This window comes from Hydractinia symbiolongicarpus, chromosome 13 (genome assembly GCF_029227915.1).
Source record: "Hydractinia symbiolongicarpus strain clone_291-10 chromosome 13, HSymV2.1, whole genome shotgun sequence".
In the NCBI taxonomy this organism is placed as follows: Eukaryota; Metazoa; Cnidaria; class Hydrozoa; order Anthoathecata; family Hydractiniidae; genus Hydractinia; species Hydractinia symbiolongicarpus.
Genome location: NC_079887.1, coordinates 24,162,983 through 24,267,772, shown reverse-complemented (window position 1 = coordinate 24,267,772; position 104,790 = coordinate 24,162,983). Strand labels below are relative to the sequence as shown.

Sequence of the window (104,790 nt, the reverse complement as noted above, 5' to 3'; positions counted from 1 at the left end):
ATAGTCATATTTTTAAACTTTATGTAAACGTTAAAAGGTATAATATAAAAAATAGTCAGGCGACTTTGCATGTGAAGCTAGGCGGTTATTTAAACCTGCGTTTCGGCTGCTGTGCATATTTATAAGGGGTTGTCATGGTAAATGCAGAAGGAGACCATGAAATTAACGAGTCATTAAATTAACGTGGTTTTTCAAAATTCGCGTTAATTTAAAGACTGTAAATTTCGTGACTCGTTAATTAAAATACTGTTAATTTGGTGACTTTAAAAACCTAAAAAACAATTTTTTTACAAATTTACTACTATTTCCTCCTTATATATATATATATATATATAGATATATAGGTGTGACGACCACGCCGTTTTTAGATTTTAGGAATATATGCTCGTGTAAACATCTTTTTGTGAGTTTTCTTTGTGAGTTTAGAAGATACAACACTTTCCAAACAACAAAAACATTTATTTCGATTTCCAAACCACCTTGTAATAGAAGAGACCGCTTCACCACCGTGGATTCGACTGTTTGCTGCAATTTTTATTTTATATATCAAATTCGCGTTAATTAAATACATTTTTGAAAAGAATCTTTCTCAACCGCGTTAATTAAATGCGATTTTTAAAATAATTTTATTAATCCGCGTTAATTTCTTGACTCACTATTTCACGGAATAAGGTAAAAAGCAAAAAAAGTAAAAAGAAAGAACAACAAAACCGATGACCACAAAATAACAACTATTTAGGACCAAAAAATGTAAAGGTATTATTATCCAACATTTGGAATGAAAAGATCAAGAAACTCTTCTTTGACTTCTTTGTACTTTGAAGCCACACCCTCAGCCTAGGCTTTGGAAAAATATTGAATATTTCACAAAATGCATAAAATCTGTGTTTTATACGTTTGCAAATTAATGCCACAGAGTCGGGAGAAAAATACGTTTTACGGGGCTAAATTTTGGGGAATTGTAATTTTTTTATTTCTGCAACAACGTTGACAACTTTACCTACTCCGCTATAATTTTTTATCTTCTCAAGCAAAACCCAACGAAACAAAAAAAAAAAACCTTTTAAATTTGATTGCCTATCTGGTAATTGTTATTTTGTTTTTATAATATTTTCAGTTCCTGCCACAAGAAATTTAATATCATTTCAACTTTTATTGTTTGGATCTTGATCAACCAATCAGATTTCATGAATAACAATTGTCCGTTCCGCTCCGTTTCACTTTCACTTGAAAATTTATGTTCATTTCATAGCTACACACATTTCCCGACTTTTTTTTGCACGTTTATTTACGTTGAAGTTATTCGTGTTATAATGCTATCGTTTCCGAGAGCAGGTCAACATTTTGAACATTAATGCTATTTGTGACGCACTCGCGAAAGGATGTTACAAGTCTAGATAACAAAATTATTTATTATTGTCTCCGTTTTTATGGCTTTTTTCTTGCGACACGATAAAAAATTCAAGGTGTAACAGAAAGAGTAGAATTTAGAATAATAAGAATTTCTAAGCAGAAACTTTTAGCCTTTGTTTTTAGGACTTTAAAATCAAAATTGAGCGAATTCCTAAAATTTTAAACCTTATAAAAATTGTTTTATTTGTGGTTAATATATGACTTTTCCCGCTTTGCTATCCAGCCCTGCTCCGCGTGCCTCAAAGATTCGATGTTTTACATATCAATCCTTCTAAATCGCCACGTTTGCCAAAAGGATAACTATGGATAAACGGTAATTTGAAACTAGTTATTTTTTAGAGCAATTTTCTGCTATAGCATTTATCGCGTATGCGCGGTTTCTTTTACACAAATAATAACATTTTATCACATTTTTTGAACCGCGAAAAGAAGAGCACAAAACATCGTGAAGCGATTTGAACCAAATGAAAGTCTAATTAATTAATAGGAATCATTTCCGTCTCTCGAAAATTCTATTCTGAATCAATTAAATTGACCTTTAATAATCTTTTCTATTTGTTTCAACTATTATTTTTGTTTATTAACTTTTTCACGCATGTTAAGTCCCTGTGTACAATAACCTTCCTGACCCTCAAAATCTTGCTTTTAACTCAACCTTTTTTAATAAAATAAACTTAAAACTTTTTGAACTAGCTAGCTAGTGATATCGTTCAAAAATTTACATAGAAACATTCAAGTTTATTGCACAGTCTAAGTAGTAACATGGCATTTTTTAAGAAATACAACTCCTCGTGTTGTCTCTGTTCCCTCGTCAAAACAAACTTTCGATTTACTGATATTTAATATATTTTACAGACAGTAGCTTATTTTACCGCCAAAAAAAATTAATTTTTTTTTCTTTTTTTAGAGTCTGACGTCTATGTGGTTTTAAAGTGTTTATAATTTGTTGCACCTTGACCTTTAGAGTGGTCCGTTTATTACACGCTAATCTTCGAAAATTGCGGTATTAAACTTCTTAAATTGTTTCATAGGCCTTTTAAAATTGATCTACAAACTAGCATGGGTTGTTTTTACATTTAATGGGTACTGACGTTGAGGTTGGGTCACTTAGAATCATACTTTAGAGATTTGAGAAAGTTCCAAAAATTAATTTGAAGGAGTTTTTTTTAAATGTTTCTATAGTATACGACAAATTTCAAAATTTTAATTTTTACTGGTTAAAAATTTATACATGGATGGAAAGCTCTTAACAAAAACGCTTTGGAAATCGAAAATATAAAACGTTAGAGGTTTAAGATGAAACTAAAATTTGAAAGAATTAACATATAACAATATACAAATATTTCAAAAATAAATTACACTTTCAATGTACAAATTTAAAATTTGAACTCAGAGATGAACTATACAATAACCAAAAAATAATACATCAATTTGTGAGTTGTTTTTCCCCCTTTTTAGATAGGCGAAACTTAGACAATCTTTAAAATGGTAAACTCTAACTCCAATGACATTTCGAGAAATTTTTCTTAATTTTCTACAATAATATTTAGATTACACCAGGACAAAAAGGTTTTTACAGAGTTTTAGCCACCCGACTTGAGGAAAACTAAAATTTACGTTTTTCTAAAGGTTCAGGAAACACTATCCGTAAAGTCTGAAAAATGATTCAAACATCCCATTTTGCATCATTCTACTCAACGCAGTTACTTTCCGGATCAGGAAAGGAAATTTTACAGGAAATTTTTTATTTTTTGTGAAAATAGCAACATTTTCCAGAACGGTGATCACCATGAACAATACATGGGCAAACTTCGAAACTCCATGAAATCGTTAATTAACATGATTTACTATCTTCAAAATTTCATTTATAAAGCTTTTAGAAAAATATCTCTCAGCTTACAACCAAAACAGCGAAGCAAGTCGCACAGGAACTTGTATCTGGACTAAAATTAGATCCTAACCGCATAAGCCTATCCTATAATAAAAGTTTTGTTAAAACAACAAATTTTTGACATTCATCACATGTTGGTAGAAATCGATGCATTCGCGTTTTCAGATCGTTTGATTTCATTTGTTATTTGCGTCAAATCTTGTATAAATGTTTGAATCTAAACGTGAATATAAAAAATATTGGTATAGATAAGAAAACAAAGCAACTTTACGAATTATAAAATGCTGAAAATAAAACCCTAAAAGCAGTATTTCGTATCAGGGTGTCTAAAAATATATTTTTTTTAAAAAAAATTATGCAACTTGATAACGTACCAGAATATGGACCACGGGGGCAAGCAAACAGACAGACTGAAAATTATCAAATTTCATTCCGCTATTTGTAAAAAGGAACGAAAGCTTGTTAAAAGTTATAAATCAAGAACAATCCCAGAACAAGCATCAAATAGATTTGGAACAAATCAAGTCAGAATCGTTGGCCTCCCCGCGCATTGTTGCCTAGGGTTTAGTGGCCAAAAAACTCTAACTAGAAACAATATCAAACGCATAAAATATTACCAATATCCTTTTGCATCACTGGTCACACTTACCTTATTTAACTGTTCAGATGTACTTTCGACTGGAGTGCTCTGTTTTACATGTTTGTTGACTAGCATAAATAAATTGTGGGTGGCCCTACAAACAAAATGTTTACAAAAGTAATATTCGGCCAAAAAAAAGTAGTTAAAAAAATTCAATCTTGGTGCATTCAATTTTAATTATTTGCTAATAATTTATGTCATGGAAATTTTATTAAAACTAGTCAATCAAAATATCAACTTAAAGTAAATACGCCTTAAAAGATGTAAGATGTAAGCATGGAATGGACGGAACAGATTTTTTGAAAATAATACACAAGACGTGTTTGAAGCGCGCAAGGTTGATCGGATTTTTCTTCAGTGCTTTAAGCAAGATAACTGAAAAATTTATAGTTATTAAAAAGTTGGTTTCGCTTATTTTAAAGTTCTTGTGGTTCTGAGAAACGCCTGAAAATTTATGGTTTCAACCCCAGCGCAAAAATTTCATTTTTGGATCTTTTTTAAAGGTACTCCTCCATCGTTAGGGCGTTGCTAATGCCATTAAAATTTACTAAATAGTAAAATGCCCCAATACCTTTAAAATTAATTATTTTGACTGAAACTACTTTCAATTTCGTTTTTGTTGATACATTCAGGCTTAAAAACAATAAAATTTTTTTTGATTTTTGAAAAATTTAGGGTGTTTTTCCCTTTAAGGTAAACGGTGACGCCGATTACAACCAGCTTAATTGGTTATGCAGCTTCTTTTTAAGGTCAAATTTGTATATTTGCCTTTATGTTAACTTGAATTGATTTGGCAAAAACAACAAACACTATTGCATATTTTTTTTTCAGACGAAACGAGGCACAAAAACTAACAACAACAACAATGGGTATTGCAAAGTAGACTTACATCTTGATTCTTCCAAGTAGCAATGTTTTCTTGGCTGCTGTGTTTTGAATGTGTGTCCAAGTTGATTCCCTGCCAAAAAAGAAAGCATTTTATATTGGTCTAAAAAAAATCAAATAAAAGAGAAATTTCAGCCGCTAAGTGTAAGCAACGATGTGATTTCAATTATTATTAATTATTTATACATTGTTAACCAACGTCGGGTACACTATCATTCACTTATTTTACAAACCGTGAAAGATGCCTTCGTTTTAATGTCACAAACCTTGTTTTCATTTGAATAAACAAAATAAGAGAGAAAATATGAACAACAGTAATCGCAAAATTAATATCTCACCATTTATGAGCTCTACTCTGTGTTTTCTCTAGTGACGTTTGCAGTTGTGCCAACTGAAAAAATGAAGATTGTTTAGATCAAGGAGAGCAGGGTGTGTTTACCTGTTGAGCAATGCGAGTTGGAAAAGAAGTACGAGCGAGTTCTTCTCCCTTACATTTAATTGAAACTGCTGGTGACACCACCAATTATCACAACTTTGATGTTGTTGTTATAAATTACTACTTTAGGTTTAATCAACATCAAGCTCTTACGTGTCGGTTGTGTTTGGTCTGGTTTGAAGTTAGGTATAACACACCTTAACAAGTATATAATTAGGGATCTGTTTATAAACAGATGGACTAAAAACCTTGACAGCACGCAGTTTCGATCCCAATTTTAAAGCTTAGTGTCTAGCTGAGCAAAACTTTTATACCATTTTAAGGCTTAAAAAAGAAATTGAAACATCCCAGCATTGCATTTAAAATTCGTGGTTAAGTAAAAGTTCTCCAGTTTTTTTCAGAAATAAGAAGTACAAGAGGTTATTTTTAGTTCAACACAGCAAAGCACATTAAAGAAATGCAATCCCACCTGGTTGTTGCAATTCAGAACCTCGTTGTTTTTCTCCTAAAGTAAACAAAAACAAATAAAAAACAAATTGCGATGAAGATGTTCCGGTTGATTCTCACAAAACTCCTTACTTCTATAAATCGATTTAATTTTGCTCGTTCTTGCTCGATGGCATCCTGATTTCGATTTTCATTAGCTAGCAAGTCCTAAAAATGTTTAAATTTGATGATGTTATACTACTCAAAATGTGACAGGTGGTTAAAACAGCAGATTTGTTACGACAAGATACAAGGTAATTATTTCTATAACTATAATATAGGTGTCAAATTTTATTTAAATAGTTTTAAGGCAAAACAAAACCCACTTAACCCTTCGAAGTATTCTAAAAATCAGTACAATGAAGGAAATATTCATTCTATTTTAAAATCACGTTTGTTGAAACACTCCAACTTTAAGTTCAAAATATATTTGTTTTTGTCAAACAAAGGGGTGAAGGAACAAGATCAATTTTATCACATATATAAATCAAAGATCATATAACAGCCCCAGTTATTCCAAAAATCTCCGGAACAAAATCAATTTTATCATATATACAAATCAACAAAGCATATATGAACTCTAGGATTTCCAAAAATCTCAGGAACAAAATATTCAATGACAACCTCAATTTATCAGGGATCATATGCACACATAAAATGAGATGAAAAGCAAAACTTTAAAATTTCATCTAAAATGTCAACCTGTTTTTATACTTTCATAATGATAAAGTACTATTAAATTCATTGTTCTAGTATATGGTTAAAGTTTAGGCCTTAAGTACATAGAAACAGACCCAATAATGATCAACTTACATTGTGCGTGGCAATTAGTGTATCATAACGAGCTGTCACCTCGCGGATTTCATGAAACTAAAACAATAAGGAAACACCATAGAGGAGATGCAATTCGTCATAAAATTTTGTAAACTAAAACATGTTAATGTTTTTTTGAACGAAAACAAATTAAATAAAATGATGACTTACGTCTTCAGCAAGTTCTAAAACTTTATCAAGATATTTATGAAATTTTGAGTATTTTTCCAATTTGCTCTGCATTTTGTTTTTCTTCTCAGTCAATGTATGAATTTCTTCGCGCAACCTCAAAATAGCAAAGGATAATAATCAGATGTAATCAAATTATTGTATAATCCAACAGATGAGATAAGTATATTAACACGTTTCTCCGCATATTTTTTGTTGTTTCAGGAAATCACTTAATAGAAACTTCAATAGCTGAAAGAAAATGAATACACTTATAAACAAAACCTTTCTATTTTCCTCTTTGGTTTGTGCAAATAAACCAAACACTTGAAACTGAAAACTTAAAACCGTGTGATGATTATATAAAAATAACGAAAACTTGCAGCAGGGAAAAGTTATTGGATTTATTGTTTGTAATACAAACTGCAAAATTACTAGCCCCATCCCTCAATTAATACTTTTATTTATAGTATGCAGAATTGAAAGAACAGTCTCATGTTTCTTTTTCCCTGCTTTTCATGTTGCACTCCATGCTACATCGTGCTTTGAACAAAAAAATACTTTTCTGATGAACCAAATCATGGCAGAGATAAGTAAAACAAGAGCTACCATTTAAACTTTAATCTCCCAGTGTGTACTAGACAAATGCATACACAACATGAAAAATAAACACAATAATTTTTATCACATGTAAATTACAAAAAAAGTAATCTATCATTTCAAATCTATCTTGCAGGGATAACTGAAGTAAAGAAATGTAGTATGCATAGGAGAGTGTGATTCGGAATATTTGATGTGGTGGTGTATAAGCATGCTAACATCTGGATCTGTCAGACGTTCTGTTAAGACAGCTGGTTTTTAATAATGAAGACATTGTTTTGCTCAGTGCATTGCAGGTAAGTCTTACAACTTTTTTTCTCCACTCCAGAAATTTAATGTTTAAAATTTGAATGATTAAGTGCGTAAATATAGCTAAAAGTTTGATGAAAGTAAAAAAGATTTTTCGTTGTCATCATTTGTTTTTCGAAGCTATTTATTTGAAAGGGCACACACAACGTGGGCCATAATGGCCAAACCTTCAAAATTATGTTAAATCTCTGGAATAAACAAACAATTAAAAAAAGTACTTTTTTATCTCATTATCTTTGCCATGTTTCGCATCCCTTTCATCTGCAGCCTTCCTTAATGCACGTGCACGCTTGCAATCATTTTCCTAAATATCAAAAAACAAAAAAAATATGTTACTGTTTCTAGCAAGATAATTTAGTGCAAAAGTTCAGCAGTTAGCCCACAATGGTCAATGTGATAGTGACAATGTTGAAAGTACTTGGACTACTTTGAAGAATTGTCTTCTAGAAGCTTCTGATGATACCTGTGGGTGGACGAAAGGACCAGCTAGACATATACAGACGTGGTGGTGGAATAAGGAGGTTGACCAGTGTATAAAGGAAAAGAGGAAACTTTGGAAAGAGTGGAAGTCAGGTGGTAGTAAAAATATTTACTTAGAAGCTAAGCATCGTGCTCGTACAGCAGTGTATAAGGCAAAATCAGAAGCAGAGAGAAACAGATTTTCAGATGTGTTAAGAAGGGAAGACCAGAGCAATGAGGTATTCAAGATAGCAAAGCAAATGAAGAAAACCTCATTGTTGCAAATCCAGATGTTGTAGGTGAGAAGTGTATACGTAATGATGAAGGTGTTTTGGCTAGCACAGAGGAGTAGAAAAGGGTAGCTTGGAAGAATCGTTATCAGAGGTTGCTTAACACTGAGTTTGATTGGGACGAGGATAATTTGTCTGATGATGATGTTGTAGAAGTGCCAGCTATGCAGATCAAGACAGAATGGGTAGTGGAGGCTATTAGGAAATTGAAGATTGGCAAGGCTGCAGGAGTATCAGGTATTGTTGCAGAGATGGTAAAAGCATCTGGATATATTGGAGTTGAGCTTATTACAAGTCTTGCTAACCAGATTATAAAGGATGGTGCTATTCCGAGTGAGCGGCAGTCGAGTGTGTAATAGTGAATAGTTTCAAGGGCAAGGGTGATGCATTAGAAAGGGGTAACAATAGAGGTTTGAATTTGGTTGATCAAGTAATGAAAGTTATTGAAAAAGTGATTGATAAGTTACTTAGAGAAAGAATTTATATAGATAAGATGCAATTTGGTTTTGTTCCAGGGCGTGGCACTACAGATGCAATATTTTTACTCAGACAGCTTCAGGAAAAGTATTTAGGAAAGAGAAAGAATCTCTATTTTGCCTTTGTAGATTTAGAGAAAGCTTTTGATAGAGTGCCACGTAAAGTTATTTGGTGGGCTATGAGAAAATTAGGTGTGGATGAGTGGCTAGTTACGATGGTACAGGCTATGTACAGCAATGATAGAATGTCGAGTCAGGATTAACGATTCACTTAGTGATGAATTTAGTGTAAATGTTGGTGTACATCAGGGTTCTGTACTTAGTCCTTTGTTGTTTGTTCTAGTCTTAGAAGCGCTGTCGATGGAGTTCAGAACAGGTTGTCCATGGGAGTTATTGTATGCAGATGATTTGGTTCTCATAGCAGAGTCGATGGAAGAATTAGTTGAAAAGTTTGAGAAGTGGAAGAAAGGACTAGAAGAGAAAGGGCTAAAGGTAAACACAGCAAAGTCTAAAGTCATGATTAGTAGCATTGCAGCGAAGTGTGACCTTGTAGTTGGAAAGTGGCCTTGTGGAGTTTGCAGGAAAAGGGTTGGTAGTAACTCAATTTTTTGTCAGACTTGCAAGCATTGGGTACATAAGAAGTGCAGTAGTATTAGTGGAAGGTTAAGAGCTGACATTCAGTTTGTATGCAAGCGCTGCAAAGGTGAGATTATAGAGAATGAAGTATTTCCAGCTTTAATGATGTACAACAGTGGCTCGTTAGAGATAGTTGAGAACTTCTGTTACTTAGGTGATATGTTGGGCAGTGAAGGGGGTGTTGGAAGAAGTGTTACTTGCAGAATAGGTTCTGCTTGGAAAAAGTTCAGAGAGTTACTTCCTTTGTTGACTAGCAGAGTCCTGTCAATTGAGGTAAAAGGTAGGTTGTATGAGTCCTGTGTAAGAAGTGTTATGTTGTACGGTAGTGAGACATGGGCAGTGAAGCAGGAAGATCTTGACCGTTTAGAAAGGAATGATATGAGAATGGTTAGGTGGATGTGTAACGCCAGTCTGAGAGACAGAAAGAGTTCAGATGAGCTAAGAAGCAGGCTAAGTCTCCGTAGAATTAAAGATGTTATACAGATAAGAAAATTGAATTGGCGGGGGCATTTGGAAAGAATGGAGGAGGGTAATTGGGTAAGAAAGTGTAGAGACTTGATAGTTCCTGGGGCAAAGCCCAGAGGCAGACCGAGAAAGACTTGGCAGGAGGTTATAAAGACAGACTTGATACAGAGGAAGTTGAGTTTAGATCTAACACAGTCTAGATCAGATTGGAAGAGGGTCATTAATATACCCAGTCCAACCCATGCTAGCATGGAAAACGGACGTTAAGCCGAGAATGATGAATGATGATGATTGATTCTCACATGTTTATTTTAGATTTTAAAAAAATTAAACAGATCTATAGCATTAATTGCATTGGAATTTCACTAATTGAAAGAATAAAATAGCATGAAGTGTTTAATCAATCCTTGCATTTTATATTTTTCTTCATTATTAAACAAATAAGCATTCTAAAACGTAGGATCCTCTAAGATTGTCAATTGTTTACACTTTTTCCATAAGTACCAAACTATTGTACTTGGTTTTTACACGTGATAAGAGGTAATTTATGACAAGTTTACTGAAATTATGACATCATATCAATATTTAAGTACACATTTTAACTGTATGCTTAAAGCCAAACAAACAATATTTATTTGAAGGAAAGTGCAAAAAGGATTATTTTTCAATTAAAAGCTGTAAAGCAGATTTAGAAAGAACCGGAGAGATATATTGTTCCTTCAGAGGAGTGGGTTCAAGTATACTAGTTTAAACAACTCCAGGAGAAAATCTTTACCATAAAAATAAAGTCACACCATAGAACAACGCGTCTAAACATTTTTCACATTCATGTATTCTAAATATTACAAGATTTATTCATCTTTCCAAAACATACATCGACATGTGTTATATGTGAGGAGGGGAGTAAAGGCATTCTAAAGTGAATTCTGTGCACTATTTTAAGTCTCATTAATGACCTTTGTTAACCTAAGTATTTAATGAAAATATGGTCAAACAGCAATTTACAGGGAATAAAATGAAGTCAATGCAAAAGGAATATATCAAAATGTCATCAAAATGTTGATTATATGGAACTTTTTAAGCACACACTAATTTATCCCATTTTATAACTTTGTTAAATTGAAAAGCATATAATTTTTTACCTTTAAAAATTTGTCAAATTTCAAAAGAGACTCTTTAAGTTGGTACTCTTTTCGATCAAGTTCTTCTCTGCGCTGTTGCAAGCTTTCCATTTTCATTTGGAACTCCTGCAATAAAGATGTAATAATTATAACTTTAATATTGTCTATAAAAGCATGTCTTTGTTGTGTAAAACTGAATTAATCTAAAAATTAGGCAATTGAACTTAAAATAAAACTATTATAACTTAAGTTGGGGTTTGAATGGTGACATTCAATGTCAATGTCAACATCATGTCAATGTCAATGTCTTCTCATAAAATATATACATTCTTTAATATTTGATTTTTTTAAATAATTATATGAATCCACCTGTATCCTCAAAAACCACACATGTGACAGTTTTCTTCCCCAAAATCAAGAGATCTACCTTTATTAAGTTCTTTCCCAGGTTCATGTTGTTATATACACATAATCAATAGATAGACAAGGTTTTAATTCTGTGCATCAATTTCAAACAACCTCTCACTTTAAATGTGTCCCCCCAAAACACAAAATAAAAGTCCATAACTTTCTTGAGCTTGATAGCAGAAACTGGATATTGCAAATGCTGTACTTTTGGTATATCTGGTAGTTTACTAACTTAAACCTTATGCAAAATATCTAATGTACCCTCCGAAAACCACATTGTATTTTTTTATTTTTAAAAAAAAAATTAATAAAGATTTTTCGGGTAATAATTTTTATTTTCTTGATCAAAATTACTATTTGATGTGCGTAAAAGATATAATATATAGCGGTGTCAGTTTAACATACAATAGTACAATTTTGTCATTTTTTAGAAAAAAAAATAGTATGTACCTTACACTGACAAGACTGTTCCACTGCATAAAAAAATTACACAAATTTGCATTGAGATTAAAAAATTACTAAGATCATAGGTTTACTTGCCTCCTTTTGTGCAGCCAATGCTTGCTCTACTTCAGTCATTTCTCGTCTTTTCTCAAGCAGTCTTGTGGCTGGTGTAAGATGATCATCTTCTCTTTCAGGCATGTTTCTAAAAAGAGTATGTCTAATGTCTACAAAAACTGTGGATTAAACATAGATAGGCCACCATATATTTTACGGTGCTACAATTACAAATTAGTGCAAAACCTTTTAAAATAGGTAAAAAAATACTTACATGAGAAGTTTATCTTCAAATTTTGTACGAAAGTATTCTTCTAAGTTGACTGCCATATTTACAGCATGTATATACCTCTAAAATATGTTTGAGAAAGTATAAAACTGTGCCATTGCAGTAACAACATATAAAAGGTCATCAAATTCTTTTTTTCATGAAATTTTTAAAACTTAATCGTTCCTGCAAAAATTGAATTTTATTTTCAAATTTCTTGCAAAATATTCTCAAATATATATTAATTCTCTTTAGGCAGACGTCACAAACATTTTGGTGTTAGAGTCACCAGACTGACCCCATTTTCAAATCACAATTTTTGACATTCAAAGTCGGAAAAACTTGAGTGACTTTGCTCGTTGTCTACCCACAATCAGTATCACCATTATTATTGGGCTTCACTTTAAGCCGTAAGCGTCCAGGGTCCTCACAATTAGTTTATAATGGCATGCTGTAGCTCTGCATGTAGCTCGGCATGAAAGGTCATATTAAATATTGGTGTAATGGCAGGTATTTATGGCTGGTTATGAACAACATTTGCTTCAAATTTTTAAATATTTATTCACTGACTGACCTTATTTTTAGGACTCAAAATTGGGCTAATTCCCTAAACCTGAGCCAAACTATCTCTTTCAAGCCAGACATAATGACGTTTTTAATAAGTAGAAATGCTACACCAGCAGAAGGACTGTGTAAGTAAGATAAGAAAAGACTGGGGGGGGGGGTGATTTCTCTTGACCAGCAATATTGTATATGGGTGAGTGAATGTTACCATAGCCCTGGGTTACCCCACCCATGTTAGGGAAATAGGGGAGATGGCACGCTATGTGGGCCATTGGATATTGCAGGGAGTTGTCTGGCCAAGCAAAGGTCAAGAATTTCTTGATGGGTCCGGCCACAGGCTCATCGTATCAAAATGAGCATTAAATATTCCAGCCCCCTATCTAAAGCTATGCTTTCTCCTGAAAATAATAGACATGGTAGTATATTCCTTAAATTTGTGAGGCTATCTATGCAAAATATGCACGTATGTCTATTCCTAATTTAGCTAGCTAAAGCTGAGTTGATTTATGAGCAAGCGAAAGCGAATCAGCTTTTGTCGTTCTTTCGGTGCCATTTTTTTTCTAAGAAATTGTCATAGAAACCTTCTAAAATTAAAATGTTCTTGAAACTAAAAGATGTAATTTTTAGTTTTCTTAATATATAAAATCATACATTAAAGGTTTTAAGACGTTTTTTGAACTTTCGTTACGTTTTTAGCACATTTTTTTCTTTTTTAAGCTACAACGCTCTTCTTCTTTGTTCTGCTGTTCCATTCCGCTTTTTTGCAAAAAATTAAATGTTTGTTGCATGTGGGTAAGATGGGGGATAAGCTACCTACTTTATCTTTTTTTTTGTTTTGTTTTGATATTTTAAATGCTTCAGAGTATCAGAACGATTTCATATGTTAGCATATTTTAAAGGGAAGTTAGATAAAATTTCCTCAGGATACTGATCTTCACTAACCAGCAGATTTGGTAATAAAGAAGACACTCACTACTCCCAGCAGAGAGCTATTATAGATGACTTGCTATAGCTAGCTATTCTTGATAATTTTTTGTTATTATTTTTTCGGCAGGCCAAATAAAGCAATTCAATTGGCTAATAATTTTTTCAGAAGATCTGGTTGGTTAAAACCCTATTTGGCTACCAAAAAAAAGTGTAAACAAAGCTTATAGCAAGTCATCTATATAGATGACTTGCTATAAGCTTTAGGTAGATGGACTGTAATGTACTGTACACTACACATTTACTTTTCCCTTATCTATTTTAGTGGGAGTGATTGCAGGCCTGGGTTTGTTCTGGATACTGTGTCTTACCTGATCAGGGTCTTACCTGATCAAGTAAGAGGCAGCATCCAGGGGGGGACAAACCTACCATTCCGCGCTTAGCTCTCATTGAGGACGGAGGTATCTAAAATGACGGAGGTATCTAAAAGTCGAAGAAAGAAGACTAAAATTGAAGAGCTCTTGCTTTGACAGCTAAGTCCTTTTGAGTTATTATATATTGTACTGTCTTCTTGACTTCATTTATATTATTTTATTAGCTAGTTATTATTTATTAGTAAATTATTGTTTTTTGTTAATAAATTGTTTTTATCCCAGTCAGTTTTTATCCATCCATCATCAAATATGGTAGCTTTGCTGTGTTGTGTGTTCCTACTGCAACTGCTTTGTAAAAGGTGATCAGATTTTTTATTAGCAGAATTTTCAGGTATTCTCAAATCTTCCTTGTGAATCCACTCATTTTTTTTTATAGTATTGTGTTAATTATGTTATATCAAGTATATATATATACCTACAGTACTGCCTGAATGCAGGCCTCGTCAGGAATGCTGTGCGATCGCAAGCGCACACGCCCACACACGCCCACGCCCACACACTGCATGTTTAAATGTTCCTGTGCGATCTTCGAACGCCAAAAAAGACACTAAATACCTCAATTGTGCGCTAATCGCACACCAAAATAAATAATATTCTGTTCAATGAAGGCGTAGGGAAATAATATACAGTGCCGATTGAGGGTAAAGGAACGCATCTTTGAGAGTATGGGTACTAATAATTATGATTAAAATAATTCAGAGTGAGAGTACAATGCGAGTGCAAGTAAAATAAATAAGAGTAATCTTTTTAATAACGCGAGTAGGGAATTTTTTATAAAAAAAACAGTTTAATCTTTAATAATATATTTTTTTTGAAAAATCTAAAATTAATTGCTTTGGGTTCCAGAATAATAACACAAATCGATAGAAACAATGTATTTCTGTTGGAATGAGTAGATACAACACATTCAGTATGCGTAGACTATTTATGAAATTTTTGGGGAATGGGTAGGAATGAAGGTGCCTCCTTCGTGCTCCGTCATATGCACAAATATATAATGCATAACCTGAGCGTCAGGTTATGCGTTATAGGCGTTTTCATGCCCTGAGCGTCAGGTGCATGAGACAGATGAGATGCACTGAGCGTCAGATGCATCGACATGTCCTGAGCTTCAGGCACATGCTAATTATGGTGTTCTCTTCCATACCCTGAGCGTCAGGTTTATGAGAGATGCCCTGAGCGTCAGGGGCTTCATCATGCCCTGAGCGTCAGGCGCATGTTTCTTATTCACATAATGACTACACTAGAGATGCCCTGAGCGTCAGGTGCATTGACATGTCCTGAGCGTCAGGTACATGCTAATTACTGGTGTTTTTATTCATACCCTGAGCGTCAGGTGTATGAGAGATGCCCTGAGCGTCAGGGACTTCATCACGCCCTGAGCGTCAGGCGCATGTTTCTTATTCACATGATGACTACACTAGAGATGCCCTGAGCGTCAGGTGCATCGACATGTCCTGAGCGTCAGGCACATGCTAATTACTGGTGTTTTTATTCATACCCTGAGTGTCAGGTGTATGAGAGATGCCCTGAGCGTCAGGGGCTTCATCATGCCCTGAGCGTCAGGCGCATGTTTCTTATTCACATGATGACTACACTAGAGATGCCCTGAGCGTCAGGCGCATCGACATGTCCTGAGCGTCAGGCACATGCTAATTTCTTGTGTTCTTATTCTACAATGACTTTTATCAACACATTACTTGCCTAAACGGCTGACGAAGGAGGCCCAACACACCCACCAATTAAATTAGAGGCTCCCTACAGACTTGTTGTTTCTACCTCTGGACTAAAACCCTGACATAACATGAGCCAAAAGAAATGTCAGGGAAACCTTGAGGCAGAAGCAATTTGTCTGGTTATGTTGTGCTGCGTGCTCACATAACAGTTGTGATGTGGTTGTCTTTAGTTGCATTGGAGAGGTTTTTGATATTTCCATTTCGACTCGAGTCCATTGCACCACGATGATTGAATTGGTATCTCATCCACCATTAGTAGGCGTGTTGATGACATAAAATAAAAAAAAAAACAAATAGGTGAAAAAAATCAATCTATAAAAGGGTGGGAGGGTGGGAACTGTAAGCTGTAAGGTACATCTGAAGAACTTGTGCAGTGTGGGATGTTGGGTTCTTATATGCAACCATTAATAATCAAGACCTGGGTAGGGTCCAGTTCCTTTACAGGCAAGTGAGACTAATAACCCTGGCAATCTTTAAGATTAGGTCTATAGGTAGAAACCACCCCCACTGTGTCAGGCTCTACATAACATGTTTAATGACTAAGGTAAACCTAATGTATATTAACCACAATACTAAAGAACTGTAATTCTGTCACCACAATTAACATGAGCAAAACTTGCAGTTTAGCTCCATTTAATTGCTTTGGGTTCCAGAATAATAACACAAATCGATAGAAACAATGTATTTCTGTTGGAATGAGTAGATACAACACATTCAGTATGCGTAGACTATTTATGAAATTTTTGGGGAATGGGTAGGAATGAAGGTGCCTCCTTCGTGCTCCGTCATATGCACAAATATATAATGCATAACCTGAGCGTCAGGTTATGCGTTAGGCGTTTTCATGCCCTGAGCGTCAGGTGCATGAGACAGATGAGATGCACTGAGCGTCAGATGCATCGACATGTCCTGAGCGTCAGGCACATGCTAATTATGGTGTTCTCTTCCATACCCTGAGCGTCAGGTGTATGAGAGATGCCCTGAGCGTCAGGGGCTTCATCATGCCCTGAGCGTCAGGCGCATGTTTCTTATTCACATAATGACTACACTAGAGATGCCCTGAGCGTCAGGTGCATCGACATGTCCTGAGCGTCAGGTACATGCTAATTACTGGTGTTTTTATTCATACCCTGAGCGTCAGGTGTATGAGAGATGCCCTGAGCGTCAGGGACTTCATCATGCCCTGAGCGTCAGGCGCATGTTTGTTATTCACATGATGACTACACTAGAGATGCCCTGAGCGTCAGGTGCATCGACATGTCCTGAGCGTCAGGCACATGCTAATTACTGGTGTTTTTATTCATACCCTGAGCGTCAGGTGTATGAGAGATGCCCTGAGCGTCAGGGGCTTCATCATGCCCTGAGCGTCAGGCGCATGTTTCTTATTCACATGATGACTACACTAGAGATGCCCTGAGCGTCAGGCGCATCGACATGTCCTGAGCGTCAGGCACATGCTAATTTCTTGTGTTCTTATTCTACAATGACTTTTATCAACACATTACTTGCCTAAACGGCTGACGAAGGAGGCCCAACACACCCAAATTCCCCCATATTGTAAAAAGGAACAATAAGAAGAAACACACTATTGCATAATTCTCCAACATGACGAGATGCAATGTAATAACACAATAATAAATTCACATATGTAATTGACTGACACTGCCACACTTTATTGCACCAACACTCACAGCTGATATTACACAATGCAGTCATAAAAAAAATTAATTTTGAATAAAGAAACTGTTAACGTTAAATAATATTAAGACAATTTAAATATGTCAACAAATTACACTGAACACACTAAAGAAGCCTTACATTCCATAGCCTAGTGATCTTATTAATCATTGGCAATATTATTACACCAGTTTTGTAAAACATTGTAATTAAGTGAATATATCTGCGATAACAGTCACATCCTGGTTAACCAGATCTTACAGACTCCAAATGAAATTTTTTAACTTGATATGAATGTTAAGAATGTTATTGTCCTATGAACTAAAATCATGTGGTGATAAGTGTGTGAGAGGATTCCATTTGTGTTTGGTAGGAGAGATGTACTTGAAAATGGCTGAAAATGTCACTGATACTAAGTAATGCAACATAGTTTTATCATAGTTAGGAAATTGACTATCCCTCTAAAACAACAAAATCTCAGATAGATGAGCTGGAGTAATTGGTAGGCAAAGTACATGTATGTTACGCAAGCCTCCTGCTAAGCAGTCGGTTGAGCCTGGAGTTTAAAATTTCAAAAACTAGTTTGTGATAAATAGATAACACAATAATAACTGGTTTCTCATTCATACCCTGAGCGTCAGGTGTATGAGAGATGCCCTGATCTTCAGATGCTTCATCATGCCCTGAGTGTCAGGCACATGTTTCTTATTCACATGATAACTGCACTAGAGATGCCCTGAGCGTCAGGTGCATCAACATGTTCTGAGCGTCAGGTACATGCTAATTACTGGTGTTCTTATTCTACTTTATGAGAAACTCTTTTTATTCTGTCCACCCTTTTGTCTGTTATATGAAAATAAGTTTCTTAATGTTAAAGATTATCTCATCCTGCTCAAATTTTTAAAGGTTTCTTAAAATTTTTGACTTTCCATGCCTAAGGTTTCTTATAGACTGGTTTCTTATAAAAAAAAACGTGTAAAATGCATAGTTTATTCATGTTTGGTATTGTGTTATAACCATAATAACGCTCTCATATTGGACTCCAGCAAGACAAACTCTCATGGTTTTTATTTGACCATTGACACAAAGGAGGTACTCAAAGATTTTAAACCTAATTCCTGAAGTGGAAATAAAGGTGTTGACAATCGACAGCAGAACCCTTTGTATGCACGAAAACCAATACTTTCATAAAATTGTTTGTAAATTTAGCTTCTGTTAATCCTTGTACTTATATACACTACAAGCTTTATGTAAATATTTCGACTGAAGATGACATAAGAGTAGCTCAGAACATGTATATGAATTAAAAAAAAAATGTGAGATTTTATTAAATTAGTAGTTATTATTTTTATAATGCAATAAACGTCACAGTCAAAGCACAAGAGTGACCTAATCTAACAATTTTTGTAACAGCAAAGGTGGAATGCCAACATGATAAAATGTTTAATATACATTTCCTTTTCTTTTAAAGAACCCTCTTGTCACTATGGGTGTTCCCAAATAGAATTATGTAAATGGAAAGCCTAACCATTTTTATACCTTCACTTACTTTGCATCTAGAATCGTTTTTAACAATTTATTTCCTGATTTCCAAACACTCAGTGATCTAATTTATATGATTGTAACAAAATTGTGTGATGCTTGCAAAACAGAATTTGTATTTATTATAAAGTCATAGCAAAAGCATGATAAAGTTAATATGCATTTCCTTAATTTTGAAGAAGAATTACAAGGAAAGCCTGTCGTTTTATACCACCAATCGCTCAGCATCTAGGGATCAGCCAATAAGGTTATAATTGTTCTAAATTGACAAAAAGTCATGTACCTAGGCACAAGAGTAGCCAATCCGACACAAAATTGCGTTCAACGTCGATGTTTGTTAATGTTACCCTAATAAGTGTTTAGATGAAATCATCTTGGGAGCTAAACATCTCTGATATTTTTTTTATTTTTTTTTGGCAGATACTCCGATTGATATTATAAGCTATTTAGTTAAAAGGATTGTTTGCTTGAAGTTTTATTTTTGTGAGAATTGTCTCTTTTGTGTTCCTTAACAGGCCCGGCTAAATTAAATTATTAAATTCTTCAGTGTTAAAGGAAGCCGGCCATGGTTGAGGCCCCCTAGATTGGCTAAAACATAGTTCAAATTCTGAAATATTGCGCTTGAAAGCCTTCACCAATGCAGGATTATATATAGAAACGCCATATTGTATGTAAGATATATTTTCAAAATAAGCAATATTAACATGGAAGCAAAAAAAAGATAATGCCAGTCCTTTGTAAATTTTCCAAATACTCGCTTCCAGTTGTTGTGTGATTGAACAAATGAGTTGGCAATTTTGATCAGGTCTAGTTTATCATTCCTATCTTTTTGGAAATGGAGAATCGAGACAGAGTTGAAACGAGCTGGAAGTATTGTTAATCTCATACAGAGCATATATATATTAATCAATTAATGATTAGAACACATGATCTCCTTATAAAAAACATCACTTTTTGACAATTCAGCCTGGTAATGTTTCTTACATGTTTCCCAAGTATCTTTATAAATTTTTATATAAGCAATTGAAATGCTAAAATGGGGCTTACAGAGGCTTATGAAAAACATGATCAGGCCCAAAATAGTCTAATTGTGTTCAGCACCATTAATTACAATTTAAATCTTTAAGACATACTGGTTAATGCAGATATAAAAAATAAAGAAAAACTGCTAACGAAACAAAACATAAAAAGAATGTTTTCTTCGGCTTCGCATAACGCTTATATATGCTTAAAATGACTAAATTTAAGCCTAGGGATGCTTATAAATGTCATGCTCATAAAATAAACATGTATAAGAATTGGAGCTTCGCATATAGAAAAATTTTTATTTGCATTACCACCTGGTAAAGGAATTCATAATAAAACAGCTATGTGTAGTCGTTCTGACACTGTTGTTCTAGGAATTTCGAACAGGTTTTAGGATGTTAACAACGGTATGTAAACAGGGAAGCTAGGCAACTTAAAGGAGGGAATGTATATATGTGTGTGAATCTAGAAATAAAGATAGATAGATGGGAATGTATATATGTGTGTATATATAGGGAATGTATATATGTGTGTGAATCTAGAAATAAAGCAAAATGAGCCACAACAACAGATAGGTTTTCCTGTTAAGTAAGGATCTGTTAGATAATCCTACCTACCACGACTCACAATGTTGGCCTTTGTAGCCCCTAACTACTATTACTTAGTATTAACAAATGTAAAAGGATGATGAATTAAAACCACAGGGTTCAAATTGAACTTGCATAAAATCCATAATGGCTACTAGAAGTGCATAACTAATTGGATAACTAAGCTTTCTATTCCATAATACCTTCTCTGCTAACCAGATTTCTCAGAAAGAAGTGTGCTATTAACCCTATGCTGGGGCCCACAGTTGCAAGAGACATGCCCTTTGCCTTCTATAGTTTAAAAGTGACATTGCCTTAACTCTCTTAACATTAATAGATAGTAAATAATATGAAAAGAACTGACCTGGCTACATGCAATGTCTCTTCTGATGAAATATCCAAAGCTTTTTATCTAATGCCTCCTTGTGCAATATAATCCAGTATATACATAGAAGGATAATGGCTAGATAGATAGATTTGGCTTCCCAAAACTGTAAGCTGTAAGGTACATCTGAAGAACTTGTGCAGTGTGGGATGTTGTGTTCTTATATGCAACCATTAATAATCAAGACCTGGGTAGGGTCCAGTTCCTTTACAGGCAAGTGAGACTAATAACCCTGGCAATCTTTAAGATTAGGTCTATAGGTAGAAACCACCCCCACTGTGTCAGGCTCTACATAACATGTTTAATGACTAAGGTAAACCTAATGTATATTAACCACAATACTAAAGAACTGTAATTCTGTCACCACAATTAACATGAGCAAAACTTGCAGTTTAGCTCCATATAAAAAAATATTTACATCCAAAAAAATGTTTACAAAAAAGTTATTAACTTTTAGTTTTGTGACTGTAACATGCATGTTTTATATTTTTTCTTCGTTCTGTTGCTACGTCGTATAATCTTTTTTAAAAAAATAATGAATAATGAAAAAATATCGCACATTTTAGTTTCGTCGCAACAAATTTCCTGCTTTTCAAAACCTGGCAAAATTAGTGTTGCTGTATGCGAGTTCTATGATTACTCGAGAGAAAAAACGGAACAAAAATGACCACACGCCATCACACGCCATTGAAAATTATGCCATGCAAACATTGCACGCCTCAAAATGATTGAAGAGGTTCATAACATGCGAAACTCGCACGCCAGCATTTTTCTTCCTGACAAGGCCTGCGAATGTAACTTTACATGTACGCGATAGTTATCACCTTCGCATGAGCTTTTAGTAGTGCCAGAACTTTCGTTGTTGTTGTTAACCTATTGTTAAATACACGAGTTATTTTTGCATGTTTAAAACAATAGAGCTCATGTCTTGTTCGCGAAATTTCATTAGTGTGTCCCATTGTTGTATTTAATTGCTATAGTCGTCAAGAGATCAACGACAGAAAATAAAATAAAAAAAGATTTATTTATCTATTGTTTTTACCCAAGAACAGCCATGTTAAACCATTCGTTTATAAATGTTATGTTTATCTGATGCGCGTGCAATTTTATTTTATTTTCACACAAAGCTAAATGTTTTATTTCGCACATAAAATGTACATAACTCTTAAAAAATTGCGCAAAGAATTTTCTTATAAAAATTAGCGTTTCGACTAAAATTTCAATTGGCCTCCCGGAACGAAATGGAAACAAATAAAATTAGAACAATTTTTTAATGTCCAGATGCTCAACCTAAGAACGAAAAGAGGCAATAGAAATGCTTTTTTAGATAGTGTTTTAAAAATTTAAATAACCAAGAACGGAGATAGAAAACCTTTGTTAGATCGCATTTTAAAAATTTAAGAATGAACAACGGAAATAGAAATGCTTTTTTAGAACGCATCACAAAAACAAACTGTTCTCACAATTAGTGTTTAGATCTATCAAGGACATCAAATGTTAGATTTTTTCTTTTTTCGGTACTGAAATATAATTTGTTTTCGAAATCTTATTGTGAAGGGAAAAGTCCTGAACATAGGTTTTTTTGTTTGCGTTGTAAAAGGTTGCTTTTTACAAGAAGAAATTTTAAAAGTTTTGAATGTGCTTCGATAATAAAGAAGTATTGATAAAAGTTTTAAAAAGTAGCAGCACTAGTTTTTTTTAAATATTAAGACCATTGGATTTGTTGTTTTTTAAAAGAGATTGTGTTTTTTTAAAATCGTGTTGCCTTAATTAGTTTTGTTGTTATAAAAAATAAAAATTCATTGGCCTTTGCGTTTAATTTTTTCTCGGGCAGAGTAAAATGTTTTTTACATATTGTTTCTTGATACTCTTGACTTTATAACACAGAAAAATAATTACGGATTTTCAATGAATTTAAATTTGACTAAAAGAAACTAGTATTTTCAACCACATGCACAAAAATTGAGGCAAGTGAGTCCAAACAGTGTTCCGAAAAAAAACAAGTAGCAATGCGCAAGAGATAAAAAACAGGTATCCAGAATGTTTTCAAAATAAAAAACCCAAACAGCTTTAAAACATTTAAACAATAACATGCATGTTACATGTGACAACAAAAAGATTCATCAAATGTTATTGTTATGACTCACACACTACAATAACAATAGAAAGCAATTAAGTTTGTGTGTAAACAAAAGATATGTGAAGGTTCTTTATGTAGACATGAGATCGTTACACAAGGTCGTAAAACTCGCGTACATGTTACATTCAGGCGGTACTGTATTTATGTATGAGTTTGGGTAAGTTTCATGAAACATATTTGATTTAATTTTAATTTTGATTTATAACATCGTGAGGAAATGGGCTTGCCTCAGATCCTTCAACTATAACTTTGGAAGAGCACATAATTGTAGAAGGATCTCCCTATGACTTAAAAATAATTTTACTCAAGTAGGAAACCCCACATTTAATATAAGTTGATTTTTGTGTTCGTTGGCTTTATCAAAACTTAAGCCAAGCAGGCACAAGTATTTCTATTTTTTAATCCTTTTGTCAGGGGACATCTGCCTCATCTCAGGTCCTGTTAGGTTACCCTGTTCTTCATGCTTAAAACCTGTGGCAAAAACACACAAAGCACTTTCATGTGACGAGTGTCGTTTATGGGCTCAAATGTGAGCGTATTTCTGTAAAAAAATATCAACAATTTATGAAGACTCCTGAAGATAAACTGTTTTTTGTATGCAATCCCTGTCTTGCTCGTAGTTTGCCCTTTGCTAATGAGGAGTCATTTGGTAATGAAATTCCGGACAACATGGATATTACTATTAATGAAAACTTTAATTTTAAGGCAATCAGAAATGGGAAGGGCTTAAAAATGATCTGTCATTTAAACTAATGTTAAACTTCTGCTACATCAAACAAAAATTGATGTATTCTCCATCTGTGAAACCAAAATTGATTATACCATCACTGACAATGACGTTAAAATTGATGGCTATGTTTGATATAGGAATGAATAGACAAGATGGGGGTGTTTTGATTTTTGTTAATGAAAACATGATAGCCACCTTTTGAAACACCTATACTTCAAAAATTTTGAATCACCATGGGTGAAAGTGTGCCTGAAAAAAACTAAACCTATTTATATACCCTTGTGGGGGTTTACAATGTTTTAATAAGCTCCCAAAAGAAAAAGAAGTTTTATTTTTGGACATTTTAACTGTAACATGCTTTCAAAATATGCTCTATCCTCCAAAATAAAGGAATTAAGCTCCACTCTAAAACTGGTTTCATGGATTTAGGCATCAGTGATTATGCCAAAATTTGAACCTAAAACTATCAAGGTTCGTAGCTACAAGAACTTCAGTGAAGAGGCTTTTATGAAGGACCTCAGGAACTGGTCATATTTTAATAATTTTGATGACCTTGATGAAGCATGTGATAAACTGAATAAAAATGTTAAAACCGTGGCTGATGAACATACCCCTTTCAAAACACAGATTTTCTGGCCTTTTACGAAGATGTGTGTACTTAGAAAAAAATGTTGTTAAAACTATTGTATTTATGTCTGTATCTTCGTTCCACATTGAAAGAGTGACAGGCTATTCTTATATGCTCTCTCTTTATGAAAAAATGAATTTATAGATAATAATTTTACATATTGAAAAAGAATATCAGAATGGTAAAGAGTTATCAGAAAAAGTTAAGAGACACCCTTGTTGACTGCACTAAATCTAAAAGATGCAAGCAAGTGGAGAGTCTGTTCCAGCTCTTGCTGTTTAAGTCTGAAACTGATGAAGTTAATAAACAATGGTTTGATCTCACTGATGGAGCAGAAAAACCAAAGATGCTGATCAGTGAAATGAGATGTTCTATGGTGAAGAACTTTTTGTCTGCAGTGTACTTCTTCTTGGATGAAAAAACCAAGGTAAAAATCCATTGAGACCTACCTGAAAATAGTATTAATAACCTGGTGAATTTGGTTTAGGATAAGATTCTGAAATTATATAGCAAAAATGTTTTTTTTAACAAAAGAACATAGTCCGTTCTTTATAAAATTGGATTGATTTGAGAACACAATACAGCTTTGTTTAGGTTACGTATGATATTAATTTCGAGGGTTATAGAACAGAAAATGCCAAAATTGAACAAAATTAAACTTTGTTATTATTAAGCTTTAAATATAAAGATGCAGGATGATAACACAATTAATATAAACAAAGTTTGCATAAAAAACAGACTTTGGCTGAAAATATAAATTTGAGGTGCAAGTCTGAGGAAGGGGCCCTAACATTTCATGATGATGTAGGTGACTTCAAACTGTGTCTATCCATTTCCGAAATGGTTGGATTGGGCCAGCATTGGGAATGTGATCCAATTTTGGTCTGAAATGGTCCCTAGTAACTCATTTGAAGGTTGATGTCAGTTATTTTCACCCATTTCCAAATATTTGGCCTTAAATTTGCAGGTACAATACAATAGCTTCACTAAATTAATTTAAACCTTTCGTGACAGTCTAGTGTACCAATGTTGATGACATAACATCAAAATAAGTAATTTATCCTTAAGATGCATATTTTACGTGATTTTAGGGAATGAAATTCATATCCAAATTTTACCTCACAGTCACATAGTGCATTATTAAAGTTATTGATTGCAATTTTAATTTTAGAGCTCAAAACTGAAGCAACATGATTTGATAAATTTCCTCTTGACTTGCAAAGTAACGACTTTTATAACAACGCTCTTAGAGGGTAATGATAACCTGAAAGCACTACAGGAAAACAACTTAAATTCTTCCGTTACGTACATGACTCTGGTGCTAATAAAAAGAATATTGGAACATACAGGTCACAAACAAACAAGCCATAGTAACCAACTCTTGAATGGAAATGTTGTGGAGATGTTGTTGGATATATTGAACAGTAGTGAAAAAAACTTGTGTATGGTGGCTGCAGTTGATATCTTATGCTGTTTTTCTTTGCAGCACAGAGAAGCCTGTGAACGGATTTCAAAGAGCAATGGGCTTGTTACATTGTCTCAGTTTATAAAGAAAGATGATGCTCAAAAAATGCTACTTTCTTCTGGAATTGAAAAAGATTTTTTTTGCTTTGATGATCACATGTTTGCATATAATTTTTACCATATTGAATGCTGTGTGAATTTTGAGGAAAAGGAATGGAAGGTACCTGAGACAATCAATAGAGAATCGGGTGTACTGTTGCTACAAATTGGATTTGAACTAAAGAAAGCATCAATGAAAATCCTAATGCAGGTATACCATTAGCAGTGTTTCGTTCCATTATTAAATGTTTTGCTGTTTCATCAGTGAATTTAATATGATTTTTTGATGGGTCTTTTGACCATATGGAATAATGTGCACAAGATTCGAATTTTAAATATGCAGTTTGAAATTTACAAACCAGCCCTTAAAATTCACGTTTAGCTTTGTTGAATAATTTAGGAGATTAATTGAAGGTACACAGGTATGGTTGATGTTTTTCGTGTGTTTAGGAATAAATTGAATCTTAAAAAGTTTGAGAGGTTTAATCTGCAAGGTTGAGTCTTTTTTTTAATTGCATAACCTGTTGTTGATAAACAAATGCTGTTAAGATTTATATTTTGTCTAAGGTTGGACCATAAATCGTGATGCTCTTGCTTTTTTTTAGATTGCTGATTTAAACAACAGATTTCGATTACTTCTGTATAACCAGGAACGATGCATGAAGGTATGTTATATTAGATTCAAATTAAAGTTTTAAACAAGTCTAAATTATTAACTGGTTAATGGTTGATGTGATACGAAACCTAATGAAGCACTTGTGATTGTTGTATATATTGTCGTATATATTGCCTTAAATTGTGATAGAAAATTACCTTAAGGGAATAAATTTTGTGGATAAAAATTTTGTCGTTGGCTAAGACAGATTCTTTTGTAGAATTTAATTTATTTTCATTTAATTTCATAGATGTAAAATTTGTTCTATTTTTGTGTTATTTTAATTTGGCAACATTTTTAGTGTTTGGAGTGAATTTGTTTGGCCGTAAACTAATTTTAAAAAATCACAACCTTTTCAAAGTTTAAATTACTTTCTCTAGAAATTTACATTTTTGTCTAATGAGTAAGTCATGATGAAATAAAGCAATTAATTAAGTCTTGCTTTGAGGGTCTGACATTAGTGGTAATTTTAGGAATATTGTCAGATGAAATATTCAACTACCTTTTTTAGTAATGGATGCGCAATTTTGTTCCATGGATTATAACCATTATGTACAACACCAGCAACATTTATTATAGGCATTATTGTTTCTGTGAGACATCTTCGAATTTGACCAACGTTTGTTAGCAATTAGTGTGTTTTGTTCCATTATTAAATGTTTTGCTGTTTGATCAGTGCATTTAATATGATTTTTTGATGGGTCGTTTGACTAATGGAATAATGTGCACAAGATTCAAATTTTTAATATGCAGTTAGAAATTTACAAACCAGCCCTTAAAATTTACGTCTCCACTTAACCAGTGTCAATGCAAATCTGGACGTGTTAACAAAGCAGGTATGCAAGGTATGAAAATAACAATCACATTGGAAATTTTTTGTGCATGGAAACAAACTTGAATTAGTATTGCTTCTTAGAACACTTATGCTGGCGACACAATGTAGACAAAGTGAACGAGCAAGCATTTATGTTTAAATCCATGAATAGACTTTGGAAACAGTTTTACAATTCATTAATCTGAATATACACGTTTTTTGTTTAATAAAACCTGTTTGAAAATATTTTTATCAAAAATCTCTAAATTTATTTGACTACTCGTGGTAGCAATTTTTTGCAGGGAATTAATTTTGCAGGTCCAATTAGAATAACATTTCACGGGAATTTAATTTTCATGGGTGATTAATTGCATCTTTCACAGGCATTTATCCTTGCGTGTGCGAATGTTACCTAATACTTCTAAAAGTGAAACATACAACTACACTTTCAACTGTTATGGTTTTGGCAACAGCATTCAATCTTTTGTCCGTTAGGAAATGAAATTGTGGTTTTATTCAATGTTGATTAGAAATTTAACAAATTATTGATTTTTTTAAAGAATGATATCTTAAAGAATATTTTGTGATGACTTAATTTTCCCAAATATGACCAAAATCTTGATGCAAGCATGTAGGTTTCGATAATTTTTTTAAGAATAGCATTTTTTTTTTAAGTGTCAAAAACTCTCTTGTTGTTGCTCTTTTTTGTCTGTTAAAATGTATTGCCATTAAATGGAACTGTAATTTTTTTTGATTAGCCAATATTAAGTTGGTTGAGTAATCCAGCGTGCCATCCATCCACACATATCATGTTCCAGTTTTCATCACATATCATCTCCAACTTGTTGCTTAGTGAGGAGATCGCCATAAAACTCATCAACAATAATAACCTGATCAATACGTTGGATGTGGGATGTGAGTACTTCACTAAAGTTTGTCAGAAAAAAAAATTAAGAGAAGAAAAGGCTGACAAAAATTTGGAATATGTTGAGTTTGTTCCACCTTGTTTTTTGCTATTTCAAAACGTTTCAAAAATTAAAAAGCAGGGTTCAAGTTTTTGTAGGGGACAATTCGAAAATTTTGAATCTAAATAACCATTTTTTAAAAGCAATTTAAATTTGCAAATACCACTCTTTCAATTTTATTTATTTGCTTTATCCGATCTAACACTATGTCAGTCGCTCCATTTCGAACACTGACAAGAAGAATTGTTGCCATCCTATTAACACCCGTTTTCTGTGCTAGCATGAGTTATACAGGTTACATATGGCTGCCTCGCAATCTGATATGATCTAGTGTGAGATGTGGTTAAATGTTTTTGTCCAAATGTTCTCTAGTCACTCCAAGTCATGTCAAAGTCTACTTTATATTTTTTTACATTCACCATATACAATGTGTTTTTGTTTTTACATTTTTAGTGTATTCTGCTGGCTGGCACATTTCTCGTCAATTTCAAATGCTTGTACATGGTATTGCAAAACAGGGTGGTACAGTTCGAGAGAAATTGGCTGAAAACAAGGTATCTACCAACTACGGTATTTTGTACTCTTTTTTTGGATCTCATCGATATTGATTGATTTCTGAAATTCATAGCTCTGTTAATTAATACCATCAAACAGACATTTTCAACTTAAATTTCGATTTTAGCACCACTTATGCACACCTAATGAACTTGTTTAATCAAAAAAAAAAAAATAATGAAAATATGATCGAAATGCAAAAATTTAATAAATATCAGTAACTTAATGCTTGTAATCTAACATCCTGTCAGTGCGCTTGATCAACCTTCTGTAAGAATGAAGTCCTTTAAAAAAAATTTAAAACAAACCTGTAAAAAAAAAGTCAATCTACTTTTGTGATGCACTGCATGTAAAACTTTCCACATGCATTAAACTTATACCTATAATTATTTTTCTATATTTGTCCATATTTTTCGTTTTTAGGGTATTTTTGAAGCCTTGGTGTGTCAAATGTATTCAATAGACGAAGACGTAGGTTTTCTTCCATGTTTTTTTGTTTTTGGTTTTTAACCATGGCATAAGATATGCTGCGTACAGCAACCATTTGTGCACAGTTGATTCAATATGAAAACAATTATATATTTATTAGTTCGGCTCAACACTGCTTTTTTGAATAAACGCCCATCCTTTTTCTTGTCAATCTATCACAAATGAGATGTTCAATTGGATATTTTATATACCTCCAGGAAAGAAATTTTGCTATACTTTAGATTTGTGAATAGAAGAAAGTGCAAGTTAAATTTCACAAATTAAAAAAAAAATAAATATTTTCAGACTTTTACTTTTACACAGATCGGCGTTGAAAGTGGAAGCGTAAATTTTCGATTGCTGAACAGTGAATATTACTGCTGTGTTTATTGAAATAGTTAGATTTAGCTTCAAACAACACCCTCTTTAAGTACGAGTATGGATTAGTTTTAAGAAAAACAAAATAGTGAACAAAGATGGCGGTGAAGATATTAACATTAAAATTAGCTACATAATGTTTTTTTAAAACAACGCAGCATCTTTTAGCGACTGTTTAACAAAACCCTTACTCAAATTCATTACTAAGACATGTTTTCTTTCTAAAAATTGCAATAGAAACGTAATGCTTTAAATAATTATATAGGTTCTCTTGTTTATTTTTTACTTGTTAGTGTGATCGGGTGGTGAACATATTTTAAGGCGGGTTTACACAGTGGCAAATTAGCTGCAAAGTATCTTGATTTCCACGAGAGGCGAATTTGAAAAATTGAATAAAAGCTTTAAATATTTTCCAGATAAATATTTTTCACAACGTATGCTTTATGTATAAAATTCTAACATGTTTCAAGTAAGAGAAATTAAATATTCCACCAGGTCATCTGGTCAGTACTATCCACCATACAGAAAAACTAAGGCCAGTCAGTTTTCAACTTCATATCGTGGTCCATATAAAATTGATAGATTTGTACTTGACAATGAGCGATCCTTTAAATGTTTTCAAAACAAAGTAAAAACATTTATATTACACAGATTGAACAATGAAGTCTTATACTTTTAGATCTTTATTTATCTTTTGCCGGCATTTGTTATTTAGCATTTTTTACGTAGGTTATTTTAATTCTTTTTTTCATGCATATTTTTATACATAAGCGTCTTTATAGCAAGAGCATGATATGATATTTCAACAGGTTATCAATGATAAGACTAGTTATTTGTCTTCTGTGAGTTTCCTGGTTTACAAAGGTGTTTAGTTAGATAGCATTATTACACATTTTTAATCTTGTAACAATTAAATTTATTGAATTTAGTACTGTACTAACACTTTACTATTGTATATACCTTTGTTTACGAAAAATATCGTTCTATCTATAGGCGAACTGCGCGCATAGATAAAGTATTTTTATTATTGTGAGTTTGTTATAGCTGCAACGTCATCTTGCGATCAAATGCATTTTTAAGGGGGATTTTCACGAAGCGAATTGTGAATGGCGTATTCGGAGGCGAATTAGCTGCAAAATATCTTTTTGATTTCCACAAGAATAGGTAGAATTTATAATGTTGAATGTAAAAACTCTTGAGTTTAAAAAACTCAACAGTTATTTTAAATTCTTTTCGGTAATGAGAGTAGAAAAACTAACAAGTGTTGCTGATCGGGTGATTTTTTTTCGTTTACAACAAAAAAATTTCGCCGCTAAAAAGTAGAAACTTTTTCTACTTTTTGGCAAAAAATTTTTTTAAAATATCCCAAGTTCACGTCGGCAAGATTTTTTTTTAAATGACCTCGGTATTCGCTGTGTGAATTAGAAGGACTGCTTGTGCAATTGATTTACTAATTCTAAAATTTTGAATACTGAATTACAAACAGAAACAGAAAATAAAATTACTGCACTATTGTATATAAATCTACAGTATATAACTCGACTTTCCACAGGGCCAAAAAATCGATCAAGTTATAGAGTTCGTAGAAAATTAGCGAAATTTTTTCCTTCTTGATCTTATCCAGTTAGGATCTATGTACTCAATATTTTAGTTATGGATTGATGGTTGAGAGGGGCAGGAATCTTGTAAATATAGTCATGTTTTCTTTGTTAAAGTTTGTTTTTTAAAGTTAAAATCTCTTCGTCTACGTAATAATTTATTTCTCATCAAGTTAACTTAATTAAATCTGACGTAAATTAGACGTTTTTTCTGTAATGCGACGTTCTTTTAAGTTCTCACGACTTTTGATAAGTTTAACACCATTTACAAATGATGCAGTGTTGGAAATGAAGAGAGGAAATGCTTCAAGATAAAAAAAATATTCAATTTATGGATGTTTAGGAATAATGAAGGTTTAAATCTACAAAAGGTACTCGTCAATAATCATCGAAAGCTGACATTTGTCCAAAGTACCTCAGTCTGCTCAAAATTAATTTACTTTAGTTCTAGAGCGAAATTCCGTTTGTAGGTTCTTATAGTCAGATAAAAGTTCTTTAATATATTTCCGTTTTCACATGATTCGCATGAAAAAATGCCAAAATCCGATTTTTCGATTTTTGGGTAAAAACCGAGAAAACCAGGAAATCGGATTTATAATTCCTCTTCTTAAGTTGCGTTGTAAGTTTCAAGTTCTATGATAACTCTTTGGCATGAAGGATCTTAATAGGTAAATATATAAAGATTCAGTAAGTGTCTTAACCATGTAGCATAAGAAAAAAGAAGCGGGGCGGAATCCCCCGGGCCAAATGGGTTAAGAGTCTCGTCATGGCAAACGCAAGAAAAACAGAAATCTAGATTGACATTTTCACATTTCAAGATGGTAACTGTTTATATATACAATCTGAAACTGGGTAGTAAATTTTGTCGTTCATATGTGATGTCTCGTAACTTATTAATTCATCGAACTTTTCAGTGTCTTACGTAAACTTCAATAGAACTTTGCAGTGTCTTGCAAAGACTTTAATAGAACTTTGCAATGTCTTGCACACCAAAATAAAATAACGTCTTTTGCATGCAATCGCTTTTGACTATTCAAGTTCATTCTTTCTTTCTAATGCTTTATTATTAAGTTCAGTAAAAAGTTTGATAAATACTCGATATTTCCCATTCAGCACACAGATATTTCTCCTTTTGCCATGCGCACATTATTGTTTATTGATTTGTCAAAGGTTTTGTCGTGCACAAATGCCAACGACCAAGTGTAATGTCCTATGCACAAGAAAAAAACGAATTTTGAAAGTCTTGGCAGTCCTTTCACAACATTTTTGAACAATTTTTTTTCTTATAATCCAACTGAACAATTTACATTTTTTTATTTTAGGCTAGGTATTACTAATAATATATTCGACACCAATTTAAACTTTTCTGGCAATTGTAGGGTGTTAGCAACTTGGGCACTATTTGAAAAGTCGTGTTGCTTATAAAAACTACTCATGTATTCACTTACACCAGTATATACTTTAGTAATGCTACTCAGTTGTAACTGAATAGTGGATGTGCATGTTGATGTGCGGGTAGATAGTAGATGTACTGGTAGATAGTAGGTGTGCAGGTAGATGCGCATGTTGATGTGCAGGTAGATAGATGTGCTGGTAGATAGTAGATGTGCTGGTAGATAGTAGATGTGCAGGTAGATAGTAGATGTGCAGGTAGATGGTAGATGTGCTGGTAGATAGTAGATGTGCAGGTAGATGGTAGATGTGCTGGTAGATAGTAGATGTGCTGGTAGATAGTAGATGCGCTGGTAGATAGTAGATGTGCTGGTAGATAATAGATGTGCAGGTAGATGTGCAGGTACATGGTAGATGTGCAGGTATTAGTCTTTGAAAGTTCTTCTCGAAGTCATGATGGCATGACCGACCCAAACTTGGTTAAAAATCTAACAAAATTACAGTCATAAACAAAAAGATGATATTTATGAGATCAAGGGTTTTCAAAACTTATAGGAGAGGGGAATTTTTTTAAAAACAGGCTTGTCACAAAAAGGAATTTATCTCTAGTTATCTAATCAAAATAACTATCGTTTACAAGCTTGAATTATATTTTACTGTGTATTGAAACGGAACTAACCTACAAACAAATGGATCCTGTCAAAGAATAATTAATTGTCCAGTCGAAGCAGTCGGTTGAGTAAATGCTATCCGTTGTTAGCTTCTTTTTTGTCTGTGTTTACAAAAGTAAAGGTGCAACGTATGAAACACTCCTGCAATGTATATAAAAGAGTGCAGGGTATCTTGTTTACATTAATCAATAAGTGGAATTCTTGGTAGCTCATGAGATGAGAAATGCACATTCGTGATAGGTTGGTGTTCTTATTTTACATATGGAAAAGTTTCATTACAGCTCCTGGCGGGCTATATGACGGCTTTGTTGAAGCAGTAATTATCACACATAGCTTTATTCATTACGACTTCACTAAAAGATAAACAGAGTTTAAACTTATCGTCCAGCAAATTTGTTCTTTAAAGTCTTACTATTTGTTTTATAAGGGAGTTGATCGTATGCCTTTTTGTAGCTTAGCTGTGACTTTAGGCTAGTACGCACTAGGTGCAATATTCCGTGCCAATCAGAATAATAAACACTGATTGGCTATAAATCAATTAGAATGCTCTATTATAATATTTTGACGTAGGAAATATTACGCCTAGTGGAGATGGTGTCTTAATACAAAAACTGGTCCCGTGTTTATGTGAGGGTTGCCACGACTCCTCAAAACTCCTCAATCCCCTTAATTCTTCTCAGTTTTTAACAATCTGCTCAAATCTCCTCTAAAAGGGAATTTTTTAAACATAATGTTACAATAAAGCTTTTTTCACCACTTAAAAGCATAAGACTTTAGTTTTTAAAAATGCTATCATTTTTGATCAGATCCGAGTGAAAACTTTGATTGCGAAGGTAATCTCCAATAAAATTGTTGCAAAAGGGAAACGCGCTATTGTAGACGTGAAAACTCTATACAAAAGAAAAGAATAATGATGTTTTCCGTAAGAGAAAATTAGAACTAGGGTGAGGGATGGGGAGAGGAAAGGCTTTGTGCTCGGTCTGGAATTTTATAGATGAGAGCGTTTTTATAGATGTAGATGTCTACTCTGACGTTGTAGCGTTGACGTGTACGGTTCATAGCTGAAAGGAGATCATATAGAGTCCATAACTTTTAGCATCCAATTAGTGCACCATTTAGTGTTTTATTTGCTGAGTAACCTGTGACTTGTTTTGGTGATCCATTTAACTATCAATATCTTGCCGACCATTAAGGACGTGAAAATTTTTGTTTTGAATATAGATTTACCTTTTTTCCTTTCTACTTCTTTTGATAATGTAAGAGGGGTATAATGACGATATTTTGGACGTTAATAACGTGTTCGTTTGACGTGAAGTCGTTCTTTTTACAGAACGGAGACGCCACGTCAAACAAAGGTACGTTAATATTGAACATATTTTTTTGTTGTTTTTTTTTGTGATTTTTTTGCATTGCTGACGTTGTTTCTGTTTCTGAGTAAAAATGTCCGATATTTTATAGGTGGTAAATCTGGTATCAAGTAACAACTAAAAATCTGTTGTTGGGATAATGTTACCAGACACGCTAGGAGACAATGAAATGTAAACATTGTCGAGTATCTGACGAGATGTTTCCTTATTTTATGTACGTTTAACACAGACGCATTAAAAGACATTTAATTGACATTTAATGATTTCGTGATTTTTTTTGTCTACTGACTCTGCGCGCTCGTGAAATCGCGTTATCAACTCCGTTTTAAGCTTGTTTTGTATTCAAAGGAATTGGCCTTAGGAAGGCTGGAAAGAGACAGTGAATGTTGATTTAAGTTGTTGTATATACGTAGACAAGTATAAGGAATTATTTCCAAAAAAAGAAATGTTTTTTTGTCGCCGTTACATATGTACACACTTAGAAATTTATGCAGTTTTATTTTTTGAATCGGTACTGCCTTAGTGGTAGCTAAGCTTTTGAGTGATTAGAAATTTTGGCGTCGTGTGAAAGTCGTTTACGACTTGACGAATGGATTCGGACTAAAATGGCGTTTCATTTCTGCGAACGTTCAATTGTTCATTTGTAAACACTAAAGTTCTTACATAGACTTGCCGTTTTGTTGTTTTTATATACCAAAGCGTGACAGAATAGAGTTTAGTTGTTGAACAGACTGAAACTACGCAGTACGATTATTAAAAGTTACATTGCAAATGAGACGGATGCAATCTATTTGGTATTTGCTGAGTTGTTTTATTGTTATATTTTTGTGTGTTTGATGGAAAAAGGATCTCATTGTGTTTAGTCAACAAAAAAATAAAAGGTTTTGGTGAACTAGAATTTATGAATGAATTGTTTCGTCAAGATTGTCGTTACTTGTTTAACAGACCTGCAGCGTTGGGTCGTCGTGTATATTGGTTTTCATGATTTTGCATTTTACAATTTTCTATGCAATGGCTTTCAACTTATTTATATTTTTATACCAGGTGCAGCCAGCCCTCATTGCTCTGGTAGCGGAACTTGCTCAGGGCCGAAAGACAGCTACTGAATTACACAAGGCTGGGTGCACACCACAACTGTTAATTGACACAGGACATTTTTACGGCGTAAGGAGAATTATGTTTTATATTGAGTCGTTTTTTCGTATTTAGTTCATTTGAATTTGTTTTTGTGTTTCGGCGATTTTTATACATTATTTTTATTCACTATTATTTTTAATTTGTATGTTTATTATTTGTTATTTTTTTATATCGTTTTTTTTTAATTCTTTTAGTTTTTTGCTGTGTTTTTATTTATCTTTATTTTCTTATATTTTGGGTAACAGTTTTCAATTTTTAATATTTTTCAATTTTTGATTTTTTTTGTTTTCGCTATATTACTGTTTTTATTTTAGTTTATTTTATGTTTTTTTGTCTTAAAAATTGTTGTTTTATTCTTTTTCTTTTTCTTTTTTTGTTGTTATTGTTTGTTATTTTGTTATTTTGTTGTTTTTGTTGTTGTTTTTTGTTCTTTGCTTTTTTTATTTTGTTATTGTTGTTGTTTTTTATTGTTGTTGATGTTTTTTCGTTTTTGTTTATTTTTTTATTTTTTGTTTTATTTTGTTATTGTTGTTGTTGCTTTTTTGTTTGTTTATTTTTTGTTTTGTTATTGTTATTGTTTTTGATTCTTTATTGTTGTTGCTGTTTTCTTGTTTTGTTTTTGTTTATTTTTATTTTGATATTGTTTATTTTTATTATTTTTATTGTTTGTTATTGTTGTTGATGTTGTTCCTTATTGTTATTGCTGTTTTTTTGTTTTTGTGTTTGTTTTTGTTTATTTTTATTTTGTTTATTTTTATTTTTATTGTTTGTTATTGTTGTTGATGTTGTTTTTGTTTATTGTTTATTGCTGTTTTTTTATTTATTTATTTATTTTTGTCATTGTTAGAGTTTAATTATTTTATTGTTTTGATCGTTTAATTAATTTATTGTTTTTATTGTTTCTGCGCTATTGTTATTGATGTTGTTCCAGTTTTGTATCGTTTTTATCTTCCTTATTCGTCTCTTTTAGCATTCGTATAGAAGACAAATCGAGCGTGCTCGTTGTGGTTTTGTGAAGCATGTAAAGTTGGTAGCTACTTTTTTGATTTGCTGGATATAATGTTCAGTTTTATAAAGCGTTTATTGAATTTTTGTAGAAGTTGGCGCAAAGAGGAACGGTTAATTAGAAGCGAGCGCAATGAAGATAGCTTAACCATTCGTCATCAAGTTGAGAATTTAAAAAATAATGGTAACGATGAATTTAAAAAGCAAAAGTATGAGCGCGCTGTCGAGTTCTATACACAGGCGTTAAAGATTTGCCCTGTTCGTATTAAATGTCCTGATGGGGAGAATTGTCCGTCTTGGGATCCGAGAATGGGTGTCGGCAATGACGTTCACCATTGGTAGGTTATACGTGTTTGCTTTTTTTTTTAACTTTTTGGTGTACCTACTTTGTTCTAAACGCTAGCATTTAGAAGACCTTTTTCTTTATATTTTTTTCGTATGAGTTTAAATTCTTTGCATGTTTTTATTTTACCCACAGGTGGGTTCTTCCAGCTACCCTATTTGCAAACAGAGCTCAGTGTCATCTTCAAATGGGAAAATGGCAGGAGTGTATCCGTGATAGCACTAGATCCATTTGTTCCTGTTGGATACGTAAGTCAATCAACACCCATAGATCAAAGTTAGATTTACCATTCCCTCATGTTGTCGAGTACCGACGGAAGGTACTTGCATTTCGCCATGTTGGTTTCTGTGTTGGGTTTTAGTTTACATTTAGTTTGATTCGTTTAGCCTGTGACGAGGGTGGACCCACCCGAAGTAGTATCTTCTTAAAGGCTGTCTACAGGAGAGCGCGTGCTTGGTATGAGATGGAAGACTACTTAAAAGCGCTCAATGACATATCGTGCTGTCATGAGTTGGAACCAAATGATCAAATGTTTACTGATATGTATAAGGAGGTAATAGCGTTCCCGTACACTCGCCCAGAACACCCTTTAGAAATTGCTAGCCGTATTTGTGTTTTAGTGTTTTTAATTTTGTTATCCAGGTTTTTGTTTGTTGTTTCTTGCTGTTGTTGTTGTTGTTGTTTCTTGCTGTTGTTGTTGTTTTTTGTTGTTGTTGTTGTTGTTGTTGTTGTGTTTTGTTGTTTCCCCATTGTTGCTTTTGCTGTTTTCGTTGTTTTTGTTGTTGTTGTTTTTGCTGTTGAAATTACGTGTTTTTGGCAGGGGATGAAAGGACCTTGGAATTTTTTACCTTAAGTAAATAAAGCAGTTGCTGATGACAATGTCAGGTAATGTAATAAAAAGAAATCAGCGTCTCTGTATTCATTAGTCACCTGATTAATTGGTTTGAGTTTTTCTATTTATTTTTGTTTTTAAGTGTTTACTATTAGATGGGATTGTTTTTCATTGAGTCCCTAAATATTGCATGTGAAATATCTTTCATGTTGTATTTAGAATGTGTGTCATTATTAAATGTTAATGCTAGAGAAAATAAACATGTTGATTGTTGAGACGGTGAATCGGCAGACAGTGAATAAATGTCGACTGTGCTATTGAGTACTCACAAAATGTGACAAGAACATAGTCAATTTTGTTGCCAACATTGTAATAGACAAATTACTGCCTTTCGCCTGTCAAATACAAGGTGGCGCCCTGGTCTTTAAGTAAATGGAAATTTCAATGTAGCGATATCTCCAGTTACAGAAACTCATTGTTTTTGTCTTTGAGAAAATGTCTGCCGTGAAGAAATTAAGGAAATGCAGGAAGAATGTGGACCTGCCAAAAAAAAGTGTGACGGAATTCATAAATATTGCCTTGTCAGCTGTTCTAAGAGGTTAGATGAAATGTAAAGATGCGAACTTAAATTTAATTTTTCTGTGGTTTTTAAAAACTAGCGATAAAATCTCTAATAATTCCATTCCTTATTTTTTTACAAGAAAGAGAAATGTGAAAAATAAAATGAAAAAAAATAAAACAAAGAATAAAAAGTAAAAACAAAAAATAAAAAAGTAAAACAAAAAAATGAAACAAGATAATAAAAAAGTAACAAAAAAATGAAAAAAGCAAAATAAAAAGTAACTCGATTTTTCTCATACGTGATAAAATTTGGTAAAAAAATGCCGATGAGAAATGTAGAATCGAGTCTGTTCACTCGATACAACTAACCGCAGTTAGGAAAAGTTCATGAGCAACATGAACAGAGCAAACTAACATCGAGAAGATAAGGGTGGACGTAAAAAATATACTATTTCGTTTTCATAACTTAAAGGATTTTAGTAATTTTGAAAATTATGTATTCCACTGAATACGTCAATTGTTAGTATTGCGGGACTTGATTTTTCGTTCGGAAAAAAGCTTATTGAGAAACTATATATTTTCGAAAGAATTTTTTCTTGATAGCTTTTTTTCCGTATTGGGTTTTGATTTTTTAAATGATGGCTATATTGAGAGTATTTCCTAATCTTACAAAAAGAACTTGTCATTTCATGGTGAAACATTTTATTTTTTAAAAAAATGCGGATCTAAAAAAATAAAGGTGGGAATATTTAAGCAGTGTTTTATTTTCTAGCGCGTACCTCTCTTTTTGTATATTTTAGTCTTGCAGTCAAAATACTTTATTGGGATCTAAGCGTGATAATAAAATAGCGGATATCTTTTTTTTCTTTCTGGTTTTGTATTTTCAACGTTTTATTTTTCGCGAATATCAGCACAAACAAAATAGAATATAGCTGTATCAAATTTTTTAGCGTGGATAGGCGTAAAAAATAATTTATGCAAAGGTTTTATTTTCGTGTTTGGGGCAAAAAAAAGCATTTTTCACAGGATTTTTTGCGGATTTTCAGAAATAAAGCGAACATTCTACTCTGCCATTAATGTGTGTATTTATTTTTGTTAATATCGGAGGAACTAGTCACCCAGAACAATTTTTATCAATATGTTCGTGACATATCGCGAAAAATTGCAATATCGTGACTAAACGAAAATAAACAAACAAATAAAAAAAAAAGAAAGGGAATCCAAATATTTCGCGGGTGGGAAAAAATGTCATGCTCGCTGCGCTAGTTGTGGAGTTAAGGTTAATATGTCAAGGCCTTTCAATGACCAATATGGATGTGTTAGAGTTTTTTTTTACTGCAGTTTTTTTTTTGTACATTGGTGAAATATTTCTTTAGGGAAAAGTTTTACACCTCATGTTAAATCTAGATGGGAAGAAATTTTCGCGGACTTAATGTCGTGTCGATGCTGCATGTGCACAGTTGTTTGCTCAATATTTTAATCCAAACTTGTTAATGTGTTGTTAGCGATCGTGATCCCACTCTACTATTCATCAATCAGCTGACAAATAAAATTAAACAAGTTGTCTCCATATTCCAGATTCTGTTTCCAATAAAATGAAAGTTTGTTTGTCTGGTAAATAAGCATCTGCCCTTACTGCTTAAGTATACCAATGGAAGATATTTTTAACTCTAAAAAATATTAAGTCAGAATGACTTGAATCTTAGATATCTGATTAGTTTTTTCAAAACCTTTCTTATTTGAAGCTATTTTCAATTCACCGATTGAGTTTTTGTGACATAAAATTTAACTACATATATCTTTATTATTTACTTAATAAGTTGGTCAGCATAATTTAGTTTGTTGCAGTTGAATACTATTTTAATCTCCCTTTATTGTCGACTTTCTTTTACCGGTAAGGCATTGCGCAAACCCAGTACACAAGTAACTGTTCTTAAATTAGGTTCTTATCCCTGTGTTTAGTGCCTTTTGCTGTATCGCAAGTACTACAGACGAGAGCTTGTCCGTCATTGTGGAAACTGCGGTGCTGGGGAAGGTATTCAACTACGAAGATGTGCCGGCTGTTGTGAGGTGTACTGCTCAAAAAAATGTCAAACGACTGATTGGACTGCCGGTCATAAAGAGCTGTGCGCGAAATTCTCGACAGCTGAAGAATGATTCTTGCTGGAAATTTTCTTCATATTTTTGTATTTTTTCATTTTTTTCATTTTTTTTTGTATCTTTATGTAATTTCTTTTAACCGCGGAATATATTATCACGTGTTATTTTTTTTTTGTTTTTCTCAACGGTTGACTGAAAAAAGGCGTATGTAAAAAGACGAATTACGAGAACATGCTTGATTAGATTCTCTTTGTTCTTTCAACCAATCAGTGATCAGATTGATCTTGCATCTTATTATTTGCAAATGATAATTTCATTGTTATGGATGATGGACGCGTCTATTACCAATGTTATTCAAATTTAAGTCAGGTTAATTGAATATATTTCAAAGTGATGGTTTTTTTTTTGTTGGTGTTGTTTAATAGCTGAGTAACTAAATTCTGATGATTCACGTCATCAAGTTAGTTTAGGGATCTTGAGTTGATTTAGGAATTCTGGGTCTGGTGTTGAGATTTTTCTTCCCCGTAAAGGTGTGAATTTGTTTTCGGAATAAAACTTGACCTCATGGTAAGGCTATCAGATTATTTTAAACAGATTTAACAACTGAAAAATACAGAATTCCTTGAAAGTGGAAATAAATTTCTATTTTTCGCGCTGTGCGCAGACTCGAGTTCTTTGTAAGCGATAGATTCTCATCTTTTCATAAAAGTAATCTTTCTTGCGGGACAAAAAAAAATTTCCTAACCATAAGAAATTATTACACGAACACAAAACCCATCTCGCCCAGGCGGGTTGTCTTGGCAGAATTTGTTTACATAAAAAAAACTTGCGTCTTTTCGGGATCCCGACGCGATCGGCTCGCTTCTTTTGAAGTTGTTTTTTAGTGTAACTAAGATCTCTGATAGCCAAACACCCCCAAATCCACGAGGGCAGGGGTCAAGTATATTGGGGGGGGACCCGTTGGGGGGGGGACCCGAACTCCAGTTTATTACAGCCTGGGGTCATTCCCTGTTTTTTCCTACGTCAAACGTCGATTTGCCTGACTGTTGCTTTTTAATTTCACACGCAGCATGAACCGATAAAATCTTGCAGGGGAAATTTAATTTTCTAGTTATCAATTTCGACATATTTATTTAAGGACTCAGTGACCAAAACAACCGTAAAAGATTTGAAGAAAAATCTAACAAATCTAAAGACAAATGCCATTAAAAGCTACCCCGAACTTTACAGCAATTTATCTCGTCACTAACCTTTGTCAGTAATACATTATAGAAAGCAGGCAAAGATTCTGTTCTCACAACTGCAGTTTTTCTTTCGACATACAAACGCCGAATCGTACAAACGTATCAATTCAGTTAAAATAAAATGGAGTTTTGCCAAGAAAAGAAATCGAAGCGGAAATTTCTTTTGGAACAGATTGTTTTGGTGGTAGGGGCGAGTGGTTGTGAAAGCCAACAGTTAATTTAAAAAGGCTAATAAAAAAAGATAAAAAAAAGGAAATTACAATTTTAGAACAAGCATTTTTACATGTTGCTATCTGTCTTACGAACATCACCAATGAGTTAAAAGAAAGGTTTTTAACAGAAGGTGCTCATTGTTTTGGTATATATTAAAATGAGAGACTTTCCAGGTAGCAATAATACGACTTTCTTACAAATAAAAACATGTATTTCGAATGCCATTTTGAACGACGTTGCTACTTTAATTGAAGAAATTTTTCGTGGATTCTAACATTAAAAAAAAAAATGGCGAGAAAAAACTGCGCAGATTCTGTAATGGCTAGAACAACTTTCACGAATTCTAAAATTAAAATTTTATTCCTGATTTTCATCTAATCCAGAAAGACAAGTATCCCGCTCTAAAAAAAAATATCTCGTTCGGCCCTGTACCTTATCGGCCCTTATATCGCCAGCCTTAAGAAACACCGGCTCAGCGATATTCTGTCTACCGCCATAAAGGGCCGTTTTTTACAAAAAAGCGGGTAAAAATTATTTTTTTAAATTTATTTTGGCGTGACATCATTCTCTATATTAGGATCCGGTTTCTCCGAGACGAGGAATACAATAACCAATATTTTTATCACAATAGGGCACGACGGTTTCTCCACATTGATTTTTTAACTTTCAAGATGAAACATTTCCCGAAAATAGACAGATGTAAAGTGATATCATATGTCGCCGCACAGTCAGCTGTGTTGTTTCAGATAATATCCGTTAGAGCAAGAAAACCAGACGCGCCAGCACGGAGTAACAAATACAGTACACGCTTTGTTTAACGTAATATAACTGTCAGGATTGTTTGACATGAAATCGAAACTGAAAAGTGATGTTATTACTCTGACTGTGAAGGGTAAATGTAACGCAACCTTCATATTGAACTTATTTCTAAAAACACGCCTGTTTTTCTAACGGACTTATTTTCAATGTGGTACTTCTTCATAAGGTTCGCTCCTAAAACATGTTTACTAGTCAGGAAAGGAAGATTATAAAATGCCAGAAATTCATACAGTTTAAATATATTACACTAACAATATTTTAGATAAAATATACAATTACTAATACCTCATATTTTTGAAATTTTTTTTTGATATTTTATACGTCACAAATCATGAAGTAAAAAATAACTGCAGAAAAATCTATTGCTGGATTTTGTTTGATGGGAGTCTTCGTGTCTAGGATACCATGTTTTTTGCTACAGTAGCTAACGTAAAGCGTATGTAACAAAGCATTTTATTTACACCGTAATCGATGTTTTACGAAATAAAATATGTTGAAGAGATTTTAGCATAACAATAAAATATATTTGCAGTGACTCTTGAGAAAACAGGATACAGCCTCCTTGCGGCAAAGATTCTTTTTATATCGTTTCAGGAAACGTTGAGACATAGCTAGTTATTTTAATATTGTGAGTTCTTTTAGGTAACATGTAGAATCAAATAGTTTTTAAAAAAGAAAAGATGTTGTCATTTTTTGTGATTTCAAAAAGCCGCAACCTTACATTGCATTTCACAGTCTCTAATATCCGCAGTTGATAATTTTACACCGGCAGCCGAGTATGACAGGATGTGATAAACTTCGTTGATGACGGTTTTTGCCACACGTCAACGTGACGTTAGTGTATACAACTTTTGACGGTAAGCACGACCGGCACTCCATTAATTTTGACTCCTTTCTCGACGGCATACGATATACAGAAAAGCAACTGCCTTCACAAGTTGTACTTCGTAGTTCCTTTGGTCGACATCCAGCAATTTTGATCTCCATCACTCTCAAATGCATTGAACATCTGTTGCCAGTCCAAATCATACCATTTGTGAGAAATACTTCTTTTGCTTTTTGATAAAAATTTACAGGTTGTGCTTTGAAAGGGTGCGAGTTGTTCCGTGTTGGAGCACTCAAACCAGTCTTGGTGAAAATCTTTAGGAAAAGCACGAACAGAATGAATTGTAACTTATTCCTAAACAAAAAATTAAAGAAATCATTAATCGGGTGAAAAACGAATACGAATATTTTTGATCTATCAATTTACTATAAATTTTAATCTTTTCGATCAAAAAGTTTTTTACTCTTGCAATATCTGATGTTGTTATGATACACAGGAGACAACCTTTGATCTAAAATTGCGACATTATTCTCTAGACGCTCTCTACTTGGAATTATGCCACGTTTTATAAATAAAAAATACTGAATTTTCGCAGTTATAAATGTAGTAAAGGTAATAAAATTACCATGATAATTATTTAAAGTCACTAACCTGAAAAGCATCTTGTAGTCAATCTGTTGTGATATGTCTGTAACAATTTTTTTCTTTTTTTCGCTCTGTTAATAAGTTCTCCTTATTTCTTTGGTGGGTCCTTCTGCTTGCTTTCGCATCGAATAAATTTTTTTGGTAAACGCAGCCCTATTTATTGCACGTGAATTGAATGAATTAAAGGCTTGAGGTCGCAAATGAAAACAAGTGGAACACTTAGGAGACGCACTTGTTTGAAATATTTGTTAACGACTGGGAAATATGCATAATGTATTTGTTTTTACTGTTTGTTTTCTTTTCTCGACTATACCTGGCTCCGTTAAGTGCTGTCCTCTGAAATCGTTTTACGTATGGAAGCGTTGCGCGTTAAATATTGACTTGATTAAAATAAATTGACAGGATGATTTTGCAAGGGAATGACCCTTAGCGTGTCAAAAAAATGCCAAAATATAAACACGCTTTGTCAATCATGCAAGCTGTCCATTAAATAAAAAAAAATACTTCATCAGAAATCCCAAATATAAATCAAAGGCGAAAACCTTGGATGGCAAAACAACAACTTACGTAAATAAGTAGTTCAGAGAAAACAATATTTTTGAGAAATATACTAAAATCTCATTGAAACTGAATTTAAAGATGAAATGAGTTTTTTTACGAAACTTGTATAAGACTGGCATCACGTCCCACAAACAACTTATATAGCTACACTGAAATGATAATAAGTTTGGCAAACTATTTAAATATCAAACGCAGCTTAACCACGGTGCTGTATATTTCATGAACAGCATTGTTAAGCTGGGTACTCAATTCAATTCGAAAAGAGTATTAGCATTGGCAAAAAATAAACTAAAATAAAAAAAATTATTGTGCATAATGAAAAAAAACTTTTATGTCATGCTCTCATTATCACAAGTGGGTAATGAACGTAGTCGTTTTATGGCAATAATATTTTACCAACAAAAGCATGACGCATTAATTCGCAGCCAATGAAGTATCTTTATTTCGTCATGTGCTTCGTTGTAAGCAAATAAAATAATGTAAACAAAGGTTTTTGTTAAGACATACAAATACAGTAAGAGAACAATTATTTAACAAATATGATATGTTGTTTAAGATATTCGTGAGGAAAAAAAGCACATCCACTTTGCTTTTTGCAGCCAGACAGACATAGGTTTATAATTAGCTGATCTTTCTTGAAAATATGCTCTTGTTAATCTTTAATATTAAAAGTCAAGAAAGTTAAGAAATGATCTTTCTCTGTGGAGAAGTATACATACAGAGATTTATAAGGGTTATTTCACCGTCACTGCTAGAAAATCAATTTAAACATATCGCATTTGATCAAGTTACAAAGATACACACACACAAATACTGACATATTATTATAGACTAGTTGTGTCTCTACCTTAGAAAATTTCACTTATACAGGGTTTTTTTAAAAGCAACACAAAATTTTAGTAAATTGCTTGAAGGGATTCCTGCATTAAAAATGATATTTTTTATGTTGTGGAGGGTAAAGAGTTGTTTATCAAGTCCATTCGGAATTTTTTAAAAATCTTTTCTCGTTCTCAAGTTACTCAAGATTTAAATATAAAAAATCTGAGAATTTATGGTGTCATATTAAGTACTTTCTAAAAAAATGCTGACGTTACCTTTAATGAAAGATGAGATCCCTTTCAAGCTTCAAAACTTTACATATGTCAAGGTATCATTAAGAGCATAAGCCCACTCTGCTAAAAAGTTTTGAAACTATGTAAGTTTCCAAAATTGATGCAAAAAGGTCAGACGGAAATCTTTAAAGCTAAATATCTCAAGAACGAAAAAAGATTTTTAAAAGTTAAGAGACTTTATAAACAACTATTTATTCTTTTTAACATACAAAAATATCATTTTGAATGCAGGTATCTCTTTAATTTTTTTTCTATTGAAGACTCGAAAAATAGCACACATATTGGTTTACTTTGTTACGCGACAGAATCGAAATTCAGCTTTTATCACATTTCTCGGGTGAATATTACTTAACTTTTAGAACAAACTATGTCTCAGAAATTTTTGTAGTTTTTATAACCCTATTTCTTTGTTTGTTTGTCTTTTTTTTATATGTTTGTTTGTTTAATTAGTTTACTTTAGCCTGGGTTGTTTCATATTATTTAATTCGATTTTACCAGGAATTTGATTTGGCGGTTGGTGTAAACATTTTCCTTAAAAAAAAACAAGCATTCTTTCTTTTCAAATCGAGCAACAGGTGTATGTTTTTACAATAAAAGCCCTAAACTTTGATAAAAAGAGAATCATTCTGTCTGAAATTAAAAACTTTTACCTAAAATTCCTTTTTTTTACTAATTAGATTTTTTAAGCTATTTTTACGTGAATTTAATTTGGCGGATGTTGGAAAACTTAAATTTGGCGGAAGTTTGTTTTTGTAGATTCTTTCCAAACCGTCAAATGTTTTCCTCGCCAAAACTTCTTCCTTAAGATAAAAAAGCATGGCCAATAAACAGCAAAAATACTAAAAACTAACTAAACTCACAATTTGCTATTAAACTTACATCAACTTGGAAGATCTATCATAAAAGCTGCGAGATTCATCTTAAAACTGTATGGATAGAATGTATTATTCTTCAGATCACAAAGCGGCATTTCCAATGCAATAGGTACGGCGTACTTACACTTGTATCCTATTAAACATACACCCCAATGTATACATACAAAGAATACGTTACTATTCGTTTTTATAAATAAAGAATTCAATCCTACTTTTTTTGTCGGTTGATGAGACGACTAACCCGCAGACTTTACTTGTGGAATTTCTCAGAAAAAATATGACGTCATTAAGCGTATGTGCCGAAGGACAACAACAACAACAAATATTGTGAAATAAAAACTTTTAAGTCAATGAATAACATCAAACAACTAACAATGTAAACACAGCAGCGGCCTCAGGTGTGTGAGAACAATAAAAAGTTACAAAATGGTGGGTAAAGGTATGCAGTGTATCACTTTTTATTACCCGGGTAAAAGGATGGCATCAATATTTTCGAAAATCGTGCAATGTGATTGGTTAAAACTTACGTCATAGCGGGCAATATTCCACGGTATTGCCCGCTACCATAGCAACCGTGTTTATAGTTTAAATATGGTACCATTAAATGTAAATAAACACAGAAAAAAGTAAACAAAACGCGAAAGAGAAGTGGAACTTACTTTATTTTTTTGTAGCTACGATAAAAACCTGTAATGTTTACACGATATTCGATTCAAAAAATATATTTTTAGTTCGAATGTCCGTTCCATGGGAATAGTGTCTATAAAGACATGGTTTCTACATCCTGTTTTTATAATGCTATATTTTTTGTTGTAAAATGCAGTACCCGGATAATAATCCATATAATAACTGTTTATTTCGGGCAATACCTTCGAATATTGACCTCTGTCACGTATTGCCCTCACAAGCTCGAGCAATATTTTAACGTCGGTCAATGTTCTCCGGTATTGCCCTCATAAACAGTTATTATAGGGTTAGTAATCCTGTAATCCGATTTTGTCACGCTTAGTAATCCCAACGTCATTTGTAACCCGTTTTTAATCCCAAACCTACCACCATTTGAAATCCTTTCATTGCGCGCTTTGCTATTCCTCGACTTTACGGGGAAAACAAATGACAATTGCAACTCCCATTTAATATCCGGTTTACACTACACGTAAAAATAAATAACAGTCCACATTTCTATTCCTTATTACTACATCTTTTTTGGCTAAGACCCAATGTTGCTTAAATGTCTATATATTCGGATGGCTTAATCTTGGAAAAAATGCGCAATTAATTGATTCCAAATTGCGATGGGTTTGGCATTAATAAATGCGATAGAATAGGTTACAATAACGACGAGGAGATTTGCAATGATGAAATTTGGCACCATTTGAATGAAAATCGAATTTGTTCAGGTTTAAGTAACGGAACAAATAATACAGCTGTTTCTATTGTATTTCTTGCAAGCGGTAAGAGGTGAGTTATTTTGGTAAATTTTGCTGAAAATGCTTAACAAATTACAGAGCGATGTGTGAAAAATATGATAAAAGCAACTTCGTGAGATTGTTCTGCAATAATTGAATTATTTCCTGAGTCTTTTTCTGGACACAAAAATTCAAAAGCATGAAGAAGGGCAAAAAAGTATTGGAAACAACGATTTTAAATTGTGCACATAGAAAAATAGAGTAATCAAGATAATGTAACCTCCTAGAATATGTTGATGAAACACTGACTGTCTTATTTTTAGCATTATTAGAAGAATTTGTTGATTATCTCCAGTTGACAAATTTGTTGTTTGAACTATACACATAAAAATCATATTGTTTGCCTTTTATTTAAAAAACGATCATATTTAGTTTATTGTATACCCTTTTTAATTTAAAATGCGCTGCGTGTATCAGTCTGTCTGTAATAAGAAAAGTACATCTGTTAATCTTTTTCCTTGCCACAGTACATGCCACATTGATATACTACTATTTTTATTTATTGTTTCGTATGCTATTGAAAAAGAAATGGAAATCGATAGTAAAAGTTACAGTTGTACTTAAATTTTATTATTCCTAAGAAGGCCTGTTTTTTACTTACACAAAGCCAGAGATAATTGAATATGTCTCTTACTTCGTGAAACAAAACTTGTCTATTCTATTCCCGCCTTTTTTATTGAAATTAACAAATCCATTTTAAATATAAAATATTTTCTTTGTATTTGCAAACTTTGAAACGTATTTTGTGAATGCTTTTTGATCTTTTTCAAATCGGTTTTGTACAATCGAGTGCCCATAAATGTTTTTTTCTACGAGTCGTAGAGCTAGTCTTCTCTATATAAAAGTACCCGTGTTTTGTCTTTTCGCAACATCAAAACAAAATTACGACGGACTTAAATCTTATTCTTCTGATATGTAGGTGGACTTCCCACAACCTAAAGACTATTCTTCATATTAATACCAAGTTGCATCTGTCTTCGTGTGATTTTATCGTATGGTACACACACAAACAGCATTATTGCGATGGTTAAACGGCTTTTTCTGTGTCTATATTCGAATTATTTCTTAATAGTTGAGTGCCCGCAAGTGTATTTTTTTCAAAGTTATGTAGCTAGTAGCCACCTTGTTCGTACAAATTCTCGTGCCAATTTAATTTGACGTTGAGGTAATGTGATTTTTAGCGCAGATTTCATTCTGTTTTAGAGGAGAATGATTTTATTGACTATGCTGAAATGCTTGTGTCAAGGTTTCCGTTCTAGGATCTAAAACTAGGTTAGGCCACAAAATACGACATTTTTGTAGCAACTAGTCGCTAACTCGTGGAAAATTCCACGTTAGATCGCCTTCCGTACATATTTTTTCGAATTATTTCGTGCATCCTTGCCGCCTGTTGGGACAAAGTAATGAAATTTACTTGGATTGTGATTCTCCGCTTTTTAAATTGGATTACAGACAGATTGAGAGTATTATAATATAGACAAGTCGGTGACCCTTGGAAAAATCCACGGGTTTGCCAGTCTTTTATATATCGCGTATTTCGTGTTTTTGTAGCACGAATATTTTTTCGAGACAAAACAGACAAAATACGACTATTAATAAAGCAGACTAGCCGCAAGACCCAGTCATACGTTCGGGTGGAGCGCTTTAATACAGGTATACTGTAAGTTGTAAATCTAGTAAAGCGCACACAGCATTATATTGCGTCGGGTGTAATACATTTTTCAAAAGGACATCAAAGATGGTGCAGTTCACATTGATATGGAAAATCTAGCTACCTATAACGCTGAACATTTGAAAGGGTGGTGCGTAGAGGAGAAACACTGAAAGGAACACATACTTTGAAATAGATTTGAGTCGGAGTCGGGTAATTAGCTAATTATTTATTTACACTTTAAAAAACGGTAAGGTAAAAAAAAGTGATTTTTAAACTTTTTCTTTTCCATTCTCGAAGTAATAATCTTGTCTAGAACAACCATATGCTGCACAACCACTTCCAAGTGTTATTAAAGAATAGAAGTATCACATACATATTTTTATTATAAGCTAATTTATTAAAGTAGTTACTAATAGTTCTTTGTCTGACTATTGTCGAATGTAGTATTGGACGTGTGCCACGAACGCACTATTTACAGAGAAGTTGTTAATTTGCATTTAAAAATCTTTTATGTAACATTTTTATTCGTTATTTTCCTCTTCAAGGTTTTTTTTTATAAGATTGTCCACTAATTATTTGATTGTATCTTTGAGTTTGTTAATAACATTGCTTTAAAAAAGTATTTTTATCTGTCATTTGTAAAAATGTACCTTTAATAATATCGATTTCAGAGGGCTCGCTTTCAGCAATCGAAAATGCATCTGTAATTTTTGATTCGGTGCCTTTCGATATTTTGCTGAACTATCGTCTGGTAGTAAATGCTTCTTTGCACCTTCTGGAGGTCTACATCATATGATTTTTTAAAGTATTCCTCACACAATTGAGTATTCTTAGTGACCCTGAACCCGTCCCTGCCGTCTTGACGTTTAATCAAGTTACACAAGAGTCTCTTTCTCCTTGATTCACTTGGGAAGGTAAAAAAAAGGTGATTTTTGAACTATATTTTTTCCATCCTCGAAGTAATAATCTTGTGTAAAATATTAAAATAGTTACTAATAGTTCTTCTCCTGATGCTAATAGAGTTCAACATTTATAAAATCTAGTGGAAAAGTGTTCCCTTGAGAAACAGGAGGCAGTATCATTTTCTAAAAACAACTATTCCGAATAGTTTTTCTTTCTTTTTTTTTTAAGTATACGTGTCCGTCTTGAAAATAGTAAAACTTTAAAGTCGTCTATTTTTTCCAGTCCCAAGTATAATCATCGTCATCTATACATCTAGCCATATATTACCCCATTTTTTTGTAAGAACACAAATAAAACATAATAAAATGCTTCATTGCACAAATAACATAGACGATGACGTGCACCTTGAGGAAATCTCACTGCAAAACATAATTTATATAAAGAACAGTAAACGTTAATTTGAATAGTATTGAAGACGCAATATTTTATCATCGGCATTGTCGTAATCATCGTCATCATCGCCATCATAGCCATCATTGTTATCATTGTCATCATTGTTGTCACTATTTTAAACGTTTTGTAATCCATAGATGGCGTGTTCGGGGCTCTTTAACATAAGATTAGATACACATAAATAGGAAATGAAATTAATCCACAACAAGCTACAAAGCTAACTTAAAGGTGTGTTCTGAAAACTGAACTCTTCGTTGGATATACCGACCTGAGGGTGACTGGGAAGTCAAATCAGCACATTCACACCTCTCCAGCCGCCTCAAAAAAAATTTAAATGCATTTTTTTAGGTTTGCAGTTCACCTTGATGCTGAAAAGATATTTAAAAATTCTAGCTTTCCACTTCTTCTCCCTCTTGTAGAAAAAAAATATGCATGTGATTTAAGTAATTCTGATTTTTTATTAGAGATTTAACTTTTAAGTTGTTCAGCGAAAACATTTGATTTTTGTATAACAAATTACGCGTCAGTTTCCAGCCATTTCAAAAATATTTCGCCTTTCTTAAATTACAGGCAGGACCTTTAAGATACGAGAACCTGCAACAGTATGTTTGAAGCCGCACCTGTTCTTCAGAATTTGTGCCGTGCGAACGTCCCAAAAAGTGTTGATTTGGCTGCAAAAATGGCAACAAACTGAGTAGATTTTTGATCTTATCTTCGTTGTTTTTTTATTAAATATTTTAGTGCTATTCCTCCCTTAAAGGCAAGCCAAATGAAGTAAAAATTTTAGCGTGCCCCCCCCCCCTCCTCCTCCCTGTTTCCATGTCTTTGTGAAAAAGGTTTGTCTTGTTTAGTTACGTGTTTCAGCTCTATTTTGACATGATCGATAAATGTAAACAAAACTTGGAAAAATCGAGGAACTCCTGCAAACAGTCCATAGCACACAACAAAATCTAAAAACCTCTTTAAGAAAAAAAAAAGTCTAATGAAATCAAGGCGGTTGATAAAATAAATACAAGCTAGTTAACTTCTTTTGCATTATTTGCTGTGAGACCTCAAATGCAATCTTTGAACTTTCATTTGGGTATCGATCACAATCTCAAAGTCCTTAAATTAAATATAAATATATAGAAATATATATGGAAATATATATGACGGACGATCCACGTATGTACGAATATATGTACGAATATATGTACGACAAACAATCCACTGTGACATAAGTACGATGAACGATCCGCCGTGAAATATGTTCGACGGGCGAATCACTGTGAAATATATACGGCGGTAGTTCCACCATAAATACGTATGGCCATCGTGAAATATGCACGACGAGTGATCCACCGTAAACCGGCTAGTTTTTATTGAATACGGCAAAACTAAATTCTAAATTCAATTTTTTTGATAAGTGGTTTTCTAGTTTGCTCAAATAGCGTGTGCTTTGCAAAACCGGATGTAAACCTTTCTTACTTATGGTGTCTGGTACAGCCTAAATGTCTTCAGTATCACTTACAATTTTATGGCACAGATGTTGTCTAGTTCATATTCTGAATCAAACAAAACCAAAATGATGTTCTAAATCGATAGTCACACCAACCTATTTTATTTGACAAAAGTGCTGTATTTAGCAATTATGGTTTTTTTTGGTTCAGTCATAAGGACTGGAAAGCATATGTGGTTTCTCACCATTGTCACCAATCACTCAATGGTACTCTCAGCTCTGCACCATCTCGCTAACACAATGTTTACATTTTTATCGTAAAAATAAATAGAAACAGATACAAAAAATAACTTCCAACGGTTCAAAAGCCAATTGAAAATAAAAGCTCAAGCCAATTTACTTGTTTATAAAAAAATATTTATCAACTCACGTAAATTTTGACTTCCTTGTATTGTTTACAAATTTATCAAGCCTGTTCAAAATTTTTAAATATTACTTTTGTTTCCTCATTGATGGTGAAAATGGAATGGTGCGACGAACATCCTGTCCTGCGAACAAAAGTAACTCGCCTGTTGTTGGGACACAATACTTCTATTTTTAAAAAACTGAAAAATTGTATTTGTGTTTTCATGTGCTAAAAAGTAAAGAAAAACTTTATTGGGTAGCGTATGCCACGCGCCAAGAGATCTTTCAATCTTTTAACAAACTTATGGGTCATGCTAGCTAAAGTATTGAAAAATAATTGTAAACAAATTAGGTAATAAATACTTTATTTAACTAGTTAGCTGTATAAATAAAAATAAACACATACAAGAAATCACAACTATAGAACTTATTATTATTTTTAGGAAATGAGAAAGGAAATATCACAACACCAAGTTTATGGTGGGTGTGTTGAAGTATTTAACTTGCCTACTGAAACAAACTTAAAAAGGTTTAGTGAAATTTTCAGAAGTATTAATTGAAACCTCAAGACAAGATGTTGTGGGTATCAAAATATCACAGAAAAGGATTCTTGACTATGAGAAATGTTCACAAATATTGACAAAAAACGGTGAGCCAAACAGTAAACATTTTATGAAATATGTTGTTTTGGCAGATTTTCATTATTGACATTTTAAATGAATATAATGGTTCTCTTAAAAGCTTTGCAAAAGGCATGACTTTACCAATTTCGCTGAATGAGAAACTAGCAAGCTAGCTATCTTGATGACATATATAAAGGCAGGCGTAATAGCCCATTACTAAATAAAAATAAATCTTATTTTTTGATCATTTTTTTACTCAAAAAAAGGGGAAGTTTGTTTGAAAGCACATTATACTACTGTTTAAGGGCAGTAAATATTGTTTCTAGGAAAACTTTCACCTTAGTTTACCTGGGAGAGTTGCTAGCTGAGGAAAGGAAAGGATAGTAGAGTAACGTAGATATAAGGACTAAAGGTTGCTAAGCAATATCTAATTTTGACCCAATTTTAAACCTAATGTTATCAACCGGGTTGCTTATAAACAATTATTGTTGGAAATAAAACTTTCTAAGGTCAAGCGTCGAAAAACATAAACAACCGAAAAATATCATTCCCGCCAAATGTGAAGAACCAGGACTCGATCAAGTTCTTTTAATAGATGCAGAAACTGTAGCAGCGAGACAAATCATTAATTATTTATAGTAACCAACATTATGAAGGGCAGCCTGTACCAGGGTCTTGTTTAGCCTTCAAGTAAGCGCTAGCAGCTTTTACAAAGGCAACAAACCCTGGGGATGAGGATATGAGGATTTTAGCACCAGAAGGAAACCCAACCACATAATTAAAACCGTTCATTTTTTACGAAATTTATGGATACAGCATCACCCACAATTTCAACGCCTGGTTTAAATGATAGATAGCAATGTGAGTGCTTAAGTGTAGCTAATGATGGAGGAGTAGGAGGGATAACAAATGTTGTAGGAGAGTATAAAGGGAAATCAAAGAAAACTCTCTTATTTTATTTAAAATTAAGAAACTTTACAGTAAATTGAAACTATAAAGAAAAAAAAGGTAAAAGAAATGCAACCGAAAAATTTCTTTAGTAAAGTAGCTTGTTAATGTAATCTTTCCCGCTCTTGCTAAAAGAAATGACCAATCGCAAGCTATGTGCGGAATTTTAAAGCGTGAACATTTCGCCCACATTAAAACTAAGCGGAAGGAAAACAGCCTTTGTGTAGGCATTACAGAAACTTTAACTAGCTCATCTTAAACGATATAACTTACTCATCTGTTTATAAATTTCAGGAAAAGAAAGCCAAAAACCGCCAGGTCGATAAATATTATGTAGCTAGGATTGTGTACAATATTGCTCCTTTGAAAAAGACATAATCTGATTCACATGTGTTTTAGACACATTTTCAAAGACCAAATAAATAATCGGGAACAAAACGAAACACGTAACGTTCCAAGTCATTTCACCAAAAATAAATTGAAGTCCTAACTAGAATCCTTCTTAAATTATAAAAATGGTTAGTTCTTTTACACTGTTTTGCTGTCAAGTTGTTGCAAAAGCAAAACAGAATTTTTTTATGAGGGAACAGTAGAGAAACTAACGAATCGAATCGGAAAAGTTTTGGACAAGGAATTTGGAAATTATAACGAAAAGAAAAATAACATTTTCAACATATTCTTATAACATGAAAACATGAAAACCGCGCAAACATTCGCATCTTTTACAATAGTTTCATCACAATCAAATCGACTAAATCCTTAACACTTAAAAAGCGACAGATGCAGGACGCGCTACCCCAAACAAGCAGGAATTTTTCCAAATACCCTTAAAAGTTATATTAAAATCACCTCCCGCATTCTTTAAATAAAAGCCCTGGCAAAAACATACAATTGTGATAAATACCTACTTAAATAAACGCCCCCTAAGTAAACGCCCCTAAAGAAGCACCCCTTAAATAAACGCCCCCACCCCTTCTAAATAAGCGCTTAAGTAAAAACTTTTTGCACTTTTACAGGTAGCTTGGGAAATAAGTTGCCAGAGTCCAGAGTCATTTAATAGATCTTACGATTTTTTTTATAAAACGTAATCACTTCTCTCGGCTATATAAAACACCCTTGGAAACAATTGCTAAGGATTCTGACCACTTAAAAATGTAAACAAATAACGCAGAGTAAAATGGTTGTAAAATTCCTCTTATGGGGTTTCCCCAGAGCGTGTTCTGTTTTGTGTTTATAAAGTTTTTCTTTTATTGTTGTTAAGATGTTAATTAAAATCAAATGAAAAAATTAATAGAAAAAGTGAGAAGAAAACAAAAATCTAAATCAGGTGTTCTGCTGGAGCATTCTTGTTTTGGTAACTTTCATTTTTCATTAATCTGGTACGGTTAATTACCGCTAGATACCTCTTTAATCGTCACGCGTTGGAATTAAATCAATTTTCCCGCCAAAAACAAAGTCTTTAACATGCATAATGGAAAAGGCAGTGAACAAACTAAACTTTTGCACAGAATCGTTTTATTAGATAATTATTAAAACAAATGCACAAAACTGGATTACAGAGTTATGTATTTATTATAAGAGATCAAATTCGTGTCAACAAAATCTCTTTAAAACTTTGCATCAAGATTTGGCTGCATAGAGGATTTGGATAGGAGTAAATAATATGAGATAATTTAATTTTTACACCTCTCCTCTTGATGTTTTATACGAAACTTTACCCATGTTTGAATATGAACGGGTAAATATTTTATAATGCCCAGGGTGATGTATTTGTACAAAAATATATGGCATGCAAATGAAGTATCTTTGACAGATTTGAGTGACCACCATTGAGATAAAGTAACGATGCTTTGGTGTCAAAATCAAACAGAGTACTTTTTTGTGACGAGTATGCTCAATTGTGGGATTTCAACGGATGACTTCAAAAACCTCGCTAATTCGCTAATTCGATATGATTGTGAGACAAAAAATATAGTGTTATCTTATTATCACCTCACGTGCTCTTTTGTCGTAAAATCGTCAGGTGATAATTTTACGCATGCTCTTTTGTGCAAAACTCATCCAACGAAGCTCCGTTGGATGAGCTTTGCACAGTGTTCATATGAAAAGACTCCACCTTACTTAGTCGGTGGGAAGCCAGTCAAATAAAGTGGCATCTCATTTAAGCGAGTGCACTCGCTTTTCATATCAACGCAGTTTTATTCTTATGAAGATTTCTTAATCAGCCAACTGGGCTAACTTACATATTAACAGCCCCTTATTAGCAAAATAAACACCACATTTTTCTAAATTTATACAATTCAAAATGACAGATTTTCATTTTTAAGAAAGTAGTTATTAAAAAGCTGAGTAATTTCTTAAAAAATTTTTTTCTTGAGAATGTGGCCCCAATTAATTTGCTCATTGTGTATTTTACAATCGTATTAATTGCTATAGGAAGGGCTTTCCCCTGACTATGTTATCTTAATGGATAAATAAATGAAGTTCAAATCATAACATGACATTGTCAAAGAGCTTGTCAAGAGAAAAAAACAAAAGTTTATTGACAACGAAGAGAGAGAAACTATTACAAGCTAAAGGTGTATAAAAGAATGATATAAAAACAAATGAGGCGATTGTTCTTCTAGTGTTTTTGTAAGTATTTATTCTTTGTAGGCAAAGTTTATATTATTAAAACTTTAGTTTGAATATTAAATACATTTATAGCTATACCTAACACAAATTTAAAGAAGGTCTTATTGTGTGTTTCCTGTAAATATTATTAACCTAAAATAACTTAAATTTTTCTTTATCTCTGCTTTCTTTAACCATAGGTTGTCCCATTATATCTGTAGATTGTTTGATTAAAAGAACTTAACACGATGTCTCAACTGAGAGAAGAAAACTTAGAGCAAGTAGACGACTTTGATACAGATTCGATAACAAGTGACGGTTATGCGTATGATGAAGAGCAATTGGTTGATGAATCGACCAATCAAAATAACGTAGATGTTGAAAAAACGTTTCCAATAAGGAGAGCTTCATCGTGCAACACGTACTGTGGTTTATGTGATGCAAATAACCCGAATGTAGCTAGAGTAGCAAACGGGGGTTTTGCGTTACGAAAGGTAGCATCTTGTTCTTTATGCACGTGGGACATTGACGAAAGAATGTCGGATAACGAAGAAGTGAATTTGTCTGAAGACGAAGATAGGTCTTTTGAACGTACGCCATTAAAAAGATCTAACTCGTACACATTAGCTATGGATGAAATAGACATGTTGTCTGAAATTGACAAATGCAACACTGAAATGTCAGTGGACCAAAACGAACATAGTAACGGCAATGTACACTCAGATATGCTTCGGTTACCACCAGACGGGGGTGAAAGTAGTATAGATGAATTAGAAAACTGTTCCGCATCAATAGATCAAGTTAATGATACTAATGAACTTAATATTGAAAATTCTTTCGAATGTAATAATAACAAACATAATAATAACAGCAATAAGAAAGAAAAAAAGAGTAAAATTAAAAAACAAAAAAATAAATCCTCCAAAAACTCACTAGATAACATAGCTACCCAAGAATTAGATGACATATTTGGTCGAATTTCACGAACTCCAGATTCAATGGTATCAGTAGATGATGATGATAAATTTAGTTTGAACCTCAGCAATGAAAACTTTGGTAGTCTTTCAACGGGAAAGAAATCTCGAAGGATTTTAAAACGATTACTTCCACCTCGCTCATTATTCAGCAAACGTCAATCGAATTTAACCCCTCAGAAATCGCGTAGTGTCGAATATCTTTACACGAACGATTACCGACCATCAGAAATGCTGCATAAGTCTCTTTCAACGATCGAGATTGCATCGTGTGGAATCGATAACCAAGCGTTATACGAAGAGGAATTTGAGGTGGATAAAAGTGTTAACGAGAAATGGATAACATACTTGAATAGAATTGGAGGGATGTCTGTATTTGGAGGGTAAGCAGCAAATTTTACCTCTATATTATTAATAATGATAACCGTATTTTGTTCAAATCGCTTATTAATGGTAGATGAAATAGCAACAATCAAAAAATCCATGTAAATGTTTCACGGGCTAACAACCAGAGCACAATATTGTGTGACATTCACTTAATAACTAAAGCCAAGCGACTTTCTCTCCTGCGTTTTCATGCTGATATTTAAATCTGGCATATTGCAGTTTCTTTATTGTCATATCATCTAAAATTAAGAAAATTAAGGGTGTTGAATAAACTCCTTGAAAACAAAAGCTTACGACTGAAGCAAATCAATTTCTTAACTAATTTTAAGGTCATCGGCATTACGATGCCTCGTTTAAGCGCTGATTAACCTAAGTGTGAATTCCTGTTGTGACCCTTTTTGGATTAAGTTCAAAAAATTAAAAAAGCAAATTAATCGTAGGAACAAGCAAATTCAAGTACTGTTTAAGAAACCTTATTTCAAAACGTAACAATGAAAGCATTTTGCAATATTGTTAACCGTCTAAATTTTACAAGCGGACAATACTATAGTGGCAAGCTCAGTCGACACTTGGACCTCAGGCGATGATTTGTGGTTCAGACCGAAGTAATCAGTTATCTTTGTATTAATAGTTGCTGGTCTAAGGATTTCAAGTTTTGATGCCATGTATTGTAAACCATCTGCATGCATAAAGTTTTGAAAATTTGCAATACAAAAATCTGATGCGTCGTTACCGTCACCATAGCGATAAAAATGCACACAAACTTTGAGGCGTTTTTCATTTAATCAAATTAAGCATTTCATAAATTCCTTACTAATGACCTTTTCTGCGTGCTTCGCAATTTAATTAGACGTTGATTAGAACATTAATTTTCCTGTTCGTCATAGGAGAACAGGAAAACTAATTGCATATCATGGAATCTTTAAAAAAAGTCTAGCTATTAGGCCAAGCTGTATTCTATTTTGTTTTTGCGGAAATAAAAAGTATTTTCTCATAATGTGAGAAGGTGCAAACGTTTCGCAGGAGTCTATAGAAATTAAAAGGGTCATCTCGTTTCCTTTCAAACGGCGAGCACGCATAGTTTAAGAAGAACCGGCAAATATTTTTAGTCGGTTAAATCATTAGCCACTATCACGAAATTTGACACCTTTCGCCCACTAATTTTTGATTGCACTAAACAAGAGAAGAGTCAATAACGCAAACTTTGGTCTCACTTCTATTTGCCTTGGCTTTAAAAAAAAAAACATTAAGGCGATTTTCCAGACAGATTCATTAACTATTATATGACGTAACAAACTTTCAAACACAAACAAAACAAATTTCCTCGCGTTCAAACAAAAACGATTCAAAACAAACTTGTAATAAACGTAACATTTTGTTACGCCATAAAGTGGATATAATTTCCACTCTGGAACAGCTTGTCACATCGATGATGAAGGGAAGTCAGAATTTGAAGATTCAAATATGCTAGTGCATAGCCTGTAAATAAATCCAAAGGGTTTTCCCGTTCTTTATACTTCGTATTTCTTTTGCCACAGCTATAAAATCTCGCAGAAAGAGAATACAGCCGTTAATATAAGAGATAGCAAGTTTCTTCAGCAAGTTCCATTTGCAGGTTCCAATTGCAGGTTATATTTGCAAGTTTCTTTCAAAGATTTCTGTTGCAGGTTTTCTTGCAGGTTTCATTTGCATTTTTTATTGCAGTTGATACAGGTTTTCTTTGAAGACTATTTTTGCAAGTTCCTTTTGTATGTTATAATGCATATTACAGTATTGAACAGTATTGAATAACGTCCAAATAACCGATAACCTTCCTTTCTTGTTGTAAATGAAATTAACCTCTTGGCCTAACTGGAACTACCCATTAACCCTAAACCACAGCAAGCCCATCAATAAGCAAAAAAAATGATAACAAGAATCTCATAATGGAGATTCCAGAATACAAAAAAACATATGTTGCATATTTCGAGCATTTATGAAGTTATAGCGTTACGGCGAGTGGCCTTATGGCTATGAAGTTCGCTTTGTAATCACAAGGTCCGTGGTTCGGTCCACCGCACAGGCATGTTTAGCAAATGCCTTTTTCACAGCTACGGATAAATACAGCTACGGGTAATGTGAGGGAAATTGAGTAGGCATTGCAGGTGCATACCTATTGTATATGTTCAGGTTACGGGACCCACATCAATAACGGTGTTCTAACCATTGAAGTGGCTATCCTGTATAAATATTCGCAATAACAATAATAATAAAAATCATAATATTAATTTAGAAATCAAATGTTGCGTTATGTCTGGCACCAAATTGACTGCTATCAAAATGATTTACTACAACCTTTTGAAGATGTGGTAAAGAACATTTTGGAAGAGTTACAACAAGCTTACATGAAATGTCAAGAAATGGATAGTTTACTAATTTTGTAAGTATTTGCTATCGATTCAGTTTTTGTTTAAAACAAATAGCGAGTTGTTTTTGTCCAATGCAAATCTTAAAACTATGTGAGCCAACAAATAAACAAAACAATAATAAAATGAAAGGTAAAAATGTGAAAAATGATTAAAAATCGCCTGAGAATATAATCGGCTTAATGATGTTTCCAGTACTTTACAGAATGATTGCTTTTGGTCAAATTAAGTTATTGTAAGTTTTAAGTTGGAAAAATCAGCGTGATTTTCAAGTTTCTTCACTTTTTGGAATAAACAGATAAAAATGTTTTTAAGAAAATACTTTTTGCAACTGCTATGAAGTAATAATTTTTGCAGGCAAAAATTGGTAAGGTTCTTGTCAAAACTGGCAGTGAAGAAGAAGCGTTGGTAATGATGTTTATTTGAACCTGAAAAAAAATCATCGTCACCACCTCAACTTAGGATAGCATATAATCAAATTTGCAAAAATAAATCGCTTTGAAATATACCTATTGTGAAAAATAACGTTCTAACACCTGTTTTAGTACCTTTTTAAGCCTTTTTTGTTGCCTTAGAAAAAATGACAAACATCCTTACGTCATATGCATATCTCATTCTTCGCATTTTAACTCTCTCGAACTTTTTGGTGTCTTGACGAATTTTTCTTTCCCTTAGACAATTTGGTCACATTATTTCTGACTTTTGACAAACTTTTTCAAAACAATAATTCGAACTTTGTTTACGCTAATTGATTACCGGAGAAACATTGTGTTAAGGCTAATAACCTCTAAAGTGTTCATAGCTGCAGTTCCCAACGTTTAGAATCAAACCTGCACTTTGATAGCTTTGGTAGTGACGTCAAGTTATAAGCGTTTGCAACGGATAACAAATTACAATTTCGAAAACGCTACCATCTTTAGTTTATTTGAAATTGAGCATATTGAGCCCATCATTTGTAATAAAAAGCAATCTCGTAATAACTAAATAAATGCCCTGAAAATTTCGAAATTTCTAAAAACATTTTTTTAACAATTTCTGAAAGATTGCGATGGAAAAGAGAACTTATAGTTAGTGTGGGTTTGGATGTCGCCATCGGGGTTGTTCCGCTGCCAACTACGGAATGAACTGCATCGAAACTCCAATAGCCATTATTTGTGATGATTTTAAAAAGTTATTTTTCTTCAATTTTTTTAATATACGCTGCAGCGCATTATAACAATAGCCCTAACCCCAACCCTGATACGATACCTTGCAGAATTCACATAATTCCCAATTGATCTTTTTCTCCGTAGCATATATAACAAAACGCTTATATAATTTGTGCAGGAAAACTGAACAACAAGAAAAGGAAACTTCAAAGATTTATGAAGATATGGAGCAAGTGGTTCAACTGGAGCGAGAACAGATGCATGAAAAGGTTAGAAAGTCTTTATTCACCAATTTAATCAAATAAAATAGAAGAGAGACCTCCTCCGCATTAAGCAATTCTTCAATTTTGCCAAAAAATTCACAATTTATTTTATGTTTGTTATGCAAAAGGAATACTGGTGCTCAAAGACACTGTATTGCATTTCGTTTGTTAGACAAATCTTTTTAAGTAGGAGAAGTGGTCGACAACTTAACGGAAGCATTTGAAATTTTAGGTTGCGAGGATTGTTGGATTTTAACTTATGTATACATAATTTTTTAGCACGCAGAGAAAGAGGAACAAACAAGAACAGAATATTCCAAACTGTTAGAATTAAAAGAACAAGAAATTCAAGAACTTTTAAAAAAGAATCTTGAATTAGTTGAGAAAAATGAGAAGCTACAATCTGAAAATGTCGACGTGATGAGCTCAAAAGAAAATGTATGTTTTTTTATTTACACAAGAATGCAACCAGAGGGAGCTAGGGGTGAGTGGGGGGAGGGGATTTAGGGTTATTATTACCTGTATAGGTTGGAGTTGGAGAATATCTTAATAAGTAAATACAAAGTAATTTAAGAGCTTCATCTACTTTATTAATACAAGAATGTACTGACGGAGTACAAACATACTGATGCCAGAGGAAAATTTTGTCTTCTAAAAAACCTTTAAAAACCATTTTTTTTAAAAAATCATCTTTTAAAAACCAAGGAGTATAAATATTAAACAAAAGTAAAAATAAACATATTAAAAATGCAACTGGGTTCACCGTTCACTATTGAACAAAACTTTATCTCCATTCAAATATTCCATTACCATAATTTTTAACCTGGAGTTGTATACCTTTTATTTAAATTACTTAATCAATACCCTATGCTTACCATTTGATGCAAATGGATCCTTTTCTTTCTGTAGTTCTGCTTCTGTATGCTATTGCATTTAATTTTTATTTGACGAAGAGGACTTGTTGACATAGTTTTAAAAGGAGTTATAAAAATTAATAAAATATAGTAAATTTAGAAAAAATACCTAATTGGCCGTTTATATAAATACCCTCGCCTTGGTGGAGTTAATTTGTATATGTAAAAAAATGTTTTCTTTCTTGCTAGAAATATAGAATAAATCCATTTTAATCAACTAAGAAAGATATTTTTTGGAGAAACAGGAATTAAATCATGTGATGGCTGAGTGTTCTTGGCAGCTCATTAGAAAAATATTACGGATGATTGGTTTTCAAGAAGATGATTGGTTCTTCAAAGTTTTTTTATTGTTTAGATTGAAAGTCAAATTTCCCAACTCACTTTACATGAAAGACAATTAAGAAACGAGAACGAGGCTTTAAATGAGGTATGGTATAAAAACAAGTTATGTATTTTGAATTTTTTGCTTACTCATTATCAATTTTTAGATTGCATTGGTAAGTATGCAATATTATTGTCTACTGTATTACTTTGGAAATTAAATCTGTCTGTTATGTAGAGCGTTTTGTTTCCGTTGCATATCTCCCATAGATCCGAAATCATACTTCTACGACTTAATTTCCGTTGTCGAAAGTTTTTAACGAAATAACGTTTCCTTTTGTACACCATCTTTAGGAAAAATCTGCTTTGGTCGAAAAAATTAAGGAGTACGACAGTAGCTTGAAAGAGTTACAAGACCATGTCATTCAGAGAACAAAGATAGCGGAGCTGGAAAAAGAAAATTACAAACAGTAGGTCGCTTACATATTAAAGAACTCGAACATTGGTAGCTACATCTTAGACGAGTGTTGTAACTCAATTACATGCATTTTAGGTCTTTACATTTAACAGAATATGAACTTAATTCGCGAATAAAAATATGTGAAATTTTGGGGAAAATCTTATTTTATGCAAATCGTTGCACTCTTAGCTGTGTCTGGGACCACAATACGCCTTAAAAATGCCTTGCAGTTATGTCAATTAATCAAAATAGAATTTTATAAAGGAAAAAACTTGCAACAAGCAAGCAAACAAGCAACAAAACCCGCAAACGTTTTTGCCCGCGAATGTTTCCGTCTTAAAGCACACCTTATGTATCTTAGAGGAAGTGTCATAAGTGAAATAGTATTTTTTAAGTCCAAGGAATTTCATGACATTGTCTATGCGTTATATAGGGAATGTAAATGAAATGTATATATTTTTAAGTTTTACGCATTTTAAAAGAGTAAAAAATAGAAAACCAAATTTAATAACAAATATTCGGTTTTTATATTCGCCATGCTGATTGAGCTGGTTAGTCCAATGCAGATTTCATTTCTATAATAACTTGGCTGATTTCTTTTCTTTACAATTTTTTATTTTCTCGAAGATTAGTACTTGCGAAAAATTCTGTTTACTTTGTGAAGATTTTTTATCTAAAAAAACAACTATCAGAGTTTTATCCATCTCAGAGAGATTGTTGAAATAATTTGTGGAAATTATTTTGGGGATTTTGAAATGAAGCGAACTTGTTTATTGATCCATGACAAAACAAACAACTATCGTTGAATTAATTTTATGTTTTTTAAAGAAATTACAAATATTTTACAAAATTTGGTTCTAAGAATCTTGTGAGAACCAAAAGACAACGCATCTCTACACATATATTTGTTGATTTTATTTCTTTCTTCGAAACCTTTTCGTAGACAGGTTTAACTAAATTTTAAAAATAAAAAAACAACATAAAAACAAACAAAGTTTTGCCTGTTTATGGAAAAAACTTTTTTTGGTCCAAAAATAATTCGTTTTCCACTATTTGGGTTGCAATTTTTGGTCAAGGAAAACACCTAAATATTTGATTTTTGGGTAGGTCAATCCATCGCAGAACGTGCTCACTTCTCAAAACAACCAAGTGTTCGGGCGTTCATGGCGGTCTACGGATGGGTTAGCGTTTTTGCGAATTTTGACTGCAGATCCACGTTTAAGGTCGAACATATTCTAATGTTTAGATGCTTGCGTCGATATCAAGATTTAGTCGAAGAAAAAGAATTTCTAGATGTCAACATTAGCAATCTCTCCTCTGAAATAGAAGATCTACGCATTCAAAACAAATCACTGTTAGACCAACAACAAAACTGGACTAATTCCAGTATCCATTATGAACGCCCTGTTTCTCCAATTGACCCACTAGATGATAATTTTGATGTTAACTCCAACACGGACATGTTTCACTATCGTGCTGCTTCTCCTGAGAATATGGCAAATAAGAGTACCGCATCGTCAATTTTCAGTGACATTCAAATATCCGCTAGTCCTGCTACTCCGCTTATTCAAACTCCAAATGGCTTGACACCTTTGAAACAACGTTCATTCGATCAGAGCAAAAATATTCTCACTTCATCACCGAGGAAACAAATGTATAAAAATTCTGTCCAGGTATAATATTTTTTAATCATTGGTGAACAATAAAACCTTACTTGGTCCGGCAAAAGAAACTTACAGAAAAGTGTTAAACAACATGCAAGCAATTTCTTTCTATTCTGTGAAGAACAAAGTTGACATGCCCTGCAGGTTCAAACTTACTCGGACTAAAGGACTAAATTTTGAGATAGTGTGAAATATTAGGGACGACGCAAACTTTGGAATATGAATATTTCAGCCTGACATCGACTTCTCAAAACAAAGCAGATGACAATGTACTGATTACAGAAAATCATTTCAGGGTTGTTATCATGTAAATGTTGGAGAATCAACGTATCCTTTTTTTTTGTTGCTTTTTTAAAAGTTTGACATTTTTTTATTTAGACTCCAATACGACTTGCCTCATCAAACCAAACAGAATTTAAAGTCATTTTCACTGGTGATGTTAATGTAGGCAAGACAAGTTTAATTCGTCGTATTTGTCACAATAAATTTCGTGCGAACAGGGAAATGACTTATGAGGCAGATTATTTAACTAAAGTGGTCGAACATAAAGACCAAAAAGTCCGTTTAAAACTTTGGGATACAGTCGGTCAGGAAAGGTAAGTAATGTCGGATTACGTAGCATAATCCTGATTTAGAATTCCTGAGAAGTCGAAGAATCAAATACTCTAAATGAGTTAGAATTCGCCTTGAACATCCACTAATATTTTCTCCAAATTTCATTAATAGGTAGAACCTCAATAATATTATTTTAGAGGTCTTTAGGCCACAATCACCCCCGTCCCTCCCCTACAACAGAAAATGTAGACAAGATCTGTAAAAGTTGATTCTTTCTTTCCAAAAGTTTAAAATTGTTTTCAAATATCTATAAACGTCCTTCCTCCAATACACAAAGCATTTGCAAATCCTCGCTAACAGTTAAAAATAGTCAAACAGATCAGTTTTTTTAAGCCACAATTCGAGCATTAAACGATTCTATAACTGGACTGATAGATAATTGGCAACTATTTTCTTGTGAGTTTTTGGAAGAATACTGTACGTTAGTTCTTATATGTAATGTAACGTATGTTCTATATATGTAATTGAATTCTATGCAAAAATCTCTATTAATAATACCCGTGGTCCGTCTAAGTCGTGTTAACAGCGCATGAAACTAGTACAGGGACGACAAACCAAACATGCAATTTTTTTATGTATTATTATTCGCCAATATAAAGTAAAGTAACAATCAGAAGCGCTTTTTTATTTAAATCAGGAAAGTTATTTTTTGAGGCATAATTTAGTAGATGTCTAGTGTAAAGTATACCTGTACTAAGTGGTCCAGCTAGATCTACGGCTCAGTTTACACTTAACCTAGCATTCAACGCAGGGTTACCCTTGAATACTGGTAGCTTAGTTTTTCTAAACACTGTACTTGTCAAATTGGATAATGCAACTATTTCACATTGCTTTTTTAGATTTAACAGTATACCCCCGTCATATTTTCGTAAATCTGACGTCGTTATATTGATGTACGACATTGAGGAAGACACCTCATTTTTTAACGCTAAAACCTGGATACGCACAATTCACGTAAGTGATTACGCAACTGTGCTACATACAGCAGCGTCATTTTAAATGGTTCATTGCATACATTTACGGTTAAACTTTTTCAGGACTACACGACTGAGCATGTCTTCCTGGTTTTGGTTGCAAACAAGTCAGATTTGCATCATAAACGAAGAGTGCAGAAAGAAAAAGGGGAGCTACTTGCGAAGGTAAAACTTAACAGTTGGAGTTTTTAATACTGGCAATTCCAAACTGTGTTAATTCCAACAAGAACGTTTGAATGTTTTGAAACTCAACATATCTTAAAAATGGTATCATAGAATTAAATAGTTTAAATTTTCTTGTTTTTTCCTCAAAATATAATTACAGTATTTGCTAATTCTGATATATTCCATTATTCTGATATATTGACGAAAATCTGCAGGACGAACAAACATGAACTTAAAACTGCATTCTTTTGTCGTTATGTATCCTGCTTAATTATGTTTTCTGTATTTACAGGCTCATGATGCTATGTATGTAGAAACTAGCGCAAAAACAGGCGAGAATGTAAACACTCTCTGCGATATGATAGCTAGGTAAGTGTTGCTGTGTCTTTAATGGAATAAGTTGTATACGTCACACAACTGATAGAATATCACGTTTAAACCGTAAGATTGATGACTCTAATTGCGCCCAATTGAAGTCTTCGAATGATCATGAACTAGTTTGTCAGGGAAATAATTTCTGGCGCACAAGCAAGCGAAGGAAAAGATGGTAGAATTGAACCCTTAAAAGAATGAATTCACCATTACTTTTGTTATGTATCCTATGTTATTTCTTATTTGTACTTACTATTAGCAATAAATTCGTGCGCATTTTTTTCTTGTAGCACTTTGTTAGAACGTGAAGATACCGTATTTATTCGAAATAATTTCGAGAACAATTTATGCAGTTTAAGTTACTCGAAGAGAAAAATGGCAACTCCATCAATATGCTGTCAGTAAAAACTCACAATTCGATTGTTGGTGAATCTCTAAATCAGAGCCTGAAGATTCATGTATTAGTTTTGACTATACAGCCTATCAATATTCTTAGAATTGTAACAAATTGAAACATGAGAAGATAACCATAAAAAAAAAACATTTTACAGCCAATTATGTTGAGAATTTGTTTGATCACATATGAAGACAGTACGATAAATGTTAGCATTTTAAATCACAGTATTAGAATATTTATATACAGATGCACCATATTGCATTTTCTCTAATTATAATATACAAACTAGAGAGGTTAGTATAAGCGCTTGGATCGCATCCCGCAGTGACGCTGCTTTTTGTATCACATGAACAAACAGCTGCCCTGAACTTATGCAACATATTTAGAAGTTGCAGTCATTACTCCTTTATTGAGAAGTTTTCACGTGAAAATATCACCTTTTCCCTAGCATTAATAACAGCTACAGTAAAATATTTTTTTATATACTTTCAAGATTGTAGCGCAAGTTAGAAATTTCTTTCCTGCATCTTATCGGAGAAATTTTTTTCTCTCCGTTAAACGCTTATCTATTATTGCCTAGTTTTGGCTTTGACAATTGCATTCCGTAGGGTAAAGTGTTAAAAAGGACTGTATGTGCTAGAAGGTTACCAAGGCAACTAGGGAAATTTTTTTTAAAATTTTGGAACTCACTTTGAGAATTTAACGTGTTGACATTTTGTGAAACTTTAAATAAAGCATTTTTCTTTGAGGATGGTATACACCATCAAAAATATTTAAGACTGATATCTGAAGAAGCCACTAAAATAATTACCAGCAATCATTTTTTTCGTCAATCTTTCAGACCTTTTTGTAAGAAAAAGTGTAATATACGCTGAGAAAACAGGAAAGAGAAATTGTTCCAAACATTATGCGCAATTATGAGTTAACCACTACCAATTTATATATTTGTAATTTACTTTTGTATTAATTTTATTTATACAGAAGTTCTCATATTAGCAAGTAACCCTTTTATAAGTTGTAAAATTTTATAAACGATATAAGATGGAAATATAATCTAGATGTCCAATTACGCAACAAAATAGTACCAGTATAGTATTTAAAGTCATCTTAGCACTGTGCGCAAAAGTTTCTTTCTTTCAATATTTATGTTGTCACTCACATCTCCTCTTTAGCTACACCTTATCGGTAAAAAGTTGGTGACAAATTTTGGCTCAGTGACTTATATGTTATGCCGAACAAACACGTTATACGGACTTATTTTATCAACAATTGACCTTTACTGACTTTTTTGTCAAACTTTGCCTTAAGCAAATTAAGAACAAGAATTCCATAAAAGTGACGATACACATGTTGGATATTATTAGTATAACGTTTTTTATTCAAAATAATATATAAAAAATACTAAATTATATAAAAAGGGGAGATTTGCAATAATTTTCTTTGCATATATAATTTATACTTTAGTCGGCAACGAGAGACTGTGTTTGTAAAACCTTGGAGGAAAGAATACTGTATCTGTATTTTTTCCTCAGAGTTAAAATTTAGTCAGTAACAAGTGACGAAATCTGGTGCAGCTGACTAACTTTTTTTATCGACTAAAAACTTTATTTTATGTTGACCTTTTTACATATAAGATTGGTCGTTGATATAAGACTTTATCAACAAATAATACACCCACTTTCTTCAATGGTAGGTTAAAAGAATTAGCTTTCTCTGCAATTTTATCTCTTTTTTAAGCGCCTTATTGTCCCAAATTTTGTAGGGTCTTATTTTGGTCACTTCCTCGAAATATTTGTCACTTAGGTCCGACGAATAACTTAAATCATTCTCACATTTTGTTCCTGTAGAAACCTCATAGTCCGATAGCTAGCTGGTGCGCGTAATAAACGGATCACTCAAAATGTCAAGGTGCAAAAAGTTATACAAACTTTAGAACTACATAGACGTCTAGACAACCTGTTTATAAATAATTATTTTTTTTATACTTTTTTATTTTTATTTCCCTTCAGATTTTTTTTGGCGATAACATAAGCTACGTTTTGTAAAAAATATTGAGTATCAGTAAATCAAACGTTTGTTTTGACGAGGGAACAGAGGCAACGCGGGGTGCTGTATTTGTTAATAATGATGTAGCTAGTTCTCTAGTTCAAAAGGTTTAAAGTTTATTTTATTAGGAAGTTTAAGTTAAAAGCAAGGTGAGTACCAATATGGCATAAATCATGAATATCCAATATATGTATGGAACATTTTTATCATTCTCAGCTATATTTGAATGCGCAATATGATATTTAAGATGATTTAAATTGTTGTTTTTGCCATCAGTGATCATAAACTTTTCCATCGCCATTAGATCGTGTAAATCACTAAAGTCGAAATCCAGCGGCCGTTTTGTAACCCCTTTAAAATGGAATCTGTTTTTTATTGATCAAAAGGACGTAACAAGTTCATAACAAATGCACAATATTTTGCAGCGTCCTAATAAAATCGACCACTTGATGCAAAAATCTTTAATTCTTTGCCAGTCTGAACAGTTCGCAGTGCAATAATTTGTTCCGCCTTATCTTTTTGTCGGCCCTAAACTTTACCAAAATTTTAAAACCACATCACTCAGGGCGAAAAAAGTTTGGGCCGATTGGGTTTGATATAAGAAGGACTTTACTACGTAAACAGGGGGAAAACTACAAAGTTATACTAGTGCAAAGTTCAACATTTTCAATTTTAAACGAACCAATGAAATTACAGATAAAGTGCAAAGCGATTACTTAATAATAATATGGTCGTTGATGTTCACCAGTTTTGACCTCACCAGTTCTGTTCATCTCTCGTTTCGCGTTTATAGATGAAATGCGTTCAAAGATTGTTATAATCGAGTTAGTGTCGTCGTCATAACTTAAAAGAGTCTCAATTATCCAGCTTTTCATGAGCGGTAGATTCGTGTAGACGCCGTAATAATTAGGTGTACCACATTGGAAACCACTTGATACCAAACCAACTGCAATCCAGTAATTTCCATTTTTACAAGACATAGAACCTAGAACAGAGAAATTAATTTCGATAGATTTGAGGTTCAGAAACCAAAATACTGGTGCTTAAACTACCTCTATTCTACCGACCTTAATCCGACAGAGAAGAAATAAAATTAACTAAAATGAAAGCCACTTAGAATATCGTGCAAATGTTGGTGAAGGAGATCGAAAAATCATTGCAGGTTTCCTATTTTTTTAACGTCATATGCAACAAGATTATGGGTTTTTTGGATCAAATTTGCTTACTTTTAGCTTGTTTTCTATCGACTTATGAAAGCCAAATTCATGTGTTTGCTTGCTAAGTTAGACTATTGCGCAAATCAAAATTAAATTTAATTTTAATTAATTACTGTTGTGTTTAAAGTTTTCTTTTTCTTTTATTGTTCTTGGTTATAAAATATTGGGTATAAAAGCGTATGATTAAAGCTATACTATAGTGTACAATGTCCGCAGAGCACCTTGTAGGTTGGAGAAGCCTTAGGAAGAAAACGGTTTGATTGGCTCAGTAGGTTCCCGCTACATAAAAGAATTTGACTAAAATTTAGCATACCTCCCGAATCATATCTACATGCATCAGCTTTTCCTGATTTGAAACCAGCACAGATGGCTCTCTCGTGCACTTTACCATTATACGAAACAGGCAAGTTACAAATGTCTCGTGGTATGATTTTCACGGTGGCTTCTTGTAGTTTATTTTCTGTGGCTCCATTTGAAGTTTTTGCACCCCATCCCATGATCTTGCATTCAGTGTGAGAATTGAAGACTGTATTCAAACCCGTCAAGCAAACCGGTGAGACGTACTCAGTATAATTTATTGGCGTGGAAAGTTTCAATAGCGCTAAGGAAGTGAAAAAAACATAGGTTATGGGATGGGCAGTGGTATTTCAGCTAGTCTTGATACAAATGCCATATAAATTTCATCGCAGATGGGTTGAGTCTTACGATTGAGTTTATTGACTTTGATACACTCATAAATGGTTTATAATCAATTAATTTATTGAAGATGCCTTCCAAGGCTACGGATAGAAGTTTTATTCTGATTTAAGATTCAGTGGCTCCATGTTACGATCAAAAAAACTTTACGCCAGTTTAAGTTTAACATAGATTTAATTAAGGAGGAAACAAACAAGTATCAATTGGGAAATAAAAAGATAGCATGTATTCGCGAATCAAAATGCGAGAAAAACTCGAACCATATGATAGCTGTCGTCGTAAACTAAACTTTTAAGCATTTTGTAACGACATTAGATGTATAATCATGCTGAAACATTTCCCGGGTTTCTAGGGAAATATTGTTCATACAAACAGCACCTCAAATAAATTTTAATCAAAGCATCAATGCAAACAGAAAAGGCGTGTTATTCAAGTCTCTTTACACTAAAGAACCGACTGATAGCCTTGTCGTAGAGCGTTCGCTTTCAGTGCGGGAGGTCTTGGGTTCAAACCCTGGCCGAGTCATGCCAGAGACTAAAAAAGTGTGAATCTATCCTTTCTGCTTAGCGTTCAGCATGAGAATAGGATTGATATCTTAGGCGGTTGTCTAGTTGAGCGATTGCTGTGCTTCCACGACTTTCGTAGCTCAAATGGGAGCTTTAAATGCGCTAGGACCCCCTTCGCAGGACCCTCGTTGATAGCAGTACCAATAGGAACTGAAGAGGCTATCCTGGGTAAATAATAGTAATAATAAACTGCAATTTGGGCGAAACGCAAATGCCATATTTCCTGATAGCTAAAAAAACCCAATTAAATAACAAAGGCAAATTTGTCTTGCTTACCCACGTCGTAGTCATCTGGCACATTTTTATATCCAACTTTCCAGTATTTGTAGTTTCTTTCGTGAACAATAATTTTCTTGACGTTATGTCGTTTTTCTGTCCCTTCTTTCAAAAATTGATTATGTTCACCAACCATGACAAACCAGTCTTTTTCATTATACGAAGACGAGTCCTTATCTATATCAAGTATAGATAACAAAAACAACAAAATGTCAAAAGAGCACAATGAAAAATCCTCAAAGTAAAACCAAAAAACAAAACAAAACAAAATAAAACAAAACAAAACAAAACAAAACAAAACAAAACAAAACAAAACAAAACAAAACAAAAACAAAACAAAACAAAACAAAATAATACAAAACAAAACAAAACAAAACAAAACAAAACAAAATAAAATAAAACAAAACAAAACAAAGCAAAACAAAACAAAACAAAACAAAACAAAACAAAACAAAACAAAACAAAACAAAAACAAAACAAAACAAAACAAAACAAAACAAAACAAAGGACATGATCCCCTGCAAAAGAGAATGTACCTTGTATGTTTAATAACATTTGTAATTTTCTCTTAAGCCAGCTTTAGGTTAAATATTTTTTATTTTTAGCTGTGTTTGTGTCCTTACCCTACACGTAGATCACATGTTTCTACGCGCCAGTGGGTGTTGTCCTTTCAGTATCCACTGGACACGATGTGTACCCGGCAACTGGGTACACAGACCTTTGTTATATGTTTGTCGATGCCAACGTACACACATAAAGAACCCTGTGTACGTCTTTTAATTACTTTTATTCCACATTCTTGTGTAAGGTGCGAGACATGTGTAAGATTTTTGGCAATGAACTGTGTTTTTAAGTATTAAAAAATATCGCTCAAAAAACAAAATAAAAGTGAAAAAACTATCCTCGCGCAATAAATATTTGGTACTTGAGCGTACATTTTTTATGCGCACAAACTTGATCATTTTTGTACGTACAGCAATTTGTCAACCCGTTTATAAAAGCAGGTGGTAAGATCTTAGCTAACCGTAGTGGTGTATTAACAACGTCCTTTTTATAGGTAGTAAACTAAAATTCCTGCCCGCCTCACTTTCTCAATTACATTAGTTAAGTTAATTTAGAAGGTGTTTATTAGGGCGGAGGGCGTTCATTATTTTTTACGGCGTGTTAATTTGAGCATGGGATTTCTTGGAGCTTCTACCATAAGTCCTCACTTACCGAAGCAGTGAGCAGCTGTTACTACCCAGTCTGGAGAAATGATTGCTCCACCACAATGCAATTCACCATTATAATACAAACCGACATGCCATGGCCAAGCGCCTTTAACACTTTCTTTGCCACCAACAATGCGTCGAACACGTTGGTGAAGCGGATTCAAGTCTTCTTCCTGCTGGTCGAATCTTTTCTTTCTTTTTGATTCAAATGTACCTGTATCACCAAACTTTCGATGCCCGCATTGCTTTTTAACTAAGACAATAAATATGATATAAATAAGACAAAGAAGAAGGAGAAGGAAAAGGACCTAGGAGAAGGGGGGGGAATTTTTAAATTTAAAATAGACAAGAATGCTGCAAACGCAAACATGGCAAAAAGATAACGCAAGTAAGGGACTTTTACAATCAACTTTGTTTTCTACAATATTTTGAATATTCTTGAAAAAAATAGCTGTATAGACACGAGAGCAACAAGAAATTAACATAATGGTAAAAATGGCGGACACTTTTCAAAGTTCTCTAAAGAACAAACAGTGATAGACGGCATTGTAAAACGAAAGTAGTGTAAAGCTTCAGCAGTTAGTTTTAGACTGGAATAATATAGTACACCCAAATCTAACAGTCAAGTTGGATTTATTCATATACTTTTTGACATTTCCCTTACTATTCGATTCTTTTAGTGCATTATTTTAGTTAACCAAGCTTTTTCTGAGGATACTAAAAATGAGTTCAGTACATGTTAGAAACTTTACATTCTCTACTGTACTCATTTCTTTTTAAGCCTCGTCTAGGAAAGAAGTGTTGTCTCTACGTTGTCTTTTAAGCATCGTCTTGAGTTGAAATTTAAAGAAAAATTTGGCCTAGTTAACTAAGCTTTCTTAGATACGAGGATGTTAAAATTGAGTATTTTTTCGATTTTTTGGCGTTGCTGGATCTCCTGTTCTAACCATTACAATTTTTTCATATAAATACAATGAAATACATTTATAAAATTTTGTGCATTTATTTTTCCCCAGCTATTTCGTATAGCTGGGAAAAAATAAATGCACATGTGTGATACCCCCGTAAAGCCATAGCTATAGAAGCATACTTCAAATGCAATACCTGGTCTTGCCTTTCCCATATGCCGAGATATTATTGTGGTTAATATGTTTTATTTAAAAAACTTAACCTGTGTCTCGGCCCCACTCCTAGAGTCCCGTGAACCAGAATCCCGTTTCTACCCACATGCAAGAAGATTGCACCAGACTTACTCCTGTCTTCCATTTGACAAGTTCGTGGGCACATCATGTGTATAAACACTTCATTACAGAGGTTGGTAATTTTGGCCAGTCCTTCACAGTACGGGCTGTGATCAACTGTAGTCTTCACATTTGATTGAGCGTTGGTAATGACACCTATAAGTGAGGAGAAACACTATGAAATATGGCTTGAAATGACATTTTACCAAATAAATATATAAATAAAAAGATAGAAAAACAACATAAGAAAACTAAAATTTAAAATAGATCTATCCTTGTTTAACTTTATAGGAAGATATTTCATTGTTTCGTGTTTAACATCATCGAAATTTTACATCATATTTTCAGCTTTTTCAATATTATACAACACTTGAGTGACGTAACTTCGTTTTTTCTTTACGTATAAATGGAATGCTTCGATCTGCCAATCTTTGCTTCAAGATGATATTTTTCAAAAAACATATAAAAGTGACAGTATCGTTTTTTCACTCATTAAAAACCGATCAATTGAACAATTGTTTTAATGAATTTTAAAGCAATCTCCCTTTGGAAAAATCATAGTTTGATTTCGAGGAGACACTAAATATTAGTCCCTCGACCCTCTTTCCTCCTTCCTAAAATACCAATTGTGCTTCCCATAGGCCAAAACCTACCATCGGTCATAACGGCAGATATTTGAGCATTTTTCAAAGTTGGCGTAGAGAAGCAATTTAAGAACACACCGCGCCGGGGTAAGTTGCGAATGTATCACTTTTATATACACCTAGGTATGCTAACCCGTGGATAGAATGTGTTAGTTGTGCTTTCTAACATATTGGAATAACGGAATAATCGACATCAGGTCCCACGAAGTATCGAAATATCGCGAAACAGAGTGCTGACGTCAGCAACAGTTAGCACGTTTATGTGTTCGGATATAACCAAATAATTAAGATTCTAATTAACATGGACAAGTGACCTATCCAAATTAGTTGAAACTACTACTTTTGACAACGAATTTAAAAATTGCAATTATGTGCCAATACTTTTTTTAATGATTGTAAAAGAAAAACGGAATTTTAAAAATCATGTTTCTGGAAATTTCAAATCATAACTCCCGTCCTCGTTTTTTTAGTCATGGCGAGATTACTTGACTTATTCAGTGTGTAAAAGTTCAAACTGTTCGAAATGCAATAAACACTATGCAGAAGTTACTTCATTGATTTAGACCAATAATCCTGACTTTTGTCGGCTAAGATAACTGCTAAAATATATTCTTTATGCTTCCAATGCTATACTTCATGGGAATTGCTCCTACTTTGAATATTTAAGATTCCAACTATTTTCTGCATCGAAAAGCGTACTTCCAAAGAATAATTGAAAGAAGTTTGATTTTTGAGTAAAAAAAATTTTTTTGCGAAAAAACAATATCAGTATGAAATATCTCTTTTTTTCATTCTGTCATTTACTACTTTAATTTTTTTTGCCATCAAGTCATCTTTTTACCGAATCTACTTCAATAACATTGAGAAACTTGACGGATTTGTTTTTCGTCCCAAAACCTTTCAGTCAGGAAAAATTTTGACGAGGTATTGGAATGAAAAATAAAAAAATCCAATAAAAAAAATAATTACAAATACTTACATAAGGCATAAAGAACTAATATTATCTTGCCATTCATTTTTTACATTCACTGCGTAACACCACCTCCTATTCGACCTTACAAAGAAACATTAGAGCAAAAAGAGGCCATTTTTATACTGTTGACTTTCTCGATAGCACTCGTAAACAGGCTGTGTTTGTATTAGTCTGTATTACTCTTTATTATTTTTAATATATGTTTGAAGATGAACAAGTGGAAGATCGGAAGCAAATGTGAAGAAAACGTAATTTCTTGTTGATTTGTGAATTGCTGAACGTTTTAAAGATCTTAAAAGATTCTAAACATTGCATTTGTTTTTGTTCTATTAGTTTTTTGTTTAGGAAAGACGTTTTATCCCAGACCTCCTTAAGGTAGCCATACATATATAACCGCAATAAAACTGTGCAATAGGTGGCTGCATTTTGTTTGAGATTTAATAACACAATACGTCAATGCGATAATAATCATGCAATAATGTCACGCAGATGTTAAACAGGCAACGTATCATTGGATAGACTTCTTGCTTTTGGTCTGAGAAGTTAAGGCCTTAACTTGCCTTCTTTTATGCAAAATGTTATTTTGATGGAAAACCATCTTCCAAGGTCATTGCGAAAAACAATTCACGACGGTGTTAAAGAGAATTTACAAAGGACGGTGCCACATGCAGAACTAAGGAGAGCCTTGTATCTTAAATAACATGGAATGAATGTTAATGAAAATCAAACCTCTGAAATTTTATTAGTCATGCCGAATTTTTGATGCTCCAGAGAATTAGGAATGCGTTTGTGAATTGAATAAAAATCGAATTTGTTTTATAAATGACTATTTTTACCGGTATAGCTAAACTCGAAATTGTCCAACTGAAAGTTTCTATAAAAATAAAAGTTGGACGGACAGCCTTGGAACTTACTTTTTATTTTCTATCAATCGGCATTAAAAAATTTATCGGCAAAAGATGAAGTTGGTTAACATGATTGGTCTTAAGAAAAAGTTGGTAGAAAAGTCAACCGGTCAAACTTTTGTCACTTTGTTTACCGATAAAGCAGTGATTTCAACAAGAAAAATGAATTCAAAAAATATATCAGTATAAAATTTGCAAAAGACCCCAATATTTTGGCATGATGAGCTTAAGAAGAACACATCTTTAATTACAACGCATTTTCTGGGCAAATTTTAGAACCCTGTCACTTATAAAAGCTACACGTGTAGTAGAATGCAGTAGTTTTTTGATTATCTTTTCCGGCTGTATGGACGCACATACTATTCTACGTAGTAACTTGCAATATATATTTTTGTAGGCAGGTTAAAAACAGCTTTACCTCTTCTCTTTATAAAAGACCTTCATAATATGAACGGAATTTAAATCTCTGACACCATTTCTCCGCATAAGAAGAATATAATCTACAGAACAAATAAACTGAATGCAAAAGTCAACACAGCAGGTCGTTAATTTGACTTACTTATCAGTCTTGTTTAACTATTCTATTATATGGCGACAGCTAGTATTTGTCAATAAATATTTTCCCAGCTTTAATGAGTGCTTGTTGTTTTGTCGCTTACGTTTCACGTCATCTTATGTCTTGTATAAACAAAGAGGATGAACTAGTGTAGTTCTTCTTCTTTGTGAGGCCAGATGTTTTAGAAGCCCCAATTTTGTAATCATTGACGCTGGAACTTATTTATTAATAAAAATACAAATTTTACGTAATTACTTTACTCGGCTTCTCAGGGACGTTTCTAGATTAGCAGGCCCGGCAACTTTGTTCAAAGGGACTACTAAACAGCTATTGTTTTCGAATTTAGTGACTTACACGAAAGTCGAGCTAATGGCGGTGAAAAAGTTTATGATCACTCAAAAACAACATCTTAATCATCTTGAATATATTATTGGGTCTCTAAATATAGCTGAAAATGACAGAATAAATCCCCTACATATATTAGCACTTTAGAAGCACTTAATTTTTACCAGAATACCTCTTCAAACACAGAGCCTTTTATATATAGAGCTAAGGGTTATAGCCCTAACATTTTTATTGGTATCTTCAGAGTAGGCACTCACATAAAGTATTACGTTAGGGCGTCTTATTAACAAATGCGTTTTATAACTAACACTTTTTGCGAAAGGATGATTGAAAAATCAAAGTCATAGTTCCTTGTGACAGTCATGTAGTGAATCCATTTATATATGTTGATATGTTGAATTCAACAAATTCAATCCTTACGACACCTAGGCTTTCATTAGCTAACACACAAAAACCTACAATGTCACAATTGTAGGTTTTTCACAACAGTGCTATTATTACCACGGCTACCTTTGGTCAACATTTTCAGTGATCCGTCCTTGGATGAGATATCCAACACAGAAATGTCTATGCCTAAAGCAACTGACTATAGCTTAGAGGTTGAAAGTTTACATGTTTAGAAAAATCTGTTTCTGAATCTGATGCAACTTCTTATAACCCGTCTTCGACCATATGAGCAGGTGACACCAGAAGGGAGGCTTATAAATGAGACCTTCGCAATCGCGTTTATACACGCTGTAACTTGACTTAAAATATAGGATTACTGCCAAAAGATTCGTAAATGCTACAAGTAACGTAACGAACGATGCGGTAAGCTTCCCGTTTTTTAAATTTAATTATTTATTGCTTCATAGGATAAATTTTACTTTCTTTTTTAGATAACAAGGCATCTTAAGAGTAAGACACATTTTATTGCTCTCAAAGTTTTAAAACTAGCAGAAAACACGACAGTTGAACATAAAAAAGGACCAGTTTATGGTAGAGTCGACTTAGTAACCACAGCTTCGTGTAAAGCAGGATACATAGGTAAAATGAATAGGACATATAGTCTAGCGCTTTATCCAACCTTGTCTTTAAACAACTTCAGCATGTTGATTGAAACACAGTGAATAAATGGCGTTAAATTTATCAGTGACTGCGATAAGAAAATTCTTAATTTGAAGAACAAAAATAAAATACCGTACTGCAACCATATGTTTTAGTGAGATGGCTACACGCTTCTTATATAGGAATTATATAGGAATTTCTTTCTAGCCTCGATATTCTTAGATTATGTTCTTATAAAAAAAGGGTGTAGTATAGCAAGTGTATAAAAAAATTCTATTTCATTAGTGTTAAGATCGTATTTTTTACTTCAATCCAGGAAACTATGATTGCTGCACGTAAGTTACTACACGTAAGGTAATAGTATCTATTGATAAAGCACGGATGGATTGCGGGCATGAAAACAGGAGATAATAATAGGATGTTAGCAAGAATCGAGCAAGAATCATATATGTGGTGAAGGGAAATAGAAGAGCTACCCTAGATCGAGATAATTTTAAAAAACAACGAAAATTGGACTTTTGTAAACAAAGTTTATTATCCCTTACATTATTTAAAGAGTATCCTACGTTTTTTCTGATAAATCAACGATTTTCTCAGACCCATTATATTTTCCGAATGGGAAAGTCTGATAGTGGTACTAAATCGGATGGCAATAAAAGAATCTGGGTATACTATTATAAACAAACTAAAAACTCCCCACATAGAGGATAAACAATACCTTTCACCAACAGCAGAAGAGCTATTTTTAAAAAAGGCCGGAGGCAAAACCTTTAAAAAACTGGCTTTAAACCTGCAGGTGGAACAACACCCTGACAGTAACAAATATCTTGTCATTAAAACTATAAAGGAATGAAAAGAATCACCTAAATGCCATACAGTGTCACCCTTGCTAGCGCCATTTTTTTAAGGAAATCTTGAAGAATAATTATGCAACGTACCTATGACAGTCATCAATATAGACAATATTCTATATCGGGTGTGGACGAAGAAGAACATTAAAAAACTTAAAATTCGTTTTTAATATTTTATGCGAAATACTTAGGCTTTAACCTTGATTGTAATGGTATTCGAGCCTATCTCGACAAAATTAAAGCCGTTATCGAAGCCCCACAACCGACAAATGTCAGTCAAGCACACAATTAAATTAACTACTACAATGAGTTTATCAAAAAGATGCCGTCGATTACATCGCCATTGTAGCAACTGCCTTAGAAAGAAGCACCGTTTACTAGGCGCGTGAACATCAAGATGCGTTCCAATAATTGAAGCCGTGCCTAATTGAATCCCTAGTTGGTGTGGTTGTCGGTCCTTTGCATGCGATGTTTCTTGAATTAGTCGCCGTATTATTGCACATACTTCCAGGCAAGTAGAACATGAGATAAGTACGAATAAAGTTACTCTCAACTTGATAAATATGGCGTAGCTATTATGTTCGGCCTAAAGAAATTCCACTATTATGCAATTGGTCGCCATTTGACATTGATTACCGACAATAAAGCACTTTCTATGATATTTGATGGTAAAACTACAATACCCACACTAGTTGCCGCACGGTTGGAACGATGGTCAGTAGCACTTTGCGCGTAAAGGCAGGACATTGAATGTAAATTAACTACGCAACATGCAAATGCTGACATGTTATAATATTTACCACTTCAAAATGAATGCAATGCAACACTCAACAACACCAATAAACTGCAAAGTAACTTTCTCCCAATCAATGCCGATCAAATTTGCACAGCCACACAGAACGACAGAATTTTAAAACTCATTTAGGAGTACTGGTAAAGTATGGATTGGATTGTTGGATTGGCAATTTGATTGTCTAATTTCAAGCGATGCTTTTAAGAACACTATTTGCATATCATATCCTGATTATGTTTTTTAAAGAATTTTTCAAACATATCATGGCGCATGTCCTTTATGCTAATCTTGACCCATGTTATTTTATGGCTGATCAAGACACATTGTATTTTCCATGCATCCTCTGCAACATGTTTTTTTATAGCCGATCATTGAACACGTTATTTTTCAAATTTATCCTGCCGTATGTAATTTTATAGCTAATCTTGGCACATGTTATTTTTCAACCATATTCTGAAACATGTTATTTTTCATACTTACCTTGACGCGTGTTATTTTATGGCTGATCTGATGCATAGTATTGTTCATGTATATCCTGATGCATGTTACTTTACAGCTGATCCTGAAATATGTTATTTTTTAAACAGATTTTTTAGCATGCCCCTTTTATTCCTTATCTTGATGTATGTTACTTTTCTTGCATATCCTGGCGCATGTTATTTTACAGCTGATCCTGGAATATGTTATTTTATAAACAGGTTTCGAAACATGTCATTTTTATTCCTTATCCTGACGCATGTTATTTTTCTAGCATATCCCCTGGCGCATTTTATATTAGAGCTGGTCCGGGAACATGTTATTTTTTAAACAGGTTTTGGAACATGTCATTTTTAATCCTAATCCTGACGCGTGCTATTTTTCTAGCATATCCTGGCGCATGTTATTTTTACAGCTGATCCTGGAAAATATTATTTATAAAACAGGTTTTGAAACATTTCACTTTTAATCCTTATCTTGATGTATGTTATTTTTCACGCATATCCTGGCGCATGTTATTATACAGCTGATCCTGGAATATGGTATTCTAAAAACAGGTTTTGGTACATGTCATATTTAATCCTTATCCTGACGCATGTTATTATTCCAGCATATTTTGCCACATGTTATTTTACAGCTGATTCTGGAATATGTTATTTTAAAAAAGAGTTTTGGGACATGTCATTTTTAATCTTTATGCTGAGGCATGTTATTTTTTTACATATCCTGGCCCATGTTATTTTCAGGCATTTTCCTGAACATACGCATGGTTTTTTATGGCTAATCCAGCCGTATGCTATATTCTATGCATGTTCTGAACCTTTATTTTTATAGCTGATCCTGAAACATTATTTTTAACGCTTCAATGTTTGACTGTCTTGTTTGCCCTTTGTTTCCACCAAGTGGAAACTAAATTGTGAATGGAGATTACCTGAGCGCCAAAATTTTAATCAATATAGAAAGTGTTGCGGAGAGGTTGCCAAGGCAAAGAAAAAAAGCAAACAAGGCTCTATAAATGAAAGTGATAAATGTATGCAACTCCCTCTCTACAACTCAAAGATTACCTATGATATGAAAACCTGGTTGTTGTAGGTGCAAGATAATTATGTTTTCCCAGCCCTGTCCAGGATTTGAACCTGGATCTCTCATTTGCATGAGTGTCATAGCCATTACACCAGCAGGGCATAAATTTTTCACCGCGTGGGTAGCTAGGGACCGCCTGGGACCAATTTGGGTAAGTTTCCCAAACCTTAGTCCCCTAATCCGTTTCGGAATAAACAGGTTGATGACGTCATCCCAAAACCTTCAATCCCTAATATCTCTGCAACCGTTTATCAAAAGTACATGATCCTATACATTTTCTTAACAGCGTTTCAAGATCTATGCGATAAAAGCAACAGGTATACAAATTTCCAAAAAAAATTATTTAGGTTTTGACGGGCCATTGCTGACGTCACCAAAATTTTTAAACCCTTATATCTCATTAACCGCTCATCAAAAGCACATGATCATATGCATTTTCTTGATCAGCGCTTTAAGATCTACACAATAGAGGCAACGTAAAAACAAGCTTCTGAATTATTTTTTGTGGATGGGTTGCTGACGTCATCAAAATTCAAATAAGTCTTCTTTTTCATTTTTATACTGCCTCAGTGGATTTTTCCACGGGTCTTATTGACTAGTTATGTATAATCTCTCTTTACAAATTAAAAAATAGAAAATCTTTTGTCAATTTTTCCAACATACCTTCTTTTATTTAATTAACTAGCTAGCTATGTATATCTTCTTTTAAAACAAACATTTCCCGTTTCTGTCATTGAACCTTCTTTATTTATTTGCATGTCTAGCTGGCTACTGACAATTTTGAGGAGATGTTTACCAATATTCAGCTCCCTAAAGCCTTATTAGATTAAAAGTATTATGTATAATCTCTCTTTACAAATTAAAAAAAGAAAATCCTAATTTTGCTAACATCAGTCACCAGTAATGGTTCTTTTCAACTATAGTTACTAGCTAGCTTTTTGTAACCTCTTTTAAAACAAACATTAGCCGTCTTTTTTCACTTCACCTTCTTTAATATCACCACTACAAGGATCAACAATACTTGTACTATCCTTTTCTATCAATCCATTTTATTGAAAAGGAAGTTAAACCGCAATAATAAAACTTTAAATAACCAATCTTTTCCGTACACTTGTCTCGTGTTGAAACATATGACCTCGTTTGATTTACGGTAAAATGGATATGGGAAATGGGGTATCTTGTGATTTCAAAGGTTCAAACAAAGACTAATTAACAAATAAACGAACAAAATTATTATCTTTTATTTCCTGTCATGTTTTTTTCCTGATTTGGGTCCGACTTATAATACCAACACACAAAGTAACTTTATTTTTTTACCTGGGTCATTTTAGACGGAAGTTTGGTAATTGGATCCATTGCAACCGTGGCAGCAGGGGTGAAACCCATTATAATTTTAAAGAATAATAATAAGAAACTGTCCGTTGTACACAATTCCCAACCCTTCGGGCCTAACCATCGTAGTTCCTTTGGGAGATGCTATATCACTCGATGATTGCACCTGGCTACAAAAAGATTAACTCCCTTCTAAAAAAAGGCTCAGCAAAACATTTAATTTTGGTGCATTGTTGTGTTTAGAGGGAAAAAATTAGGACTTGCGCAACCAGATTCTTTAAAATAATTTAGTAAAATACAGTTGTATGTACTACGGCTTAACTATACATAAAAAAATTTACACAACTTTCTAGAAAATATTTTTCAAACACTCTATTCTAGTGTAATAACTTTATTCGATTTTTTTATTTGAATTTGTTCCTTTATCCGCCAGTATGACAAAGATGTTTGCCTTGCTATCCAAGCAAGTCTTTCCCATCTTTTAATAATAGCTTAATTAAAGGATCTATGAATTAAGCGCAGCGTACACGGTTTCATTTTGATCAAATTCTAATAACTCCTTATAACTACTCGGTGCCATTTCTTGCTCACTAAGATCAAGCATTGGACCATCAGTGTCAGCGTAAATTGGTTCAGTTTCGAAGTATACCGGAGCGTTGCTTGATTGGTTAGCGTTTGCACTTCCAGTCTCTGCGTATATAGGCTGAAGTGGTTTGTTTTGCTGACCAGTATGTACGCTCGCATAATCGTATTGCGTAGGTGGCTAAAAGAAAAAGCAATAGCGTTTTCAGACTTCTAGTTGTTGTTTACGCTTAGTGCGGATAATCAAAGCTCTAACAACACTATTATGATTAGCCGGGCAATAGGATGTGTCTATATTAATTTACAGTATTGAGTTTTTATGTGTGTGATTTTAGTCAAGGATGAAGATGTGTAAAGGATACTGTAGACTTGGTTCATGCAATACAACCTCTCAACAACCAATCACAAGTACTTTAATAGTTAAGCTAGCATGTGTCAGTAGCTAGCTTGCAATAAAGTTCAGTGAGAGAAATACAGGAAGATAAAATGGAAAAACATAAATGATTGCTTGTTAGTATATCTTTTAACTTATTATAAATATTACTATTAACTTAAAATATTTTGAACAAAAATTACCTCGATTATTAATAGTCGTGTTCTGCCTGTCTGTCCTCAAGAAAAAAAATGGTGCCACGGAGACACGAAATAACGAACCCCATATATTTTGATCGCCGTTGTTATCGACTTAGATCTCATGAGCTAACAATTGGACTCTATATTAATAATAGCCGTGTATTTTTCTGTCTGTCTATCTGCGAGAAAAAAGGGAAATTTAAAAAAGGGACGACCACATGGATTTTTCCACGGGTCATCGACTATAATAATAGCCACATTGTGTCCAAAATGGTAGTTGAATCGCTACCTACGAAATAACGTTGCCTGAAATCAGTACAAGCAGTCATATAATGCTTGAGGTCATTCCTGTTACTATAAGCTGTTTAATAAAACTATAATACTCACGTCATCTGATGGTATCACTGTGCCAACATAATCATAGTCAGACGTGCTTCGACCAGCTTCCCTGCCTGGTTTTTCAGATTTGCTATATGCTGGATTCATTATTGAAGATCTCTATAAAAGAAATTTAAAAGTTGTGTTTATGCGATTATAGGGAGAGTCTTTAGAACACTCGTTAGCACTGATAAAGTTAAAGAAATCTTACTTATTTATCACGTATTTAACTCGCTGAATGATTTTTTTTATTTTTTGTTGTTCTGTGATCATGGTGTATTGCGCGAATGTTTTAATGCAAATTTCGAAAGGATACGTTCGCCTTTGCTGAATGTGTTTTCATATACAATAAGTTTATGTCTTTTAAATTCGTGGGACTGTTTTTTTTTCAGAAAAGTTAATGCAGACGGTTGCAAAAAGTGTTAGCAATTTTACGAATCGAACAAATTGAGTTTCTAAAAAAATACCTTTGTTGAAGTATTTCTAGAGCCGGGTAAGTTTAGGAGGACTTAGATAAAAAAATTGATGCACTGGTTACTTCAATCACCAAGTAATACAACATGAATGGGTATCCCAACGCCCCTTTTTTTTTAGTTTTCTGGCTAATTTGCGGTTTTTTGAAGGCCTAACAGCTTTAAGATGAATGCATTTATGTAGCTATAGGGTGTAGTGATTTCTTATGCCTTTCCAATGTGTGCGCAATCCATCTTGGAATTCTAAAAATTCTAACCTCTCTAATTACTCAAAAAGAGTATTTGAATAAAATTCGGGATTAACTGCATTCCGAAAAGTAAAACCTTTGCTGCGATTTAAAAATACTAGGGCCTTGGATGAAAACGAGGCAGTCATTTATTTATTTATTTATAGGGAGTATTGCTTTTACCGAATAACGTTAAAAGATTACATTACCTTCGATTTGAAAAATGTTGATTTTTTCCTGAAATACAAATAATAAGAAAAATTATTGAATTTGGAATTTTCGTGTAATAAAGAACGAAAAGTTTGTTTTCTACTAACGAAGAGACAAAGCATCAAGTCTAATGAAACTATGAAACAACAAAGTACTTGTGGGCCGACGCATAACTGGGTTCAGTTAATATATATAAAACAGTTTTTAAAAATATCACAAAAAAATCCTTAACCAGCTATTGAATCGAAATGTCCGCAAGTATTGAACAGACGTCAATTTCTGGCGGTATCAGCTACCTGACCATAAAATTTTTCTGCATTTACCAAATTAATAACCCCTGATTAATCAACAATCAAATTTATTGTAAGACAAAATTTTTATCCCCTTAAGGTATGAAATTTCGGGATAGTGACGGATAACTAGTGTCAACGAAAGTGTGGACCAATATACTTTTCTAGTTGCCTAAATAACGGCTATAGTTGAACAAAGCATACCTCAAGTAAAAGACAATTAGAATCACAGCCAAGATGAATAGCAATAGACCGAAAACCACACCAACTATAAGGCCTAAGTTGTCAGCTCCATCATTTTGTTTGGGAGAATTGCGAAATAGTGTTGAATTATCAGTAGACTTTGTAACTGTCGGCTGAATTAATTCGTTTGTGAATATGTGAGAAGGGTTTACTTCAGGTGTCCTTGTTATCGTCTTTTTAGCCGTCGTTTTCTTTGTCGTTGTTTGTATCGTTCTTTTTGTTGCGGTTGTTGCCTCCGTCGTCGTCGTGGTCGTCGTTGTCGTCGTTGTTGTTGTTATAGGTGGCGGTGGTGGGATTGTAGTCGTCGTAGACGTTTGACTAGGTATGTTTACTGATTCAACTGCAAAACACAAAGCCGATTTATCAGGTTGCGACTTTTTTTAGATTTGAAATTATAAAGTTATTGCAGGAAAGTAAATTTTGTGAAAAAGTAATCAATCTTTCGTAAACAGGAGCCAGCGCTTTCGCTAAACATTTTCTTACTTAGCAAAACTTGTCGGGCATAATTTATGTCAGGCAAAATTACCTAGAGATTATTTTGTCATTATTTTTCAATTTGTAATTTTTTTCATTAAGATTTTGTTTTGGAATTATTCAAAAAAAAATTTTTTGCCTTCAAAATCAAAAATTAAAAATTTAGTAACGGGGCGTAAATATTTCCAGATGAGGAATAGGGTTAAAACAAGGCCCTGATAGGAAAAAAATTTAAATACGGCGCAGGGGAGGATTCTTTACATACATGATTAAGGGGAACCTAGCCTGGAAAAACGCCCTTCTCTGGTCTATTCTTTTATCCACGTGTTTAAAGCGCGAGCGTCTGGTAAAAGGTGATTTAAAGGGAGTAATGTATGCCATTGTAATCACATAACATTTTGGGTATAATTTTGATGAGGAGAGAGGGACAGAAAGAACGACTGTATCTTATTTCCATAGTTATCTAATAGCAGGTGATTTTTTGTCGTTAAATTGTTAATTGAGAAAACTAACCGACAATAAACAAAAAAAACATATTCTTTTATCATAAGTTGAATGATGTAGAGATGCGCTGGAAATTTTAGATGTGCGCTGGATAACACCAGAAATATCGGGGTTTTTTGTTGTTGTTGGTTTCCTGAAAGGGTCGCAATATTTTTAACACATTTTTATTCCCCTGATCTGTCACATAGCACAGGCATCACTATGTTTTGCAAACTATGTTTGTTATGAAGTAAAACCAAACGAGTAAAAAGGAGACACCTACTGGCCCACATTGGTACAAAACGCAAAACGCAGACTTCTGTAATTGAGCGATAAAATTACCAATCCCATTACAAATAACATTTAAGTTTGGTTCCATCTGGCGTTAATTCGCGTTCTTTTAATGTAAGCGGATTCCACCCGATGCGAGAGGAGGGCTTTCCAAGCTAAGGAAAACCGTGTTTTATAAAAAACTTTTTTTGCAAAACAACACATTTTTTATTTTAAATAAAAAGGTATTCCTTGCTGATTAAACAGTATGAGATATTATTTTCAAAACTTAACAATACAAAATTGCTTCTGCTGAAATCCTTTTCCAATATAACTATATATATATTTCCCTCGATACAATTCCCTTACATTTTGCCTATTTATATATAAGCTTAAAAATTAAAAAAGATTTCTTATTTAAAGGAGGCCTCCAGTGCGGAAGGTCTTGGGTTTAAACCCCGCCCGAGTCATGCTAGAGACTATAAAATGTTAATCGATTCTTTCTTCTTAATTCCCAGCATGAGAATAGTATTGATAACTTAGGCGGTTGTCTAGTTGACTGTTGTGCTTGCACACATTTTAGTAACACAAATGGGAGCTTGAAATGTACTAGGACCCCCTTCGCAGGACCCTCATTGGTAACAGTTCTATTAGGAACTGAAGAGGTTATCCTTGGTAAATAATAGTAAAAACAATAATAATAAGGATATAATAATGAAAATTGTGTACAGCAAAAGATGCAATCAAACAGAAACGCAGCTTTAGTAATGAGCTACAGATTGACTTGAACAAAACTTTTCGCAAGCCATTTTCTTATAGAGCACATAAAAGTAAAATAAAAATAAAACTTACATGTAAAGTCACCTGAAACCTTCGCTAACAGGCCTTGTGCATTATAGTTAGTATCGCAGTAAAATATAATTTTTATCAACCGCCCTTTTATACTTTTAGTATCTCCAATCTACATTAAACAAAATACAGCAAAAGTTAAGTTCTGTCACAATCTAGACAACGATATTATTTGAAATAGCATTACATCGATGAATAGTTAAAAATTTAGAAATATAAAGTTGAGGACAATTACATAGGGTGCAAAGAACAGGGGCACATTATCTATGTATGTGCTGAGATGGAAGCAGTTATATACGGAGCGTATTTCTATTACTAGCAGCATATATCTCTATGAAGTTGGTAAAATATAATGTCATTAGGGTTGTGATTAGAACTTGAAACTTGCACCATAACTTTTTAATAAAGTAAAAAACTGATGAAAAACAAAATAGGACAACATTTTACAATTAATTCGTCAAGTATTGCCTTCTGGCAATATCTCTATCAGTTGGTAATGTTCACATTCCATGCGGTGTTGTTTTCATTATTCCTTATTTGGACTCAGTGTGTTTCTTTTGTTACAATTATTTTACGAGTTTGAAAATTTTTCACATTTTTATTTCTAAACGCATTGCCGTAAATCAATGAAAAATACATAGAAATTGCCTCGTCGTATATATTTCTTCGTATCATTTATATCTCTTAATTTCCATAGTAAATAGCCGTCGTCTGTCTGTCTCTGCGTAAAATAGCATCGCAAGTAGCGGGACACACAAAATGCGGAAATTAAAGAATATATATGACGTAATACGAAGTATGTATCTCCCGCAATAAAATAAAGCTTTGGTGCACCCATTTAGTGCAGAAACCAAATATGGTAATTCACATATAGACAGACATCAAGATATAGGAACGAGTGTTTTAGGCGCAAGTCTACTGTTGTTTAACGGACAGTTGAGCTTATGTAATTTGAATCATATAGGGATCACAAAAATTTTTCGGATTACATAAATTTTGAATTTTCAAAGTTCAAGTTTTATCGGCCAAAATTAAAAACAAAACACGCGTGTTTTACACGACAAGTATTTTTGTAAAAATCTTTTATATTTTAAAAATATTTATCGAGTCTTCCCTTTCCTATCCTTTTAATGTGCCATACTTAACTTTCGAAGGCACTTTATTGTGTTTTTACATGACTTCCGTTCTTTCAGAATCAATTTAATGTGTAAATAACTTTTCGAATTATAGTTCGATTTGCATCAGCTCAAATGCACTTTTTTATGGTTTAAATGCCAAAAAAAACTTGCCTCAATGACATTTTCCCTTTTAATCTTCACCGTGGTATCAACCGTATCCACATCATAGCCCTGTTGTGCTAAAGTAATACCACCAGCAGTGCAACCACTTGGAATCGTATTTTTTCTAAGCGTAACTTTTCTTCTTTTTTCCATCACTACCGCATTATCTGAGCTGCTGTAGGCCATTTCACAACCTGCAATAAGAGTTTAACATAGGTAAATATACTGTTGGCAAAATTAAATTAGCCATCTTCAATTATAACCCTGTAATTAGTTAACCCGTAGAAAAATCCACGGGGACGCCCGTCAGAAAGTTTTCAACTTTGCAGGGGACCAGGAATGGAGATGCGAGCAGCCATTTTGAGCAAACAAAATACGGCTATTATTGAATACACTAGTCGTTAACCTTTATATATTGCATTTTATGTTACCGTGACAAAAAGACAAACAGACGCACGAACAGACAGACGTAATACGGCTATTATTAAAGAGACAAGAGTGTGTACATGAAAAAACTCACTCGTAATGCTCACCCAACATGGAACTGTTTTCAAGAAATTCAGAATGCATGCGGTCTTCAAAACAGCATATCCAAAACAATTTCTTTAGTGGTGTACTGGTGTAAATCAGTAAAAGTTCGGCTTGATGAAGTTAAGTTGAACATTTTTATTGAATTTTACATTCTAGATTTAAATAAACCGAAATAACATTAGCGTGAACCTTCAACAGTTTGTTTTCCCTGGATCGCAGCCTTCTTGTGCTAAGTTCGTTTTAAACAAAATAAAATTTTTAACAGCAAACTTACACTGAAATTTGAACAACTGTACATTCTTGGCTATATTACGAAGTTGGTAAGAAGCATCGACCCGCAGATTTTTGTCCGACTGGCAGGCTGCAGGATCTTTTTAATTACTAATGAGGTTAGATAAGCTGAGTTTAAATTGGGATAGTGACACTTTGTAATACGCCTGATTTATTGAATAATCTACAACCTCGAGATAATATCTCGGGGAAAAGTGAAATTTTTAAAGACCGTAAGCAACCACAAATCGACCACAAGCAATTAAGAGTGCCTTTCTATATACGTAACACGTCCTCCAAACTTGTTTAGATTTGTCGAACACAGCGTAATTAAGTTATTTAGTTAGGTTTAAATCTACACGGGACAGACGTATACGGGTATTATTACCCGTATACGTCTGTCCGTCTGTCACGCAAAATGGTAGCTTAGCTGCGCAAGTAACGAGACGCTCGCAGTGCGTTGTAAAAGGACGGGCGAACCCGTGGACTTTTCCACGGGCTAACGACTAGTCTTAAAAAAAGACTACTTTTTCTATATATGCGGATTTATGATAGGCTCTATGCTCTATGAATTCGTATTACTTACAAACTATAAGTAATAAGGTTAACCATCACAATGCTTGATACAAATGTACGATTATTGACAGTCAGTAAGAGAGAGAGTAGTGACGGAGGAAGTGCAACAGTTTTATGATCACAACAGCCAATAGTTTAAAAAAGTTAATTTTAAATATCCTTTACGCAACAAATGTTGAAAAATGATTTGTTGATTACTCATGCAGCTAAGCTATAGGTACAACCCTGGAAAATACTTGTGAAAATACTTGTGAGTACTTCTGTTAGCATCAGTCAAGCATTTTCAATATTCAACATTGATTTTAAGGTAATGGAGCGCTCAAAATAAAATTTACAATATGTTTTTCCAGGAATGCAGCTTGACTAGCTACTTTGGCTAGCTACCACCAAACTAAATCTTAATTTTTAGAACTGTTCAGAGTAGTTTGGAGTGCCACTAAGCGTTAATAAACTATATATTGAGTTTTAGTTTTAAATTTACTTGGAAACAGTAAAATAAAAATGTATTCACATCATTCTAAAAACTTGGCTAGGTTTTAGGTTTAGTTAGCTAACATATACAAAAAAGATACGCCCTTAAAATCAGCAATATTTTAAATTTTTTGTCACACTACCAATACTAATATCCTCTATATAACTGTGTTAACTACGATTATGTAAAACTTCCAGTTAAAAGCTGTAAAAGTCAACATTTTGTTGATACATTCTTCAAACTTGTATATAAACAACCAGCATCCTGAAGTTTGCTCATAACTAATCTCGTTTTCATGTTATTCTGCATTTTCGCATGCATATTTTGTGGAACCAAATGGATATGGAAATAGGTCTATTACTTGTGGGGGAGAACTAGAAATTTATCGTCTTGTGTCAGTATACTTTGCGGAAGATTGTGAAAACAGAGTAACGGGTATCAAACTAACACCTGCTGTAATAAGGATTTACCATGGTGTGTAAAAATGAAAAGCATGAAATCATACAGAAAATAAAACAATTTATTTTTACCCTTACCATAAATATTTTCTAAAGCAGTCTTTGAATAACATCCAGCTTTACCATTAACTACACTAAACGTTCCAAAGCCTTTTGTGCATCTGCATCTTCCTTTAGCAAACCTTGCATTTGCTATACCATTACAATGATTCTTTTTAACATCAAGTATATCTATATTTGCTCGTCTGACCTGAACATCCAGTCCATAACACAGTGATGCATTTATTAATAAGAATACACACAAGGAAAGGCGCATGTCTGTATATAAAGTTGAAATCGTATTAAAACTTGTTTGTAAATACGCCTTCAAAGTAGTGAGAATGTTTGTTATTTAAACTTTAACTTTAACGATTAACCAGACCCCATTTTAATTTAGCACAACGAACTTTCGTTATTAGTAAGTTTGTTTTGATTATGTTTAATGAATTTCTAATTACAGCTCGTTTTATTATACAACAAACTTTATTGTTGTTTTAATCTTTTGGTAATTAACGAAAACAGGAAAGAACACTTTGAAGCCGTACGTCACATCAAACCTGTTGTAGTAGTCAGCACAATGAAAAAAAACATGCGCCACATTGTAGCCATATTTGACAAAATTATGTCGGAAAGAAAATGACGAATATTTTTCAAATGTCGGAAGTTATATGCATCGAAAAGTTATGTCATAAAGCGGACCTTTTTTCTTCAAAACAAAATCAAATATCACAGATAGAATAATATATGGACAGGAAAGATAGAAACTTTAAGAAAAACAGAAATTAAGACCAATTAATGTTTTATGAGTAAAAACTGTTAAGTGGGATTTCCGCTGTTCGTAGAAAAACGGAAACCAAGCTTCTTTACGGTTCTAGAAGAACAGGCCTAGGTTGGTTAGTCAGGTTAATCAAGACAAGCAAGGTATAAATAGCAATAAATACATGGTTTTTATTCTCGGTTTGTTACTCCACTTGTGTAGAGGTATTTAAAGTTGTTTTAAGGAATTAGGAAAAAATCGCATTTTAATATTACAATGCTTACGCATTTTTTATTATTATTTATTTTATATATATAACGAAAGTCTTCGAGTCAAACGACACGCACAAAAACATTACGACGAGCAAAATGCAAGAGATACCGTTTAGCATATGTATATCCTTTGCGTACGATAACAACCCAAACAGCTTTTCATTCAGATATGCCTAACAAGACGTAACTCCAATGACTTAAACGCCCGTGGTTTGAGCGTGACTTGAACGGTGAGAGTTTTGAATTAAGCTCTTTCTCCATGGTTTCCCTAGAAAGATCAGCGTCCGCAGATCCTGAGTTTTTTATTCAATAGATAGAGCTTTTGCTCTGTGAAATATCAAAAATAATTTTAGGGTTAGCTTCCCCTTTATTATAATAATTTAACAGTGTTAGAAATCACGGATCTCGAATCGAAAATCTTTATTCCTTTTAAGGGCACTCCTGTCCCTCTGGTTTTATTTAAAAAGTTGATAAGTGTGTGATCTTTGTCATGATAACTGCGTCATGCCTAATCAGTTTCTGTTGCGCAACTAATCAATATATATTATCTTCTTTCAGATGGAAGACTTATGTCTTTATATTAATACTACCCGCTGTTTGTCTGTTTAAAATGGTTGCTGACAGCTTTATTTCGGACTGCGCCAGAGTAATTCAATTACAATTACAATTAAATGTGCATTTCAATTTAATTTAGTGGTGACAGGTGAACAAAGATGGACGAAATATAGCGATGCGGAAAATAAAGTAAATAAGTAAGTAAGTAACAAGAACTCGTTGGGAATTCCATACTAATGGCTGGCTCTTCTGCCCCTTCGACGTAACTATGTTACATTACCGCCAGAGATACGTTTAGCATTGCTCTATCTTGGTTGCCTGCCGCACAAGCTGGTTAGCGGTCAATAGATGGCACCAAACCAAATGGGCTGACAACACTATGTTTAAAATGCGTCAGAGTGCGGAGTCGAACCTGGAACCATATGATAACAAGCCGAATTCGCTACCATACACCATCTTCGCTGAAATATGTATGACAGGCAAATCTCACTCTATTTTTCCCCAGGCTAACAACTTGTCTCCTTTACTAACACTCGCTGTCTGTCTGTCCGCGATTTTATGGGCATTTTGCGGACACACGATATAGCAAATGTAATATATTATTACTATTAGCTTACAAAGAAAGTGTGAGTAGAAACTAAGAATTGATATATTTTGTTAAACTGTCCAGATGTAAATAAACAAATTGATTAGTTGGATTGTAATGTTTTTTCCTTTGTTTCCTTTCTTTCAGAAAATTCCCGCAGAACCCGACTTTAGCGGACTTTGTTATATTTGTTTAGAATCACGGCAGAAACTGAAAAAACCTGCTAAATCCAGCTAGCTATAGCTATGGTTAGGCTTATTTATTTCTATTATTTTAAAGTTTTCATCCAATTTCGTATAATTATATTTATTTTTGCGTTGGGGTTGTGGCTTTTCAGCTTGCTAGCACTTCGTAAAAAGTGGAAATATCTAAATGCAGTTGGTTAGATAGCTACATTTTTTAATGTTGTCATGAATCGCTGAGTGATTGTTTTACCTGGACAGGGTAACGACAGGCGGTTTGTCGGAAAAGGTTATTACGCCTATATTGATGTGCGACACGGCTTCAACGGGGAGGAATTACTTTGTGCGCAGGTCTTATTGCGGTTTTCAGAGTTTCCTTTTAAAAAAGGGGTAAAAATTGTGGATCTAATATAAACGCATTCGTTTGCAACAGGCGGAAGAATTAACGAAAAAAGAATCAATTACGTGCATTGTTTAAAGTAGTATTAACAATGCCTATGATGTGAAGTTTCTATATTTCTTTTAATGCTCAATAATTTGTTTGTGATACATAATTTTCATACTAAAAATGGATACAGGATGAGTAAATTTGTTTTCCCTTATACAGAATCTGGATTTGGTGGAGTTTTACGCTGCTGGGCATCTCCACTCGTCAAGCGTTGAGCATCTCCGCTCGCCAAGCATCGAGCATCGAGCATCTCCACTCGCCAAGCGTCGAGCATCTCCACTCACCAAGCGTCGAGCATCTCCACTCGCCAAGCTTTGAGCGTCTCCACTCGCCAAGCGTTGGGCGTCTCCACTTTAACGTTGGGCATCTCCACTTAAACGTTGGGCATCTCCACTTAAACGTTGGGCATCTCCACTTAAACGTTGGGCATCTCCACTTAAACGTTGGGCATCTCCAATTAAACTTTGGGCATCTCCACTTTTCAAGCGTTGTGCATCTTGCGTCCGCAACGATTCAAATGTCCTTTAATAATTGATCTAGTATACAAGTAAAAAAACATTAGTTCTACAATGAAAACTTACCAATTTGGTTGATGTTGAGCGGTGCGCTTTTGACACAGGTAAGAAATAAGAAAAGTAGTAAAACTTAGTGATTCTTAATCAATAGGACAGTGGAAAATTGAAGGCTATTTTATACAAGTTGTTTTCAATCAAGCGTAATGTTTTTCATGCAATTTTTGAATGATTTTGTTTTAAAGTAGTATAAAACATACATAGTGTAAACCTTAGCAATGCCTTCGAGAGAAATTACTGTATTTTGTTTATGTCAAAACTTTTACCGACCGAAAGTTTATAGTATTCATTTCACCTTTATTTTTTAACCCGACAGTACCCATAGGGATAATAAAACAATTTTTAAGTCACAAATCAGCATATTAAACATAATTGACATTTTGAGAAACGGCTGATTTCATTTTTAATGTACCAGGATAAAAAGTTTGTGATCTCCAACAAATAATTTTTAAATCCTTGGTGTGTAGAGAATGTTGCTTATTGTTTCAGAAACATTTATAGCCGTCGAAGCAAGCTAAACGCAAACACAGCCCGTTTGTCATTAAAGCGAGTGGAAATATTTCTTGCCAGGGAACATTTTTTGAAAGTTTGAGAACGTTTACTCAATTTCCGCTTCTGATCTCCAAATTTTGCAGGAAAATAGTATTGCTCCTATACGGATGTGCAACACAGTTTACCTGCATAAAGCAATCTTTCCTGGTGTTAGCAACGAATTATTTCCTTAGATTTTATTTACACTAAAGCGCTCAGCGTGACCTTCCCCACCGGGGGTTACACAGTTCCTTGTGGCTTAACCCGTCGTTTCGATGCCGTCTCCACCGGCTAGTCTACCTTATAATGCACGCCATCTGTCTGAGGAACTAAAAATGGTAGCCGCGAAAAGTGACAATCGAGCGGTTTTTTTTATGTGCTTACAAAATCTTCTTGATTACCTTAAGCTAAAAAGAGAAATATGACTATAGCAGGCGAAAAATTATACTGGACGGTGTAATCCAAAAAATAGATTTTCTATTATAGCGGTTTACAGGTCTCCAGCGTTTCTTTTTAGAATAGGGGTACAAAACATGTCTTCCGTTTTTCGGGTGTTTGGTTTTGGGAACTTGAGAGTTCTTTTTCTATCATTTTCCAAACAACAACTACAAATACAGCGCATAATACACATGACGCGTCATGCCAGACCCGCAATGCGGTGTGTCTAAATTCGATCAATCGAAATTTTCAAATTTCACAACATAACGGATAAACATCGTTTTAAGTTTTATTTTTTTTGTTATGTTTTCATTTGATAACGCTAACAACTTCGCGATACGATGCGTGATGCGTTCGTTGACTTTTACCGAGAGTTATCGATCAATACCAGTTAAAATGACATACTATTGTGTTTTACAGAATATTAATCTCTTTTTCTCTAAACTAAGTTAAATTTCAAAAAATAAAAAAAGAAAAGAAAAGACAGTTTTGAACATTTTTTAACCGACGAGCAAGTTTAAAGTTCTTTAAAATTTTTGGTAAAGGAGTCTTTAACTTATTGCTATCGCTAAGCCAACCTTTGGAAGGATTCTATACTAAGGTGTCTATACTAAGTCTTCAACTTATTGCTATCGCTAAGCCAACCTTTGGAAGGATTCTATACTAAGGTGTCTATACTAAGTCTTCAACTTATTGCTATCGCTAAGCCAACCTTTGGAAGGATTCTATACTAAGGTGTCTATACTAAGTCTTCAACTTATTGCTATCGCTAAGCCAACCTTTGGAAGGATTCTGCCTCCCCCAACTCTTTTTTGCTATGCTGCATGGTTATTATACTTACTGAGTTTTTATATTTATCTATTAGGCACCTTTATGCCAAAGATTTAGACCCTATACTTCTCAGAGCTTTAGATGTTTGCTATTAATCCAAAGCAACCCTGAAAATCTCTGTGAAATTCTTATAATCAGGAAAATATAATCACTTTCGTTAGAATTATCCGTGTAACTTAAAACTTACAAGAAAACTCTATTTCGTAGAGGGGATTCTTAGTGATAATTTTGGTCACGTGATTGATCTGATTACCTGATTTTTTTGGTTTTTACCTTAAAATCAGTAAAGAATAATTTTCGGGCCATGTTTGGCCTTTATTCATGTGAGCTATGTAAGAATGGTTAAAAATGTTGAATAACTTTTATTTAGCTGATAGAAACTTTAAACAGAATTTAAAAATTCGCTCTAAAAAAATGAAAGTAATTGAATTTTAGGTAGACAGTTGTATATTATATGTTCGAAATACCCCGGACCGGATAGGGTTGAATCACAGACGGCGGTTTTTTTATAAACTGAATTCAGAAGCTATCATAAACCTGCAAGTATAGTTCCAAAGAATGTATTCTTTGAAATACGCAAAGAGCTAAAACACTTTTCTTTATCTCCGGTCATAAGGGGAACTTGAGTGAAGTCATAAGTGGACAACTGACTATTTTTTTCGGAAATATTCCACTCGCTTAAATGGCAAATAGCGGCCACTCAAGCTCAGCTCGCCTCGCTCGCTGGTTTAACTCCGCAATAATCAGCAAAAGACAGATCGACTTTTAAGTTCTGTATAACAATGTGAAACATTTCGTTTCTCATCTACACACGAAGGCCTTAGAAATTATTTGTTGGAGATAAAAATGAAATAAGTCGTTTCTCGAAACGTCAATTATGTTTAATATGCTGATTTGTGACTTAAAAATTGTTTTATTATCCCTATGGGTACTGCTGGGTTAAAAAATAAAGGCAAGTAAATATTATAAACTTTCTGTTGGGAAACGTTTTGACATAGATATAATACAGCAATTTCTCTCGGAGGGATCGTTAAGGTTTACACTATGTATGTTTTATACTACTTTAAAACAAAATCATTCAAAAATGGCATGAAAAGCATTACGCTTGATTGAAAACAACGGTGTATATAATAGCCTTCAATTCTCCACTGTCTTATTGATTAAGAATTGCACAGAAACGCGCGTTGTTATACGGACATGGAGTTTCACAGTAGAGTTTTACTAATTTTCTTATTTTTTTCTTGCGTCGAAAGCGCTCCGCTGAACATCAACCAGCTTGGTAAGTTTTCAATTTTTATGGAACTTGTAATTTTCTTTTTTCAGACAAATGGCAATACCTTTTTCTTCAATACTAGATCAATTATTAAAGGACATTGAATCGTTGGCGGCAAAAGATGCCAAACGGTTGACGAGTGGCGATGCTCAACGCTTGGCGAGTGGCGATGCTCAACGTTTGGCGAGTGGAGATGCTCAACGTTTGGCGAGTGGAGATGCTCAACGCTTGGCGAGTGGAGATGCTCAACGCTTGGCGAGTGGAGATGCTCAACGCTTGGCGAGTGGAGATGCCCAGCAGCATAAAACTTCTAGTGAGTGTCACCGAATCCAAATTCTATATAAAGGAAAACAAATTTACACATCCTGTATCCATTTTTAATATCACTAAATAAATTATTGCACGTTAAGTTATAAACGCGATTGAACATAATTTTCTATAAACGCGCATTTGTTGAAGTGGCATTTAATCTATACCTAGGATATTTTTAGAATATCATGCCTTTATGTGAGAAGTTTGCATCGTCGTTTTGATCCTAAACAAACTTTTTTCAATTAGTACACGCAGACAAGATGGTTAGGTATTTGTTTTCCCACATTTTGTCTCTTGCACACAAGTGCTGCCAGAACAGCATTGCCTTCTTTAATCTTGCCACCAAGCCGTTCAAAAGCAAGCCGTAAAATTTCACTACGCTGATTATGAACCCCCATAGATTGTATATGTTAGTAATAACATTTGCACACGTGTTTTAGCCGTGCATGAATCTCAATAGCTACTACAGTTAAATTAAGCGAGCATTCCACAGCCAGATAAATAAATAGACTCATAGTTATTTCTAAGGCTAGCTGCTTACGAACTTGATTAATTAGCGAAAACTTTCATATACTGCAACTGCAATATACTGCAACAATCACGTGTTATATATCACGTTTTATATCAAAAGTCTACTTTGGCTAATTCTTACGCAGAACTAGTTCTGACAGGCTGTAGGATGTAGGGATGTAGGGTCAAAATTGCTGCGTGATTTTTTTGTTACGTTATTTGGAGCACTGTAGCACTACCCATAGGGATTTGCGTCATGGTTTACCTGTGGAGTTTTGGTAGTAGGGACTTTAGGAAACAATAAATCCTTGCGGATTCCATCCTCACGGCTGCCTCTTTAACCTATCTGATTGTAATTCTGTTTCTTACGTTCATCACTTAACGGCATAAACAGTGCTTTGAACTTGCTATTTTGTGTATATTTATAACTAGCTATGTAAAACAGCGTAAACGCCAGGTTGAGCGCTTAAATACTGGTAAAGCGCGCCACACTTCCGGGTGAACAACTTGGTACAAGTATAATATACTTGGCCTAGCGTTTTTTTTATTTTTTCGAAAATTATTTTAAAAATCTGCGTGGCGCGCTTATAGCACTCTTTTAAATATATTTTATATAAAATCATCAAGTGTATGTAATTGCATAAGTAAATATTTTTCCAAATCTTCTGCGTAAGCAGAGGATGTGACTTCAAAGCATAAACGCGGCCAGCAGGTGTGGTGAAAAAAACAGTGAGAAGAATAACATAAAGAAAATTTAAATAACTGAGCAAACGTCTTTTAACAATATAATGTTACAATCAGTATGTAAATGTTAAAAACGCGAACTAAGGTTCATGACTTGTCGCTTCCATAACTCAGTCCAAGAGCGAGGCACCAACATCATAAATACTTGTCACTCTACCAATAACATCTCTACGATAATAAAAGCAAAAGGTATAATCCTTACTCCAAGTGCCATATGACATCTACAGGTACCCCTACAATTTTTGCTTTGCTCCAAAAGGCTGAACGACAGCTACCTGGGGAAAAAACACTGGCATCAATACCAGCTGAGGTCATACCTCATTTTACCATTTTGATAGTGTATCCTTAGAGGCAGCATGATAGGGTTTGGCAAGGGTTAATAAAAGCGGAGCGACTTCCTTAGATATCAACTGGTTCTTTTTAACAGGTGGGCTTTGATACATTGGAGTGAGCATAAATCTGGTTCAGAAAGAAATACCCTGTACATCAAGGTCCACCTGCTAAAATAGTAAGGAGACAAGCCAGCTTGATGTTCATATTCGTAAATGATAAACTTTATTAGGACTAAGAGACTTTAAATGAGTAAAAAGAACGTTTGTATCCCGTATTAAAGAGTATTTAGGGGTACTTGGTTTTATATTAAAAAATCCTTTTATAAAACAGCTTATCAATTGATGCTCCGAAAGAGAACTGTAACCACTGATCGAAACAACTGAAGCAAGAGCACGTCTAGTTGTACATATAACACGGTATCCAGACCCACCTTTGAGTAATTCCAGTAAGGTATATTAACACATCTTTCGCATTTGGATGATAGCGATCAATCGACCTCGCATTGCAGTATTGTATCCATCGTCGGTTTGGACCCGGGTATTTTTTCTGAGTACCTTCTCTCCATGACACTGCAATGTTGTCGACAGTGCCTGCTGGAAGCTCTTCACCTTGTAACGATTCTCAAATACAGACAGCATGAGCAGCGACAAGACTTGGTGTAGAGGATGTTGTCTTTTTGTTCCCGTTAGAAACAACAATCTAGACGAAGTTGGAAATAACACAGGTGTTCTGTATAACGTATTAATCGCTTAAGGAAGCCAAGACTGCGATGATCAAATTCAATGTTGGGAAGGCATAAAAGTTTAAATACGACCTGGTCTGAGCAAATACAATTGCATCAGATCAGATCTTAAAGAAAAATATCCACACATTTTGCAATGAGTCTGGATGCAAAAAGGCCGATTTCAAATTCCCAAACACTGTCGGAGATTATGTTAAATTGTTTTACATTTAAGGACCATTCAATGTTATTTCGAAATTGTCTTGAGTTATAATCAGTTATAGTATTTAAAACACAAGCTATATTCCATGTTCTAGCGAATTCCCATATTTCAGCAGCTAATTTATTACAAACATTTTTGTTATGTAGGCCACAGCTGTGGTGTTATCCAATCTTAACTGAACATGTCTATATTGTCTTATTTTTGAGAAAGGCTTTAAGTGTACAAATGCAACTCTAAGGTATTTATGCTATAGTAATTCTCCCTCAGACCAACGTACCTCCATTTCAGAGTTTCCTTCAGCTCTGAAGACTAGCATTAGAGAATAAAAATAGATCAATTTTAGGCAGCTGTACAGGTCTGTTGAACCGATCCATTGTGAGCCGCCATTGTAAATCCTTAAAAGAAAACTCTTACAGAAATCGTCTTACAGAACCTTTGAATCAAAATTCTCATGACTTAGCTCGAGTCGTAGGTTCTTATCTGTTTCTAAAGACCCATAATGTAACATATCATACTTCACGGCATCAAGGACAAAAATAATGTTCCAATAACCCTGGAAACGAACCAAACTGTGGCTTTAGACATGCACAACAATTCATAGACACCTTTTATTTTTGACCTTTTCCTCAGTTAAGGCTATTGTCATCTGAGCAGAGTTTGACAGAATCCCTATAAACACCATACATTGGTTAGGCACTAGAACTGACTTGTTTGGATGTACAGTGTATCCTAAGCTGCTCAAAAGTGAGACAGTTGCCGCAATATTTCTTTGGCATCAGCTTGCATATAAGAATCGTATATATAACTAACAGATACATATGTATACACTTGGCTTTCCAAAGAGTCGTTTGCAGTTTTGCAATACCAGATCATTTGATATTTTTCTGCCTGCTTAGGCCCATATAGGTTTATTGTAGCCCTTTACAGACAAAAAACGGCAATTGGTGGAAATTTGGACCTTTTTCAGTCTGCCTTTTAATTTTTCATTGGTAAGTTCTTTCGACCACATGAGTTTAGCCATAGAAGCTAAAGGTGGAGCTACTTTTTTGCCAAAGGAATCTTCATCGTTATATTCTTAGATAAGGTTAGACCAGGCCTCTTGGTCTGGGTCCTCTGATAGGTTTCCCCTTGCCCCATAGTTTTAGCAACTCCAATTGATTTTTTTGGAGCCATGCAACAACAGCAACTGGAAGCAATCACAGCCCTAGAAGAAACATTTTTCACTTCATTGAACAGCCTCCGAGCAGATGATTTGCTAAACCAAGATAATATTTTTCATGTGGAGACAATTATCCTGGTCCAAGTTATGGTGCAGATCAGCAAAATGAAGCAAATGTTTCCATGTTTGTAGATCACCCTAGGGAAAGATCCATGTCTTCATCACCTGAAACGTCTAACTTCAGTCACGTAGAATCTAGCTCTTCTACTAAGAGGCCTAGTAAAAAGATGTCGATGCTATAAGTAATCATTTGAATATTAAGAAACACAGGATCGTACACTTCATTTTAAAATAATTCAAAATAGCTGATTTGCGCTGATCTTTTTTGTCTTTTTTAATTTAGGGAAATCAAGAATATTGTCTTTAGTGATTTTTAATTGGTTGGTTTTTATCAATGTTACATCTCGTACTTTCCCGTTATACCTGAGATAAATTTTTATTAGTCCT

The 104,790-nt window shown here is 33.6% G+C and overlaps 6 protein-coding genes across 8 annotated transcripts; 3 read left to right on the top strand and 3 right to left on the bottom strand.

Annotated features, from left to right (window-relative positions):
* Positions 1–2,683: 2,683 nt before the first annotated feature.
* LOC130624309 (coiled-coil domain-containing protein 42 homolog) lies at positions 2,684–21,501 on the bottom strand. Its single transcript, XM_057439889.1, has 13 exons — positions 21,117–21,501; positions 12,269–12,345; positions 12,037–12,142; positions 11,110–11,214; positions 7,860–7,945; positions 6,736–6,850; positions 6,565–6,621; positions 5,845–5,919; positions 5,735–5,770; positions 5,168–5,220; positions 4,834–4,902; positions 3,954–4,038; positions 2,684–3,521 (listed from the first exon to the last, which is right to left on the bottom strand). The coding sequence occupies exons 2-13, from the start codon at positions 12,322–12,324 to the stop codon at positions 3,432–3,434; spliced, it is 933 nt and encodes a 310-aa protein (XP_057295872.1). The 5' UTR covers positions 12,325–12,345; positions 21,117–21,501; the 3' UTR covers positions 2,684–3,431.
* LOC130624307 (uncharacterized) lies at positions 14,040–41,203 on the top strand. Of its 2 annotated transcripts, none has more exons than XM_057439888.1 (12): positions 14,040–14,483; positions 25,807–26,409; positions 26,804–26,863; positions 28,426–28,582; positions 29,086–29,186; positions 29,611–29,658; positions 36,106–36,225; positions 37,169–37,224; positions 37,296–37,541; positions 37,682–37,794; positions 37,933–38,099; positions 40,902–41,203. In XM_057439888.1, exons 2-12 carry the CDS (start codon positions 25,945–25,947, stop codon positions 41,094–41,096), a joined length of 1,728 nt encoding a protein of 575 aa, XP_057295871.1. In that variant the 5' UTR covers positions 14,040–14,483; positions 25,807–25,944; the 3' UTR covers positions 41,097–41,203. The 2 variants fall into 2 exon arrangements, with proteins under 2 accessions (XP_057295871.1, XP_057295870.1); XM_057439887.1 differs by lacking the exon at positions 14,040–14,483 and adding an exon at positions 24,761–25,062.
* A 16,464-nt stretch (positions 41,204–57,667) lies between these two features.
* Positions 57,668–69,983, top strand: LOC130623916 (EF-hand calcium-binding domain-containing protein 4B-like). 2 transcript variants are annotated; one of them, XM_057439462.1, is made up of 13 exons: positions 57,668–57,861; positions 58,062–59,197; positions 61,474–61,620; positions 62,933–63,023; positions 63,297–63,455; positions 64,287–64,358; positions 64,607–64,722; positions 65,959–66,385; positions 66,755–66,972; positions 67,831–67,945; positions 68,029–68,130; positions 68,423–68,499; positions 68,793–69,983. In XM_057439462.1, the coding sequence occupies exons 2-13, from the start codon at positions 58,089–58,091 to the stop codon at positions 68,905–68,907; spliced, it is 2,748 nt and encodes a 915-aa protein (XP_057295445.1). In that variant the 5' UTR covers positions 57,668–57,861; positions 58,062–58,088; the 3' UTR covers positions 68,908–69,983. The 2 variants fall into 2 exon arrangements, with proteins under 2 accessions (XP_057295445.1, XP_057295444.1); XM_057439461.1 differs by having other exon boundaries at positions 58,041–59,197.
* A 1,602-nt stretch (positions 69,984–71,585) lies between these two features.
* On the bottom strand, positions 71,586–77,935 carry LOC130624087 (transmembrane protease serine 6-like). Its single transcript, XM_057439654.1, has 6 exons — positions 77,776–77,935; positions 76,165–76,308; positions 74,916–75,164; positions 73,701–73,877; positions 72,476–72,763; positions 71,586–71,930 (listed from the first exon to the last, which is right to left on the bottom strand). The coding sequence occupies exons 1-6, from the start codon at positions 77,810–77,812 to the stop codon at positions 71,662–71,664; spliced, it is 1,164 nt and encodes a 387-aa protein (XP_057295637.1). The 5' UTR covers positions 77,813–77,935; the 3' UTR covers positions 71,586–71,661.
* A 7,488-nt stretch (positions 77,936–85,423) lies between these two features.
* On the bottom strand, positions 85,424–94,263 carry LOC130624008 (uncharacterized). Its single transcript, XM_057439565.1, has 7 exons — positions 93,876–94,263; positions 91,500–91,684; positions 90,214–90,322; positions 88,096–88,474; positions 87,601–87,628; positions 86,701–86,811; positions 85,424–85,921 (listed from the first exon to the last, which is right to left on the bottom strand). Exons 1-7 carry the CDS (start codon positions 94,111–94,113, stop codon positions 85,664–85,666), a joined length of 1,308 nt encoding a protein of 435 aa, XP_057295548.1. The 5' UTR covers positions 94,114–94,263; the 3' UTR covers positions 85,424–85,663.
* A 5,879-nt stretch (positions 94,264–100,142) lies between these two features.
* Positions 100,143–100,698, top strand: LOC130623961 (uncharacterized). The gene is made up of 2 exons (XM_057439509.1): positions 100,143–100,287; positions 100,364–100,698. The coding sequence occupies exons 1-2, from the start codon at positions 100,206–100,208 to the stop codon at positions 100,660–100,662; spliced, it is 381 nt and encodes a 126-aa protein (XP_057295492.1). The 5' UTR covers positions 100,143–100,205; the 3' UTR covers positions 100,663–100,698.
* Positions 100,699–104,790: the final 4,092 nt, after the last annotated feature.

Coding starts and splice junctions, on each gene's coding strand:
- LOC130624087 (XM_057439654.1), bottom strand. CDS start 77,812: ATGAATGGCAAGATAATATTAGTTCTTTATGCCTTAT. Junction 73,878..74,915: donor AACAGCTGCTCACTGCTTCG/GTAAGTGAGGAC, acceptor TACTTGATATAG/ATAAGGACTCGTCTTCGTAT. Junction 72,764..73,700: donor GCCAGATGACTACGACGTGG/GTAAGCAAGACA, acceptor TCACTTCCTTAG/CGCTATTGAAACTTTCCACG.
- LOC130624309 (XM_057439889.1), bottom strand. CDS start 12,324: ATGGCAGTCAACTTAGAAGAATACTTTCGTACAAAATTTGAAGATAAA. Junction 11,215..12,036: donor CATTGGCTGCACAAAAGGAG/GCAAGTAAACCT, acceptor TCTTTATTGCAG/GAGTTCCAAATGAAAATGGA. Junction 4,039..4,833: donor CTACTTGGAAGAATCAAGAT/GTAAGTCTACTT, acceptor TTTTGTTTGTAG/GGCCACCCACAATTTATTTA.
- LOC130624307 (XM_057439887.1), top strand. CDS start 24,814: ATGGTAAAGAGTTATCAGAAAAAGTTAAGAGACACCCTTGTTGACTGC. Junction 26,864..28,425: donor ACCAGGAACGATGCATGAAG/GTATGTTATATT, acceptor TTTTTTGATTAG/CCAATATTAAGTTGGTTGAG. Junction 29,659..36,105: donor TGTATTCAATAGACGAAGAC/GTAGGTTTTCTT, acceptor TTTTTATACCAG/GTGCAGCCAGCCCTCATTGC.
- LOC130623961 (XM_057439509.1), top strand. CDS start 100,206: ATGGAGTTTCACAGTAGAGTTTTACTAATTTTCTTATTTTTTTCTTGC. Junction 100,288..100,363: donor GCTGAACATCAACCAGCTTG/GTAAGTTTTCAA, acceptor CTTCAATACTAG/ATCAATTATTAAAGGACATT.
- LOC130624008 (XM_057439565.1), bottom strand. CDS start 94,113: ATGCGCCTTTCCTTGTGTGTATTCTTATTAATAAATGCATCACTGTGT. Junction 87,629..88,095: donor CTAATTGTCTTTTACTTGAG/GTATGCTTTGTT, acceptor TTTGTATTTCAG/GAAAAAATCAACATTTTTCA. Junction 85,922..86,700: donor CAGTGATACCATCAGATGAC/GTGAGTATTATA, acceptor TTTTTCTTTTAG/CCACCTACGCAATACGATTA.
- LOC130623916 (XM_057439462.1), top strand. CDS start 58,089: ATGTCTCAACTGAGAGAAGAAAACTTAGAGCAAGTAGACGACTTTGAT. Junction 63,456..64,286: donor TGATGAGCTCAAAAGAAAAT/GTATGTTTTTTT, acceptor TTTATTGTTTAG/ATTGAAAGTCAAATTTCCCA. Junction 64,723..65,958: donor GAAAAAGAAAATTACAAACA/GTAGGTCGCTTA, acceptor TCTAATGTTTAG/ATGCTTGCGTCGATATCAAG.